Source organism: Vanellus vanellus, assembly GCF_965231255.1.
Source record: "Vanellus vanellus genome assembly, chromosome: 17".
Lineage (NCBI taxonomy): Eukaryota > Metazoa > Chordata > Aves > Charadriiformes > Charadriidae > Vanellus > Vanellus vanellus.
The window spans coordinates 6,718,914-6,845,515 of NC_138922.1; the positions used below are offsets into that span (position 1 = coordinate 6,718,914).

Genomic DNA, 126,602 nt, shown 5'->3' on the forward strand with positions numbered 1-126,602 from the left:
ATCGTGGCGAGCTGGGGCCAGCGCAGGAGCCTGGCACCAGCCACGGGCTGTAGCAAACTTGTGGCCCCAGGGACACGGGGGACAAAAGCCTGGTGACCAGCTGCCAGCATCCAGGCAGTGAGGCAGAGCAGGAAGAGGGGCTGTTAGAGCTGGAGCCGGGGGGAGCAGGCGTGGGGCTGAGCATCCCGCCCCGGCATCCTGCCCCGCATCTCCCGACACAGCAAAGCCGGGCAGCAGGATGGGCAGGAGAGCCCTGGGGACAGGCAGGGTGGCATGTGGCTGCGGAAAGCTGAGAGGCTGCAAAATAAGCATCTCTGTCCATGAGTCAGTGCTGGGCCACCATACGCACACCGCGGTGCTCCGGCATGGACACGTCAGAGCCGCCTCCCGGAGACAGCCGGAGCTACCGGGATTTAATCCCTTTTCCGGCTCGCTCAGTGGGTGAGTGACACAGCTTAGCCCCCAGTGGGCTCTTAGGTCATGTCCATGCTCGCAGACGTAGCTGGGATGGTCAGTGGCAGGAGGAGCGGGTTCCTGCTGCCACAAGCCTCAAGCATCCCGCCTGGGTGAGGTGCCCCCAGGCTTTGTCTCCTGTCCTGGGAGCTTTGGGCAGCGTGATCCCACCAGGCGCAGCTCGCCCCAGGACGTGCCGCCTGCAATGCGGGACCCCAGACCCCTTGATTGCCCCGGGAGGGTCATCGGCCCCCGAGCTCATCCGGCAGCGCCCATCCCACGCAGCCCGGCCAAATCCCTCGACCTGGATCAGAGCCTGTGGCTTCAATCCGCCTCCTGTTTCATCTGCAAGCAAACCGAGTTAAAAAAATTCCAGAGAGAACCACAAATGGAGCGAATAACTTTGCTTAGCACACGTGTCCCGCAGGCAGAGATGGTGGGAAGAGCTCCTCAAGTCGTCCATCTGTCTGTCCCTGCTCAGGCCAATATTCAAGCAATTTGCAGCAAAGCCGGTGCGAAGCCAGGTCATTTTTGATTATTGTTTGAGAGGTGCCGGCTTTCCCTGCTAATTATAGGCTCGCCTCCAGCTAATAGGATTTATAGAAACAAAAGCATTACCAGCACAAACATTGCGCAGGGCAGAACCAGCACAAGCTGGGAATTTTCCATCCTGAAATGCCGAGGGCTGGGCGCTTGAACCGCCTGTTTTATCCAGTCTGGGGTGAGTCGGGGTGTCGTCGTGATTTATTTTCAATAAATCGCTGATTTGGCAGTGAATATGTATCTAAGAGATCGGGTCCATCAGAGAGAGGGGATTTCTTTGGCTTGGGAATTATTTAGCATCCCCAATGCCAGTTCTAGTCACCAAGGGGTGAGCGCAAGGACTAACTGAAATGGTGATGGGAATGGGTGGTTCATGCTCCCAAGAACCATGTAGAGAGGAAGCAAAGGGGTGGCTGAGCTGGAGGGGAAAGAGGGGTTCTGGGGGGTTGTAACATTTGTAGAGCTTATTATCAAATCTTCTGGAACTCCTCATCCTGCTAATTGTATTAGAGGCTCATCCACCTGGATAAATCCCAGAGCAGGCAAGAGCGTAGTCTCTGGGCACCCAGAAAATGCAACGGTGGTTTGATCCTGGGTGGTGCTGAGAGCCTGGGGCAGGTTCTTGGGGTGCTGCTGGATCAGGCGTGGGGAGGGCTGTGCAGGGACGGCCGGGCAGAGCGGCCAGGCTGGGTACGGCCGCGGGCAGGGCTGGCGTTCCAGCCACCATGGGAATTCGGGAGCAGGAGGTTTGCTTGCTGATAGCCACTGTTTGCCAGGTTGCTGTGCAAAAGCAAGTCTTGGTTCCAGATCGTATAAGGGCTGTAAAGAACTGAATACTGGAAAGTCTCTTTCCCACAGAAGCTGTGGCTGCCCCATCCCCGGAGGTGTTCAAGGCCAGGTTGGACGGGGCTTGGAGCGACCTGGGCTGGGGGGAGGTGTCCCTGCCCATGGCAGGGGGGTGGGACTGGTTGAACTTCAAGGACCCCTCCAACCTAAACCATTCTATGATTCTACAGAGACATCCACAGAGCTCGGAGGGGGTTCAAGACCTCTTGTGTGAGTGGCTGCTCAGTTACCGTTAGAGATGACTGGGAAAGGTGATTCAGATCCCTCCAGGTATTTTCAGAAATTTCCTGAAACCTCAACCAGCAACAGCCTGGAGCACCAGTCAGTGGTGGGGAAAGGCTGCTCCTTAGCTTGTTTTCCTGGTATTTTTTTTCCCCTCCAGCACTTTATTCCTGGCAACACAGGTTATACGGCTGGAGGGCTGATATATCTGCGTTTGTTTTCTGGAAATGAACTTTTTGCTTTGCTTCTCAGGTCCCTGCAGATGCAGAAGTCTGCTGCGGGGATGACGCATACAGCCTGCAGAGTGCAGAAGAACCGGCCGTCCCCCCCAGCCCATCCCCGGTGCCGACCCTGGGCCCCGCGCACCCACGGGGGTACCCGCAGTGCAGTTACACCCGGGCAGCATCCGACCCGCAGAGCTGAGGAAAATCCCCCCAGGTCAGAGAGTGAGAACCAGAGTGAGGAGGAAAATCCTCTCTCCCTGGCTCGAGACATCTCTCTTCCAGTGTTCCAGCACAGCCTCCTGTATATTGTTCAAGTCACTTACACCCCAGGCTACGTTTTGTGCTGTAGCTCCTCTGCCTGAGATAAGCCCGATACGTTTGGGTGTATGCTGCAGCGTACCAGAAGCCCCGTCTGTAATTTTTCCCCCCGCCTGTGCTCGTGCACTAGAGATCAAAGCATCCGCATGGTCCAGAGGGATGCTCACATGTAAATACCGTGGCAAGTCCACGGTAACCCCCTAACAGCACCTTTTTATTATGTTGTGAATGCCTGCCTGGATTTGGAGCTTGAATTTTTAAGAGTTGGTAATAAGGAGCTATTCCCCCAGTTTCGAAACCAAATATTCTGTGCAAAAGAGCTCGAGCTCTTCCCACGCCCTGAACACGGCGGGTTTCAGCGAGAAGAACCTCCGCACCCAGGTTTTGACTGAATGTGTTGGCAGTGTAGCGACGGGACAGGGGCTGCGATGACAGTCGCGCTTTTACCTCCACCAAAGTGGCTTTTCAGGCAGGCTGAGCTCCACGCACCAACCTCCCTCCCCGCTGGGGCAAAGCCCCCCATCCTGGGATGCCGGGGCTGGCAAGTCACGGTGGCCTCGGGACCACCAGCTGTTAGTACCACCGGGATGCAACAGAAAGGTGGGTGCTTACCGGAGGGGACCCCGCGCCGCTCCTCTGCCCGCCTGGCTCCAGCGGTGCCGTCCCGCAGCTGGCAGGAGAGGAGGACCCGGGGTTCTGCCTCCCCTCCTCTCTCTCTGCCGCACCCCTCCGCAGCCCCTCCTTATATATTTGTTATTTATGGAGCACGTGATGACATCCTAAGGAGTTTATAACCCCGATGAAAGACAGGGAGAGGTGAGAGGCTTTAAGGTGACAGCCCAGCAAAAGGATCCCATCAGGCTTTTATTTCCCACCCCCCCTGTCCTGGCGTGACTGCCTGCAGAGGGATAAAGCATTTAGCTGATTGCTCTGCGCTGAGTCCCCGCTGCGAGCCGGCCAGGGAGAGCGGAGGACTTAGCTAGGAAAGGGGAGCAACGTCCTGTGCCTGATCCAGACCTCTCTGAGGGCACCGGGAGCCTGCAGGAAGCGGGGGGCAGCCCTGCCGAGCGTGGACGCGCTGTCTTTGTGCCGAGGACGGGGAGGCTGATGGCCACGCAAGGCGTGATCGTCCCTCGGGCTTGAGCCGTGGGGAATTTCTCAAGGGAACGGGCTGGCTTCTTGCAGGATGGAGGGCCAGACCTAAGGTTTCTGCCCCAAAGAGCTTAGTCTCCCCCAAGCATCTCTCCCCCGCGCAGCCCTCTGTCCCTGGGAGCCATTACATAAGAAATTAGATAGGCAAAGCCAGCGCTATTTGTCCCCAATAAGGGGGGATTATCCCAGGCGTGAGCTCCTAGAAAGGAAATGACTGGGAAGGTCAGCAAAAATAATAATTAAAAAAATGTTGGCATCATCATTATCATCATGAACCAGATGCAGCCCTGGAAGAAGCCCGGAGCAGGAGGCAGAGCTGGCTTTGCTCCACTGGAGACGTTTCCAAGGCAGCTCAGCACCTTCTTTAGTTTCCAGCCATGGGCAAAGTGACCTGGGGCTACAACCTTATCTCCCTCTTTTAAGTTTGGGGTTTTTTTTCGTGGAATCAAAACAGAAATACAACCCAGCAGATTTCTGCTCTTCAGAAATGGCCTTTCAGAGCAAATCCCAGCCATTAAAACTGAGCCCAGCAGAGCAGAAGCTGGCCCGTGGCTGGAATAGTCAAGCAGGGATGCTGCTCTGGGTGGTTTTAGCTGGGTCTGTCTCTCCCTGCTCCTGCACAGCTGCAGAGGGTCAAAAACTCCATTAAACAAGAGCCACAGCAGTGTGCTAAGATTTACATATTTAACAGCTCTCTCAGCATCTTCAAAGAGCCCCGAGCTGTCACTCCGGCCCCGCAGCCAGGCTGGTCCCTCCACTGGGGTGCCCGCTCAGGAAGATGGCAATTATCTCTGGGTAGGAATTGTGGCAAGGGGCGACACGTGGGAGGCAAATGAGTATTTGTCCTCCGCTCTGCCAGGAATGAAGTGACACACGCAGCCCAGGGGCTCCTCAGCTGTGCCACACTCTGCCTCCGTCCCCGCCACAGCGCCGGGTTATCCCCGGGCTCAGCGGGGATTTAACTGCTTTTGGTGGCTGCAGCCTTCCTAGTCCCTTGGCATCAAGGGGCAGGGTCTGCCAGCACAGGGGACACAGGTGGCATCAGCGTCCTCCCCTGTGTGGCACCATCTGGGGAGGTTTCTCTCCCAAACTCACGCAATTACGTAATTACCAAGCTGGACACTCTGCTTACATCCCTGTTTTACACCTGTCCCTGGCTTAGCCGTGGGGACCCGCATACCCAAAGAGGGTGACACTTTTCTCCTGGCAATGGCATAACACGGGTGGCAGCAGGGCTCTGCCGTTTGGCATCGCTGCAAGGTCAGCTGCAGGCTCTTATTTCATCCTCCCTTATCTCCTGCCTTTTCGTCAGCTGCCATGGACTGGCAGCGTGCAAGTGCTTGTCGTTGCTGTAACTTCACAGCAGGATGCGGCTCTTTGGACATACTCGGTATTCTCAGCACTTGCCAGGCCGGCTACCTGCTGCTTTTATCCCTCCATGCTCCCCTCTCGTGCTGCCAAGAGCAGTTCAAAATCACCAGCAGGTCGTGCGAAGCCAGCGTGCCTCCAGCCCCTCTGCAGGAGCGGGTGTTGGGTGTGGATCAGGAGCCTGCGAGATGATGCTCTTTCAAAATTGCAGCGTAGGGTTTCTACAGACGGTGGCCACACCCCACCCCCAGGCTCTAAATAGACCCTAGAGGGGCTGGTTCTGCTCTGCCCCCTGAAGTGTTAGCATATTAAAATATATGTATAATATGAAAATGTACACATATGTGCATTTCCTCCGGCATTTCCTTTTCGGCCCAACCGTGCAGCCAATGCCTCTTCCGCGAGGGTGGAGGGCTGACACTCCCTCCGCAGCCGGTCACATGGAGCTGGGGGGAAGGGATGAAGGGATGCTGCTTATTTGGGATCCCAGCGATGGTAGGGGGAAGCAGGCTTTGAACTCTGGCTTTGACCTGCACTGGATCAACACATGCCTTTGGAGGGCTGATGTATCTCATCACTCCTCTTCGTGGGCCTTTGAGGAAAGAGTGAGAGCAGAGGGGGAGACAATTTCACCCGCATCTGCTTGGCCATGGCAACCTCAGCCAAAAGCAGGAGGTGGGGGGTCAGGACGTGGCCAGAACCTCTTTTATCCCCTCCCTAGAGCTCAGGCGCTGGCGGTGATTAGCCTCCTTTCCTTCTCTCTGCGGGGCTGTGGTAGTTTGTAAGTAGGTCACAGCCACTCACAACACAGTCCCCAGGGAAAAGGAGGATGGGGTTCCGCGGGGGCTCCTCTGGGAGGACACGGACGGGCAGGTGGGAAGGGGCTCGGCAGAGGCAGCCCCCACCCTCCTGTCCCAGACCTCCTGGCAGTTTAGATCCAGTTCTGACTTTGGGACATGACAGTTGGGTGATTGTTACTGGGGCATCCTGCTTATTAGAGCTCTGCAGGAGCTCTCCTGCCCTTGGTCCAGCCCTGGCACACTGCTGGTGGGAACCAGGGTGACCCCATGGAGATGGTTGGGGACCAGATGCCATCCATCTACAGGGAAGCCAAATCCTGCATCCCAGAGCAAAGTTGGGCCTGGACCAGCCCCACCAGGGGATTCGGTCTCAGTGAAGAGGATGAGAAAGTGTGGAGGAGGACTGAGTTTGTGTAAAGCTATGCATGTATGCAAGGTGACATCACTCTGAGGCTATTTGTGGGGAGAGCCAGAGGTGTTTGACCAGGGCAGCACAAGCAAGGAGGGAAGGACCAGGTAATCCTGTGCAGGATGGGGGCACCGGGCACTGCTGGGGCCCCCTCTGCCAGGGAAGAGGTTTTCCTCTGCCAGCCCAACCTTGGGAGGTTTGCTGGGCTCGCCGAGACGGGACAAAAGATTTCCATAAGCTGCATCACTTCCTAATATTTCTGTTCCCTGATGGGAGCAGAACACAGCAATTCCTCCTAACCTGTTTGTCTGTGCGATGGCAGTAAACTCCCAACCTGTCCCCGTGGGAAGTTCTGGAGACATTCCCTGTGACCCGAGCAGCGAGCTCTACTCCAAAGCATCTTTTCTGAAGGCACCAGAGGCGGCGGGAGGCGACAGCCCACGAGGTGGCACCAGAGCCCCGCCGCAGCCCGGGCACCGGGTACCCTGCGGGCATCCCCGGCACCCCCTGGGCGTCCCTGGCACCCTCTGGGCATCTCTGGTACCCTGTGGGCATCCCCATACCCTGCAGGCATCCCCAGCACCCTGTAGCATCCTGGGCATCCTCTGGGCATCCCTGGCAACCTGTGAGCATTGCTGGCACCCTGTGGGCATCCCGGCACCCAACAACCATTCCAGTACCTTGTGGGCACTCCAGCATCCAGCAGACATCCCCAACACCCACCAGGCATCCTGGTACCCTGCAGGCATCCCCAGTAGCTGGCAGGCACCCTAGCACCATGCAGGCATCCAGGTACCCTGTGGGCATCCCAGCACCTGCCTCTTAACCCCTACAAGGCCTGCACAAAGATGCCCCATGAGAGGTGGACCCAGCTCCAGCCAAGTCCCGAGGAAGAAGGACAAGGCTTGCTTTCCACCAGTATCTCGACAGGGAGATACTGGTAATCTTACTGCCGTAAGGGGGAGGAGCTGCTTCATGTGTGTCACTTTGCAGAAGCCCTGGGTGTTCACACCTCCTCCTGAATCCATCTCATTTCCCAAAAAAATCATGCATGCAAAATGCTTCTTGGTTTTGCCTTAGTGTTTTGCAGGGTGGTCTGACTTGCTGAGGTCCTGCAGCGGAGATCTGAACAGCCTGGCGTGTTGAATGGGGATGCTCTTTTCGACACCCAGGAACTGTAACGTTGTCGGTGTTGTGGCAGTCTGGCCCCGGGGCTGTTGTGTCCTGAAAAAGCGATGACTTCTCCTTCAGTGCCACTTCCCAGTGGAAGCATGTCAGAGCTCCAGCTGGGATCACAGCGCAAAAACACACCCGGCTCAACTCCTGCTAACGAGCAAACAGCCCTGACTTGTCCCCATTAAAATCCCCCTGCTGTGAGCCCACCGGTTGTGTAATGTGATTGTTTGCACGGCTGTTTGTGGCTACCTGAAACCCCACCGCTGCTCTTCAGCATGTAATTGCTCTGAAGAGGGACACTTTCCGTCCGCACACCCGCTTATGCCCATTACCCGTACCTATATTTTATTAGCGGCTGTTACGATGTACATTAAGGAGATGATGAGAAGCATCGCCATGCTGGATAAAGCTGTGCTTTGAAACCTTGAGAAGAACATGCCACCAATTCCAGTGGAGCCAGAGGGCACCCTCTCCCCATCCCAAAGGCCTCATCCTCTTCCCACAAAGGCACAATTCCACCCCACCCACACCTCCACTTCAGAGGGAGGGAGGCTGGCACCTCGCCCCCAGTTCCAGGTGGGCTGGGGAGATGCGGCGCACTCCCTCCTCCGGCACAGCGATGGTCAGAGGGTGAAATCCTTGTGCTTCCAACATTCATGTGCTGCCGACATTCATGTGCTGCCTTTCCAGTCCCCACCTCCTCCGTGTTACAGAGGTCACGGCTCGCAGACGGAGGTCTGTACTGCCAGAAGCACATCCCCATAAACAGTTGTATAACCACGTGGCACCGAATGGATATTTAAACTGTCTTTCCCCAGGGGTATGCTGCTATTTTCCCACCCAATGGTCCTTTTTAGCTCTATTCTGTTCCTTATCCCTGGGGTTGATGCTGAGAAATGCTCCAGCAGGGAACCACGTCAACGTTACCCCTCTGATTAAAATGATGCTGTAGCGAGTGATTAAATGGTCGCTACGTTAAATGGGGGAGGTCGGGCTGGCCCGGGGGAACGCAGGTGCTGAGAGGACTTCATCACCTGATTTGGAGGCAGGATGGGAATAGTTTGTACTTCGCCATCACTTAGAGCACCCTGCTGCCCTGCTGCCCACACCTGGGGTGAGCCAAAGAGCCAGGCAGAGCCAAAATGCCGGCCGGCTCCCAGCGTATCCCTCACCCACACACCATCCATCTGCCCCAGCCCCTTCCCAGCTGCTTCCCAGGGGTTTCGGGCCATTTGCAAGGTTAGAAAATCCCAGCAGGCCTGAGGAAACAGTCCCTGCTCCCTCATGGGGTGGTGAATCTAGGAGGTGAGCACAGGCAGACCTCTATCCTGGTTGCTTTTCCTAAAAGGAGAACTAAAAGTAGAAACCTTGGAAGGAGCAATGATGGCCAGCTGGCCGATCCAGCCAAAGCAGAGCAGCCTCACGTTTGTGGGAGGGGGAGGGCAAGAGGGAAAACATGCTCTACTCTGGGGTCTTTCCTGCACCAAAACAAGGCAGGCTGAGGATTTGGGGCATTTTCCTGACATTCCAGCCAGCACTGCACAAGTGGGGAGATCTAGGGAGTGAAGAGACAGGATGAGTTTGGGTAAAGAACAGGCAGCAAAGGCTGTCTCGGATTCCTTTAGCCTTTCACCTGCCAGAACAGCGGGACCTGCTCAAACAACCATTTTAGTTCAAAAAGCCCTGCAGATAGACGGGAAAACCCCCCAATACTAGAGTCACTGAAGCCAAATATTTGGGTCATTTGCACACCCTAATGAGGGCTTCTGGCAGCCATAAAATCAAGACTGGGTTTTGCTGCTGGCTGGAGAGCACATCCCAGCACTGGGCAGTGCCTGGGGCCAGGGTGGACCCCCACCCATGCCCGGGGTGGCCATTTCAGCGGGGCAGGGGGGGTAGGTGGGCTTTGTACCCCCTCCCCGTGAGAATACCCACATCTGGGTTGCGATGTCGAGGCTTTTATGGTAGAGATGCACACACTTCTGGGGTGAGACCCGTTGGCCGCTCCAGCTGGGCAGTGGGACTGGGGACATCTCTGTCCCCCCATGACCAGTGACCCTGGGGATGATGCAGCGCACACCCATGACCGGTGACACTAGGGACAATGCAGCACAGCCCCCTAAGTGATTGGGGACCCTGGGGACGATGCAGCTCACTCCCATGAGTGGGGACCCTGAGACGATGCAGCGCAGCCCCCCTAGTGATTGGGGACCCTGGGGACAATGCAGCGCACCCCCAATGACCGGGGACCCGGGGACGATGCAGCACAGCCCCCCATGACCAGTGACCCTGGGGATGATGCAGTGCACACCCATGACCGGTGACAGTAGGGACAATGCAGCACAGCCCCCTAAGTGATTGGGGACCCTGGGGACGATGCAGCTCACTCCCATGAGTGGGGACCCTGAGACGATGCAGCGCAGCCCCCCCAGCGATTGGGGACCCTGGGGACGATGCAGCGCACCCCCCATGACCGGGGACCCGGGGACGATGCAGCACAGCCCCCCCATGACCGGTGATTGGGGACCCGAGGTCGATGCAGCGCACCCCCCCCGTAGGCCGGCTCCGGGACCCGCCACCTCCCGCCCCTCCCACCCGATGGGCGTGTCCCGACGGTGGGCGTGGCCTCTGCCCCCTGGGCCCCGCCCCCGGGCCGTTACTTGCGCGCGGCCCGCGCCGCCCCTCCCCTCCCCCAGCCTGCGCCGGCGGCCGCGCGCTCTCCCGCTCTGCCCGGCGCCATGGCGGACCAGCCCGCTGAGGCGGCCCCGGCCCCCGCCGCCCCGGCCCCCCCCGCCGCCCTGCCCCTGCCGGCCCCGCCGGGCGGTTCGCAGCGCCTCCTCTTCTCCCACGACCTGGTGTCGGGCCGCTACCGGGGCTCGGTGCGGTTCGGCCTGGTGCGCCTCATCCACGGCGAGGATTCGGACTCGGAGGAGGAGGAGGGCGGCGGCGGCGGTGGAGGAGGGCGCGGGACCGGCGGAGGCGGCGGCGGAGGAGGCGGCGGCGGCGGCGCCGCCAGCTCGGGAGGCTCCGAGTCGGGAGGCCCCGGGACCGGCGGGACGGAGGAGGGCCGCGCCAGCCCGCTGCGGCGGGGCTACGTGCGGGTGCAGTGGTACCCGGAGGGCATCAAGCAGCACGTCAAGGAGACCAAGGTAACCGGGGCGGCCTCGGGCTCTGCCGGGTCCCTCTTGGGGGCGGGGGAGAGGCTGCCCGCGGCCTGGCTCGGCCTCTGCGCCCGTGTGTGTGTGTCCCCCACGCCCCCGGGGGGACCGTGGCTCCGGCTGCCAGGCCGGGGCTCCGCCTTGGAGGCCTCCCGGGGCAGGGGGCTGCCGGCCGGTTCCCTCCCCCGCCGCCGGCGGTGGTGTTCGGCTTCTCTGGAGGCACCTGAGAAGGGGGTTATGGCTCCTTTTCCCATAATAACCACCGCCCCCACCTCCCGTCCTTGCCCGTGCAGCGGTCTGAGCATGGGGATGGCGGAGGGTGTCCTCCAGAGGTTGAAATCCCGTTCCCTTCCTTCGTCACGCTCCTTCTGGAAGCCCGGCGCGGGTGCCGCTGGTGGCAAAGCCCGGCTGTTCCGCTGGGCCGCTAAGGCATAAGGCGAGGCCTGGCTGTGAAGGTGGTTTGAGCTTCCAGACCCCTCTCGGGCCAGTATCTGCCTTTATTGCACAGCGTCGTCATTGCCTGTTTTAGGGGAGTCAGCAGCCAAATAGGGAAACCTCGACTTGATAAAGATTTCAGCGGCGAGCAACCATGGTTTGGATCTGCCCTTGTTTACGTGAGCGTTTACCCCCCCCAGCTGACGAGGCTACGTAAATCTGTGACCTCCTAATTATATCTGAGGAGCCACAAGGCGCAGGTCTGCGTTAGAACGTTCCCACTTCCCGAAGTTCGGCTGGCGTGGGGGTATTCGCACAGACTGACTGACAGTACGGAGACAAAAGCGAGCGAGGGGGCACTGTAATATAGCACAAAGGGGCCTGCGAGGAATGGGCGTTGCACGGAACAAAACAGGCGGCCTGCGCTGTCCTTGTGGCCCAGCGGGTCCGAGTGCTCCTCTGGGGCGGCAGGCAAAAGCGGGAGGCTTCTGGGATGCCGTCTGCTTTGCTGTTTCAGAAATGGGCTCGGACGCCGAAGGGGAGACTGAGAGGAAGAAAGCTGTGTTGCAGTCCTGCAGGCATCGGTAGGATTGCAAGCGCTAACAGAATGAGCTAAATTTAGGTGGTAGTGTCATTAGCCACGTGACCGGTTGGAGATAAGGAAAATGAAAACAGGTATTCAGAAAAGATAATGCCACGTGATGTATTTCTACCTTAAAGAAGCAAAAGCCTTCTTTCTCTAAAGAGCCACAATTCAATCACTGCAGCCTTCCAATGAAATCTTTTGTAGCAAACATTTGCCCCAAGTTGTGTGTGGTTTTCAGCATCTAAAAAAAGCCTCCTTGATTTGGGTGAGTAAACACAGGTTTGGGAGTTGTTATTGGGTTCCCAAATCCAGAAGTATTAGTTCTGACTTCAGTCACCTGGTAACTGTACCCTTTGCAGTGTTAGAAAAAGCTAGTCTGGGGAGGACCAGAAATCAAAGACAGTTATGTAAATAAACTCTCTGTCTGCCTTTCCTTTTTGTTGTCCTTCTCCTCTGGTGTAGGCGTCTTTACCACTTAGGTGGTGATAGACCCTGGGGAGTTTCCTAAGCGCTTGAGGAATTAAGGTGTACTTCTCATATTGATTTTTCCATTTGAAAAGCTGCCCACTAACAAAATTGAGAGGCATTGCGTATGGTCTGCGCTGCAGCGCAGGGTTGCTAAAACCAAATCTGACGCCATTGGAAGCATGTTGTGGGACTTATGGTTTTGTGGTTATAATCAGGGCTTTTTTGCTGCCTGCTGACCCAGCCCTTTTTGGGGTTACACGGATATGTGAGAACCAGCCAGGTAAGCCTGACGTACTTATCATTGTCCACACTGGGAGGGGTACAAACTCGTGGCACCACGTGGTTGTCCTGGGCCTGAGGTTTGCTGGCTTTTGGGTGCTGTTGCCTTTTGTTATCTGCAGATGCATCCTTTGGCTGTGAAGCTGACTCTCTAGCATCTTTGGCTGTGAGATTCTTGTTTGACATCCTTAAAAATGTTAACCTGTTCTGCTCACAGCCAAACCATGGATTAAAGAGGGGCCTTGTTGCACCCTTTTATTATCTATTATTTTCCTGAGCTTTTAATTCTGCAATGAGTCGAGGGTGAAGGTGCTCCTGGGGCCTGGGCTTTCACTAGCCCCATCGCGTGCCTGTAGATGTACCCTTCTGTGTAGAAGGCTGGATGCTTCTCTATCTCCTGTTTATCAAGCACTTTAAGATCGATGAACCCTGGCGCATGTATTGGATAAAGCGAGTGTTGTAACCAAGGAAGGGGAGAAATAAAGTTGTTGCAAGTTTTGAGGATAGTGAAACAGTACCTTCGGCTCCTAGTGCAAAGGTCAAAATCAGTTTTCTGTACCCAATCATAATCCTAGAGGCTTCCCTGTCTTTTCTTTAAACTGTGAGGGGTTTAAAATACATTTTTATTTTTTTTTAAAGTAAGGGAATAGGTAGGCTAATCACTTTTACGGTTGCTTCTAGAAGTTCAACGCTTGCTGTTGCTCTTTCCTGATGGAAATGGTAGGCAGACTGCCACCCAAGCACACGATTACTGATGTTAATAAGTAATAGAAACTTTCTCTTGAAATAGAGCTAGCATTTGGTACAAAGCTCACTAGCTCCTCCAAATGAATAAATGGTTTATTTGAGTGCATTCCTGCCTTTGATTCCCATGTTGATAGTCGTTAGCAGTATCATGACAATGGTGTGAATAAAAGAAGAGCCGGGATTTCTTACCCTCTAGCTCAGTGCGCTGCTTTCCTGCCTTCCGTGACCATTTCCCCCATTCAGAACAGTGGGAAGGCATTGTTGCTGAATATTGTAAAACCCAAGCTGTCCTGGAAGGAGGAAGCTTCCCTTGCCAAATACGTTTGCCATCCACGTCTTGCCTGACCCAGCAAACCTGAAGAGCAGTTCCTCCGACTGGTTAAAGCCATACCTTCTTGTCTTTGAATGCTAGATGTGATTTGCAACTTGGCTTGTGAAAGTAGTGTAAACTGGTGTGTGCACTTGATGCTTTTTCTAACAAATTAGCAGGAGTACTCGAGACCCAGCTGAATTAAAATTTCAGGATTTCTCAGCTGCAGGCCTGCTGCACACTTGGGCTGCATTTGGGAACTTTACAAAATTCTTGAACACGTTGGATATTAGTGAGGCTCATAGGGTGCTTTAACGTGCTGCTACCCTTCCTCCTGCCTTTCACCTGAGAGCCTCAGAGCTCTCTGCCACCTTTAATTTTCACAAAGCCTGTGCAAGGCAGATATGCCTCTTCTGCAGCTGAGGGAAATGGAAAGTGCAGGTGTTGTATTTCAGCACCTTATCTAAAGACCTTCAGCCGGCCAAGCTGCTGAGCTCCCTGCCTCTGAGTTGTCTTCCTTGGGGAGGGAATGCTTGCGCTAGCGTCTTGGTGTGATGCTGTGGTACACACACGTGGTGCTGATTGATTTACATACAGGGACCCTATAGGGCCCCGGGATTGCCGTAAGAGTCAAGGTTCAATTTAATTTATTTATTTTAAGTTTTTAGCAGCCTTTTGTTAGGCCCAGAATGCAGCTTGGTTTGGGTGGCTCTTGCTGCATTCGGCTTTGCTTTGGAAACAGATTCAAACTATCAGGGCTCCTCAGACATGATCCAGTGGCTGATCGGCTTGTTAGCTGGAAATGATCTGATGTTCTCTCCGCAAGTCTCTCTATGAATTCAACTCAGCTTCATCCCACACAGCCCTTCTGTTCCTTCCCATCCTTCTCTGCTATAGTTTCTTGACCTCAAATATCGAGTCATGAATATAAGGTTGCAGGAGAAGTTTCTGAAGACGTTATTCTCTCGTCGTTTCAAAATTTTAATGAGTATTTTGTTTCTTGTCTGAATTCTGCCATGTAGTTACTGCTGTGACCCAAACTTTTAAGTTGCAGTCTTTCTGTGCTTATACTATGGGGGAAGGAGATATTTCCTTTTACAGGAGGTCTGTGTTTTCCCTCCCTGTCCCTTTACAGCCACTCTCAGCCCTCACTGCTGGGATCCCTCTTCAGATGTTAGTCCTAGCTAGCGACTCTGTGGAACCTATTTGCAGTTGAGGGACAGAAACAGAGCACCTTAAAATCTTCAGTCTTCATACCTGGCAAGGTGTTCGCCATCTGGAAGTGTAGCGATGCAGCGTAGGTATGTGGCCGCGGGTGGAGAGGGATAGATCTCTGCCTTGCGCAGGCAGGGTCCTTTTCAGGAGCTGCGAGGAAACGCTGGTCACAGCGCAGAGCTCTAGTTTTGTTGCAGCACACAAATTCAATGCCCATAAACTATTAATACTAGGTTTTATTGCATGAGGAAGCTGTATCTAACCCTCTTCTTGCATCTGACATTTCAGTTAGTCTCCCAGGGGGGTTCTTTGAAACCACCTGATGTTTGTAGCCGTTAGAGACAGGAGGAGAGAAAAGGCTTACTGGAATTTCTGCAGTTCTGTGTAAAATAGAACCACTTCAACGGGTGACCTTTCCATCCTGCGAGTATCCATCGCAAGGTTACGTACCCTTGAGTCGATTCCCCATTTTACTTTGATTTGTTTGGCTCTTGCAATATAGACTTGGGGATCATCATTAATATTTTACTGCAAAAGTGGAATCCGGCACAACTCACTGTATGGCAATCTCAGGAGTACTAAATAGTGTACGCTATTACAGTATGGAGAATTGCTTTGTGTACAGCCTGCAGAGTGAATTGATAATTCAGGAGTTGCAAGTGGCCACCTGGGCTAAGCAATTAATTATAACTATTCCAAATCTAGACAGGAGTGTTATTTTTAAAATGGATGAAACCTCTCCCCAAGCAAGCAGTTTTTGTGACACGCTCTCTTCCAAGATGCACTCACTTTCAGTGTGCTAGTATAGCTTAAAAAAACCCCTGAACTAAATTAGTAATGCTCTTAGAACTAGTAAACAAACTAATGTGCACTAAAAGCCTTAGAAGGAATCAATCAAAGCCTGTGACAGGCTTTGAAATACCTGTGTGAGTGAGGCATTTTGCTGAACTTTCTCATACAAGTTCTTCCTTTGCTGATGTGATGCAGCTCCAATGCAGACTTCTGCAGAGAAGCGGCTTTAAGCAATTTGATAAGTTACTTTTTTGGCTGAAGATTCTTCATTGAAGCTAAATGGCAGGAGCTTTGACAGACAATTTTTGGGGCAAGGTCTTGCTAACTATGGCAGCTCATCTCCTCTCTTTAGAGGAAAGACACTATATTTAATGTTTGGCATCTATGTTGGTGCTGGGAAATAATTGGCGTTTGCGAAGCTAAAAGCCTCCTCTTGTTTGACTGTTTGATTGTTTAATTACTTGGGGGATTTCAAAAGCTCAGAAGGTGATGACGCTTTCCTAAATGCTACTTAGGAAAAACCTGCTTCATTGTTTCCACTCTGCTCTTACCTCCCACCATGCGCTGGGTTTTTTCCCAAATGGGTCATTGTACACACAGGAGCTGATACGTTCGTCTGAAATCTTTGCGCTTTTAAGGTTGTCAGTCCTGAGTTTCTTGGAACTGAGAGATGGGAGATGACAGATTGGGTTTCTTTCTTTTTATGTTGTGCTCTGGAGCACTTGACCCTGTAACTCAGTTCAGGCTCTACCTTGTGTAGCTGATGTGTCTCACTCCCGAGACCTTTAGACCTGTGGCGAATTAGGAGAATGCTAACTCATCTTCTGGAGCAACAGAAACCCTTAGGGACACTTCATGGTAATGTCTGAGCTTTTTTTTTCCATTTGCTGTTAGACTGCTAAATAGATACGTGCATGTTTGTGGCTGAAACTAAAATATTCTGTGAACTTGAATTTGCAAAGTTACCAAACTTCAGCAAAAGTAAGTTTCTCTTACTGGCAAGGTCCTGGGACTGGGTGGGGGATTTACCTTTGACGCAGATATTGATAAGCATTTTAGATTTCTACATAAGTGTTTCTGTGAAAGGAGGAGACTATGTGGGGGGTACAGCGATAATGACTGTAAGGGGTGATTAGAAACATCAAATACTATGAAAAACATGTGGTTTTGGCAGTAGAGGTGGTGAGGGTTACTGATGGCTGTAATAGCTGCAGCGCTTTCAGATGTGCCTGACTTTCCAGTGGACGGGTGTCCTTTTAGTTTTATTGCTCTTTTTGGTCTGTAGCGAATGAGTGGTGTGGAGAATCCTATGCCTGCGGTGGTACGCCACAGCACACACAGCCCGGCTTCCTGCAGCTAGGTGTGCTGTGGGCTCGGCTGTGTTTCTTGATAGAAAGCGTCCCTTGCTGTGTGTGTCAGGATTATTCTCACGTACCTTGTGCATTTGACTGTGCGTACGGAGTCATGTCTGCTGTGCTCTCTGCCCCGGCCTTTGGGGAGTGCTTGGACCAGGCAGTGGAAGTGGTCCAGGTGGAAACTGAACATTTACAGGGCATGATGTGGATGGAAACAAACGTATTGATGGTGGATGTGGACTTGATAACTGTGCTTGGATATGTGCTTGTGTGGGAGAGGTAAGGGGAAGTACAGGTGATGTTACACTTGTCTTCTGCCTTAATTGTGTAGAGTTTAAAGCAACTTGATGAAGAGAGAGATCTAATAAGCACCTGCAGCTGGAATTCCTCTCACAGAATATGACGTGTAGGTTGAGGCCAAAAACATGGGTTGAGTGTAGTCAGATTTTAAGACTAAGAATTCTGTAGCTCTGTACACCAGGCTGTGCTTTTTGGGTTGTGTTTTGTTTTTTTCTTTTTTTAAAGAAATGACATCACCTTTATACTTTATTCATCCTTTTCCGCTGGTCAGGTGCATGTTGTACCTGAGAAGCCCTGTGACTGGAGGGGGCTGCAGTGCTGTTCAGTTCAGGGTATGGGGAAGACTTAAGCTAAATAGCATTGATGGCTGTATGCTGTGAGCTTAGAGCGCGCACCGTGTGTCTACTAACCTGCTGGTCTAAACTTTATCAAAGGAGTAGTTAGAGATGTGTGGAAGTGGTGTCTAGAGCAGTGTCTCCGTCAGACTAATTTTGGGTTTGGTATTTTTTTTGGACTTGCTCTATTAACTTCTAGCATGGGGTGAAGGTTGCTTCAGTATATAAGGGGAGCAAGTGGAAGGCAAGATACAAAATAATGTTTTTTTGTGCATGTACGCTGAGATCTTGAAAGTGGGACGCATCAAGCTACATCTTAAATAATTTGCCCAGTTTTTCAAGGGGTAGCTGCCCCCTACAGCGATATGTTGGATGCTCTAGATAGGTAGCTAGGCGTAGTTAGGCTTCTTTGTGATTACAAAGCTGCGTTTGTTCCCTGCTTTTGCTGTCATCTTTAAAACTGTGACCTCTGTTTCTTTCCTCAAAAGCTGGTGCTGTAGCTCTTTGTGAAACAAATGGGCAGCGTGAAGGCTGTTGGTAGGAGGTGAGACCAAGGACTTGCAGGAAAGCAGGATAGGAGAGGACAGGAGCTCTCGGATAGGAGAGGACAGGAGCTCTCGGTATTTTACTGTAGCTTCCAGGCCAGGAAAAAAATTAATTCACGGGAGTAAATTTGAAACAAGGAGACCCTGCTCAGCTTGCGTTTGCAGTGGTATCACTTCACAGCCTCTGGTTACAGTTTCTTGAGTTGAAGAGAAACTAGGTAGCTATGTCCTTGGTCCATTAAGCAGCATTCATTTTGTACCGTAAAATTGCAACAGCAGTACCGTGTGGTTCTGTATTCAGCACACATCAGACACAGCCTCCGTGGTTTGTCCGCATCGCTGCCTGTAAAGCTATTAGCTTTTCTGCTTGTGAGGGAGGGGTTTGGAGACTGACAACTGAAGAGGGCTATTTAATCACCAGCTGAAAAGATGAGGAGCTTAAGACTTTTAGCTGTGTTTCTTAGCCCAAAGCTGGGAGTTCCTGCTGCATCATTCCTGTTGAAGTGACTGGGTACAGTTTTCATTCGTCAGTGGATGATGAAACTTCTGCTTAGTGAAATATGCTGATACTGGGAGAGCTGGAATTAGTTCCATCACGACTGATTTATTTTTTTACCTACTTTTGAAAGGATATAACTTCTATGAGAATAAAAGAATGTTATGTATGAATCATTTTGGTTGTAAGAAACGGTGCTGCTTCTCTGCTGATAAGGATGCTTAGCAAGTAAGTAGCACTTTTCATCTTCAAAGCGTTTTCTGGGCTCTGATGTGGCAGTGCCTCTTTAGATGTGCCTGTTGAAAAGGTGACATCAACTTTCCCCTCAGGTGACTCTGGGTGAGACAGCCTGCATCAGTGCCACCAGGCCCTGGTGTCTGCTCAGTGCCTTCTGTTTGACCCTTCCCGATCAGGGATGGAGAGCATGTGCTGTCTGCTTGGTGGAAAATCTTTTGACGTTCCTCAGTGCAGTTATAGCTAAAGACTACTGTCTGGGCAAATTATTCTCACCCTGAACCATAATACATTGGTTATTCAGCGTACGTGTAAAATGGGATGCTTGGGAACTAGATGGCATACTGTATCTCTTGCTATTGAGGAACTCAAGTTTGATTCGATTTTACTCACGTGAGTAGCTAAGTTGAGTAACCTAGCATTTTTAAAAGTGAGTTTAAGTATAAATCTAATGAGCTGTGGGTTTTGCAAGGCTGTAGTTGGTGAAGAGGAGCCTAGATCTAGTTCATAGTGGTGTTTCTAGAATCAAGTGGGTGTCTCGGGCCTTTTGGCTCAAGATGCAGTGTTAAATAACTAATCCTAGGTCTCAGTCCTCAGTGAAATTGTTGGCAGCAGCTATGCTGAAACACCGTTGGAGCAACAGACCCTGCTAAAAAGTCTGTCCCCACTGTTATCGGCCCCCTTTAGGTACTGGAAGGTTGCAATAAGGTCTCCAGGCTGAATAACCCCAACTCTCTCAGCTTGTCTTCACAGCAGAGGTGCTCCATCCCTCTGATCATCTTCATGGTCCTCCTCTGGATCCACTCCAACAGGTCCGTGTCCTTATATTGGGGGCTCCAGAGCTGGATGCAGTCCTGCAGGTGGGGTCTCATGAGAGCAGAGCAGAGGGGCAGAATCCGCTCCCTCACCCTGCTGGCCACACTGCTGGGGATGCAGCCCAGGATACAGTTGGCTTTCTGGGTTGCAAACTCCCATTGTCAGCTCATGTCCAGATTTTCATCCACCAGTACCCCCAACTCCTTCTTGGCAGAGCTGCTCTCACTCATATAGTCATAGAATGGTTTGAGTTGGAAGGGACCTTGAGATCACCTAGTTCCAACCCCCCTGCCATGGACAGGGACACCTCCCACTAGACCAGGTTGCTTAAAGCCCTGTTAATGCCTTCATCCCCCAGCCTGTATTGATACTGGGGGTTGCCCCAACCCAGGTGCAGGACCCTGCACTTGACGTTGCTGACCTCATGAGGTTCACACGGGCCCACTACTCAAGCTTGTCCAGATCCCTCTGGATGGCATCCCATCCTTCAGGCGCATCAGCTGCACCACTCAGCTTGGTGTTGTCTGCAAACCTGCTGTGGGTGCACTCGATCCTACTGTCCGTAACATTGATGAAGATATTAAACAGTACTGGCCCCAATATGGACCCCTGAGGGACACCACTTGTTACCCATCTCCATCTGGACATTGAGCTGTTGTCCACTACCCTCTCGATGAGACCATTCAACCAATTCCTCATCCACCAAACAGTCCGCCCATCAAATCCATAGCTCTCCCATTTCCAGCAAGGCCCTATTTGTCCTTTGGCTTTACCCTTCTGTCTGCTTTTGAAGATGAAAGTTACTGTTTGTTTTTTTTTTTTTTTTTTTTTCCTTGGAAGGTGTGTTATGTATCTAATCCAAGTGAATAATTCTCATGACTATTGCAAGAAGTATTCATGCTTCTGTTCAGTGTCTGAGTCCAAGTTCCTTGAAACAGCATTAGCCTTGAGACAAAATAGCCACATTTTCTAAATTTAGAGTTACTACGCAGTTGTGGAAATGGTACATAATGAATACATGCGACTTCTGTCAGAAGCCTGTCCTTGTGCCACAGGTTGTAAAAGTTGCTCTGGTTTCCCATGCTGAAGTAGTCTTGTTTTGGTGAACTGCCTGTGGGATTCGGTTTAAAGCAGAAAATGGGAGCGGGGGAGAGGGAGGAATCTCTGTCCTTCCTGGAAAACTTCTGGCTTTGTTGTTTTTCTTTTTTTTTTTTTTTTTTTTAAGTCTGCAGATGTGGATGATTCATTTGCTTCCTGTAAGAGGTGGGCTGGCCAACCTTTTGGGTGTATTCCAAAGAGCTTGGGAAGCTTTTCCTAAGGAGGTGTAGCAGTATATCATGTTTACTCCTTGGAGTGTATTTAATGCAGCTTGTGATTATGAACATAGACCTGAATTATCCCGTCAGTGGAAGCTTTAAGCTTTCTGAACTGGAGCAAACTTCACAGGATAAAGCAAGCTGCATCCTGGATGAAGCAAGCTGCTTCCTAGACTATGCACCTCTCTATATTCCTGAAATATAAGAAAGAAGAGAGCACCATGCAGAATTACACTGCAGGGAAGGTGGCACTGCACAGAATATACCAGAATCCCTGGCTGCTTAGATTTAAAAAAATGAAAATTCTGAAATTTCTTCTTAATACATTAGTTGATATTTTTATCATCCAAAGGTGCCAGCTGTCAGTGTTTTGAGATCTCGCTTTACATGTAAAAATCAGACAATCGTATTTGGAGTGTGTATTGGCTCAGGAACGGCCTTTTCACCCAGACCATCTGACCCGTGTGGCTGAATTGGCTCATTTGCCCTTCTGACTCTCAGGCTAGAAACTTCCTCTGTGTAGTTTTGTGTGGTGTCGGGGATTGTGCTGGTACGTGACAGAGAAATGTCTCATTTGGTTCCTGAACTAAATCTGCACTGTAATGATAAAGGAAAGTGCTAAGTACAGGGTGACTTTACCATAATAAAATGGGAGTGGGGCAGGAACTCCCTGTGATTACTGGTGAGCTCCCTGGGCTAGCACGAGCCAGGGCATCCTGAGCCAGGCCCTGCTATCCCTGCCACAGCAGCAGCTCCTGTATCCCTCAGGGAAGGTCTGTCATAAAGAGTTAACTATTTGCTTTGGTTTCTTGAATTCGGAACCTGTCCCAATCTTGATGAGAAAATTTGTAATTTCTAGCAGAAACGTACAGGTAGTTTACACCCATCTCTTCTAAAAAGCAAACCTGGCTCCTAAATGACTTCTTGCCTTTATAAATGTGCTATTATGTGGTGAAGCACAATCATTTTCTCCTTTTTGCACCCCTGGACTGTGTATCACTGACTTCCTTGCCAGACAGGCTCTCTCCCTGCTCACCTTGCAGCCCTTGCCCGCGCCTGCTCCAGCTCCCACCGTGCTTGCTTGATCAGAATTGGCTCTGGCTGCCTTGATCAGCCTCCAGTACCTTGGTGAATGGTATTAATATTTCTTTCCTGAGGCTGTTTTTATCTGAGCCCAAGTGTTAAATGAAACTTAGCACTTCCTGCATCAAGCACACTTTGTCTTTCACAGGAGTATTGGGTGATCAGCTCTCGTATTTCTTGTTTTGTTGGGGATCTTAGGGAAAGATTAATAATTTTTAGGAAACAAATATCACAAATATGGTAATTAGTGTGGTCACTGTAATGCATGTGAAAAATCTTTAATTGGAGGAGTCTTTCTGTAATTTTTTTTCCAGTGTTGACACTTTGAACTTTGGAAGAGATCCAGGCTAAGTTCCTGGCTTCCTCGCAATCATGCTGTCTGTATTTTTTTTCTCTATTCTCGGTAACATAATTTAGTGCCAGATTGCCACCCGTAGATACTGGCTACCATTTGGAATCTATTTGCTCTTGCACAATGGTTAAAATAATTGTGAGTTGAATTATAACTTATGTTAGTGTAGTGAATGTGGCCTGAGTGTGTATTGCACTAATTCTGTGTATTCTACTGTTTAATTGGCATTCAGGTGCAAACATACAATGTGTATTCACACCTAATGTCCTCTCTCACAGCGATGCTTTGGCTGCTTTTGTTTCTGCCCCACGCAGTTGCTTTCTCTTCAGATTACGGCAGTCTTTCTGATTAGCATATGTACAGCCATGCAAGCGAGGCAGTTTTGTAGAGAAAACACTCTTATCTGAGAACTCCCTTAGCTGGCATACTTGCTGCAAAGTGAATACTTGCTGCAAAAGCTATTTTTCTTTTTTTTTTTTTTTTTTTTTGCCTTTAGTGGTTGGAAACTGATGGTGAGCACTACATGTTGGGCTTGACAAAGCTGCATTTGACCTTCTTGGCCATAGTCCGTTGAGTAGGCAGGTCTCCTCACCCACCCTATGTCTGATAGTTACTCTTGTGTCTACTTTACTGCCCATGGGGACTGCCACGAACTTTAACTTTCTCTTGTGATAATTAATCTTTTCTAATCTGGCATTGAGAAGCGTTTGCTGTCAGGAGAGCTGGGATGAGAAATGAAAGGACTGAAAAGATCAGCTTTTAAAGGTGGTGGACGTAGGGCAGATTCCCATCTCCGCGCTCCTGCATCCGCTTCTCTAACTGAGCGTTGTGCTCTTATGCAGCGAAGGGTGAGTGCGTGGAGGGGACAGCAGGCTCGGGGTGGAGAGCTCTTGCTTTCCAAAGCTTGGATCTTTACGCCTGCTTAGTACCGTTTGGGCTAGCAAGGATTTACGAGCGATCTTAGAAGTCTGCTGCACAGCTCCTATCTGCATCTCCTTTGGTGCTGAAAGAACCACGTTGATGTGACGATGGCAGCGAAGCGATCACCCCAGGAGCTGGAGAGTCCGTGATGCTTGTTCTGGAAAGCAGCCTAAGAAATCTTTTGTGAAATGCCGTTTGTTCTCGTTAGCGCTGCTAACTTAGCTCAGCTACGGTTCAGTTCGGATTGCCTGCCTCTGATCTACAGTGCTGGCACTGCCTCAATGAAGGCTTGAAACAAAAGATCAAGGATTAAACGCAGAATGACATTCGTAGCATCATTGTCCAACCTGTATGTACTACCGAGCATGGTAGAAAAGACACCAAATTGCAGTTCTTTGGTATTTCTAGCTTGGCTCTTAGCTCAGCTGGTTCCTGCTGTGCTGTAAGAGGGTCAGGTGTGTTACTGCTACTGTAGACAAAAGTTAGTTGTAGCAGCTGGTCTCTTTCATAGCTCTTTATCATTTTTTATACCATTTTGCTGCTTCAGAGGTCCTTCAGTGTTCATGCCTGTTGATTTAGATTTAGCTTTCTCTCCACGCCAGGATCTCGGGCACCTCAAAGACCCTTTCTCCCCACCCATTTATCCTCACATGCCTTATCTTCGCTATTTTAATTTTTCTCTGGGAGTTAAGTTATTCAGGGTGATAGCATGTTCGTTGCTCTCAAGAGAGTGTTCCCTACCCTGCTCTGGAGACGGGCAGACCGGTCCGATGCTTTGCCTCCCTGGCTGGCAGGGCGTCAGTTTGCCTTCTCATTTTTCCCGTTTCATCAGAAGAAATCCCTGGATGTTCTCAAAATGCTTAATTGGTTAAGTATGAACCACTAGCCTGGGAGTGCTGCATCGGAACTGAGGACTGATGTTGAGCTGGGGTTTTATTTAGGCTTTCCTAGTAATGAATGATGCTGGTATGTGAGCTAAAGGGCGTATTTTCTTTTTCCACTAGATTGCTTCAGGGTATTTGAAACCAGGCAGGATTATCTGTGTTCTAAAGAAGAGTAAAACAAAGGATGTTTATTATGTTCCCATATGGACATGAGGCTCCAGTAGGAATGTTGCAAGGTTAGTAGGTGCTATGTGCATGGCTAGTACAGGTCCTGCCAGCGCTTAGCCTCAGCCAAACATTGCCTTTGAGTTCATCTTGCGCTTTCAGGAAAAGGCGGCACCTGTCACCTTCAACTATGCTGTGATTTAGCAAAGTGGCAAATCTCCGTTAGAGCCCAGGGAGAGGAAGAGCTTTTAATCGTAAATGACAATGTGAGGTCTGTGACTTGTACCCAGGCATCAAGTGATGGGTGAAATTACCCTTCTCGACACCCACCTTGCTATAAATAGCTATTTTAACTGGGGGCAGGTGCTTCTGAAATGTCACTTGGGTGAAGTCTGAGTGATGCGTTGAATGCACGTCTCGGAGCAGAGAGAGGCATTGTCTTGTTTGTCGGATGTATCGAAAGCTCTGTGTCTCTGCCAAGAGATGTTGTAATGGTGGGATAGCCGTTTATCAGAGCTTCTCTTTGAAGTGTTTCGAAACTCTAATATTTTCTTGAATCATCTCAGTGCTCCATTCACAAAAGCTGCTGCTGTTAAAATGTCATGCTGACAGATATGTGTTGTTTTTAATCCCACCCTACTCCCCCACCGTGATTATTTTTCAGGAAACTCTACACTTTTTCAGTTCCCTACTTTTGTGCACATCACAAGGGTGGTTTTTTTTCCTATTATTATGAAAAGAAGTGTTGTTTGAGTGCCCAGACTGTTGGTAACATCTAGCCATATGCTTTTTGGTACAGTGTTCAAGTATCTTCACAATTCTCTTTTTATAATTGTCCTCTGAAATAGTAAGCTATGGTGACTTCCCCATTGAAATTTATCCATCACATGCTGTTTCTACAATGCTGCCGTGGGACTCGGCTTCTGATGCTGAGGTTTTCTGCAAGAGGAAAATTGCAGTTTGTCTTGATCCATTCAACCCTGAAGTGTTACTTGAACTTTGTGGAGAGGTCTGTGATTGGTGCATGTGATAGAAGAAAAGTAGGATTCAATTGCAAATTTTACTTGCCTTTATCACGAACACGTTCTGAGATGACAAACTCTACCGATCATCACTTATTCTTGACGTAAGAGCAGCAGCTTCTTTTTAGGTTTCATTGGCATCTTTTTTTTTTTTTTTAAGCTACTGTATCAAAATCATCTTTGCTAGATTGAAAGAGCTGGGACTTCTGAATTATAGGCTTTGACTTTTAAAACAACTTCTGATCTTTGGGCTGTTCCTGTTCAAGAGGTGTGTGACATTTAAGTGCTTTAACACTGAGGTGCTTAGAGGCTTCAGGTGGCTGGATGGAGCACTTGACTGGTGAGTGCCTCTTTACAGTTACCATTATTGCTTTATTAAGTGAGCTAGTAAAGGATTGGTAAAAATCTCCAACACCCAAAGCCTGTGGAAGTTATCTCTGTGTTGCCCTGCTTGTGACTGTCAAGCAGGCTTAGTGCTGACGCCTGCGGGTGATGTGATTGTGGGGACAATATCACCCTGGAAAGGTTCTGGAACGTGGCTGTGGCAGAAGACTCAAGCACTGATGGATAAGCATGTACCACGCTGCAGTGTAAATGGTTTTCAGTAATTCCATGTTTGTGTTACCATCTCAGCCTAGGTTGCTGTCCTGACTGAAAGCTAGGAAGAACTCAGAATTTGGGGCTGAAACGACATGTATGCTTTGTTCATGGAAGATGCAAGTGTGGTAAGAATATAGGTGGCGGCTTCATCCTGAGGGGTGCAGAAATCGGGGTGGTAAGAGTTGGAGTTTCCTTTAAATCATTTCACCCAGAAAGGTGGCATCTACCCCTCCCTTGGGTTGAAATTGCAGATTTCTGATAGGAGAACTGTATGGTTGCCTGCTATTCAATTTATAATTTACTAATTATTGCAGTACTTCAATACAAACAATCCATCAGTGCAACCCTTGCAGGCAGGAGATGGTTTCAGAGGTGACTTGTATTTCTGCTGGGACTCTGCCACAAACGGTTTGCATTACTGCGGATGCGGTACACAGAAGGGGACACCCTTCTTGGTACATTTCAGCTTAAATATAAATCTTGGCTTAAGTTTCCCTTAAAATCTGGGGTTAAACTTTGCTTCTAAAACAGGTAAGTGTTCTGCTATGGGCTCTTCATATTTTTAGGTAATTGTGAAAAGTAACTTTATCTTGTTTTGAAGTCTGAATGCTGACAAAAGTAAAGCGATGGGATCGGTTTACGGCATGCTTAGTGTATCCAGTGGCCCTCGAGGATGTCATACAACAGGCTCCATAAAGTCTTCTGAATGGATTTTCAGTGAGATTGGCTATTTCTTGTTGTGTAGAGAGTAACAGCTCTGTGGGCAGGCAGCCCCTCAGGGCTTGAAGCCTTTGGAGAATCTGCTTGTCCTGCCTCCTCCAGTTGCTTGGGCTCCAGGCCAGAAGTGGTTAGTTAATGGTGTTGTACTCCCAGGTTATGCTGCTCTGGCTGAGATTTGAAAACAAAACACTTAAAAATGGCAAGGGAAATGACAGTTCTGCAAAGGGCTGTGTGAGGAGAGGGAGGAAGATGAGCAAACTTCACCTCTTCATCCCTTGCCTCCTTGCTGAGGCTGCCATGCTCTGGTGGAGTACGGTGTGAGAATGCGTGCCTGCACACAGCTGAGTTTGGCATCTTCATTTCATTTCCCCAAGTCTGGCATGTGGGATGGAAAAGTTTGAGAGAAGATGCGATGCTGAACGGCACCAGGATCTTGAGAGGTGCCGGTGCTGCAGCGAGGGAGTAGGATGTGGTAGGAACGGTGCCCGTGGTGGTGGTGGGTCCTGCTCGGGTCTGTCCTGCGGTAGGTAGCCCAGATCTGGATGCGATCCGGCTGCCAGACCTGCCCTGACTGCTGGCTTGGCGTCAGCAAGGCCCTTTTCACCAGTATCCCCCAGCCTGCGTCTCAGTAGAGCCGTGCTTGTGAAGGAAAGGAGTTTATACCCGAACAAAGGAGAGGGCGTGCTTGTTTCCTTCCAGTTGGAGGGAACTTTAAGCCTGATCTCTCCCTAGTTTGTTCTGTTTGGGATGATGTGAACAAAAGGGAAAATCGTGGGGTTTTTTTTTCTTTCATCGATGGCTTTCTTACCACGCCCCTGGTGATCTCATACCTGTTTAAATCTCAGACCTATTTCTGTGCAACATAATCCTTGTCATTTTCTGACAGCTTATTGTATGCACATTCTCTGAACCTCCTGATCTTAACTGCTTAGTATACCAAAGCAGGAGTTATTTTTACTGCTGTCAGTATTGTTGAGCTTTGCAGTGTTGGGCGTATCCCGTTCTGCGTCAGCAAAGCTAACAGCCTTCGGAGGTATCGGGGATCTTTATAGCTGGTGGTGATGGAGAGGGCAGAAAAATGATGTGGGTTAGCTTGTAAAACCTGTTGAGTTTTTATAAATCTCTGAAATTAATACAGGATTGAAAAACAGTGTAAATCTGAAACAATTCCTGATAGGGAGAATGTGTTTGATCAAATCACTGAGTGTTTTCCAAAGGCTGTGGCAGTGAGGTGTGTTATCCTGTCACTGCTTTTTCTAGCCCTCCTCAGTTCCTGCTGCAGCCCCGACCCCCTGGGCTGTTGTCCCCGTAGCCAGATGCCCCGTGGGCAGGCTGTGGCCGTGTCCTGGTGTGCCTGGGGGAACCCTGAGCAGCACAGGCTCCTGCCCTGAGGGATGAGCGTGGCTCCCTGCACACACTTCCCCAGAGCAGCTTTGCAGGAATTCCTTCTCTTCTGAGCCTTCTGTGGTTCCTTTCTGGTTTAGGGGGCGGGAGGTGTTTTTAGGGTGTTAGTTTTTAGCTGGCTCTGCATTAGTAGAGGGGAGAGGCTGTATCCTGGAAGCAGTTTGAAATGACTGCTGTCAACATGGGAGAAGCTTTCGGGGAAACAAGGATAAGGTGTAACCATTACACGCGAGTTGCTGCTCCCGTTTTCTGTTGCAGCCAGTGAGTCTGCTTGTCTATACGTTCTCTTGACTAATGGCTTGTAGGCACATTTTCTCTGGAGACAAGAGTTGAGGTTGCTGACCACCCCAAAGACTTCTCCTGGTTTTGTCTTCCTCCTCAAACCTGATCTTGATGGCAGTTTCACCAGGAGACAACCCCTTGCACAACAAGGTAAAGCAGCCGGCCAGGCTCGTTGGGGCACGTGGAGGCTTTGGTGTTCCTTGACCCCAGTAGGCTCTGGAGCAGAGGGTGCTGGTCAGATCAGGCTGCAGATACTGCCTGCCCTTATTTGAACTTGATGGCTTTTCTACCACTCTCTCCTGGAGCTTCTGTAAGCTGTGTGTTATCTGAAGAGACGTGAGGCTGCTCCATCCATCCCTGCTGAAGTCTGAAAAAATGCTGGAGCTGATTAAACAGGCACAGTCCCTCTGGAGATGGGCCTCCTTCGAGCAAAGGAATGTAGGTCATGGTTAAGTATATAAAATGAAAAAAGACTCCATTGTAATGGCAGCATTTCACCTAGAGAATCCAGTGAGGTCCTCACACTAATGGAAAACCTGTTCTTACATATACACTGTTTAATATCACTCATTAAGCAAACCTAATTAGGTAGCAGCTTCAGTCCTACTAAATGCCATGGCACAGGTGATTCTTAAGGCTTTAGGGCTGGCATCCTGACCAGTGTCTCCTCCTGGCCGCTGTGTTTTCTCCATCCAAATCGGCATTCTCAGCCTTCAGTGCCCAAGGCAAGGGTGAAGGAGGAAAGCAGCGAGGTGTGAGGCACCGTTAAGTGCCTGATAGGATAAAGGTAATGTTGCATATATGGCAGTCTGAGCCAGGCACGTAGCTCCGGGGTGATGAGAAATTAATCCGGACAGATGAATTAAGTGGGATGGAAGCTGGCTCTGTGCGGAGAAGGGGGTGCTCTGTGTTCATTGCTTAAATCTGTTGCAAAGGTGCATGTTGTAACGTGCAGGAGACCTCCTAACGCACACCTGATAAGGGGTGTATCAAAAAAAAAATCTGACAGAAAGACAACGAATGCCTGTCGGCAGGGAGTCTAACGCTGGCGGTTATATTACGCAGATGTTCATGGTTGAGGACCTTTCCCTACAGGGTTCTGCTGCATCAGGTGCTTTCTGGATTTTTTTAGTTTGTGGTAAGAGCAGTGTGTCATTTCATATTCATAGCAAAAGTATCCCTGTTGCTGCGTTCTCTGTATTTTCAACCTACTGTTTAATCTTGACAGTATCTTGAGTCCTTGGGTATATGCGTATACGCAGAGTGTACACCTTCAAATGGCAAAGTGCCGTGTTCTTGGCTTATTACTGTCTACCATTTAATGGCACACCTGATCTTTCATAGCTACCATGTTCAGCCCCTGTGTTAGCTGTGTTTCAGTGGCTGATGACACGGTAGCTTTGCATATGCATAGCCTACAAAGCTGGGGAATCTTTTTCAAGTAAAAATCACTGTTGTAAGCGTAGGAGCGTCCTGGTAGGGGTTGGTCTGACTTGGTTTGAGTTGCTGCTGGAGATTACACGTGCTATTTGGGAGCCTGCCAAACCTGAGGAGTATACAGTGGCAATTAATGAGTAGGGGCAGTTTTAAGGAAGAACCTAGTTTGTATGTTTAATTGGGAAGGACAGGCCATATAAGGCAGCCTGAGGCTTATCAACCCTCGAACCCTTCCCGGAACAAGGCTGGGGCTCAGCACCTCGGAGCGGTTCTGCTTACAGCCGTGCTAATGCTGTTCAGTTCATGCCACGTGGCTTTTCAGTGACTCTGAAATCTGCTGTCCAGTCATTACTTTCCTCAGCCATGGGCCTGCAGCTTTGTCCCCCTTTCAGGGGTTTGCAGGACAGTCCTGGCACAGCCTTTTGGCTGTGCTCCATAGAGGCAGAGTTCAGTTAACCTCCCTTTTGCTGGAAGCAGGGAGGAGGAGGAGGTAGAGCACAGCTCCTGCTATCAGGGGAGCAGAGCGCTCTAAATCATCTTGTGAGGGTACTTTTACAGTGTTTGCCAACCTACTCTAACTGTCTTTATGGCTCAGTGTTTCACTGGGGTTGTGACGGGCTGAAATCTCTCTATTATAACTGAAGTCATTAAAGCAAAGAACATGTTATGTATATGGCACATAACAGAAGAGTCTGGTGTTAAAGCAAAACATGCACTTTCCTACTGTACATGTGCATAGCAATATATCCTCAAAAAAGGTCATTTTGGGAAGCAGGCATCAAGTGAATTACAGTTCCAGGAAATATGGGGCTCCCTGTCAAGGATAACCGGCTTGGTTTAAGAAGGTAAAATGTATTTTACAGACGGGGCTGTCGATTAGTTGTTCACCAGACTGTTTTTATTCTTTGATGTGTAGATGTGAAGGCATCCATGTGTACAGAGCGTACATTTGGAGTCATGCCACTGTAGGGACAGGGATCAGTGGCTTTGTAGTTGATTAGCTGCATCGTTTGTCCTTAGTATTTTTTCTTCTTGATATACCCAAGAGGCTGTTCGCACAGGTACAATGCAAGACAGGGTATTGCATCTGTGCTGGGAATCTAGTGCCTTTCCACAACATGCTCTGAAAGGCAAATCCTTTTTTTAAGGGGGGGGGAGGAGAAAAGCCTCGCCCTGACTAGCTGTGTGTCTTTTTGGAGACAGAACTGCTGACTTCAGGCAAACAGGCTTTTACTGCTTTTTGCTCATGTCTGGAGTGAGCGCTTATTCCTCTAAGGGCATCCTCAGCAGAACTACTCACATCCAGTCAGGTTACACCTGAGAGAGATCCATGGAGGCAGTGAAGATGCTTAAGGAGAAAGACCTCAGCTCGTCTCAGACCTTAGGCTGAGCTGGCAGGTCTGAAGGAGGGGTGGGAGGGATAGGAGGGGGATAAATGCACTTTATAAGTGTGCAATATTTGACAGAGCTGCTGAGTCAAAAGTGACATCCCCCAATGCCGTTTTAGCATCTTTTCCAGCCAGATCTGCACTGAAATATCTTGCAGGTGATGTTACTATCTGATGTTTGTCATATTAGGCCAGGAAGAGAGTAGAAACATGTGCCCGTGTTCCTGCTGAAGGTGTACAAGTTCAGAGAAGGCATTTTAAAAAACCTGCTAGGAGCAGCCTGCTCATCTATATGCAGAGGTGAGGGATGCAGCAAAGCAGTCCTTAAAACAGTTTTAAACCCCAGTTAGGAAAATTCTAAGCCTTTAGTCTTTGACATTTATGGGAAGATAGTCAGCTCTGAGGTGAGTTCTGTTAACAGCCAGTCTCCCCTTGCTTGCCTGTAAGAAGTGACCTTTTAGAAATGTTTTTAGTGAAGGGGCAGTTCCAGGTTTCTCTGAGACTCTCCTCTCGGTAAAAATTGAAGGTTTTCATGGCTTCCTGGTTGGCCTGGAAGGGTGTTACTCCACTGGGGGCTCTTCTGATACTGGGTCTCCCAAACACCTAAGCTATTCTTGAAAACTGGATTTGAGCATCTTGGGAAGTGTTTGGGTTTTTTTTTTTTTCCCCCCCAGTAATTTGTGATTGCTGTACAGCTGTTGCACTGTGGTGTGCTGTAGAGCACGTGTGGCCTTGAGGAGCATAAAAATGTGCTCCTGCAAGTTTACTGTTGTCTGTATGCGATGTCCAGAGGAAAACCAGGCTGGCAAGGATTAATGCAGATATAAAGAATTTTGCCCTTAAAACCTGTGTGGAGTTTCCATTCTCACCCTCCCTCTGTGTACTTCATGCAAAACCAGGGAACATCTGGCTTTATTGCTCCTCTGGTTTCTATACCATTGCTGTGTTTACTTGTACCAGCGGCTCAGTGACTTCTGTGAGCCATCTACATGTGTGCTTTTTGGTTGTTAGGTTGCAAAGGAAGGGACAGGGCAAGAAAAGAAGACTCCCCGAGCTATAATCTTGAATTGTTAGCACATCAAATGTGCTGCTGAATAACTGAATGGATACCTGTGGAGTAATGCAGAGAGGAGAGCAGTGTTTCCATGCAGATGTTGGATGTTCTGCTGGGCAAATGCTGTGTTGTCTTAGGTGACCGGCACAAGTCTGGAGAGCTTATGATAAATGGTTTAGAAGTCAGCCTAGAAAACATCTGAAGGGAAGAATGATATAGTAGTGTTGTATGATCGCATTGATGGGTTTTAAATATGATGTTGAAAGCTTTCTTTGTGCTCTGGTTGAGATGGTAAGGAAGAAAAAGTCAGTCCGCTAGACTTACCTGTGTAAGGGGGGTGAAACAATGCTTTGCTGCAGGAGTATTAAGTCTGACTTAATGTAAGTGTAAAGGGCTTTTACACTTCTGTCCCCATTGCATCATTGCTGTCACCAGCCCTGGTGAGATTTTCTAGGAGTGATTGAAAGGAATTGAAGGCTGGTAGCTTTTGTATTACAGGATGCACACACAGGAGGCAGTGAATTAAACCTGCGCTGGCTGGGAGCTGTGTTAGTCTTCCCCCAACCATTCCGCGAGTGGTGAACTCACCCCTCGAATAAAAAGGCATGTAACAGTGCAGGGGTTGCAGAAATTCGGTCGTTAAATAACTGAGCTTCTGTAGCCTGGTGTATGGATTCACTGGGGGCTGTTCCTTCTTTTTGTAATGGCCAATACAGTGTTTATGTATGGGGGGGATAATTGAAACTCTTTCAGTGAATAGAAAATGCAGCTGAGGTTTTTTGGGCAGTGATGCAATTGTGCTGCATTGTCCCAGTAGCATTCACACACTCTCGTCTGCAGTGTGAGCTGGGGGAGTGGCTTTGCTGTTTATCAGAAATAAATGCATGCACGGGGTACCCACGCTGTCACTGAATTTTGGGTGGATTCTCTGTAGCATTCCAGAGGTTGCTTGAACTAGTTGTAAAGGCTTTGATTTTTATTTTTTAAACCAGTGTCTGATGTAACTGGGGATACAGCTGGTTTAGAGGGTATGTTATTTAACAGGAAGCCTTTGCAGAATGCTTGTTATGTCTTGCAGCTAGCGTTAGCCATTGTACCTCTTAAAAGAGCGCCTGCCTTCCCTCTGTGCAAGGAGGGACTGCAGAGATGCCCCTAGACCCCTGCCCTGGCTGTGCCCTGATGAGGAGGCAGTGATGCTGGTTTCCTTCTGAGCTAAATTGCAGTTTCTCCCGAGCACACCATGGAAGCTGCCCTCCTCTCCAGCCTGAGCATCCTGTATTTCCCAGCTAAGCTAGCAAATTTGCTGAGGTCCTGATCCGCTTCATTGAATCCACTGCTCTGCCTCTTCTCGGGCTTCAGACAGCCCGTCTGCCCGTGCAGCATTCCTCATGGAGCAGAGCGCTACGGCACTGCAGTGTGTTTGGGGAGTGTGTTCTGCATGTGAGATCAACCAGGAATATTTCTCCAGGGGGATGCTCTCATTTCAGAGCAGGCACGAAACTCGGCGAAGCTACAAGAGAGACCGGTCAGCCCCATGCGCTCGCTGCCCGGGACTGACTTGGGTGTGTAGCATGACACAGCATATGCCATTCTTTTAGCTAGAGCTATTTATACATCGCTTTTCGGTGTTAATTTGTCTCCTCTAGGAGATTCTGTACTTGATAAAATAATCCCGCTTAAGTTTATTAAATTTGCTATGGTTTCTAAAATATAGATGAGCATTTTGGCTTTGTGGCAGTGCTGTAGCTCTGGGTCCAAACATGGCTGAATGAGGCAGTCTCATCGTTAAGGTATGTCTGGATTCAGTCCCCTAAAGCGATTTGACCTGCAGGCTGGACTTGCATTGGGTCTCATGTGTGAACCAAAACTGACGTGCTAGGGATTTAAGGATAATAGGCTAATACCTTCCCGCTCTCCTAGGAGAGAAAATTGCAGCAATTGTGGAACGTTACTGTCTGTGTTTGGGGGAAGGGACTCCTGTGCGGGTGGTAGTGGAGGCTCTGGGTGAAAGAAAGGGAAAGAAGAGTGGGTTGTATTACACTAACCAACCTGTGTCAACCTCCTACGTTCGGGTGTCGCTTGGCTGACATCCTATCAAAGAGCTCCGGCTGTGTCCAGAATTTTAAGCAGCTTTATAAATAGTGTTGCTCAAACTGCCTGTGTGTGCAGAGACTGTGAAGGACTCGGGTAGACCAAAATATTATTGGTTTAATTTTTGAACCGGTCCAAAAACTGGAGCGAGAAGGAGTAGAAGCCTGGAGTGTAGAAACACCCATGGGTTATCTTCCTCTGCAATGCAAAGCACGCATCTGGGGAGGGCTGTTAGAGAGGCATCGCTGGAGACTGCAGGCTGTGAGACTCGCAAAGCACGAATATATGAATCTTGTTAAGGCATCTTAAACCATCCTTTCTCTCCTGCTTGCCTGTCGCCTTAAAGCTGCTTGCAGGTTTTGCTGTCTCTGAATAATTGTGAACAATTAGAAGCTAATTTAAATGGCTGGGTTGTATTCGCAGCAGCAGCATATGAGCTAACCAGCTGGAAAGCAGACACGGTGATTTTTTTGTTGATATGTCTCTCTCTTGTTGTTCCCTGGCAATTTTTGCAAGGTGGATTTTTGCTGCGGGCGAATAATGAGTTCCTCCTGCACACTGCTGACCAGATTGCAAGGGGAGAGGGGATGCTTCCTTCCCTCACACAGTTACCGCCAGCCCAGCAGAGTCCAGTTTTTGGCTTAGCAGAAGAGCCCTCCCTGCTTTATTCCAGGAATGGAACAAAGGAATATATCTCATGGATATACTCTTTATTCCCACTCCCAAAGATGTGGAAAGGTGCGGTGCACTTGTTGTGCCTCAGGAGTTAATTGGTCAGCAATAGTCACACAGATTTCCTTGCAGTATCCTTTTCTTCCTCTGGAAAGGCAGATGGAGGTTCGAGCAGCCCCACTCTCTCCTCCAGGCCTGGCAGTGTGCCCCAAATGCCACTCAGAGTGGTGAGTGACTCATTCTACAGATGGCAACCCCAGCACGGTCCGGCAAGAAGGTGGAAAACCTGTTGCATAATGACTGCCCTCTCCTTCCCAAGGCAACAATCTGGGGAATCCTTTTGCTTCAGGTAAATGAAAGAGCTACTGGACAGGCTCTTTGTGCACACAAGGAAGAACACAGCTTAACTGGCAAGCTAAAGCAGCGGGCTGTTGGGAATCCCAGGAATGGTGGCTGAAATGGGCTTCTACTCTCTCCCTGTCCACACCGGTTGGTGTTAGTATCAAGGTGAGCTGCTCCTTAGGGGAGTCTCTTCTACCACTCGAATGCATCTCACTTAGACCTTGTTAGATACTGCCAAAAAGACCAGCACAACAATTGCTTTCACCCTGGATGGTCAGGTGTTCACCAGGGTTTCCACAGCCATCCCCTTAGGTCCTGTTTGAACCGGGCATCTCTCAACAAGCTGGGCTTGAGTGTCTGTAGAGGTGCTGTGCTCCTCAACAGCTGTTTTCTTGGTGGGGATTGCCAGCTCTGACCTGTGTTTCAGATGAGGCTTTACCGAGGGAGTGTTGAGACAGCCTGTTTGTGAGAAGTGTTGGCTGATGTGTAGGCAAAATGTTGTCTGCTTCTCTGCTTACTGCTCCCAACCTTCTCCTGTGTCTTTAACCGCAGTCTCCTGTGGGTTTTTTCAGGTAACAGTGCCATCTGGTGCTAGAGCACTGCTCTCTATCAAGCTTTTCTCAAATTCTTAGGCAGAGATAGGACAGTATTGCTTCTAATCAGCTGTCTTGCTGTAAGAAAATGGGGGGCGGAGAGGGGGTGCCCTGTAATAATCTGTGCTGTTGGGACATTGCACTTGGAGCAGATGCTTGTCTTGTCCTTTCTATTAAGCAACTGATTTTCCTAGAACTGCTATACCCAGAAGACTGGGTACATGAACTGAGAAGTATAAACACTGAGAAAGGGGATAATGTCTTTTACTATAAACTGCTGCTGAGAAGAGAAATCCTACGTTTACATTAAATCCTGTAATCGGGGACATCTCTAAAAGATTCCCCATAGGACTCTAAATGGCTTACTGCTAGACTTACTAGTCAGTAAATCTTCTCTTACAAGATCTTTCCATATTTTGTAGTCATAGCCATGTATTTTTAAACTTTAGCCTTCCCTGTCTTTATGCTGAGCATCATTATCATGTTTGTTCTTTCTGAATTGTTTTTCGGGTCTCCTCTAAGGTTTTGTAGACCTTTTTTGCACACATGGGGATTGATTTGCGTTCCCAGGTGGAAAGACCTGGTTACTGGTTGGTGTGAGTGAGTATATGGGATGTGACCCTGTTTGAACAAATAACCCAGCAGCACTTGATGACAAGGTTGGACAGTCTAACTTTTCTGTAACTCTTTTCCCAATGAAGATCGTTCTTGCCTGTTGAGTCTAGAAAGCTCAGGAAGCTTTTAGAGGCCCTCTTCCTTCAAGCCAGAGCTGGCACAACAGGTCCCAGGTTGTCTTTGCTGCTTTATCCCTTCTTCAGGCATCTAACCCAGGCTCGCAAGCGAGTAGGTTCCCTGTTGCCGCATCCCTTTTGTGGTGAGTGGTGGCGCTCAACTTTGAAGACACATGAGATAGAAATGTGAGACTAAGGATGCCAAAAAGCTGAGAGTTGCTGTTGCTGGTTGTAGGTGGGATTCGCCTTCCAAGTGAAGTGGATTGTGCAGCTGTCCTTGTCCTACTGCCAGGGTCCTCCTCTCTCCCAACTGTGTTGCTCCCTCTGCTGGAAATACTCCCAAACCTACTTCTTTTCCTTTAAATAATAACCTAGTAATGTGCCTGTCGTCTTGTCTTCCTTCCCTTGAATTACTGCCTTGTACTTTGTCTTCATTTTCAGATTGGTGTGTTCACCAGGCCAGGGGATCTGCCTTGCGGTGGTTTCCAAAATGTCATGTAAATTTGCAGAACTACAGAAGTGATTTGTTGCCAGTATAATAAATAATGCTTGACAGACTTGGACAAGGGAAAACCGAGTAAAAGATTTACTTTTGCTAAGCAAAAGATTTATGTTAAAGCCAGATTCCTCTGCTCCAAAGTATGGCATTTACCCACATTATAATTAAACTGAATTTTTGTTGCATTCAATGATTTGTTCAGAATTTTTAGCCAGATTCCACTTCTTGGAAGAGGAAAGTAGAGCCTTTCAGTGTCTTTCTGACAGAAGGTTCGAAGGTGATATTTGCTGGGAGGGGGCGAAGATGCCGCAGCATATGGCTGCGGCTGAAGGACCAGAACTGTGCTACGGAAGGAGTTTTGTACCTACTACCCAACAGGTAGGGCGATTAGAAATGTGGACAGTGACAAAAGTAGCTACAAGTCCATTGCAGGTAGATGTGTAGATAGTGGAGGTTCAGGGAGCTTCAGCCTGAAGTTGGAAGGAACTCAACCGAGTGGCACAACTTCAGGTTTCTGTATCTCCATAATATGTCATAAAGACAAATTAAAGAGCTGTCAGTTTGTCTTAGGAGAGCTGCATGTCCCCGGGGAGGCTCACTCTGTTGGGAGATTATAAGAAGTAATGACACAGTTGGGTTTTGAAGCTGCCTGTATAACAAGCCTTCCTGCACTGCTGGTGGCGTTGAAAGGAAACTGAAAGGAAACGGCAATGCGGAGCTGATGATTTGATTCTCGTTTTTCAGATTGCCTGATCTCCTGTGGGTGTTGCAGAGCATTCCCTCCTCTGCTGCCTTCTGTGCCGTCACCTGCCGGGTGTTTCCTAAATGACTCTTTAGAAGATTGCAGGTACTGCCTGCCTCTGGCAGGCCAGTAAACAATCGGTGTGTAATTTGATAAAAAAAAAATCATGTCCCCTTAGTACAGGGGTTTTAAAGCTGTTACAGACATTCGGCTGGTGACAGGCAAGTTTATTTTAGAGCAGCTTGTGCTGGCCTGAGGCTGGAAGCTGTGTGTTCATCCCTACCAGCTATGGGGTCGTCTTGAGCTAAATTAGGAAATCCTACTTGTAAGTCGTGCCTTTTGCTTGTTTGCTGAAAAAGTGTTAGGTCCACGCTGTGCAATTAAATCCCCGGTAGTTTGCTGGTGACAGGCGCTACTTGGGGTAGGCTTAGTGGTGATTCATAGTTTGTGCTGGTAGTTGTGAATGTGCTGAATGGCAGACGAAGGGCGGACTCAGATCTGCTACTTGCACGAACAAAAGAATTGTAATACGTTATGGGTTGACTGCCTGCAGGTAGTGCCGCACGCGGTGCGGAGCTGCCGTGCTTTCGTCTCAGCTTCTGTGAAGTCCTTTAAAGCATTTATTTCAGTTTTGGGCAGCGTTTTAGCACCTCCCTACCTACCCCTGTTCCGTTCTTCCTGCTGCTGAAGTTAATCAACCTGACCTTTTGCAGAGTGGTGTTTTGCAGTGCCCGGAACAGCCTCACGAGCAAGCTTTTGGACTCTTGCACTGAATATAGGAAACAAAGATCCTGCTCGCTGTCCTGCCCCTGCTTTGACCATTTCAAATGGGGAACTGCATGTTCCCGAGTCACTCAAGGTTTTTAAGAGTTAGTTTAATACAGGCCATTTTGAACAATTTTTTTTTTTTAATCTCCTGATGCAATTCCTAAGTAACTCTAATTATTTTCTCCTTTTGTAATAAATGGAGTGCTTTGAGGTGACAAGTGATATCACAATGTTACGAAAATGCAGAATGATGTTCAAAAGCAAAATGGCTACAAACCTAAATGCACCTGAAGACATTATTTATGTGGCAGAGTGGTGACAGACCCTGTTCAGTACTAGGGTGTTGGGAACCAAATACCACTCTGACATCTACTACTTGATCAGGCAGAAGCATAGACCTTGTCCCAGAGGGGCACAGTTCTTCTGCAAGTAATGCAGGAGTCTCTACAACCTCCTGTCTCAAACAGATTTTGAACTTTTTGTCTGGAATAGCAGCAGACTGCCCATGCTTTCCACATAGCAGTAGCCAGGAGCTGTCACGAGTGGAACTTCTGTGCCAAGACTTATTCTTGTAGTTTTGCAGCTGCACCCCTCAAGGGTTGTTTTTAAACCCCTCTGTATTGTCTAGCTCATTGTTCAGCTCTTCTGGGTAGTAGAATTTTGGTCCTCAGGAGTCTTAAGTTTCTTGTAGTCTTTCTTCTGCCCCATTCTCCCGTCTTCCTTCCCCATAAAACCCAGTGTGGTTGGAAACCTCCATTGTGAATCAACATGTGCCGCTTCAGATGTCATGAACCAAATCGGAGCTTCCATGGGATTCTCTGCTTTTGCTGCTTTATCCTTTCTCCTCTTACTTTTTAGACAGCTCGTGTGCCGTGCAATATGATCAATGTAACAGAAGTCTTTCAAGGGAAGTGAACTTTGCATGTGGAACATGTTTTTCCCGAGAGTAGTATGTGATGCCACTGGTAATGTTTTGATACTGAAATGATATTAAAAATATCTTGGCTTCAGATCTTCTGGGTCTTTAAATTTCTGAACCCTTGTCATCGGTGTACCCATGCTATATTTGGACAGCTGACTTGCTATTTTAAACACCTCATTTGGAGTTAAATAAAAACAGCTTGTGTTGAGATGATTGCTACACTACTGTTTTAGCTGAAGTGCATTTGGGTGTGTAATCAGACCCTAGAGTTAAAAAAATAAAATAATAGAAATTGCAGGATACTGACTTGGGTTGGCTGCTGCTGTTGAGCTGCTCCAGGTGGTGGCTGGCCATAGCATCAGTGGGCACTGTTTTGTCTTCTCTTAGTGCCCAGGACTGGAGCTGGTGGTGGGCCTGAATGGAGCTGCTTCATGTAGGAAGGAAGCTTCCCCTTAACCTCCAGTAAGAAACCTGCAGTGGTCCCAGTCACAAACCAGTGCCATCTGGTGTAGGTTTCTGAAACACGTCTTCATCTTTGGAGGAAAGGACCTAATAGGTTTCAGGTTTAGAAACCAGGTATGGAAATATGGTCCACCATGTCCCGCTTCGTGGAAATGCGGTGTACCATGTCCTGCTTCATGTGGACTTCAGGTGCTGAGATGTCGGGTCATTCAAAAGACCTGTCAGTTGAATAAAGCAAGGTTATATCTTTTCACAGCATTGGGCACTTTGATTTAGCTTTAATTGATTATGGAGCATCCTCTGGATGTGTTCTGGGGTTTACAGAGCTCTGCGGTGCCTTGTTACCTGCTGCTGCAAGTAGACTGCCTTCCCTATAGTTTGCTCTTAACCTGTTTTTTCTTTTTCCTCTAAGCATTGATGCTATAAATTTCCTGAGAACTTCCAAGCTAACACAGAGGTGCTGTCCCTTCAAAACAAAAATACTAACGTGGGGATTGTAGAACACTGGCAGTCAGAGTTGGTGACCTGGAGGGATGTCCCAGGGAAGGGATTAACTTTTAACTCCAGAACAGATTCTGCCAGTTGACTTCCCGGGAGCACTCTCCAGTGCAGTTTAAAACAACCTTGATATGTGTGAGGTTAAAATCCGAACTGTTAAACTTGGACAGAAATCAGATATCTAGTTATCTCTCCTCTGTTACAGCATTTGTCCACTGGCACAGAAAAGACAAAAGTGTGACACGTTTTCCACGTGTGATACCTAGGCTTGACTAAAAAGGAGACCACAGAACGGTAATAGATCCAAAAAGCATTATTTATTATTTTTCCCTTCACGCTTTCTTTTAGTCCCACTGAAAGAACTCACGGTCCCTATTACAAGACAGGTTTTATCAAATTGCAAGTATGAATAGTGGCAGCAGGTCTGCGCAGGTCAACGCCTGGCTTCCCTGCCCTCGTGTGGTGACCGCTGCTAGCCAAGTCCTTGTGTAACTCGAGTGCCGGAAGCAACTTCCATAATAGGTAGTTCACTTCTGACTCTAAGTTGGATAAACATCTCAACCATCATATAGCAGTTCAGGTAAATGTGTAGAGTTTCATCTCCAGCATTGTGCTTTCCACCATGGTGGGGTTTTTTTGCGGTGTGTTGTATTCCCATTTTTATAAGCGGTTACCAGGGGAGGGCGGGTGTGTGTTCTCCTCCATCCCTATGTGCTTATTCCAAGAGGTCTTGTTTTGGAGGATTTTGGAATGCATCTGGAACAGAAATTGATATTCTCCTCACCAGTGGTTGCGTTGGAGGTAGAGGCTGATCGTACCAGCACCCTTGAGCAAATCCTGTTCTTTATTGGTCAGACATTGCAGTTACATGAGACAGCACTGACCGAGCGTGAACTTCAGTAGTTTAAGTTGGTGTTGGCAAGCTTTACGCTGGATCAGGTGTCAGCTTCCCCAGCCAGGGTGCACTCTGCATTGCTTGAGTAGCTGAGCAGAAATGCAGTTGTAAAACCACGGCTGATCCAGGTGGAAGGTGTGCTCCCAAGTCCATGTGTCACCGGGTGTTGAAGATCAAGGAACTGTGATCTGTGAAGTTCAGCCTTGGGCGATGATGAGTCATGGTGACAAGGTCTCCTGTCCTTCCTGGTGTCCAAGCGTGGGTTGAACCTGCAAGGTCCACTGAGTAGCCACCTCCTCTGGAAGCTGGTAAGGGCGCCTGCACAGAAGGTGCGTGCTGGCGTATTTGAGACTGAACAGCCAACGACTGTGTGTAGATGTACTCAGCCTTTAAAGCAATGGTTCCCTTCTGTGTTTAAGTGTGTCCCCCACCTTCTGTTCTTGGGTTGTTCGGAGCAGGGGACAGTTTGTTTGTAATTCTCTCCTGTGACAACATTGCCCTCTTGGAGTGAAGTGTGGCAGTAGCAAAACAAAATGCTGTTGTTTGCAGGCGGAATTACCTTCTTTTATTTCTCCTAAAGTAAAATATTGAGATTCCTGCCCCGTGCAGAAAAGAGGCTGTATGGGAGTAGGAAAGGAAGACGTGTGCTGGCGGTGTGTATGTGTTGTCTTTTCCCCATTGTTGGATAGAACATTGCCGGGGCTGACACTGGTAGCTGGAGCCTGTGGTTTTGTCCACTGTTGGGTACCATTGATGTTACAAGCAAACCCAAGCAGCTAATTAGTGCTTTTAAATATGCAGGTAGCGACGAGGGATTTGTGCCACTACTGAGTACTTCCAGTACTGGTTTTGTTTGGAGACACACCAACCAGGGCTAGTTGTCCCCCTATCAATCTCGGCAACTCCTCTGTTATTTGTCACTGAACTTCAGAAATGGTTGCTGCTTCTTTACCTGCCACAATACTTGGCACCGGTGGCTAGTCCGAATCATCAAAATAAATTGCTCTGGTTTTGATCTCTTGTCAAAAGGTAGCTGTGGGCGAGGAAAATTCTCCCATTCGCTTTATGGAGTTGAGAGGTTAAACCCAGAGGGTCACAGAGTGAGTTTAGCCCACCCTGCCCAAGGATGCTTACACCTAGCTGCTGAATTGTTTGCTAAAGTGAGGATCCAGTTTGCTGTCCCGGACATGTCTCTCCACCTCTGCAGTTAGTTTAAAAACAAACAAACAAACAAAACCCCCAAGGATTTGCCTTCAAATGACAAGTTTCTCATAAGAATTTAGGCAAGTGGTTTGAAGCAATAAGCTAGCAAGTCTTAACGAGTTAATGCTCAGCTGCTAGGCAGGAAGGTCTGGCCTTCTATCCTAGCCTGTCCAGTTCCTGGTGGAAGCTGTGATGGCCATTTTGAGGTGAGGTGACTCAGAGGAGAAGGGGGAATGTGCTGTTGTTGGTGCTTGTTCTTGATGCAAAAATCAAAATTTCTGTACCCCTCCTGCTGTGTTGGTATGAGAGCATCATCATCAGACCTAGTGAAGTGTCAGATGTTCTCCGAGTTGCACCTGGTGCCTTTTGACGAGTAGATCTGCTGTGGAGCTCAGGCATTGATTCAGTGCTGAGCACCGAGGCAGCATCTGAATAGTGGAGGAAATAAATGGGTGCCAGAGCTATTCTGCCACTTCTTTTTGCAGTCAGTGCACAAACCAACGTAACTGACTGCTGGTGGGTTGTCCCTTTTTACCTGGGTTAAATGTTTGTGGAGTGCTGAGTGGCTTTGGTTTGCCTTATTTAACATACGTAAATGTGAATTTACTTTTTAAAAAGGTGACGTGAAACATGCCTCGCATTTGAGGTGTTTGGAGGGTGTTGAGCCCAGCTTGGCATACAGGAGCGCAGGACTAGCTGAGAGCATCTCTGGGAACCGGGTATTCCTCGTTCTTGGGGCTATTATCAAGGCGCGTGGCAAGAATGCAAAACTAGTCGTGTTAATACTGACTTTCGCAGAGCTAAATATAGCAACGGAGCTGTAAGTACCTATTTTAAAAGTGCTTCTCCAATATTGAGTTCCCTCGCTGCTGAGTGAGGGGGCTGACCTTCGGCTGACGATTGCATCGCGGGAGAACCGGAATGACTGAACTGTCGTGTGTTCATCACCAGCCCTTCTGGCTTCCTCTGGTTGGGTTTCTGCTGGGTTTTGCAGTCTTTTGTGTGATGACAGACCTGCTAAGTATTTATTGTTGATGCTGGCATTCTGCCTACTACTTGGCTTGCTTATCCTAGCAACTGGGGCAGGTGGGTCTGGCACATGAAGCTGAAAATAGTTGTGCTGCCTTTAAAAATCGAGAAACCTGAAAATAGGTTAAATGTAGTCCCCCTGTGGAGAAAGTTTTATGCCTTGCTTTGGGAAGAATTTGTGTGATTGTGGTGTTCAGGAAGGATCACAAAATAGGAAAGCTACTCCTTTACAACTTTTAGGATTCACGAGAGTCGACTAACACAAATATTGCCGCTGCCAGGTAGCATCGGACCATCTTGTCAGTCTGGGTTCTTCAGGTACTGTTTAATACGGAACAGAGCAGTATGGCTCAACGGTATGTTGAAACATAATGCATCAATTTAAACACCACGTGTCAGAGAATAAATTGCTGTAATGCATGTTGAAATGAAAGTATCATTGTATGCTTGGAGATGTGCAGCAAGAGAACTCCAGTTATAATACCCAAACTGCTGCTCATGCGTGAGTACTTACTGGAATGTGAACATTGATGCCTGATTCTGGATGTTAAGAAGCTATCTATACACTACTTATTTTAACAATTTTAGAAAGCTGTATAAAAATTGATGTCTATCTATATACCGCAGTGGGATGTGGGAGGCTACGAAAACACTTCCACGATCTGGAAATGGGCTGTGGGAAGCTTCAGGTTTCCCACTCCGGTGGAGTTCTGACTCCTGAAGTTGTGTCTAAAAGCCTCGCTGGCTGGCTCTCTTCCTCTCTTACTGAAACACGCAATCAAGAAGGCAATAAATACTCAGGTGCTTTGGTTTGATTCCGGATCCTGTCCTTGAACTATAGATTTATGTCTAATTTAGTAAAACAGGCTGTAAGCCAAGGCGTGGGTTAGGATGAGATGCTGACAAAGCACTGTGGATTTTGGGCTGGGGATCAACAAGGAAAAGCAACGAATGCGGCAGTAGTGGAGATGTGGATTCTGAAGGTATGATGTGAAAGAGGCTCTGTCCCTGATACTGTGTCCACGTGATGTGTAATTAGTGTATTTGCAGGGCTCAGAATGATGTACCAATGCAAATATGTTCTTGACCGCTGAAATGCAGATGAGACTTCTCCCTGTTCACCAGAAGGAAATCTTAACTGAGTTACTGTGAGGCTGAGCAAGCCTGAAACTGGAGTTCGGTGTAGTGGCCTCCCTGTTAGTATGCTTAGGACATTATCCCTCGTGTAACATTTTAGTATTAGTGTATTCGATGGCAACCGCATTTTGTTGTTTTGAGCCTGTTGATAATGCTTAATGAAATAGCCTGCAAGTAGTCTTGAGATCACTGAAACAGCTTGATGAAGGACCTCTTTTGGAAGGGCATCACTTGGTTAACTGACCAGTAATCACTGGAGATTCATCAAGTGATCCCTCCCCTTACCAGTAATGACTCCCAGTGCCCACAACTCTGCATGAACTAATGTAGAATGTAACGATGGTCCGACCGCATCTTTTGTTGCCAGCAAGTGCTTTAGCAGGAGCTGGAGTTTGAGCAGTGCTTTGACTTTATCCATACTCTTATCAACGTTTTGTGTTGCCTGCATGGACCTGGGGGCTAATAAGTGCAGCGACAGCTGTTTCTTTTCCTTTTTTTTTTCCAAGGCAAGTGCTTGTTACAGTGAATTTGGTACCAGTTCCCCTGCCAGCTAAGACTTGTCACTGTACGGTACCTTGCTTAAAATGTTCCAGCCAAACAGGAATTCCACAGATATTTGCGGGTATCTTGGGTGAAAAGCGTGCAGGATGAGACACAGAGCTGTGGTGCGATGTGCTTCTTCCTGTGTCTCCCGTCTTCTCTAGTGCATAGACTGGATGTGGGTAGGAGATGATGCATCATGCAGACAGAGGAATAGGAGAGAGATGCTTGAGGTGATGTATGAGTCAGAATGTCTGCACCCACTTTGATGTGTCTGCTGACTTAGAGCACAGTTGTGGACAGATCAGCTGGTTGCTGTGTTTCAGGTCTGTCAACTGGATTTTGTGAACGTGCCGAGGGGGTTAACTCTGTGTATGCAAGTGCCGCCTCATGCTCTGCTGAAAACCTCAGTCCAGAGGATTGGGATACTGTGCATTTGTATTTGTCATGTTATTTCTGACTAAGTATCATCTGGGGTCACTAAATTCAGTGTCTGTCTCTCTCTCCTTAGCTGAAGCTTGAAGATCGCTCTGTGGTCCCTCGAGATGTGGTCAGACATATGAGCTCCAGCGTAAGTGCTTTTTTTTCTTTATCCCTTTTTTTATTGTGATACCGCTGCATGGATTTCTAAGACTTGCCAAATTGCCTGAATGGCATTGAACGGTAATGCTTTGAGCATGTTCTATTTTTAGTGTGTTTGATAGACATAGCTGTATCCTTTGAAAATGAAATGCTGATAAGGCTGCCTCTCTACTGCTGCATATCTGCAAAGGTCTCCTGAACAAGGGAGCCTGATAATCTCAGGTGCTGAGACAAGAAGCTTGTCTATCCTGCCATCCTTTTAAGTTTTAAATCAGTCCATTCTGAGACGTGGGAAGCGTGGACCTGCTCTCCCGAACCTAACAGGGAGGCTGGAGTGGAGACAGATCACATTGCTGCTGTGTGCCTTTTGGTGTGCTATGGTAGGAAATTTGGAGGAAATATTGTCGGGGAGACCTCTCAATCTACAGCGAGCACCATCTTACCTGATTTCTCCCAGAAATACAGCAAATCCCAACACTGCTGAAGCATCTGACACAGCTAGGTCTGCAGAAAGCAAGCTGGTTCTTAATCAGCAGCCTATAATCACTACCTTTACTCTTCCTGGACACTATTTTAAGTCCCAGTCATTCTGTTCTACGTATACAACATTTGTACTTATCAGAGATATGTGGATTTGGTTTTTTTGTGTAGGAAAAACTGGGAATGTTGTTCAGTATCGATTTTCAGATGAGATGCGGTGTCTTTAGGAGCTTAGCTAAGTTGGCAATTTCTTGCTGTTGCTTCCACCTAACCTATAACCCCAAGCCATATGGCCTGCCATGTGCACGCCTCTATCTTCTCTTGACTTGCTTCCAGCAATGTGGCTACCAGGGTTGTGATGAAGCAGGCAGCTGGCCACTGACTGCTGCGGTTGCACCACATGGTGTGCAGCCTGGTGCAGGGATGGGGAAGGCCCATCTCTGACCTGGGTGTTTTGTTGGGTTTTGGTGGTGGTGGTTGTTGTGTTTGTTTGGTTTTTTTTTAAATAAAGCCTTTTATGTCAATTGGAAAAAAAAAAAAAAAAAAAACCAACAACCAAACACCAAAGTTAACCCACCCCTTTTTCACAGAATGTTCCAAAGAGAAGAAAAGGGAGGAAAAACTTAAAGGGTAATTTGAAAAATGCTGAAACAATATATTTCCTTATGAAGTGTAATTGTTGTTTGAAATGGAAATTTGGAGTCAACATATCTTACTAAAACTGCAACTTTACAAAAGCTAAAACAAAGAACAGCTAGCAAACCGAAACATCAGCTGTTCATGCCGTTGTACCTGGCACAGCTGGACTCTGCAGTGTATCCTTCTCGCTCAGAGGATGTTTGGAGTCCTGCCTCTCAACTGTTTGATCTCCAATGCTTCTTAAAGTCATTTTAAGCTTTCAGGAGAGCAAATTGTTCTCCTCTTGGCAAACATGGATGTGCTGCTTTTGTTTGTAATTTCCATACGCATCTGAGCAGAAATTGGCTTCTCTGGCTTGCTGCACGTGTATCGGTAGATGCATTACCCAGCAGTTGTTTTGTGTGCTCGTTTATTTTCTGTTTGCATGCTTAAACACTGGCTTTTGCTTGACCATTTGTACTAGTGGCTGATAACTTCATTTTTAATTGATTTTTTTGGTGAGGGTATAACTCAATTTCTTCTCTGTTCAAAAGCATAGCAAATCTGAAGATGACTTCTCCTTATCCTCAAGTATGTTTTAAATGTCAGTGCTAAATGAAACAATAAACCCCTTCTATCCCAAAGAAAACCTTCACTTGTTAATCAGATATATTCCAAAAATTACAACAGCATTTAAAATAGAAAATCTGCAAGTGTCAGCCTGCCAAATTCAGGATGTGGGATGGTTGCCCTGCACCAGTTGGCCTGGCAAATGCACAATGTGGAACTTACTCTGTATTCACCACACTTGCTTAGGGCTCGTATTTAACCTTGAGCGGGAAGGACTCGAAATCCTCTGTGCCTCGAGAAAGGAGAGCTGCTTCAGATTCATGTGCTTCTCATCAAATACTGAGTGGGGGAAAGACTGCTTCAGGGGGTAATGCATAAAATGAGGTCATTTTCTCTGAATGCAGTTGGGCCAGTAAATCTAATCCAGCGGGATGAGAAGTGGTGAAAGTGGCAGAGTTCATTTTTCCAGGTGATATGCTAATTTGGGGAAAAGATTAGAAGTGGGTCTGTAATCTCTCAGACACCTGGATTTTGTTGCTTCAAAGGGTGCTGGGCTGTCTCCTTTACGTAAAGGAGTAAGAGGGTGGTGTAAAGATCCTGTTATTAGAAAAGAGCATTGAGGGAAAGAGTAGAAGGATGGGAGGCGGATGATGTGGGATTGAAGCCGGTGCTCGCTGAGCTGCCATTCTCTCAGATGGGAGTTTGCTGGTCTGCCTTAAAGCTTTGTTTCTGATGGGGAAGGAAAAAAAATCACTTCTTCATCCATTCAGTGCTTAAATATTCAGTATCTCCAGTGTGGCGCATGCTGTCAGGGTACCAAAAGGAGCAGGAAGAAGTTCTGGGGAGCGCACTTCATTCTGGTGCGAGTGGGGCTTGAACCCATCAACTCTTCTAACGAGGATCAGCCACCTCGCTTTTCCAGTTCGGCTGTTGGGGTTGATGGAAATTGATTTTTCTTGCCCTGGAAGACAAGAGACAAGTTGGCAACTTCTCGCTCCGGGACTGCGTTGCTGAGCGCTGCTATAATCTCATGGAGTGATTCAGCAGAACCCCTCAGCCTGCAAATCTGCCTCCCCTGTCGCAGGCTAATGTTTCATGCGACAGTGAAATAAATAAACTCATCATAAACAAAGGTTGGGTGGCAGGTGAGGGAGGAGGGCTGTGACTCAACAGCCCTGTAGCTTCTGGGGCTGCTCACAACATTGATCTCCGCTTTCTTAACCACCCACAATGCTCTGTGCTCGCTCAAGTGTTCTGCAGCTGGGAGGAGATGCAAGCTGACCTAAACCTGGTGCTCTTGCCCATGACTATCAGCACCCGACTGTTAGATGCGCGACGGGCTTGTAGGGTGGTGCGGGCACCTTCTCTGTGGGGAAACTGTCACTTAGAGAATGGGCAGAGGGTGTTTTTATTACTTGTTATTCTTTCACCCTCAATAAAAGAAGGGGTTCAGTCCCAGAGACAAAGGTGATCCACAGAAACTGCAGGTGTTGGACTGTATCGTATCTCAGAGCTGCTGTCATGTTTGGCTGCTGATAAAGGAAAAAATAATTCTGCAATGCTCAGTGTGTAGCAAGGAATTTGTTTCTTGAGGGTTTTTTGGTTCTGACTCCTACACAATCTAAACCACGGGGCCTGAACCGCAAAGCACGGGCGGAGGGTGGACTGGGCGTACTTAATTTAGCTTAATCTGGAGGAAAGGCAAGGTAGGTGGGTGCGCTCTAGGCTGCGGAAGCTGTGGGTTTGTTGAGCAGGTGCCATTTCTGAGCGGGCCTCGCTCATCCGACAGCTCGAATCGTGCTGACAGCAGCTGTTGTGAATCCGCCGTGGTTCTGGCAAACCCTTTTCAGGTGAGAGTTACGGTGCAGCTCTGCCGGGCTCTTTCCTGGCAGCTTCTGCAGGCTGCGACCTACGTTAGGCTTAGCTGCTGTCTGTCATGGTGGAGCTATAGCTGGGAAAGGCTCCTTTCGCTTCCCAGCCTTTCTAGAAGGAAACGGGAGCGATATGCGGAGCAGGTGGAGGGAATGAGCCCCTACTGCCTCGGGCTCTGCCAGCCCTCCTGGCTGCGCTGGCTCGGCTCTGCACGGGCGACATGTGGGGCAGGACCCCCTCTCCTCATCACCTCGGGGGGCTGAGGAGCACAGGGTTTGTGTGATGTGAAGAAGAGGACTTGCAGCAGGCAGGTGGAAAGCGAGAGAGCCAAATGGGATGAGCAGTCTGTCCAGGAATTATCTTGGACTGCAGATATCTGTAGGGTGTCTTTGCTCTACCAGTCCCTGAGATGAGACTGGATGAGTCGGTCACCAGCGAACTCCTGAACTCCCTGTCCAGGGCTCTGAGTGAAAGCCTTGAATAAATATTTGATGTGGTCAGAAGAACAGCATGTTTATAAGTGGACTGAGCAAACAAATCCACTTCTCGCAGGGTTATAAGCCCTTCGAGTGTTCTGCTCAAGTCCTGTTGGAGCAGAGACCTTGATGTTTGAGATAAGGACAGCTTCAGAAGTTGCTGATACTGGGGCATTTGTCATGCTGGCCCTCAGTCAACTTTTATAATGGACCTGTGGTCTTTAATAAATAAGAGTATTGATTGTCCCAGCTGCCAGGAGGCCAAGGCAGCTGCCGCATTTGACAGTGTTTGGGTTAGCAGCCCTTCCTTGCAGGCCTCCACCATATGTGTGAGCAACGTGCATATTGTGTGCTCCCTGCCAAACTATCCCCAGAAGGCTCCTGACAGCATGCATTATTTTCTTGAGGACAAAAAAGAATAAAACTTTGCTTAAAAAAAGTGAGGGAGGTAATGACAACCATCTCATAATTGGACGAACTGTAAATTATCTGGCTTGAAACCTTGAAATCTGACTAAAGGTGCCAGATTTTTTTTTAGTATGGCATCAAGTGAAGATCATTTATGATGTCCTGCAAAATCAACCTTTACATGAGAAGTCACAGATAGCTTTAAAGAATTTCTCTCTTGTTCTGGGGTTGATTACCTATACCTGCCTTTGCTGACTCAGGGCAGTACCTGCAGGGTGCTCCTATGGAACTGCAAAGATCTACTCAGTTCAATAGACCAAGGAGCCATGCAGATTTTAAAGCAATTAAATACTGATCACCTGAAATAGCATGGTCTTATTTGACCAGATGCAGGAGTCTCTGGGCTGCTGCTTTAGCAGCTGTCGCAAATTTTAACTGGGAAGAAAACACTGCAGGTCTTTAATAGTGACCTCATCTTCTGAGTTGTCCCAGGGTCATGTGAAATGCCCCTTCAGAACAAGGGCCTGAGGGGAAAGGCAGGGTTTAGTCTTCAAAGTTTACTTGTCTCTGCACTTCTGATTTGTACACAGAACACATATGTGCGTAGGTAGGACCTTCCCTAGGTGATAAACCCTTCTTCTCTTCTGCATTTTCAGGACAGCCAGTGTGGAACTGTAATTGATGTCAATATAGAGTGTGCTGTGAAGCTGGTAGGAACCAACTGCATCCTCTACCCTGTCAACAGCAAAGACCTGCAACATATCTGGGTAAGAACACAGTCAAAATACACATGGGAGCCAGGGCCTGGTGGTTTGGAGGGATGCTGCTGTATTTCAAGTAACACATGCAAGTGAAGCATCCATATTGTGCAAGATGCATCTGCAGCTTGGTTTTATTTTAAACTTACTGCAGGCATCCTTTCTGGAAGAAGATGATGCAGTATCGCCTCATCTTCCCATCTGTTCTGTGTTTCTGATTACATTGCTGAGACCAAATTGACTTGGAGGGCTATGCTGACATGAAATTGTGAGAACTTTTGCACTGAGATGGGCTGGTGTGACAGCCTGATTGAGGCAGCCCCATGGCAGTGGCACAGAGCTTTTGAGCTGCAATATCATTACTGTTTAAACAGGCTATAAAAATGCTGCAATGAGTCGAGCATCTTTCTGTTGAGCTGGAACAGTCTGAATCATACCTGGTTCTTCCTCTTGAGTGGGTGGGTGATTTCCAGAGACCAGGCAGGATGGGATTTCATCATTCTTTTTCCTCTGAGGAAAAAGATAATTTGGGAGTGAAGAGCAGGAGCGTCACAACCCTTCTCAAGAAACAGTCTGTGGAAAGGCAATGGGATACAAGCTCCTCTGGGATGGAAAATTAGGCTCAGCGATAAAATTTAATTGTTAATATTAACTGAAGGCAAGTGTGAGTATGCCTCTACTTTGCAGAGCACCTCTTGAACAGGACGCTTGAATGAAGTTTGAGATCTGAGGTGGGGAGAACCCAGAGAAAGGCTGAGCTGTTTAACTGACATCCAGGCTATGTGCTGACTGTCCAGCAAACTCTTCAGTGTACCTTAATTCCAGTTTACAGCGAGATCTGCAGACTTCCTTGGTAGCTCAGAGTACAAGGGTTGATATTTATAAGGTGTTTTTTCCTATTTTCTTCATAGCCTTTCATGTATGGTGACTACATAGCCTATGACTGCTGGCTGGGCAAGGTCTATGATTTGAAGAATCAGGTCATCCTCAAGCTTTCCAATGGAGCCAGGTACTTTCTGTTGAAGACCGTCCCTCTTGGGTTTCATGATCCTGATCTGTTTTAAGAGAACTAGGAACAGGCTGGGCTTCTCATTCACATACTGATAAGTTATCTGCTTGAGTTAACTTCATATGTAAAGTAAGAATACATCTTTCTCTGAAAACCTCGAGATTCATTGGTCACCCTCTGGAAAAGCTGTTGTCTGAAAGGTTACAATTTTTTTTTTCAATCTCAGCAGATGAGTGCTTCAGAACTAAAGCACACTGGTCTTTAAACTGCACATCTCCCCTGGAAAAGTGGCTGTTAAAGACGGATCGCATAGTCCAGACCTTTTCTCAGTAGGAGAGCGTAACTTCGCTGAGATGCAGGGAGGAAGGATTCTTACCTTAAAGTCTGTGAAAGTGAAAAACGTGTAGCTAGCAGTTTTTATCAAAGACCAAAAAGCAGCCCAAAATTGACCAGCTTTGTGTTTTCACTGTTATTTGCAACTGTATTAGGAACGTATTTTTTCAATGAAGACATAATCCAGAGTCATATCTCTAGAGAGATTTCCCCAGAGATATTGAAAGAAATATCTGGTTAACTTCTTTCGTAGTTCCGCAAAGCCAGCAGAAGGACCTGAATTCTGTTCCCTGTGCATGTCGAACAGTTACTTGTGAACTAAACCCCTCTGAATTCACTACGTTCACTCTGTTACTGAGGCCTGTCTTGTCCAACAAACTTTTATTATTGATGCAAGGGAAGGAAGGAACCAGCAAAGGGCCAAGAGGCGTATGGGCCTGGCAGCTGGGGAATAACCAATCTGTCTTGTAAATTGTGTGTTGACATTGATGTTTTTTTTAAAAAAAAAAAAAAAAAAAAAAAAAAACAAACAAAAAAAAAAACAACAAACTAACAACCCTGCAGCCAGCTCTGAGTCTTTCTAAGAGAAGCGAGTAATGCGAGACCTATAACAGATGATTGGTGTATGTGTCTGAGATTTTGATTGTTTTAGCTTTTGGTTAACCCAGGCTGGAAGGCTGTTACGCATATGTTAAAACTGGGAGCGAAAAATAGCTCCGCTTCTCTATTTGTATTGCCTGCAGTTACTGGTGCTTCAAAACCTTGCTTGGTTTCTGCTACCAGCTCGCACATAGCTGTGTAAAATGAGGTAACTGTTTTCAAAATCTTTCTTCCTCATGAATAGTTTGAAATCCCCCCAGAACTCAGTCTGGAAATGAAGCTATTACTGAAGCGAGTATACCCAAATTGTCATTAGGTTCCAGTGGCGGTGTGAATAACAAATGGGACTTTGCAGCAGACAAATCTTGTCCAGCACCCCGCATATTACTTGATTTTATTTTTTTTTTTTTACATTCTGAAGGGAACTTTTAAATACCAGGCAGGGCTTTTATACAGCTTGTCTATAATCAGGTTTGCTGTGGACCATAAAGGCGCAGCGATACACTGCTGGACGTGGCGACAGACCCGCTCAGGCAGCAGCAGTTAATTTGGTGCTGTTTGCTTTTGAGATGGATGGCTCTGGAAATGCAATTGTATGTCTTGTCTGTTTTCCAGGTGTTCTATGAGCACAGAAGATGGAGCCAAGCTGTATGATGTCTGTCCTCACGTCAGTGACTCGGTGAGCTTACGGTTCTCCTGAGAGTCTTTTTGATCAACTTCATCTTGTAAGCTTTTTGTGCAGGAGGGAGAAGGAAGGCAAAACCATAGGCGCTTATAAATCCTAATAATTAAACGGTGCATCACAGCTAAAAAACACTTCACTAGATCGTCACTTGAAGTAAGTGTAACAGGATGTAGCTTAAAGGTAATGTTAGGAAGGAGCAGGTTTTGAGTAGGTATTACAATTAGTATATCCACCCGCTTTCTTTGCAAACAACTTGCATAACATGCAGTCAGATGGCTGATGTCAAGTTCACTGTCTGCTCATTATATCTGTACGTGCTTGAAAAGGCTTTACTCCATTTAACGCTTTCAAAATTGTTCACCTTCTGGAAAAGGGCATGTTGTTTAAAAGGTGTTCTGCTAGAAGCACATTTCCAGACAATGTAAAATACCCTCTCTTGCAATTGTAATCCATTGCATTCTCTGAATGGAGACCTGCTACCATACTGGCGTTTTCCAAATCATGTGGTGGGGAAGGTTTTGCTAGCTTTTGGGTAAAACATAGAGTTCCCTGTGTGATGATGGGATCTAACCTCTCACCTTCAAAGGCTGATGACAGCTTGCTTGTTCTTCCAAACAGCGTCAGTGCTGCGCCCCTGACAGCGGCATTGGGAGTTGACTGAGAATGGCGTGTAATTCTTAGGAACTAGCAATGCAGTCAGCCCTTATCCTTCCCAGCCTTCAAAGCGAAGGTCCCTTTGATCTAAAACTGCACTTAAAATTTGATGCCTGTTTCTTGAAGAGTAAATGGAATATCCGTTTAATAGGATGTGCTGCTGTGGTTTTCTTGTTCTGTACAGAAAAGGTGTGGTCTGTTGCTAGATATTCTCCAGTATCTTAGTCTCTGCTACTTTGGGTCGTGCAGCATGTTTTTTGCTTGCTAAACAGATGCTGTAGCAGCATGCAGCTTCTGGGTACCCAGTGTTGAGATACCTTGTTTTGAGTCAGGCTGCCTTTAAAGTGTACATAGTCCTCTGGGGACTCGTGGTTTGGTCTGAAACATGAGTTGTCTCCAGTGTTACTCCTGATCCAGTACTCAGAATTGCTGTGTGTTAGATACTTACCTGACTCAGATCTTGTTGCACTGCTCTTATCCTTTCTGGCAAATTACAAGACTTGTTACACTTTTGCTCTCAGTATTTTACCTACCCTAAACTGCTCTGTCTGCCCCCGCATTCTGAATCTTCAGCTCGTCAAGTCACTCTAAATATCAGCGGGAAAGAGCTCTAGGGCAGCAATTGCTGTGTTTGCCATCTTGTTTTGTTTTCAAAGAACTGTCATATTAACTAATCCACCTAAGATAGCAATAATACAAGCTTAATTTGACAAGCAGAGGAGCGAAGGTAGGAATCCTCTGGCTCTGAAAGCTGTAGGTGCTTGAATTACAGCATGGAAAAGAGATGGGTGTCCTTGCCCGGGACTCAGCCCACCGTGGCTACCTTGTTACTGAGAACATTTGTGTGGAAATCTACATCTTTTGTTTCCTCCAAGTACCTTTGCTTCTCCCCCACTGAGTCATAGTCCCATACATGTGTGACAGAGTGGGTTGCTATAGGAACTGCTGGGCTGACTTCAGGAGGGGAATGAGCTTTAAGAGATGGGCAACTTCTGGACTTTTCTGTTATGGTTAATCATACTGATCACAAATGAGAGAAGAGAAATGCTGGAATCTTAAATCTTAAGAGCAAAAGTACTTTATGCTGTCTTTTTTCCCCTCTCTTTCCCCCACAGGGTCTCTTTTTTGATGATTCATATGGCTTTTATCCTGGGCAAGTCCTCATCGGGCCTTCTAAAGTCTTCTCCAGTGTGCAGTGGCTCTCGGGTGTGAAGCCTGTTCTGAGCACAAAGAGCAAGTTCAGAGTGGTGGTGGAAGAGGTAAGGACTGACAAGCTGACGCACACGGCCACCTTCTGTACAGAATGGTCCCTGGCTGGCATTTTGGAGCAGAGTCAGCTTGCCATGGTAACCTTCCAGGAGCAAACGCACTGTGGCTGTGGTGTTCTGAGGTGACAAATTTCTCACTGTGGACTGACAGGACTTTTGAGTGTGGTTTGGCTTTTCCTCCCGGGGTCCCTGCTGGCAACCTGTAAGGCGATTGTGTGCCAATCCACTTAGAGGCCAGTACTGCTGATCATTAGGGCAGCAGAAGCACCTCTTCTATTGAAACTTAATGTTGCGTGCTATCCAGAAAGGGAGAAATGTTGCTGACTCTTTGCTGAAAGGAGCAGCTCCAAGTCCATTAGCATGTCTGTGATGTGTGACCACTGATTTGTATGTACTATAGCTTCCTTCCCAAGCCCAGATGCTGTCTGTCTTGAAGTTAAAAACTGTAGAAGCTCTTGGTGTTGCCAAGAGCTATGCTATGGGAGCACTGTATTGGTGCTAGATGTGGTGAAACTACATTTGGCCATCTTAAATGATAAAAGCAGGTTTGCTGCTTTCCTGTGTGTAAATGTTCAGGTCCTAGACATTGGTCTAGGAAAGCCTCTGAAAAATTAAATTGCCCTCTCTCTTTACATTGTAGGTACAGGTGGTAGAACTAAAGGTTACTTGGATCACTAAAAGCTTCTGTCCTGGAGGTACTGACAGTGTGAGCCCTCCTCCCTCGGTAATCAGCCAGGAGAACCTGTCCAGGTGAGATCAGTTGAACACCTCTTTTCTCTCCCAGCACCCAGGGCCTGCACAGACTGCGGGTGACGTGCCCACCAACTGATTAGACACAACGCTGCTGTTACCAGTGGGGTTTTCGCCTTGTATACCTGTATATTCCAAATCAGTTTAGCAGATGCTTGAGTTGCCAGTACAGGGGTTAGCATCCCACCAGTCCTCTCTATGCACTTCTCAGCTGGAGAGTACTTGGAGGAGAGCGGTGTCTGGCTACAGCTTGTTTCTTCCCTTGTCCTTCCTCTTGTGTCTGGAGCAGGCTGCATCTTTTAACTGTGTGTGTGCAGTAGGCAGCAAAGGTGTTCTGCTCTGGACCCAGGCTGGTGCTGAGGGAGCATCTGGTGCCCTCTGCAGGCTGCAGCTGCAAAAATGGGACACACAAAACTCGGAAAGAAAAGTCAGATGAGTAACACCACAATGCAGTCTGGTTCCTGCCTGGACTTCATTAGCTGGAGGAGAGCAGCTCTCAAATGACGGCAAAAAAAATAATGCCCACTTCAAATGTCTCTGGGAGGGGGAGCTAGAGGGAGAGGAGTGACTGGTGTCCCATCCAAACCCTTTGTATCCCCACCCAGTCCCTGGTGAGATTTCCCACTCCTCCTTTAGAATTGTGTGGCTGGAAAAGATTTGATGTGGTGTTGGCTTCTGCCACCCCAGAAGTTCCGTTGGCGTGAGGTCATGCCAGCCTTGCGGAGGCCCTGGTCACTGCTAGGTTCTGTTACTGCTTTTGCACTTTGCTCATGGTTGTCCTCCTGTTCTACCAGGGTAAAGCGTCTGGGGTGCTTTGACCATGCCCAAAGGCAGCTCGGGGAAAGGTGCCTCTATGTGTTCCCGGACAAAGTGGAACCTGCAAAAATCACCTGTGAATGCCCAGAGAGAAACTGTGTCCTGGGTGAAGGATCAGTTGCCAAAAAGGTGAGCTGGGGGGTTGAGGGAGACATTGACTTCTCTAAGCATTTCTGTTCGCTGTGGCTTTTAAAGCAGAAATCTTCCCGGTAGTCATGTGGTCTGAAATGTGACTCCTGAAGTGGTTGTTGTAAAGAGTAATGGCTTGTTATTGCCAGCAGCGAAGTAACCTTGTACAGCAGTCTGACTGCACTGAGGGAAGCATGCAGCTAATGCCATGAAACAACATGAACAGGACCTTGAACACAGAGGTGTCACCTTGCGGGGGGTCAAGCTGTGTCAAAGCTGGTGTGCTCTGACAGCCGGGACTGATAGACACATGTCGTTTTCATTAGTGTAACCTCAGGGTTCTCATGGAGCTGAACTGTTTGGTTAAATCCTTGCTACAGTGAGACGAGAAAGAAGTCTCTGCTTCCTGGGCCAAATGAGTCGTGCTATGGTTTCTGCATGCTGGCTGTAGAGCAGCAGTGTTCCTAGAATAACAGGATATCATCAGCGGGGATGGTGACCTCCCTGCATAGCTGTGTCTGTTACATAGATTAACTTGTGCAGCCTCTTGTGACCTTCTGTAACAAAAAGTTCAGAACATGCTTAAAATAGCCATAAAGGAGCAAACCTCGCTTTCCTTGGACCAGTCCAGTGCTGCTCCTGAGTAGAGCAGTGGTGAGGTGCTGGTTTGCTGAATCCTCTGGTGTAGGCAAAATGTGCAGAGGCCCATGGAGTGCCGTTTTCCTCTGTGTACAAAACTAACCGTTCCCCAGGTTGGCTGGAAGCTTGCTGAGAGTACAGGCATGTTGTCTGACCCAGGTCTGCGTTCTCTAGGTGAGGCGGTTGCTGAAGAAGCAGATAGTGAAGATCATGTCATGCTCCCCAGAGTCTCAGGGTACCAGTGAAGCCCCTGACAAAGAGTCTGCTCCAGCTGCTGACCAAAAATCAGAAGAGCTCAAGCCTGGATCAAAGTGTGAGCTGGATGACTCTCCCAACAGTGCACTGAGTCCTGGGGAGAGAAAGGAGGAGCAGCCTGAAGAAGTAGGGAAGGAGAAAGGGGGAGCAGCAGCACGACAGCAGCAGCCTCCATTTCTGCTGAAAGACGAAGGGTCGTCTGACTACCGGCTTCAGTCCATGGAGCAAGACGCTGATGATGAGGCAGCTGATGACACTGATGACACGAGCTCTGTCACCTCTTCTGCCAGCTCCACTGCCTCATCCCAGAGTGGCAGCGGCACTGGCCGCAAGAAGAGCATCCCTCTTTCCATCAAAAACTTGAAGCGGAAGCACAAGAAGAAGAAGACCAAGATTTCACGAGAGTTTAAGCCAGGAGACAGGTGAGTTGGATTTCTAAACACGGGTATACTTGCCAAAATCTTCCTTATCAAAGTTCTCTGATGTAAACCCACCTCCTCAGCTTGGGTGGAAGATGATGGTGTGCCTCGTGTTCGGACACCGCTTGGTAGTAACCAACAGTGATTATCTTGTGATGACGGTGCAGTGGCCTGTGTGAAATCAGCTTGGTCTCAGTCCAGCTTCTGATGAAACTGGGACCCCGTGACATGACACCGGTGCTATTTTATGTCAGCTGTGCCTCAGGGCATCGACAGAATATCTGTGCTGTGGTAGACTCTGTACGCAGAGGAGGAGACAGGTGAATAAAGATCGTACAGCTTAAACATGACACTAATTGGTTACCTCATTGGCAGCTTCTGCAGAGAGGCTGAGGGTAGACCATGCTGGCAGGAACGGACAGCTTATCCTTGGAGAGCTGTCTCCAGATCAGCACGGAGGTCTTTGCTGGCAGGGGGTCACACTGCTGTGTTCTCTGTCCTTGCCCTGCTCTGGTGAGAGAACTGCAACTTTTGCCAGCAGTATACTTTTTATTGTGGTTTTTTTTTAATGAACAAAGTGCACTCCTTGAGAGCCTTGGGGGAATTTATTTCAGTAGCTTGGGGGAGGGAGCATCGTGTGTGTCTACCCATTTCTAGATAAAATGGGATCTCGGCAGGTTTCGCCTTTTACATAACTTGAGAATGTTTAAACTGTTTTCAGGGGATGCCGAGACATCTGACAACTGGCTAGCCTGTCTTGCTGGCTTCCCTGGGCTGCTTAGCTGTATGCAGATCCTGCATCAGAAACAAACTAGCGCAAGATAATGTGCGAGAAGCCCCACAGAAAAGTGACATTATCAGGATTCAAGGGATCTGGTAGTTTGAGAAGGCCATGAACTTCACTCACATTTTGTTTAGTGTTTTAGCTTTGCCTGTATGCAAGGAGAGCTGTTCTTTTAGTCCTTGTGGGTTTTGGAGAAATTGGATTTGAAGGTCACAAACCTCAGCGGAGCAGTATTCGAGTGAAAGAAAAAAATGGGAGTGTGTGGTAGAGTTCCTGGGAACTGATTTCTCAGTTCACTTTTCACTTCTCATCCCCTTGCTGAGTGCCTCTACTTCACTAGAGATTTTGTTAAGGAGAACTTAGCTAGTAAACCTGGTAGTTTTCTGCACCATACAGGCAGTGGGGAGAAATCCCTGTGTCAACAGCGAGAGATTCCCGTGCTGTATCTGGGCAGCTCTGCACAAGGAAATGCAGAGATCGGATGCTGGGATGCTTTGCAGAGATGACCGTGTCACAGCTAATAAGAAATAGAGGCTTTTTCAGCACAGAATGTGAAAACTCAGCTGATGCATCAAAGGGCATATGTGGCAGCTGGTCACAGCTCAGTATGAGGGGTCTTCACTGCCTGAATATTCAGATGAAGCTGGTGAGACCATCAGTAGGTGTGCTGCCAAGCGCTGCTGAGAAATGCAAAGTGGATGGGCTCGCTGCAGTTAGTCACCAGATCTGATGTGTCAGCTCGTGGGCATCTCTGACTGCAGGGGGCCAACTCAGCATGTGGCTTTACCATCAGTTAGTGACCAGCTGGAGCTCTCAGGGCAACGCATAGACCGCTGGTTATTTTTTAGTGAGGATGTACAGGGATTTTTATTAATGTCAAGTCGTGATTTTTGTTTGTGAAGCAGCATAAACTGGGCTGCAAAGGGGACTGTGTCATTTCCTTGGGTGGTCTGCCTTTCCACTCTGCCATCCTCAGCTGCACATGCCCCACTTTCCCCAAGGAGCCATCTGTTGGCATGTCACCCACCACGCTGGACCTGTTACAGACTTCCTTCTCTGGTAATTTCTTCTGTTGAGAGCTAGCCCTGCTAGAAGCCTTGTAGTATTTCCACTTAAAAATACTTCTCTGACATTTGTACAAACAGGGCTGGGGGGAAACTGTTGTATTTGCCTGTTGTATCTTCTTTATGGTTTGACTTGAAACCAACATAAATGCAGCACTTGTGTTATGTCTTGAAGGCCTGGCCAGCAAAATAAAGGCAAGATTTAAAATCGGCATGGGATTCAATTTGTTCTGTGCTGTAGGAGAGATGAAAATGGTGGTGGGCTCATTAGAAGAGTGTCCAGCTCTGTTCCTCCTGCCCCCAAGCAACTTGTCTCTTCTAGCAACTCAGTGGAGTACCAGCATGTGGTCTATTGTTGCATGTTTGGGTTTCATTTCTGAGCTGCAGAGAGACACATGTATGTGTTTGAACAGCTGGGAAGGAGACTTTTCTCTTTTAAACAAAATCCTTTTGGTTTACCCACATTCAATATGTTGCCTTTTTTTTTTTCCTTTCTGGAAGGGCTGAGATGGATGCTGCTTTGTCTTTCCTTTCCAGTCCCATGCTCCTCTAGCTTCAAAGACTCTTCTAGCCAGGCTAGAAGGTGCTTCAGTGGAGAAGATCTTGAGTTTCAAACTATTTGAAGCTCCTGTCTTGCCTCTGCCAGGGGTAGAAAGTGGGTGCTGGTAGATACTAATTTTCTCCACTGGGAATAAAAGCGAGCTCCGCATTGGCTCCCTGGAAAGTAAATCCTCCTGGAGTATAGACTTGCAGCAGTGTAACATCTGCAGTGATTAAGAACCCATCTAAACAAAGCCTGCTGTGTAGCTGCTTCCACTGGGACTAGACAGGGTTTTCCGACTTGATTCCCAGCCTGCTGATATGTGTACCTTTGTGTTGCTGAGATCCATCGTGATTCCTGATATTGGCAGCACCACGTTCTGGTTGTGCTCATGCACGTTCCCTCTGGTAACCCTCTGGTAACTCGTTGCCTCTCTGTGTTCCCAGGGTTGCTGTAGAAGTGGTGACCACGATGACTTCAGCTGACGTGATGTGGCAGGATGGCACCGTGGAGACAAACATTCGCTCCAATGAGCTGATTCCAGTCCATCATCTGGACAACAACGAGTTCTGCCCTGGGGATTTTGTGGTGGACAAAAGAGGTATTGGGTGTCAAAACAATGCTCTCCTAAGGGAACAAACACGGTCTTAATTGCAAAGTGTTCTTCAATCTGGATCTTCTAATGTACATTGTAGCCCGTTTTATGGTAGCTGTTTGGAGTACTCGCTTCAGGTTGGCACGAGAGCCTAACAAGGGACAGACAGTGATTTAGCTGACTTAACGTGAATGTCAGCAGAGAACCATTATTTAAATACCAAAGTCAAACTATGACAACAGGCAAGATACGGAAGGAATAAATGCCAAGGAGCAAAGCTAGGATTCTCAGTATTTCTGAAGTGTAGAGGTGACCCACCTTTTTGAAAGTGCTGAACGGCTCTGAGCTCTCTCGAAGAATGAGGGGAGAAATGAACAGCTCACTTCAGGCTGTTTTCTCTGTATGGCTTGTCATGATAATGACCCTGGAGGGTTTTGGGGTCCAGAGGCATCTTGCATCCCTTTTCTTCACCAAACCAATTGGGGACACTAGTGAGGGTCACGGCACAAGTTCAAGGAGGCTTACAGCTTTTGGATATGAAATATTGATGGCACACCATCTGGCTGTCAGCTCCTCTTCCGTTCTAGCAGGGGTAGGCCCTCAACAGTGGACAGCACAAGATATTATCAGGTTGGGAAGAGGGAAAGCTAGCTTAGCTAAAAAAGGTGCTGTTTTGTGTGGCCATTTCTGATTACTAATAGCCTGACTGCTCTTGTAGGTTAGACGTAGTTTGTGGAAACCAAATTTATCCACCAGCTCTACCATTCTAGTTTTGTCTCTGGGAATCTGTGTTCCTCTGTCAAACATATTCTCCAAGCAGTCTTGGGATGCCTGTGGTTCCTTGCATCCTCCTGCTAAGGAGGCAGGAGATAGATCCTTGTCAGCCAGATAAATCTGAAAGGTGTCTGGATACCGATGTGCTGGATAACAGCCCCAGCCTGGAGAGGTGCTCCCGGCCCAGCATTGATGCTGTTGGATCCCCGATGCCAGCCTTCCACCTTTGTTGTCCAGTCCATTTTTCCAGAGGAACAAAACCGTTCTGGGTGGCACATTTTTACATGAAGACCTTGGCAGCCCGAGCTGCTCTCAGGGGCCCCTTGCTCAGCCTGTCCAGAAACGCGGACAGTCTTGGTGCAGAGCTAATTTGGAGAGCAGTGCACTAAGGTGACAGTGTGTTTTTTCTCTTCGTGATAGAGCTCAAAAGTGGTCCCAAAGCGAATGTATTCACCCTGTCCAGTACAACATAGTCTTACTTTGTCATTACTCCATGCCCCATTAAAATGCAACTTGTTAACTGAGTACAATTCTGACTGTGTAGGAGGAGCTGGTTTTCCTCATGCCATTCACAAATGGAAGGTTTCAGCAGTGAGAGACTGGGAGCTGACAGCCTCGGTTGCTGTGTGAAGTCTGTGCTCCTTCACTTAACTTGTCTATTTTCTTCCCTACCATTGCGACCAAAAGCTCAGAGCTCCCAGGACCCTGGGTTATATGGTGTCGTGCAGTCTGGTGACCATATTGGCCGTACCTGTGTGGTGAAGTGGTTCAAGTTAAAATCCAGCGGAGACGATGTGGAGGTAAGTGCGGGAACCAGCTAAGAGAAAGCAGCCACAAAACAGCACGAGCTTCACAGATAAACACAGATTAGCCTGGGAGTCAGCTCTGCAATGGAGTTTGTCTTTGAGGATGGGAACAGCAATGTGCTTTTGGACGTGGGAGGCTTAGCCCGAGGTGATGTCGGTTCATATTTGTAGATGCCTGCAAAGCAGTGAAGAGGGTTTACATGCCATAATCAACATCAGGCTCTGATATGGATGAAGATTTTGATGAAGTTGTCACAGACAGTCGATTTCTTGAGTTTACTATAAGAATTTTTCCTTTTCATGTCTTTACTAGTTGATGGAAAGAAAATCCATCTATTGCATGTTGTCCCACTTGCCTCTGCCAGGCACTACTGCCTATAGTCAGCCTGGGACCTTTCTCTCGGGGCTTGTAAGAACGCTGTAGTTTGCAGAGTCTTGACAGACTACAGTCTAGTTGGAGATGAGAGGGGGACTCGATCCACACACATCTGGTGTACTGCTTTCTGCCTTAGGATGGGAAACCACATTGTCATAACTGAGCAGGGCCCTTTATATCCAGAAGCAGAAAGTCAGTCCGGCCTGGGGTTGTGCTCCACTTTACCCCTTTCTCATTATTTGTGGGCTCCTAGTCCTCTTTCTCCAGGAGAAATCAAAAGAAAGATGTTTCCCATTAATTCACAAGATTGTGTCAGACACTTCCTGTTGTCTTGGACCATTTCAAAAGTAAACTGAAACCCTTTGGGCCCCAATGAACTGCTTTGAGAAATCTGGGTGTTCAGAAGGGAATAAAATGTTGCTCTTGAATGTCTCATGATCGTAGTGATGTGGAACCTGAAGTAAAGGTGAGGCTGAGCAGATGACACAAAATATCTGCTTCCTTTCCTTGATGTGCCTTGATTGATGTGCTACAGGATGAGGTGACAAGAAGGGACCTGAGCAGCTCCTTGCAGACTGTTGGAGCAACTGAAAATTGACAAAATATAAGAGTACTTTCACATGTTGAAGGCATGCTCTGAAGGTCAACGCAGCATCCTGGGCCTGACATGTTTGCATTCTGTCTCCGATGCAGCTGATCGGGGAGGAGGAGGATGTGAGTGTGTATGATATTGCTGACCATCCAGACTTTCGCTTCCGCACTACTGACATCGTGATTCGCATTGGCAACTCGGACGGAGCCACAGCTAAGGAAGATGAGGTAGGTTCTGGGCACAGTTATGTGACTGCATTGTTACCAGGTGTTAATGGAGACACCCGAAAGAGTCAATAGGAGGGCCTTAGGCCCCACATGGGCATCCTAAACTCCCTAGCTTGTGAGTTCTGTATCGGTGTCCCCTGCTGTGATGAGTAAGATATCAAATCTCTAAGTCTGGTGGAGACGTAACCTTGAAATTTTGACCTTGGTGATGGAGTCTATAGCTGAGCAAGAACAAAGCTGAGACAAGAATCAAACGTATGCCTGAGGGCTTTTAATAAAACTCTTGCTTAGGATTTCAGAGTAACTTCTAACATGAGGATATTCTGTGGACTCCTGAACAAGAGTAAAGGTGGATTTGTCGTGAAACCAGTTTCACTTGGCAACAGAAGATCGGGGTTCTGGGTTTTATCTGAGTTATTATGTACATGTTAATTTTGTTGAGCTGATTGATCTCCTGGGGAGGAAGAGGGAACAATTTCTATTGTAATGGGTGCACTCTTTGCTAGGAAACAGGCTTCCTTACTGTGCAGGTAAGACCTCCAGCTTTTAAGACTGCTGCCCTAAAAGGGTTAACAGGTGTAGCGTGGCTCTTATTGCGGTTCTAGTTTCAGCAGCATGAAACACATCCACGCTTGCTCAGCTGACCTAAATAACCTTCTTCCAGTGCAAGATGCTACTTACTGTGCACACCTTGTGCCAACTGTGACTTGTTTGTTCTCGCCTGCGCTCTCTCTGCTGGGAGAAGCTGCTGTGAGCCCCTGATGCTGGGTGTCAGAGCGCAGGGCTGGCTGCTGGCACCCCAGTAGAGGGCAGCCCGATTCAGAGAAAGGTCCTGTTCCCTTGATGGCACAACCCCAGCTGTGCTGCCTGCAGAAAGGCCACAGCCCTGCTGCAATGGCCCTGGTCCTGATCAGAAGTCAGGATCTGCTGCCGGACTAGCCCTCCTGGTGGTCCTCTCCTCCTTGCAGGGAGGAGGCAGGATTTTCCCCATCTCCGTGGCAGTGTTTTGGGGTTTCTTGTGGAAACCCCAGCTGTAGGATTCTTTTCCCCCTTCACGTGGGACCCCAGGACTCCTGTCACTTCTGCAACAGGCTGCAAGCATTGCTTTAGGTGGGTCTCCAACCTGGGGAGTGTCTGTTTCTCAAAACCTTCCTGGCTCTGCACTGAAAGGCCTGGGAAAGAAAAGGGGCTGACAAACTGCTTTTGTTTCCACAGCCTTCGGTCGGACAGGTGGCTCGCGTGGATGTCAGCAGTAAAGTGGAAGTGGTGTGGGCTGATAACTCCAAGACTATCATTCTGCCTCAGGTGAGGTCCTGTTCCAGCTTGCGGTATCCCTGTAATTCTTAGCTGAGTGACAAATCTTGGTTTTAAATCCTGGGTGCAGAGAGATTCACTGGGTAAGGGAACCTTGCTCTATTTATTGCTGCTTTCCCATATGATAGGGTGGCTTCCCAATCCTGTTAGCACAAGAAAATCCTTCCTTTGTCAGGAGGACTGGGCAACTAATTCATCATCACTGCTCTTGAATATAGAGAATAGGAAAGTATGGGCAGACTGTGGCTCCCTTCACATTGCTGCTCTGCGCGTTGGCAGCTCTGACCACGGCCCTGCTCCTGCCCTCCAGCCCCTGCCCCTTTGCAGAGGGGGTTGTGGAGCGCAGGGATCATCAGTTCTGACTTGAGCCCAGGTTCACTCTGTTGCTCAACTAAGGCACTGCTGAAAGACGGTTGCTTGTTCTGTCTTGCTTGTGAAATGGCACCATAGCGTTTTCTTTGGCTAAAGAAGCTCCTACAGAAGCTGGGCTTAGAGGCACAAGTTGTGACCTTAGCTAACCTAGGGATCAGACCCAATTCTTTTCCCAGGGCAGGGAGGGAAAGGAGCTGAGTGCAAACTTAAAAGTATAGATATAGCCACACTAATCCACTTAACCCCATTGGTTTGTCTTCTGCATTTTTCTAAGGTTTTTTGTTGCACTGTCTTGTAATCTTATTCGCTGCTCCACGTACAGTTTCATCCCATGTCTCTTCTCCTTGTCACCTCAAATGAAGGCAGACAGCTTAAAGATAAGAGAAGACCTGCTTCTGTAGGGTCCCATCTCCATCACTGTGGCAGAGAACACTACTGCCTCTGCTGCAGAGATGCATTTGCGAGTAGAAAGCACTCCGTCAAGATTTCTTTTTAAACCGAGCAGCTCTGCATTAATTACAGTAGAATAGTCAATGCCTGCACTATGGCAGTGGACTAGAGCGTTACAAAGCAGGCTGCTGTCTCCCTTCCCCCTGTTGTCACATGCGCTTGGATCACAGGCACAATCAGAGGTCTGATGTGTGCTCCACAAAGGGCTGTTCTCACACTGCGGTGCTGGGGCTCTGCAGCAGCTCCTGCTGTGTCACGCCAGTCCCTTCGATTCTGCTCGTCTGCGTAATTATGGGAGTCGGGGAAATGTCAGGAGTGTGAATTATCAGTTGGTAAAACCGTGGTTTATCAATGCCTGTCCATGTGCCCAGAGCCGAGCTGTCTGGGTGCTTTTTCTCAGCTCTAAAAATAAAGATGCCATAACCGGCTAATTAACTTTCCAACTCAGATTTGGATTAGCTTTGAGGGCAGTGAGTTTTGACGGCTTTTCCTGCCTGCAGTCACTTGTGTTGAACCTGACTAACCTCTGTTGGCTGCCTGTCTCTGGGTGGCACAGGACTAACCAAACAGTGCTAGTTCAGTTCAAGGCTTTGACAAGATGACTGAGTGTCCATGTGCTTTAGCCTCTGGGGTCAGATCTTGCAAGATTAAGAGGATTCTTGGGCTGTCATTCAAGTGTCAGAAGCCTGTGGGTAAAATGCTCCATCTTCTAACTCTTAACACGGCCCTATAAAGTCGTTCTTGCTCCCCTGCTTCAGTGTTGGAGCCCATAGCTGGAGCATGTCTATAAGCCTCTGCAGCAGGACCTTGTGAGAGACGTAGCATGTGCAAAAGCATGATTATAAGAGATGAGGCTAGATGGAGTGTGAATGGGTCCAGTTTCCAATAATGAAGGGGAAGAGAATGTTTTAAGTAAGAGCTTACTCAGCAACTTGGATTAGGCTTCATTGTCCCAGCGGAATTTTAAGCAGCAGTGACATAAAACAGCTAAAGCAATGTAGCAGAGCTATGACGGCAAGTAGTGTGGGCCACAGTAGAAAGCTGGTATGGGAATGTTTTCCTGGTTCCAGCATTGTTTCTGTGGAAGGATGGAGTGCGGAGGCAGCCAAACCAGGGCTCTGTGCCAACACAGTTGTTGGTGCAGAAGCAGGACCAGAAATACTAACTCTGCACACGATACCCAATACCTCTGAACTAGCTCTGCATTCAGAAACCCTGGGGCATCCAGGTAGCTGTTTGGCGCCTGTGTGCTCTCCTTGGCTGGATCCCAGCCACTGGGATGGCTGCAGCCCGTCTAGAACTTGCCCTAGTTTTCCCCCAATGCCCTACTTTGCAAACTGGACGATGGGGCTATGCTGATTCATAATCTGTGCCAGTCATTGAGCATGTTATTCAGATCAAACACAGTCCACCCTGTGTAGATGGAAAGGGTTGAAACAGCCCAACAGATCCTAGATGGAAGCTCCCTTTTCATGGGGAGAACTGACTTGCATTTAAAAACAACTAAAACTGTGCTTCAGACTAAGTCTTTTGTAATTCTGCTCTCCTTTAGCACTTATACAATATTGAATCAGAAATTGAGGAGTCGGATTACGATTCTGTCGACGGCAGCACCAGCGGGGCATCCTCTGAGTGGGAGGATGAAAGCGACAGCTGGGAGACAGACAATGGCCTCATGGAAGATGACCACCCAAAAATTGAGGAGTTAGAGCCTGAGGAGCCACCAGCGGAGGAGGTGAAAAAAGTAGAGGAACAAGTCCAGGGAGCTGTGGCTATGGCAGTTGCAGATCTTGCTGCAGAGAAAGCTGGCAAGGACGGAGCCCCAAAGAGCTTCCGGGAACTAAAGGAGGCCATCAAGATCTTGGAAAGCCTGAAAAATATGACTGTGGAGCAGCTGCTGACTGGCTCTCCTACCTCCCCAACTGTGGAGCTGGAAAAACCCACTCGGGAGAAGAAGTTCTTGGACGATATTAAAAAGCTGCAGGAAAATCTAAAGAAGACCTTGGATAATGTGGCTATTGCAGAGGAGGAAAAGATGGAAGCCATGGTGGAGACAGAGAAGAAAGAAGAAAAAGCAGAGGCACAGACACCAGTGAGGTCGGAGTGGCCCAGTGAGACACCAGTGCTCTGCCAGCAGAGTGGGGGCAAGCCTGGAGTCACCTTCACCAGTGCCAAGGGAGAAGTCTTCTCTGTGTTGGAGTATGCTCCAGGTGAGTGTGTCAGCTCAGGCCAGTGTGGAATACTCTGTCTTTCATTGCTGTCCTCCAGTGTTTCTTTCTCCAAAACCTTTGCTTCTAGGCTTTTTGGATTGGGTATCCTCTCTTCTTCCTAGTTCTTTTCACAGCTCATTTAACTGGGGAGGAGAAATGAAGACAACTTCTGTAGCACAATCTGTTCTAGGACCTAAACCTGGCTTTTAGATGGCATCTCTGGGAACTACCGTAACTCCTCAAGCCACAGAAGTGGGCTTCCCCTCTGTCCATGTTGGTGACTAATTTCGGAGGGCTGTGGAGATCAGTCAATTTCTATTGCAGATACTTTCTTGAAAACTGCAGGGTTTGTTCAGGCTTTTTTTGCAGGGATGGATTGGTTGAGAAGCAGAGCAGGAACAGCTGGTGTTCTTGTGCTGGGTGTCCTCGGTGGGTGAGTGTCCTTGTTCACTTGCGCCAATGTTAATCAGCCAAAAATAAAGAGGAGCATCTGGTTGTGTGAAATATAGGTGACAGTGGAGTCCAAGGTGCTCGGCGAGCCAGGCAGCCGGGCCAGACGTGAGAAGGGAAAGGTGGCCAAACTGTTCTGAACCTGCAGGTACAGTAGAAATAAAGATGGGGAGCTATGCTAAGGTATTGCAGAGAAAGAGTCATCACTTTGTGCGATGCATCATTGTCCCAGCTGTGGGACAGAGCTCCTTGTGGGGCACAGGGACAATGTTGTGTGGGACCATGAGAACAAGAGATGCAGGTTGTGGCTGCTGTACAGTGTGGGGAAAAAGTCAAATAATCTCTAGGCTGCTTCCTGGCTCAGCACCAAAGCAAGTCGACTTTCTTCTTCCAAATTATAGGTTTAACACATGGATAGATTTGCCTTCACAAGGAACCTGTGGCGGTTTCCGAAGGCAGTTTTTAATTCCATTCTCCTCTTTGCCCCACAGATACCCATGCCTTCAAAAAAATGGAGTTCCAGCCCCCAGAAGCAAAGAAGTTCTTTAGCACCGTGCGGAAAGAGATGGCTCTCCTGGCCACTTCCCTGCCTGATGGCATCATGGTTAAAACCTTCGAGGATCGAATGGCAAGTGTCTGCTCTCAAATGCCTGTGTTAGTGCTGGGCTCAGCATCCGGATTGCTTTCTTTGGAATTCCCTGCTTAGCCCTAATCCCTTGCAATTAAAGCTGCAGGAATGTGTGCAGCATGCAAAATACGGCTGTAATTACCGTAACCTGCTGCTTTCACATTCCCCAAGTCAGGGTGACAAACAACGGGGAGCTCCTTGTTGCAGGAAGCCTATGCCGGGTGCTTTGCCCGCTGATCTGCCAGTCCCACTGAGTCAGCAAGGGGCTGATGTAACCAGGGAAGCAGCTTGGGGATCGCTGGCTGTCCTCTGGAGCGCTGCTTCTAGGGGGAAGGTGCCCTGAGATGTGTTGCTTGAGCTGAGTCAATCACATCCCCCTCTCTCCCTCTATGTAAATACAACCCTGCCAAGGTAAGAGGATGTTTCGTAGTCCCTGGCTTATATCGCCTCTCTCCACAGGATCTCTTCTCAGCACTTATAAAAGGGCCCACACGCACGCCCTATGAAGATGGCCTCTTTCTCTTCGATATCCAGCTCCCCAACATCTACCCTGCTGTCCCACCTCTCTTCCGCTACCTCTCCCAGTGCAGTGGGAGACTGAATCCCAACCTGTATGACAACGGCAAAGTGTGTGTCAGCCTTCTGGGGACGTGGATAGGCAAGGTAACGCTTTCATCTGCCCATCTTTGGGAGTGGTGGTTGTGCCAGGCTGCTTTTGGAACAAGCCACTTCCCACCAGGCCAAGAGTCCTGGGTGGCTTCTGGTCTCATGTGGTGCTTGAGCGGGGGATAGCTCTGGCTTTGGGCTCTGTTTTAGATGTCCAGAGCAGGTAACAGGTGTAGTTTGGGTTCTTCTGGGACTGTATTTGGCTCTTGTCTGTCCTTCCTTGATGAGAAGCCTGTGGTCAGACCAGCCAGGCTGTGTCATGGTTGGACAGAGTAGATGCCAACACCAGCATGGGGTGTTCTCCTGTGGTTTGGGTCCCTGTCTCCCACACTGCAGACAAATCGGGTAGTGTGGCACAATGTCCAACTGGAGATTTGGAATAAACAGAGCCAGGGAAATGCTGTGGTTTGGCCAGGTAGATCAACAGGGCAGCTGGGAAGGGGTGTCTGCTGTGTGAGGTTACAGCATTCCAGGCAGAACTGCCCTGATGGGGTGCAGTGCAGGCAAAAAAGTAATGGAGAGATGGATTGGTACAACAGGACACTAGTACATCACGTGCTTGTCGAGTCAATCCCTTGTTCCTGCTGCAAGCCAGAGGATCTTAGCAATAGGAATGCAGAGAAGCTGGGGCCTCGCTTCATCTAAGTTATCACAGAGTAAACTGGTGGTGCTTCAGCACTTTAACATGTTTGTATGTGCGTTTCAGGGGACAGAAAGGTGGACCAGTAAATCCAGTCTCCTTCAAGTACTCATCTCCATCCAAGGTAAATGATCCCACAGAGCCTGTGGGACAGGAAAAGGCAGGGGGAGGAGGGGATGCAAGGTTATCCCGGGGTGGGGGGTGGGTGGGGGAGGCACAACTGGGATCTGGCACCCCGGTTGGGTTAGTGCTGCCTTTTGCTCTCACCTTGCTGGACAAAACAGTGTCTTTATCTCTGCAGTTCATCAGTCAAAGCAGGTGCAAGCTTTTCTCATGCCCACATTTTTGGCTGCATCTCAAGTCTCTGACACAATGCTTTCCCTTCTTCTCACTGCAGCAGCTAAGCACAGAGCTGTTTTCCTTATTATTCTGAGCTGACAAAGGTGAACTAACCTCAGCCAGTTACTGAAGTTAGTTGAAGTTGCTAAACTGGGCTTCTTCGCAGGACTGTTTTTTATCCCCACTGAGTCACCCGCCCATCCTACACTGGGCATGTTTTTGCACACGATGATGGTGTTTATTCTCTGCTTTGGAAGGAGCATAATCAGGGGTGTGTCTAGACCGGCCCTAGGGCTTCCTGCCATAGGGCTTTGCCCTGCTATATCTAGTTTGAGAGCAGATAGGCTAAATCAAATCTCTTCCTCAAGGCCAACTTTCTGTGCAGGGAGCCCAGACATGTGACTTGAGAAACCTTTGACACAGAGCAAGGGCTCCTGCCTTGAGTCCACAGGCGACTCGTGCTCCTTTGAAGTCTCACAGTCCACCTGTATCCTCCTGTGGGGGAATGACACCAGGAGAAAAGCCTTTTCTCATTTACAATGCTGAGGATCCAAATTTAGAAAACGAAATACTAAATGTTTTAAGTGGAGCAACTTGGCACTAGTGAAAAATCTCCTCTCCCCCTCCTGCTGCTTTGAGAGACTCATGATCTCGCCTCCACCAGCTCTAATGCAGCTTGTGGCAGGCTGCCAGCAGCCTGGCGGTACTGGTGCCATTGCTACATACATGTAATTACATTAGACCAGAAGCAAGCAGGAGAAAGCTTGGTATGGGTGACTTGTCACAGTATTCACTGTCTCAGAACTGCACTGTCTGATGGGACTTTGCTGGATAGGGTAGGACCCAGTCAGCTCAAAGCTGGTTACTGGAGATTGGCCTTTGTTCTGATTAAGAGGAGGAAAAAAAAAAAAACTAAGAAAAAAAGAAAAAGCTTTGGGTGTGTTTGTGGTTGGTTTTTTTGGTTTGTTTTTTTTTTTTTTTTTTTTTTTTTGCTGGGGGGAGGGAAGGGAAAAGAGCTGTGAAACCTTTCCCCTTCTACTCTTTTGAACCTACTCTGCTGTTGCATGCCCTCTGCATCGCACTGGTGGAGGACGATTCTTGCCAGCCAAGGATCTTGAGTGCCACTCTTGGTAGTGTCCAAGATCCCTACTGCCCTAGCATTAGGCCACAGACCCGTTCACACGAGTGCTTCCCCTTGTGATACCACTCCAGTGCATGTTGCGGGTTCCTGGTTGTCCAACCTGCCCTCTGCTACCTGCTTGAACTCAAAGCACGGCTTCCCTGCAATGCGTTCTCCTGCGGTCCCCTCCCTGCACTCTGGGCTGCCTGCATCGGTGTGGCTGTGGGTGAAGCTGGCGTGATTCCTCAGCGAGACTGTGCCGTGACCCTCGAACCTCGACCACCTTGGCAGAAATCGGGGCCCAGCAGTGTCTGCCTTGGTTGGCGATTCACAGTAAAGTTCCTCCCTTAACCCCTTGGTCTCGCCTTCTCTTGGCAGGTCTCATCCTAGTGAATGAGCCCTACTACAACGAGGCGGGCTTTGACAGTGACCGGGGCCTCCAGGAGGGCTATGAGAATAGTCGCTGCTACAATGAGATGACCCTGATCCGGGTGGTGCAGTCCATGATGCAGCTGCTGCGCAGGCCGGTGGAAGTCTTTGAGCATGAAATCCGTGAGCATTTTCGCTGCAACGGCTGGCGCCTGGTGTCCCGCATCGAGTCCTGGCTGGAGACAAACGAGCTGGTGGAGCGGAGCCACGAACAGGCCAACGGGGCGGATTCTGCCTCCCTTCTCTCTGCCTGCGGCACCCTGGCCGAGAGCCCCGGAGACAATGCGGGATCGCTGGGGGAGTACGGCAGCAGCTCGGAGCAGGGGGCGGCCGCCGAGCTTTCTGACTCGGCGCTCGATGGGAAGGAGGAGCTGGACGAGTCGGAGTTCACAACCTCGACGCCCAACGTCGGCGATCTCCAACAGTACTCAGACTCGGAGAGCACAGGCCAAGCCAGGGGGGTAGACCTGGCCAGAGACCGAACGGACGAGGGGAAGGCTGCCCAGGACTCTGCCTTGCAGCCTAGTGTGAAACCAAAGAAAAGGAGAAAGAGCTACAGGAGTTTCCTTCCGGAGAAGAGCGGTTACCCTGATATCGGGTTTCCCCTCTTCCCTTTGTCCAAGGGGTTCATTAAAAGCATCCGCGGTGTCTTGCAGCAGTACCGGGCTGCCTTAGCAGGGGCCAATATCCCAGAGTGGACAGAGGACAAATAAGCCCTGAGGTTAGGGACAGGCAGGTGCAGGGGAGAAGGGAAAGCAACAGAAAGGAAATTGGCAAACGCTGTTACCAGTAAACTGGCTTCTTCCAGCTTTTCTTCCTCAGCTTGGTTTGTTCCAAAGAAGGTGGTAGGCCTGATTGCACCTCTGAGGAAAGGTTGTCTAAGCATGAATAACTCTTTGCCCTCAGCCCTTCTTCCTTCCCCCTGTTCCATGTACGTGCTCCTCTTGCGAGTTTGACCCTGCAATGGTAAGATTTGAGACCTGCACAGAAGCAGTCTTGCAGCCACGTTCCCTCTGCACTTTCATCTTGGGGCACCTTTCCAACACAAAGGACTCTTCCCACCCAGCGCTACGCCCAGCAGTTTGTTCTGGTGGGATTCAAGCCAGGAGAATTGATTGCTGTAGTATCTGGAAGTGAAGGGCAATGCCCTCCCGGTCTCTCATTTTTCTCCGTGTTACCATGGGTTTTATGAAGTCTACCCCAGCTTATACGTACTTAGACATTGGATTGTGTTCGCATTGAAGTTGTCTACACCATACGGAGTTGCTCTAGTCTTAGTTGTTCACCGAAAGCTACAAGGTTCTTCTGATCAGGACTTGGTAGGCAGAACCAGAGCTCTGCGCTAGCACTTGTGCTGCCCTGGTAGTGCTGCGGGGTTTCCATCCAGTTCTGCGACTTCTGGTCGGTCTTCTGGAAGCAATTCTGACCATCCACACTTTTTCTCCAGAGTAAGGTGAAATTTCCCTTTCCCCACCATGCATGCCTGTCTTCTAGAAATACACAGGATTCAGGGGTCTGCCCTTACTACTTAGGTATCCGCGTCTTTGGTTCCCAGCCTTCCTGGCTGTCACACAGCACTACACCTACCCCCGGATCTCAGCCTTGCCTGGGCAGGCGGCAGCGGATGATCTTGGGGCGTACTGTAGATCTAGCAGCTAGTCTGGATGGTGAACCTGGCATGGCTGCTGCTTCTCCATCGTTTGGCTGCAGATGGGTATTTTGGAGCTCTTTGAGCCAGAGTCACCCAAGGGAAAGGAGCTGTCGTGTCGTGACGAGGTCCTGTTGTAGCAGCAGCAGTTTGTGACCGTTCCTGTGCTGTTTCTCAGCCAGCAACTGGAGCGCATCAGACACTGGTGCGGACTGTTATCAATTCCTTCCCTTGCCAGCCGTTTCCCGTGGTGGCCTGGGTCCGCTGTGGGCACAGCACATACTATCCCTAATCTCAACTGCAGCTCTGGGAAACGGCTGGCGAGATCAGCCCGTGTTTCAGCAGCAGAGAGCTGTCTGAGCTGGTGACCGTGAGCACTTTGAAGCAGTGGCTTGCCAGAGTCTCCTGGTCAAGCCACCTTCCTGAAGCCTCTTCTTCTGTGTGCACGCACTTACTTTCAATTCTGGAGCTGGGAGATGGCACTCCAGCACTACTGCATTTGCCCAATGTTTAGGCATTGGAGAAGCACCCGCTTAGCATCCGTGTGGAGCACAGTCGGTCAGGGAGAGTCTGTCGGTCCTTCCAGCCGGCACAGGGAGCCAGTGGTGCCAGGCTGCCCGGGGAGCAGTCAGGCAGAGCAGATGGCTCCGCCAGAAGTAAGGATGGAGACAAAACTCTCCTTTGCTCTTGCTCAATATGGCTGCGTTCCCTTCCCCCCACCCTGGGCCAGGATTTGGCCTTCTTGTTTCGAAAGGGAGAACGACAGGCGAATCTCAGCATGTTTGCACAGTGCTTTCTGCTCCTGGAAACACCGGGGTCTGCACCTGCTGGCCCAAATCCCCCCACCCATCTCCTTGCGCCGGCTATTTCCAGCTGCCCCTGTGATGCTCCGGAGCCAAGGGGTTGGCTGCGCAAAGCCCTTCTCGTGTCACCATCCACTGCCGGGATTTCGGAAGGTGCATCCCGGTGCTCTGGAGGAAGCAGAGTTTGGCTGTGAACGAAGACCTGGCCCTGTGGAGCTCTTGAAGCACTGGTCTGCGGGTGGGATTGCCTGCGCTGTGGCTCTGGCCCCTGCTCCAGCACCGGGAGCTCTTGCTGCCCGGCGGGCAGGAGGTCTGGCAGCGCGGCAGACCCCCACCCAGGGTGCAGAGAGATGCTCTGAGCCACAGGCAGGGCAGCGCGAAATTGCATGCGTGTAACTCATGGCTGCTTTCTGGCTGTGGCTGGTGCTGAATGAATGAATGAATGAATCCCATTGAGCAAAGAGCCGGGGCATCTCCGAAATATAAAGGGCCGATTGGGGCAGAGGGGTGGTGATGCTGTTGCTTCAGGGCAGGGGAAGGGCAGGCGGAGAGGCTCCTTCCACAAATAATTAAACCTCTTACTCACCCGACAAAATTGCGGTTGGTGATCTACAGGCACCAACTTCCTCTGTCCCCCATGCCGGCTGTGGCCGTCCTTAGTGCCACCTGCCACGGAGGGAGGGAGAAGACCCTTTAGGGCTGAGCTGGGGATGGAGGGATGGAGGAGCTCTGGGGTTCGCTGCTTTGCCCACCCTTTACTCTCTGCAGCTCTCATCTCGCGGGGAAGGCGGTTGGCAGGGGCTGGGCAGGCTGCTGGCGAGAGCTGCTCACTCCCGGTGAGTCCTTCCCTTCACCCACGGAAGTCTCATTGTTTCCTCTGATCTTAATCAAGAGCTTTTGTGCAGGTTCCTGGGGCTTCCTACCGAGGAGGTGTGTATTGGCCTTCTGGAAAGGGGACGCTGCTCCCTGGCTGCCGCTACCCCTGGCATCGCTCGCTCCCTGTAGTTGGCTGTCCCAAACCGAAGCGTGCACAGAGGTTTACAAATTTTCTAAAGCTTTTGATAATGTGAAGCTCCTGGGTGATGAGGTTGGTGGTGAGCACACTGCAGCTATGTAATTTTTTTGTGTATGTATGTAATATTTAAGGGTAACAAAATTTAAAAGGCTAAAACCTTAAAGAAAAAAATAATTAAAAAACACACAAAAAAAAAAAAAGCCAAAGCATGATGCATATTGTTAGCCTTAAAACTGGCTACACGACTGTGTGATGTACAAATGAGAGCAGCCTGTAACTGTTTTAAGTGCTGGGGGTTGGGGAAGAAGCATTACAAAATCAGTTTGTAGCCTTGATTCTGTACAGTATTTAATGAAGAAAAAAAAAAAAAAAAGACCTGACTATTGAGGCCATGCTTAGAGGTGTGTCGTTCACGTGCAGATGTGGATGCTTGGTTGCTTACGATATATGTATAAAGTGCTGTGTGACCATTAAAACTTTTTTTACCTGCAGAATTTTTTTTTTTTGTTTTGTTTTGGCTAACCAAGGTGTAATAAAGGAGGGAAGATGACTTGCCATTAAATTTTGCCTCTGTGAGTAGTTCTGACTGTTGTCTCTTTCTTTTTTTTTTTTTTTTTTTTTTTTTCTCCCCCCCTCCTCCCCTGCTGCCGCGCTGGGCACTTGCCCGGTCCCCGGCGTGCATCGCTGCGCGGGGTCTGCGCTGGACGGGGTCCCGCTGGCTGAAATGGACTGCGGGTGCGGAGGGAGCAGCGGGGCAGATCTGGCAGCGAGGGGCTGCCCCCACGGCTCCGCCTAAACCAGCTCCCTCAAACCCTCATTCGGGGGACATCTGTCAGGCTCTTTTTTTGTATTATTTATTTTCTATGCTCTTTCCTGGCGCGTGGTGCCTGTAGGCTGCCCGGCGGCTCGGCGTGTGCCGCAGCACAGCCGGCGGCTCGACTGCGTGCTGTCCCGGCTGGATGAGGCCAGGGAGGGCTCGTGCTGCCTCCATGGCCGCTCGCCTGAGCCGCGGGTAAGTGTGTGCCGAGACGGGTCAGCGCTGCAAACGCAGGCTCACGTCTGGGCTGCTGCAGCCGAGGGATTCCTGTCCCTCCCGAGGGATTCCCACACCTCCCGGCCACTGGTGGTGTGTTTAACCCGCACCGATCTTTGCCCCTGTGGCTTTGCAGAAGTTCGAATCATTTAGGTTGGAGAAGACCCTTCAGTTATGGAGTCCAACCATAAACCTGACGCTGCCAAGTCCACCGCTAAACCATGTCCCTGAGTGGTCCCGCTGGTGAGGAAAAGGGAGGGTGACAGCAGCTCTCCAGCGGTCCTGCTTGTTCCTTCTGGGACGCACGCTTATCTGCAACACGATTTTGCCGTGTGCTTGATTTTTTGGCAACTGCAGCACAATGTTTTCTTAGCACGAGGATAATGGAGGTAACTGAAGTCTTCTCTTTGAAAATTAAATAAGATGTTCTGTCAGAATAACGCTAACGATGCTGGGATAGCATTAAGGTCCCTTCCAACCTAAACCATTCTATAAAGATCACCCAGTTCCAACCCCCTGCCCTGGGCAGGGACACCTCCCACTGGAGCAGGTTGCTCCAAGCCCCGTCCAAGGATTCCTCAGGGTCATTCGTATGACGGTGGCTGAAAGCGTGGGCCCGGATCTGCGAAGGGCTGTGAGCGGTGCGTTCCTAAACCCTCTTGTTGAGGTCTGCCCTTGTTCACATCAGCAAGAATCAGCCTCGGGGCGTGCGTGGCAGCTGCCGCCGCCTCCCCGGGTGTCAGGAGTGAGGGGCTGCCCGGTTGCATTTAGGGGCTCCCCAATGGGAGCGGTTGGGTCAAGGAAGAGATTTGCGGGGCAAAACCTAGGAAAGGGGAAGGCAAGGATCATCCCAAACAACCCGCTGCTGTGAACGGCACTGCTCTCCCCGGGAGAGGGCCGGGGGCGACCGGGGAGCTTTTTGGGTGCCTCAAACCTCAACAGCTCTGCTCCGGTGAACTCTCCGGCTCGGCGGAGGCAGCCGAGAGCTCTGAGCGCATCCCCTGCCCTGGGCTCTCCCCGCAGCCCTTCCGCATGGTCAGAGAGTTCAGCAGAGCATCACTGCATCCCTTTTTACACCTGGCTCAATGTCACGGGGGGGGGAATAACTGTATTTTGAGAGGTGGTTCCCAGCTGCTTTGCTGGCCGGGGAACACGAGCTGGGCTCCCCACGAGGGAGCGGGGCTGGTGGGAGGAGGGGGGAGGAACAATCGTGCTCTTCTTTCCCAGCTCTGCCATCCTAATTGCATAGTTTGCAGATGAATAAATGCGAACAGCCACCTCTGTTTGCTCTTCTACTTTGTACTCGAGCACTGTAAATGAGGCTTAATTACTGCCATTTTATACCAAACAGGCTGAGCATTTCCCCCCCAGGCAAGCCCCGGGGCAGAGACCTGTTGCAGGCTCCAGCCATGGAAAGGGGATGTGTCAGCTCCCTGTAGGGCCCCTGCTCCTACTGGAAAGCCAAACACTTTGCTTCCAAAAAAAACCCTCTCCTTGAACCCTCTCCCGTCCCCTCTTCCCTCCCTCGCAGGCACTGAACCTTCCCAAAGCATCGCTGCAGGGCTGAGCTCTACCTTCCATCAGCCCCGGTGCGACGCTGGGCAAGGAGCCACCGGTGCACCCCAAAAACGGCTGTGTTGGCGGCAGCGCTGCCCGGTGTCCTGCCTCCAGGGCATCTCCCCTGGGAGCATCTCCTGGGGCCATGGCTCTGCGCTGGTCCTGGCCCCGAGGCGACTGCGCTCTGGCTGCCGGGGAGCGAAGGGCCGCGGCGCTGAGCTAAACCCGTCCTGACAGCCGCATGGCCGGGCTGCGTGTGACCCCAGCCCGGGGTGACAGCACCCCAGCTCTGCCCCTGACGGCTGCCCAGAGCTCGCATTTAATACCTGGGGGAGGGGAATTTTGTGGGGTTTTTTTTTTGCAAATGCTAAATATTTATTGCATTTCTCACAAGAATAAACTCTTGCTTCTACAGGAAGCTTTGGGTAGAAACAATCTTAAAAAAGTCGGTTTCTTGTATTAGATATATTGGTCCTGACCGTCCCTGGAGGGTGGCACTGGCTCCGTGGTGGGGACGTGAGCGGTGCCACCGTGTGCGTCCAAGCCGGGGAAGGGACGGGGCTGTGCCGGCGCAGCCGCCCGGGGGCCGGGACCTCGTACCGGGATAAAACACACTGGCGTCTCACCGGCACAGAGTACCTGATGGGGTTCGTGGCTCATTTTTGGAACAGCGCTGGTGGCCATCCCAAGGGGGTAAAGCTAAGCATGGGGGCAAGCGAGGGGACGAGCGCCCGCAGCCCCCAAGAGCTATTGCTATGGGAGGAGGAGGAGGTTCCTGAGTGGGAGGAAGACTCTGCCGCCCCGGTGCCGGGCCGTGCCGGCGGCTCAGCGCTGCGGGGGCTGAACCCAACACCTCAGGAGCCGCTGAGGATGCGGCAGAGGCGGCCGTGGACCTGGCCCTGCACCGGCTCGCAGGCCAGCGCCTCGCCGTCCACCGTCATGATGCCCGTGGCCGCCCGCGGCTCCAGGCGGAAAGCCCGGACGGGGACGTAACACAGGTGGGGACAGTTCAAGTCCAGGTGGGTCCCTCTGGCCATGGCCAGGAAGATCTTCAGCAGCGCCACGCGGCTGATGCCGGCCTTCAGGTAGAAGAGATGGATGCAGCCATCGTGCAGCCGGGCTGCCGGTGCCATCAGCAGGTTGGTGCCCAGGTGGGACTGGTAGATGGCATAGACGGTGACGAACTCCTCCTCGGGGACCACCGTCCAGTGCGCCGGCACCGGCTGGCACAGTGGCACCAGCAGCGAGTCGGCGGGCAGAGCCCCCGCTGCCTCCGTCCCCGCCGGTGGCAGGATGCGGCCAGCCTGGCCATTGGTGACGGGCATGTGGGGGTCCCTGAGTGCCGGGGGGGTGCCCTGCTTGGGGTCGGCGGGCAGGTAGGAGAGGCGGCCCTGGTACACCCGCAGCTTGGCCAGGCACTGGAGGGTGCCCAGGGTGAAGCGGGCATTGCCCAGCCGGCGGTACTTCTCGCTGTCGATGTCCACGTCCGAGATGAAGCCCCAGCCGAAGCCGAGGAAGGAGAAGAGGCGCTTGCCCGAGGCCGTGCTCAGCGAGACCAGGTCCATCTGCGTGTGCAGCCCCTTGCACAGGATGAAGGTGCAGTTCGTCAGCAGCTTCTTCTTGGCCACGTGATCGTTGCTGCGAGGGATGGAGAAGGTAAGTTTGGGCTGGACCCAGCTCAGGACCTCTCCTCCTGTCCCGGCATCCACGTGAAACCCTCGCCCCTGTGTTGCGGCTGGGACGTATCCCAGCTGGGTGACAGTGTCCCTCAGGGACAGCTGCTGGGAGAGGTTTTGCTTGGGGTGGGAGGGATAAACCAGCTCCTGAAAGAGGGAACTGAGTTGGGGCTCCTGGGCCAGGGCAATCCCAGTCCCCCCGCTGTGCAGTGGCATCGGCTGTGCTCGGGGGTGGATCCTTTGGGATAAAGCTGTGCCAGACTCGGAGCCCGGAGAAGAGAAAGGCCATGGGGGCAGCTGGGGACGCAGGGATGCAAGCTGATGCTCACAGGGACTGGCTGGTGTTGCCGGGAGGACATCCCTGTCCTGGGCATCCCAGCATCCTTTCCCAGAGCTTTCGCTTCCCTCATCCCCCTCCCCCCCCCATCTCGGTGCCAGCGCAGCCCCACGTGCCAGCAGTGGGTGCCCCCGCGGGGCCGGGGCTCACCCTGCGTAGTGGTTGATGGAGGCGGCCAGGGCGTTCCCGGAGCCCCCCGGCAGGATGCACAGCGGCTTCTTCATGGTGTCCTCCCAGTCCGGCCGCTCCATGAGCCCGTTCACCACCTGCAGGGACGGAGGGAGCTGGTGGCACCCAGAGCCACGCAAGGACCCCGGCGGCCCCTACACAGCTCGGGGGGAGCAGAGCCTGCGGTGCCCCCGTCCAGGGCAGGACCGAGGCCGTGGCCGCCCCACTTTGCTCCAAGCCGGGTGTCATCTCTCCTTTGCCGTTCCCTGCCTGCCTCCATGTCTCAAAGGTGGGCTCCTGCCCCAGGCATCCCTCTCCTCCCGGCTCTGTGCCCACCCCAGGGGGATGCCCCGCAGTGCCCCTCTCACCTCGTACAGCAGTCCATCCCCGGCCATGACCACCAACGTGTCCCACTGCGACAGGTCCTCATCCCGTACCTTCTCATGAGCGTGGTGGGGTCTCTCTGCAGGGGAAAGCAGAGTCGAGCATCACCCTCCGTCCCTCTGCCCTGCCAGCTGCCACCCCCTATACAGTGACCCCAGCCCCGCTGGCCCCACAGGGGTCCCGGCTGGGGGTGCAGGGGGTGAGGCAGTCACCCCTATTGAGTGCAGCCCTGTCCCCTTGCACCCTTTGCCACTCCGCCTGTGACAGCCCACCCACCCCGTTGTCCAAACCATCCCCGCGGGAGCTGGAGCTGTGATGGTGTGGGGACTACGAGGCCCTCGGAGGTGGCAGCACCCGGGTAGGGTCCTGGGAAGGGAGGAGGAGGAGGTGAGGGAGCCGCTCGTGGACTCACCAGTGATGAAGACAGTGGTGGCGATCTCGGCCTCGGCCAACATGGGCTGCACCACCGCCTGGAAGTCCTCGAGCGCGCGACCGGCACCGCTCTGGGGGTTCAGCAGCACCAGCGCACGGCAGGGCCGGGGCAGCACCCCATAGCTGTCACCTGGGCAGGGGGGGAGATGGGGGGTCAGGGCGATAGGGCCGTGGGGCTGCCCAGGGAGGGATTTGCGAGCCGGAGCAGCGTCTGCCACAGCTCCACAAGACGGGGACCTGCCCCTGGTCCCCACAAGCTCCCCCAGCTGCATCCCTACCCACAGGAGGTGAGCAGGGATGGAGGGTCCCTGCTGGGGAAGCAGGGGAGGTGGCCGAGATGGGGACACGGGGTCCTGCAGGGACTCCTCTTGAGCTGTCCCGCAATGAGCAGGGATGCTTTACGCCCAGGCTGGAGTCCCGCAGCAACCCGGGGATGCTGCAGCAGAGACGGGGCTCTGCAGCACCGAGCATCCCTGCGCGTCCCGGGGCGGCAGCGTGTCGCCGGCTGCGCTTTCAGACACGCCGAGGAAAGAAAGGTGGAAGCAAAGGGGAGTTTTGAAACCCAACCTCCCCGGGGCCACCTGGCCCCAGCGACCCTCGGCCGTGAGTTTTCCCTGCTGAACCCCACAGCTCACGGCACGGCTCAGCCCCCCAACACACAGTGAGCCAAGGATGGGGGGAGAGGGGCCAGAGGAACTCAAGATCTCAATTCCTCCCATCCACCCCAGATGGAGCAGGGCCAGGACAGACACCTGCGCCGGCAGACGGACGCTTCTGCTTCCCCTGCTCCCCACGGGGTTCATGTTTCACGCGCGAGGGCCCCGGTTGGGCTGTAATTTCAAGCTTGGCAGGGGTCTGCATCCCTCTGCCCAAGCCCAAAGCTCTGTGGTCCCCGCACGGGGGGGGGACGGGCTGAGCCGGGGCTGCAGCTGCCCTGCCAGGGAGGCGCAGGGACAACGAGGGGAGCGATGGCATCCTGGGGAGCTGGTGGCAGAGTGCTTGAGGGCAGGACCGCTGGGTGCTGCTTGGGCACCCCCAGCCCTGAAATAAGCAGGGCAGTGTGCCTCGAGCTCCTGCAGTGCCTCTGGAATGCTTCAGCTCTGCAGTGCGAAGCCAGTTTTGGGGGGATGGGGGAGTGTCCCCCCCAGCTCTGGGCCCCTAAGCTGGGATCTGGCCCCCAGGGGCGTAGCGGGTGATCGTCCGGGTGCGTGGGCTCTGCAGGACAGCGTGGGGGCTGCGCCTGCTGACTCAGCACATAGAGCTGCTCCGTCAGGAGCTGAGTCACCAAAGCAGACAGTGATTCCCAGCACTGCCCCGGGCTGGGAACCCCCCCTCTAACGCGGGGCAGGGGGACTGGGGCAGCCGCCTGCCCCCCACCTCGTCCACACCCTTTGATTTCAGCTCTTTGAACACACAGACAGCGTTTTTCAGCTAAAACCCCTCCTGCTGCCCACACCGGGGATGGAGACCGGGAGAGGGGAGCCTGGGGCGATGGAGGTGCCTAAGGGTGCCATCTCCCTGGGGTGACACCCAGCATCGCACTGCTCACGGCCACACCAGGGCTTCCCCGACGGCTGGCAACGCTCCACAAGCTGCCCTGCGGGAAGATGAGCTTGGAGCATCCCATCTCCATGCCCGTCCCAGCCCTGGGAGCACACTGAGCTCTGCTGATTTCGGTGCCATCAGGCTGATTTTCTGCCCCTGGGAATGACCTGGGGAGGGTGTCACCCTCCAGGACACCTCCTTGTCCTCACACCATCTGCTTGGGACCCACCACCGAGTCCTGAGCAAAGGCTCTCCCGTCAGCCAGGGCTGAGCCTGGGGCTGGGTGCTGGCCCTGGGCTGGCTCTCCCCACTGTCACCCAGGGCCGGGGGAAGCGGCCAGCTGCCCCCCGCCCTCCCCGGCCCCTTATCAGTGGGCGCCAGACACGAGGGGACCGGCTGCCCTCGGGGACGGTGGTGAAGCGCGGTGAGCAGAGGCCACCCCAGCTCGGGTCAGGGATAAGGGGCAGCAACCCCGGGGCTGGGCTGGTGCCTCTCCCTCCCCTCCGGAGCCTTCCCCGGTTACTGCCAGCCCTAAAATCCCCTTATTGACAAACGCAGCCGAGCCCCCAGGCAGGGAGTTCATGCTCAAGCCCCAGCTGCTGGAGGCAGGTGATGGGGGGCTTTTCTCTCCCCCCCCCCCGCAGAAGGCGCAGAGTGAGAGCACGAGGCACTTCAAGCACCTAAATACAGTTTTTAAAGGCTCAATGTTTCTTATCAGCCACATCGTTTCTGACACGCACACAGATCCGCAGCCGGGTCTTGCCTGAAACTCCTGCCTGGACCCGTGGCTGCTGCCCCGTGGCCTCGGCCGGGCAGCGGGGTATGGCTGGGACCCCGAGGACCCGCTCCTTGGCTGGAGGGGGAAAGGCGAACCCCGCTCAGCGCACCGAGGGATGCCGTGACTCCACCAGGGACAGATTGCTGGTAGCAGGGTGTGAGTAGGGACAGGGACATGATCCCAGTGTGGGACCAGTGACACCAGCAACAACGGGCTCAGCCCAGGCTCCCAGTGGAGGATGCTGGTTCGGAGCGGGAGCCCAGCAGCAGCGATGCTCAGGCCGGGGCGGGGGGATGGACAGATTTCAGCAGCATCCCTTTCCCTTGCGCAATGCCGGCCAGTCCCTGGCATCTCGGCGAGGCTCAGCCACTTCCCGGCACAGCGCGGCGGCTTTCAACCTCAAACGCCGAGCAGAGCAGACACTGAGTCAGCAGGAGGAAGGGGCTCCAGCTGCTGCCAGTGCACAAACTCTGCTCTCCCCCCTCCTCCGCCCACGTCCCCCCGTGGGACACATGTCCCGGCCACACTCATGTGAGGACCACGCTGCCACAGCTCCACCATCAGCAGCCCCAGCTGTTCCATCGTGTAGCCTCATCCTTCTGGAAACTCTCTGGGCATAAGGAACAAACGTGCCAGGCTGGCAGGGGACAGGGCTGTCCTGCCCAGTGACCCAACTGGCGTGAGGCTGGGATGGACCAGGACATACCCGCTGCGTCCCCTCTCTGCGGAGCGTCACCTCCGCTCCCCTGCACAGCGAGGGGATGAGAATGGAGAGCAGGTCCCCCAAAACGGGGGCTTGCAGCAGAGCCAGGTCCCGCTTGCTGCCAGCAGCGCAGCTGACACGCGGCAACGCCGTGGCTGTTGCCGGCAGCTCGACGGCAGCTTCCTACCGCAACCAGGGGCTGCGTTTCCCCATCGGGACATGAGTCCGGGGGGGTGGTTTGCTCCATCCCGGCCGGCTTGCAGGGTGGGACACTTCCCTGCACGCTGTGGGCAGCTCCAGCTTTGGGGTCATTCACTGCTGAGGGACTTATTTTTTTCCCCTTGGGGTGAAATAAGGAGGGGGAACCTTCCCCCCCCCCCTTCCCCAGCTCTCTCCAAGGGCTTTTATCCCAGAGGATGCTGGAGCTGAGATGACACCAGGATGGAATCGCCAGAGGCAGCACCGTTCCCCTCCCCACAGGGATGGGGTGGCAGGATTGCTCTGCACGGACTCGCACACAGCTTCCCGGCACGGCCTTATCTGTCCCGCACACGCCGCGGTGCCGGCACGTGGGGTTGCGTGCGAGCGCAGGGTGTGGCGAGAGGCATTTTTAGCTCTGTCCCAAACTGGGGGAGGAGGTTCTCAAATCCTGCTGGCCCTCAGCTAGAAAAATAACTGCAAAATCCCACACCGCCTTCTCCCGTCCTCCTTCCTCGGCCTCCCCCGAGGCCCCCGCCGCGCGATGCGCTGCTCGTGCCCCAGCACCCTCACACCGCCTGCTAAAAGGGCAAAGATTTTAAACCGCTTGGAGACTTACAGCTGCAGAGTTCAGGCTGGAAATAGAGCCAGGGAACTGGTTTCGCCCTCGCCCCTTTCCACTGGATTTGTTTTTATTCTTTAGGAAGAGTAGCAGAAAGTTGTTTTGTAGCTGCAGGACATGTAAAAAAGCCGCATTTTAAAATCCAACCAGGGAGAGATGGGCTAAATGTGATTTGACAGGATCCCTCTAACCGCATGCCTCTTAATTTCCAAGTCTGATCAGTGTGACTGGACAGCTAAATAAATGAAGTAGTGCATATAATTGAATCTCTGCTCAGATGTTCAAATATATGCCAGCCTGCCCTGCCCTGACTGCAGGAGCCGGAGGACTTGGTCCCCGAGCCAGACGCTCCCCTTCGAGCTGGTGGCAGCTCCCGGAGGGAGAGAGAACTGACACCCGGACCCCTCCGATCCACCCTAGGATCCCGTTGGGCCCCGGAGGGGTCCTGGGGGGATTCGCCTGTTCCCAAGTGATGGATGGGACCTGCTGGGGACGGTGCCTGGCTCCCGTCCTGCCTGCGTCAGCAGCAATGACTATTTTTTTTCTTGGTTTATGCTGTCCTTCGGAGCTTTGCTAGTTATTGAACCACAGCGATGCGAGTGGACGGGGGGATCTATGCAAAGGACCCCCGTGGTGTCACCATGTCCCTGCTGCCCCTTCGATTTAAGGGAGAAAGGGGGGGAGAAGCCACCCCCGGCCCCGGGGGTGTGCACAGGGATGTCCCCGTCCCCCTCAGGCTCGGGGCAGGGGGGGGATCCAGGTGACCCTGCGGGCATGTGGATCGCCCCCCCGTCTGTCCTATCCCCTCACCCCCGACCCCGACCTGTCCCTTCGGGGCACGGCGCCAGCTGCCCCGCCGCGTCCCCACGCCGCCCCTCGGGGACAGCCGTCCCGCGTGGGGACGGGCAACGGAGAGACGGCGGTCCCCACACCCCACAGCCCACAGCCCTCGGGTGGCTGTTGGCCCCGATCCCGGCAAAACACCACCACCACCACCACCCCACCCCCCCGCCCGCTCCCGGAGCTCGCCCCGCCGGGACCCTCAGCGGAGCGGGGACGGGGACGGGGACGGGGACGGGGGCCGGACGGGGGGGGTTGTCCCGCCGGGGGCGTCCGCTACGGTCACTCACCGTCCTGCGTGGGCACGGCGGGCACCGAGAGCTCCCGGATCCTGCGGCTCCAGGCCTGGGCGATGCGTAGGTTGCCCTCGGCGTCGGGTCCCAGGGAGACGCGGAAGGTCCGCTCCAGGCGCTGCCGGGCGGGAGAGCCCCAGCGCGGCCCGCGGAGGGGGTAGCAGACCAGGGAGAAGCAGGCGGCGGCGGCGGCGGCGGGGAAAGCGGCGGAGCCCACGCAGTCGGCCAGGCGGAGCGCGGCGTCGGGACCGGCCGAGCCCCCGGAGGAACCGCCGGGACGCCGCACCTGCAACTCTCGGGCCGTCAGAGCCAAAGAACAAGCGGCAGCCCCGGGGGTCGGTCCCGCCCCGAAGATACCTTGAAGTAATACCGGGCCCCCACCGGGCTCCGGGGGAGCGCGGCGGCCGGCGGCCATCGGCGGCGGAACGGGAGCGGGACGCACCGGGGAGCGCCGCCCGCCGCTGCTCGCTGCTGACACCCGCCGCGCCGCCCGGCAATGGCAGGCGGGGCGGCCCCATTCATAAAAAAAATGTAACCCACCCACCCGTGGGGGGGAACTCGTCCCGGGGCTGCTCCGAGCCCCCCCTTTCCCCTTTCCCTCCCCTCCGCCTGCCTCAGTTTCCCCAAGCGCCGCCCGCGCTCCGGGAAGGTTGGCAGCGGGGGGGGGGGGGGGGGGGGGGGGAGGGGGGGGCACCCCCGCCGCCCCGCTGGAGCAAAGGGTCTTTAAACATGCGAGGGCAAAGCGACACCGTGGGTTTGCCGTGGGTGGCTCTGCCTTGGCGGGGTGGGTGTCCGGCACGGGTGCTGGCACGGCACGGACCCACGCTCAAGCCAGCGGCAAAGCTCCGGGCAGCCCCAGCAGCCTCAGCTCGCGTCCAGCAACGCGATCGTGCCCGCTCAAGCCCCACGCTGGGCTGAAGAGCATTTAACAGCGTTTCTGCATCTCTCCAGCTGGGACAGGGCAAGAGGAGCCGAGCCTGGAGGAATCAAGGCACGGTGAGGGCTGAGGAGGACAGTGGGCAGCCGGCGGGGGACACCTCCAGGAGAGAGGATGGAGGGGGACGATGTGTGGCTCATCACCGGTGCTTTGCCATCAGGTATCTGTGCGGGTTGGAGGGTGCCATGGTCATGGAGCCCCGCAGAGGGGGTGGGCTGTGCTGTGAACCCCTCCTCAGGGCGCACAGCGCCGGGGACAGAGCCCAGGGGACCTGCCGGAGGGTGCCAACACGGCTGGGAGCTGCTCTGTGCCCACAGTGGCTGGCGAATGCCACCAACAGCAGCTTTTGATGGTGACAGGACTAACTTCACCCTCCCGAGGGGCTGCTGGGCTCGGGGGGGTCTGGCCCAGCTCAACAAGGTGGGGGTTTTTTGCCAGCCAGTTCCCCATGGATGTAGCTCGGCTCCACAGGCTCCAGCTAGCCCTTTGCTCTCCTGAGGCTCTAACCAAAGCAGAGCTGAGCCTCTGCACGGGCAACTGGGCAATAAATGCCTGGACAAGCACCGTGGGAATGGTAAGGCAGGCAAAGAGGTGCCCCAGTCCCTCCTCCTCCTCCCCAGGGCCTTCCTTGCCACCTCCTCATCCTCCAGACCACCCTTCACGGCAATGTTCACGCAGGTTTCGCACACTGCATGCTGCTGGGCTGGCAGCAGCCCGAGACCCCGTAACCTTGAGCTCGCACCTTAGGGAGGCATCGCTCTTCACACGTACAGCAGTTTAATTAGCGGTGAGCCCTCAGCCCTCTGTCCCCGCTTAAACCCGCTGGAACTGGCCAAAAATTACAGGGAGGGCACGGGATGACCAGCTGGGCAGATAACGCAGTTAAGTCTTGCTTTCCCGGTGACCTAAAACGAGAGGTGAGGTGCCATGATTTGGAGCATCGTGCTTTCCAAAAAGACTTCCCCGGGCGCTATGGGTTCAAAGTGATGTTTAGAGGGGGAGATGGGGCAAAACCCGCTCCCAGGGATTTGCTGGCTGATGCTTTTGGCTGAGGAACCGCAGCACCTGCAGCCGATTCTGGGTGAGATTTGGGCTTGGCTGCTTCCCCAGCTGTGACCATGCCGCGGTCCGGCGTTTGTAAACAGCCCCAAGGTCCTCAGCAAGGTGTCATGGGAGGAAATAGCTGGATGCTGGGGAGCGCAGCGGTGCTGACCTGCCCCTCACCCTTCCCGGTGACTAACCCGCGCCCGATTTCCGCACAGGAAGGCACGAGACGTGGTGGGAGGATGTGAGAGCAGCTGTGGCACTGCTCCCGGCAGGTGCCGCGGGGCGATGGGGCTGCTTTGGGCTCTGTCCTCACCGTGCTACATCCGTCTGTGGCCCCGTGCCGCAGGGATTCCCCTCACCCTGCCCGCCTGCGCTTTAAATAGGAGTTGAATGCCCGGCCGGGCTCTGCTGGCCCTGACTGGGATGTGGGCTGGGGAAAGGGGCTGAGAGAGGCTTCACGGCGAGCTGTCGAAGCCGGCGATGCACTTGGGCACGAAAAGGGTTAGGGGAGGTCTGCCCACGGGGCGGATGGCCGGGACAGGGAGATGAGGGGACCGCAGCCAGGTTTTTCTCCCATAGGGAATGGGACCGGCACAAACACAGCCTCCATGATGGCAGGGGACACCCAGGCAGAGCTTTTCCATCATAGCGCTGGCCTATAGGGACTTCACGTGAGCCCGTCCTGATGCTGTGGCACTCTTGGCAGATGCCCAGTTCACGCCACGGCCAGCCCAGTGCCCACCACCAGCCCTGCGTAGGTGCCTTTGCTCTCCACAGCCACGGGCTGATTCGACCCGGTCCCACACAGACACCGCTTGTTTGCCTGCAGATGCGATGTCTAATGAGGAAGTGGGATTGCTTCCGTCACCGCTCAGTGCAGATAAACAGGGGCTATTTTAATTTTGAGAACCTTAATGAGCTCCCTTGACCCAACCGGCAGCCTGAAGGGTGCTCGGCAGCCGGAGCGCCCTGGGCAGGTGTCCGCCCGTCGGGTTTGTCCTGATCGGCTCCATTCCCGCCGACCCGACACCACGGAGGCTGCGCGTGTGGGAGGGCAGCACGGGGACATGGTGCGGGGATGCGGCACGGAGCTGGTGTGCCGGTGGGGACAGCTGGTGATGAATCCCTCCACCTCCTTTCTCATTGCAACAGGGGCTCGCCCAGGGCACAGGGTGTCCTCTCCAGCTGTGACCACGGAGGCCACCAGGTTCCCTTCAAGAGCAAACACTCCTCAAAATCCTGTCCCGGGAGGGCTCACAGGGTACCCCAGGCCCCACAGAAGTCATTTGGGGGAGAAGACTCATATGGGCCTCCTCCCCAGAGGAGAGCCACAAAGATGATCAGAGCGCTGGAGCACCTCTGCTGGGAGGACAGGCTGAGAGGGTTGGGGTTGTTCAGCCTGGAGAGGAGAAGGCTTTGAAGAGACATTATAGCCCCTTCCAGTGCCTAAAGGGGCTACAGGAGAGCTGGGGAGGGACTCTTGATCAGGGAATGTAGCAACAGGACAAGGGTTAATGGTTTTAAACTGTAAGAGGGTAGATTTAGATTAGATATTAGGAAGAAATTATTTACTGTGAGGGCAGTGAGCCCCTGGCGCAGGTTGCCCAGAGAAGCTGTGGCTGCCCCATCCCTGGAGGTGTTCAAGGCCAGGTTGGACGGGGCTTGGAGCAACCTGGGCTGGTGGGAGGTGTCCCTGCCCAGGGCAGGGGGGTTGGACTGGATGAGCTTTGAGGTCCCTTCCAACCCAAACCATTGTGTGATTCTATGTCTGGAGTGCCAAGCCCTGGGATCGCTGGAGATGGCGATGCCTGCTCTGTGTTTGGGGAAGCTGAGGCAGAAGCAGCAGACAAGGGTTAAACATGGCAATTAAACAACCCCTCACCTCACTCCTGCCCCCAGGCTCTTCTTGCTCCTGCCCCCAGCTGCTAGAGGAGCTGGTGCTCCCCAGGGAGCTTGTCCTGGGGGAAGAACGAAGAGAGACTGGGGGCTCCCGGGCCCTGCTGTAATCCTTGCGCCCCCCCTCCGGCTGATGCCTCCTGGCTCAGCGCAGACCCGGGGCTCTCTGTGCCAGGGCAGGACCGGATTTCAGGCTCCTGCTGCCTACCCAGCAGCGGCAGACAGCCCCGGAGGAGGCAAGCAGAGGACACGGCTCTGCTGCAGGATGAACTGCAGCGTTTCGCTTCGAGGCACACAGCTCCTCCAGATCCCTGCCCGCTCTGCCACGTCTGCTGGCAGCCGCCCCGGGGACGGGAACGGGAAGGGGATGCACTCATCCCAGATCCGTCTCTTTTAGCATCATTCCCACTGCTGAAGGTACATGTCTCAAGGTGGAGCCAGAAATAGCGCAGCTCTGCGCTGCATCGGGGCTGGCAGGGCTGCAGGCTTTGGCAGGGGGACAGGCACCGACTGCAGCAGTGGGAACTTTCCAGCCAGCGCCTGTGGGAGCAGCCGGTGCAGAGACGGAGCCGTTTCGGGACAGACCCAGCCCAGGGACTGCGGCTTGACCCCTCTCAGCCCCCAGCCACAGGGACTCAGCCACGGGGGCTCGCAGGGAGCAGTCACCCTGTGGCTCCCCCGGGGAGATGCTGGTGCCGACACAGGGGACCAGCACCAAGGAGGAGGGGACAGAAATTACAGAGATATCTCTTGGAGGAGAGCGCTTGGGATCACATCCCACCTGAGGCGCACGAGGGGGGACACAGATTTTGGGTCTGCCACCGATTTGCTGCAGCACTCTGGCAAGTGACTGCACCTTCGGTCTCTGCCTCTGTGACCCGTGGGCAGCAGGTGTCACCCACAATCCCAGCTTCACGTGGGGCCCAGGGCTTGACCCAGGAGGCTTCTCAGCCTCCGAGGAGCTGGGGGTTACAGCAGCTCCTAAATCACAGCCGAGCTCCGCACACCACCATGGACTTCTACCCTCGGCTGACCCTCAGTTGAGCTCTCAGCGGCCACTGGCACAGCCCAGGACCACAGGGCTCGCCGGGAAGCCCTGGGCAACGCCGTCAAGTTGAGCTCATTCCTCCCAGCTGATGATTTACTCAAAAATATTTCTGAGGTCAGTCCTCCTCGGGTAAAACACTCCCAAACGCCCCGCGAGAAGCTGCTGAGTCTGGAATAACCACACGCACCGCTCGCTCAGCTGAAAAGTCACCCCGATGACTAGCCCTGGCGTCAGAGGGACTGAGGCCAAAGTGCTGCCGTTTGATCTCCCCCTTTGCTGGGAGAAGACAAATTTCAGACTGTTGCAGGGTTTTCACCACTTCCCGGTAGCAGTTTCCTGCCATGATGTGAGCACAGGCATTTTTGGGAGGTGAGTCAGAGGCTGCAATGAAAACCACCTGGCTGGGCTGCCACCAGCTGGGCTGGGAGGCATGATCCCGATCCCGGGATGAGCGGGATACCCGATGCTCGGCGCCTGCGGGCAGCATCCCCAGGGCAGAATTACTTATGGAGGACACTGCGTCCCACCACAGCCTCCCGTTTCTGGCCTGGGAAGAAGAAGAAGAGGGATTTGCTACCACAATTCCCACGGCTCCTCTTTCCTCACCAGGCTGGGATCGGCGTGCTCCGGGCACCCCACCTGGGCTCCAGGGAGAAACTGGGTAAAGGAGAAAGGGCAAAACTTCATCCAGCTCTGCAGGAAGCTGCCTGCAATGGCTGTCTCGCCCCAGCACCGTGTCAACTCCATGCAATAAACCACCCCAAAGCGCCTCGGCATGCACAGGGCGGCACCGAGGCTCTGGTTTTCTCCAGGGAGCAAAGCGAGACTTGGCAGAGCTTAGAAACTGCCCTCCCTGGTCGTTGAAATTCAACAAATAAAGCCAGTCCCTGGTAAAGGAACCTCCCACATTTTCCCTGCTAGGCTTTATGGGGTTTTTTGCTATTAAAAATGCACGACCCCCTGCCCACCCCCCCCCCACCCCCCCTTACTCAAACCCCTCTGCTCAGCAAATAACTGCATCGCAGCCAGTGGGTGAGACTGAGCCCAGATAAGCCTTTTCAGAGGAGCTAAACCTGCTTAAAGCCGGTGCTGTTCCCTGACCCACCCTCCTAATCCTGCCCGGCTGATAATGAAATAATAAAGGGCTGCAAAGCCTTGCTCTCCCTGTGCTGTGGGGGAAGTTTCTGCTGCCTCGGTACATGCCAGGAGCTGGGATATTAATTACTCCCTAAGTAAACAGAATTGCTTCTTTCTTCTCCTTTGCCTGGCTGTAAAACCAGGTGTGACCGTCAGCCCGCAGAGCAGGGGAATCAGTCGCTCCCCTTTCCAGGAGAAAGGTTGGTTGTTGCAGTGATAACAGCCACAATCTCTGCCCGCTGCCCTGCCTGGGCTCCTCGGGGGGTGATCCCAACCCCGCAGCTCCACCAGCCGTCCCAGTGGGATGCGTGGGGCCGTCCCTGCAAGGCTGCTGGGCCTCTCCCCACAGGGATGAAGCTGTGGACACTGCAGGGGAATCTCAGAAATACGAGTGCGGGGTGGTTTGTGGGCAGAACATATTGTGAAGCCCCTCTGAGGCAACTGCACGCAGAGGTGCTACCTGGGGTCTGCTGTGCCGGTGGCTGCCCTGCAGGAGAACGCACAAACTCATTACATCTCAGCTGGGAAAGCGAAGGGAGGTGACAATGTGAGCAGAATCCATCCCATGTGCCCAGGATGGCTCTGAGCACCCCACAGGGCAGGAAGAACGAGGACCAGAGGGTAGTGCTGGGGGGACAAAGCAGACTTGGGTGCACTCAGAATGGCCACAGCATCAGTCCCGGGCCAGCGTGCGAGGCTGCTGAGCAAGGAGCCAGCTGGCCCCAGGTGGGAAGGAGTTAAACAGCCCTTCTTTCTCCAGCACACCTGAACTGCATGGCAAGCCAGGAGGGAAGGGCTTTAAAATAGAAGGGCAACAGCAAATCCTTTCCCCAGGGGCCTGGGAAGGAGCTGGTGGGAGGCTGAGCATCCTGCAGAGGTGCTGTGCTGTGTCCTTGTCTGTCCGTCCCCCCAGTGCTGGGTCTCCCTCCCCACCCTCAGGGCAGGCATGTCCCCACTCGATCCCCTCTTCCTGGGTGCTGCTCTGGGGTTTCTCCCCGCAGCTGCTGCTGCTGCCCTCACCAGGGTGTCCCTGCAGGAGCCTGTCCCCTCCTTCCTTGGGGCGTCCTTGCTCCCCTGGGAGCTGCCATTTCTCTGGTGGGTACAGAAGGAACCTCGGGAAGCAGCCGACTTCCATCCCCAAAATAGTCTGCACCCCCAGGTTTTTTTCAGCTCCTTCCTTTTGAAGGACAAAGGCAGCAACTTGTGACAAGTGAACAGTATCAGCGTGGATGCTGTGACCGCTGCACCTTGCAGGGCAGCAGCGGCTGTCACTAAATGCATGCTGGCATGCATGGCCAAGGCGGACCCCAGCTCGGGGTTAGGGGCGCCGTTGAGGGCAGGATGCGGACTGCCTGGTGAACGGATGCTGCCGGTTCATCCCAAGCTGCAGGGTTATCGCCAGCCTGAAGGCTGGATTAGCATCGCACACCCGGCTGTGCCGCCTTCTCAGAGTGAATCCCGGCAGCTGATGCTGTTAGCTCTTGCCTCGCCTTACACTGCCGTCGGGGAACAAGCAAGGACATGGGACTAGAGCTGGAATAGCCTCTGCCAGGACAACGGATGGATGAAAGACCTGGAGGGGCACCAGTGATCCAACAGGGACCACAGGTAGCTGTGGTGGCAACAAACTGGCTGCATGTGGGAGAGGTGTCTGGTGCTGCACTGGATCTGCCCCCGCAGCAAGTGCAGGGGGTGACAGCTGTGCCACGGCTCCCCGCACCCCGCCAGCACAGGCACCGTGGGAGCCGTGATGTAAATCTTGACCTCGTCCGGCTGTACCATGCAACCCTGCAGCCTGTTTCACTGTGCTTGTGGCTGGTCTCTACAGGGCTGCGGCTGTGATGGGGGATCCACGCTGAGCCCTGCGGCCTGATCCTGCTGCGGGAGAAAACCCTGGTGGCTGGTGAGGTGAACAGGGAACTCTTCTGCCTTCTACACCCCGTAAATACCCGTGGGGCTGGTCCTGAGTGATCATGAAAGGGGATGTGGGGATGGATCCACACTGCAAGGACAAATACATGTCACCAGGCATGGTGAAGGGAGGCTAAACTCGCTATCTTGGTGCTCAGGGTGTGCATCAGTGGCACACAGAGGGGACACCGATGCATTTGTATCTTATTTGCATTGAGATGCTGCATCTTAATAAAGGCTGGAGAGAGACAATCTTTAATGAAGTGTTCAGCAGAAGGGGAGTGACAGTGTTGCTGCAGCTCCCAGCTATACATGAAATATTTCTGACAGGAGCCATTGCCAGAGGCACCACCACTGTCACATACCCAACCCCGAGCGGCTGGCACGCACCAGAGCAGCCTGGCAGCAGGGAGAGATGCTACCGAATAACACAGGCGTACGTTCTCCATGTCCTGAACGAAGCTCACTGAGACCTCCCCACTCTTAGCTGGGAGAAAAAAAGGCCAAGGGTTGTTCAGCCTGGAGAAGACTCCAGGGAGACCTTATAGCAGCTTTGTAGTACCTGAAAGGTGCCTACAAGAAAGCTGGAGTGGGACTTTTTACATGGGCATGTAGAGGTAGGACAAGGGGGAATGGCTTCAAACTGGAAGAGGGGAGATTTAGATCAGTTATCAGTAAGAAATTTTTCACTATGAGGGTGGTGAGACACTGGAACAAGTTGCACAGGGAAGCTGTGGCTGCCCCATCCCTGGAGGTGTTCAAGGCCAGGTTGGACAGGGCTTGGAGCAACGTGGTCCAGTGGGAGGTGTCCCTGCCCATGGCAGGGGGGTTGGAACTGGATGATCTTCAAGGTCCCCTCCAACCTAAACCATTCTATGATTCTATGATGGCTTTACACGTCTTAGAAAACTGCTGGGAAAAACCTCTCCCTCCAGGGTGCACAAAGCGACCGGGGACAATCCCAGTAATGAAATTAATGCTGTCAGCCTTCCCTGCGATATAAAAGCATGCTCCTTGGGCCTGGAAAGGTCAGCACAGAGCTCTGCCAGACGAGCTAGAGCAGAAGTTTTCTGCTTAGGTAAGCTCCTGTACCTGAGAAGGACTTTTTCCTCACATCCAAGGAGCCCGGAAGAACCACAGGGAGCCTGACAGTCGGCGTTCCCTTTGGCAAAGAGGTGCAAGAGAGCAGGTGTAGCTCCAGCAGTGCCTCCTCAGGGCCGCCATCACGGCACCGGGGTGCTGCGGGGAGCCCTAGGCCCAGAGTGCGGCCTAGCCCCACAAGGGTGGGGGTTTGGCTGACAGAACCCCTCCTGGAGCTTCGGGGGCGTTCAGGTTTAAGCTCTGTGGGGCGGGAGGCCGCAGGCCTCCCCCCGGTGGGGCGGAGAAGGCCGTGGGGCGGGCGGGTTCCCGCCCGCCCCACGGCCTTCTCCGCCCCACCGGGGGGAGGCCTGCGGCCTCCCGCCCCGGCGGCCATAGAGCGAGGCTAGAGCGCCGCCGCAGCGCTTCCGGCCGAGTCGCCATCTTAGTGGCGGGCAGTGAAGCCGCCGCATTGAGGCCGTGCCTCGCACCGCTAGGCAGAAGGGTGGCGGCAGCCGCCACCCCGTGCAACCGCTACTCGGGAAGCGGGGCCCCGGCGAGGAAGGGGACTTCGCGCCGTTCTCACGCCGCCTCTTCAAGGTAGCGGCGTTGTTGGGGCGGTAGCGGGTAACCCCCTCTGCCGTTGTGAGGGGAGAGCGCGGCCGCCGTGCCCTCACCTAACATGGCAGCGGGGGCGGTCTCTCTCTCTCTCTCCGCGGAGAAGATGGCCGCCGAGGGGAGCGGCGCTCTAGCCGGGTGGCGGAACGCGCTTGGCTGGGTGAGGGGAGGGTGAGGGGACCCGCTCCACAACCACAGGGACACCCCCCCTCCAGCCTTATTGCCTCACGGGGAACCCCCTCTCCCTTTGCCAACTCCCCCCCAGCTCACCCCCACCTTCCCCAGCCACTCGGAACCCCCTCTCTGCTTTGCTACCCCCCGAGTTTTGGGGGTCTCCCCTCCCCTGGTGCGTGAGGTGCCTCTGGGTGGGCGTGGGGCGGATTTTGGGTTGGGGTTACCCGAGACCCGGCTCCTGGGTGGTGGTGGTGGTGGGGCTGCTCTGCCGGCAGCTCGCTGCCCCCCCTCCCCGGGCTACTGCTCAATCTCCATTTTATTTTAATAGTCATATTTCCCACCCTCCCCTTTTATACTTTGCCACAGGAGTGGACCAGCAAGACCATAGGTAGCGGAAGGGTTGTTCTTCTCCTCCTCCTTCTCCTCCCCACCCCTTAAGGGGCGGTGATCGTGGCGGAGAGGAAGAAAAGGATGCCACGGAAGCTGTTGTTGCCTTATAAATCTGTTTTTTCTCACTTTCGAGCTCCACGGGGGTTGCATGACTCTTTGGCGATGAACGCAGCCAGAAGTGGCTACCGGGTCTTCTCGGCCAACTCCACGGCAGCTTGCACCGAGCTGGCGAAGAGGATCACGGAGTAAGTTCCCTCTCTTTCAAGTTTCTTTCCCCCCCAGAGCTCCTCTGTGCTGGCAGGCTTTCTTCAGTGTGGCTGGAGAGGCTTTTGGCGTCCTCCCGCCTTCCCAAGCCAAAGGCGTCTGCTGTGAACACCTTTGCTGGGGAGGTTTTGCACTGAGAGTCTTCAGCAGCTCTGTCCTCCTTTGCACCGGCTCATCCCTCCCGATAACTGAATTTGACCCAGCGCCGAAAATGGACCCGCTGCTTTCTGCCTTTTGCGTCTTTGACATGCATTTCAGTGCTGGAAAGGCTGGGTTGCAGCACAGGCTGTTGCTTTTGGGGAGGGAGGAGGTGAAAGTTGGCTGGACAAACCTCAGAGCATTTTAACTGGTTTGGGAGATGCTCAAAACTTTCTCTGCTGCTTTTTGTGGGGATGGGCTGGTGACCTTGTTTGCTCAACAGCTTCACTGCATGGGGTGCGGGGAATGTTCCGTGTGTGGACCTCAGTACAACACTTGCACTTGCACTAACCCAAGTGGATTTTTATGGGGTAGGAGAGGTGGGCAGAACATGCTAACAAGAGAGAGTTTAGTTTAGGGATAGAAGTGTGCCCCTTTTTTGTCAGCCCATCAATTTGGGCAGAGTTTGACCTTGACTTGGCAGGGATGGATGTGCCGGGTCCTGCTGAATGAGCTGCGTAACAGCCGGCTCCAGAATGGGGCTTTTGGTACACAGAGGAGCACTGAGTTTGCCCCCAACACTTGATCTTTTGTTTTGAATTAGTTTGGTTCAAAATGGGGCACTCCCAGCCGAAGGGGCTTTTCCGAGATGGGGATCAGTGTACTGCGGAACTGTCATCCTAAAGGGTTTCCTGCAGTTCATAGGAAGCTGCTCCCAAAATCGAGAGGACTCAGTCCCTGTTTGCATGCTGCAGCAGACAGCATCCTTGCTACCCCTTAGGCAGCTGCAGGCCTGTCCCTGTCTTCAAGGGCGTGCTTAAATTGGAAACATTACTAAATACAGGTGTGCTGCCACTTTAAACTGCAAGAATATTTTGCTATTCATCCAGCTAGCTTAATAAACAGTGTGTTCAATCCTTAGCACAGATTATCTCCGCAAAGCTGACTTGGCTGTTTGGATGGGCTTGCTGGTGTTGATGCGATGCGTGTTGGATAACGGTGATGGACTTCTTGGGGTGTGAGGTAGAGGGGGAAACCTTGTGTTTGGGAGTGGAAAGGTGGGGGGTTTTGTTCATGTATTTTTGCTATATTTGGTCAGTTTGGTATCGCTTTCCCTTCACTGATACAACTCTGAAAATAAAGTCTCTCTATATACAAAAAGTAAGTTTTGCTGCAACAGATGAGACATGGTTTTACAAGGCTTGTCTTGTTGCGTCAACACAGAACATAACAGAAGTCCCCTGGGGACGAGCTCCAAGTTCTCAGGACTGAAAGAGCAAATGGGCAATCTTTATTCTCTGCTCTTTGTCTTAAAAATAACTCACTTTTTTTTTAAAGATGTAATGAGAAGAGGCACGGATCAGGGTTCCCCAGGCCGTGGCACGCACAACTGGCCGCGTGACATAATACTGTAACCCTGTGCAGGGTTCCCATTGATGCTCTGAGGCTGAGTGACAGCAGGATCCAGAAAGTGACCTCCTGGCTGTCCTTCACAAAGTAAACTTTTAATAGGAGTGATGTGGGCTTTTTGCCTTGGCTCTAACGTCAGTGAGGAAGTTGGATGCTCTGATGGTGGTATGAGCACAACAGTGTGGTACACAGCTACTGCTTAAATGGAGACTTAATGACGCGTAGCTGTACTGTCTGTAAAATGGGAGTAGTGACCACTTTGAAATGGAAAGGTGTGTAGCATTATATGCAGCTGAGGTTTTGTTGGAGAGCAGTGCAAAATCTGCAACCATTAATAGTAAGGTTTTGCCCACAGTAAAGAGCTTCCCAAAAATAAAGGTACTTTCAGCATCTTGAGTGGTGGTTTTGCACTGACTTCCCTTAGGAGCTCAGGGGCTGTATCAACATGTTTGTAATACATCCCTTGTTTTTTCAGGTTGCAAAAGATGCGTGACTGCTGGCTTTCCCACTGTGTCACATCCCAGCCTGTACTTTGCTGGGGAGGTCAGTTGCGCCTTTTAATAGAGTTGGAGAAGTCATATAAGGGTGAGTCTGTCCTCTAATATTGTGCGTTCTTTTTAAAGTTTTTTTATGACCTTTAGTATAAGTAGTAAAAGAACTTTAAAACAACACGCAATATTAGGAGTAGGGCCCCTTGAGACACTTGCCCACCCAGGCTCTGTTGCTCTTTGCCTGTAGGTATGATGTTAAAATCAATACTTGAGGAGTCCTGGCTTACCCTGTTTTAAAATTTCAAGCCTGGGGAGGAGCAGTGTGATATAAACCAGACATCTGAAAGCTGTTCAATCTCCTCGTGTCATTTAACACAAAACTTCCAGAGTTGCTTTCGATTCAGGCTTTGAGCGTGGCATTCTGGCACGATTCCTATCTTTACAATTTCCCATTATGTATTCTTGTCTGGTTGTAGGATGAGTGACTAAATGGTTAGTCTAACTTTCACTTTGAGTTTTCAGAGTTTTTGTTTATGTTAGCATCTGCCAGGAAGAAGCGGTTGTGCTGTCTTATGAGAACCAAATACCTTGTGAAACTTTAAATAATAAAGACGCCCCTTAGATTCAGAACTACTGAAACATAAAACCATATGTTTACTTTTATCTTATAAATTGAGAGGGATGATTGTTTTCTTTAATTCTTTCCTAAGGTGGAAAGAAAACTCTTGCTGTAATTAGGACACTTGGCACCTGATTATAAGCTGCATTTCCGGGGAGAAAGATAATTTGTGTGACCAGTGCTGATCCCTAATGGGCCTTGTGTGCTGCTGGGGGGAGGGAGGTCTAGCAAGTCTCTTTAATCTCTGGAGTCCAACAGATGCATTTAGATCTCCCTCTGACTGCAGTGTTTGGCACAGAGGGTACAACTAATGCATTCCACTCCCTGCTTGTGTGTTTGGGTTGGAGGGGATTGCTGATTAAAGCTTGCTAATGCCTCCCCAGTGCTCTTGCAGGTCTGCGTTATGTGGGACATGATACTAGTGTAAGCTCATTGCAAACTGTGGATGTGAGTATTTTGGACATTCATTTTGTTTGCAGCACGGAAAATGCTGTTGATGTAAAGATAAAAGCAATGCTGTGAGCCTAAACAACGTGGAGTAATGAAGAAAAGATGGAGACTTGTGTTCTGATCTCTGGTTGTAGGGAGCTGGGTACACAATGCTAAAATTTAGGTGGTGTTTTCTGTGAATGAGCGGGAGGTGAGCCCTGCTTTTGGAAGAGACAGTATGTTAGGAGGACTTGCAGCAACTTCCCTCAGCTGAAGGAGAATTTCTGATGGGATGGAGGAAGACTAATGTCAGCCTTCCTCATTAGGTCATCTTGCCAGCATGTGAGGGGATGGCACAGGCGAGTCAGATCACAGCAACCTTGTGTTGCTGCTCTCCCCCATCTCCAAATCCCAATCTTGCCTTCTGGAAAGAGCTCTTTTGTGGTGCTATGGGAGGAGAGCAGGTGGCACCAACTCTTTTCCGTCTCTGAAGATGCAGCGCTGTGGCAGGAGGCTAACAGATATTACAGGGTGTAACTGCATCAAAGAATTTTGGAAAGGGAAAAGAATAGCCCGCTAAAAAGAAGTGTAGTTGGAGGGGGTTACAGGTGGGGTACAGCGCTGGAGTAGGGTGAGTGTGAAGCAGTTGGGCTTTCAGATTTTCTGTGCAGCTTAGGTGGAGCATGTAATGTGGCTGAGCAGGTTGGCTTTGCATGGTAGCTCTCTGTGCTGGCCAGTGCCAGGTTTAGGGCAAGTTCCTTCACGAGGAGTAGACTGGTGGGAGTAGAGGAAAATCTGTGTGGTATTTGCTCTTCGTTCAGCTGCACAGCTTTGGCATTGCTGGAACAAATGATGCAAGTGCTGGATGGCTCTGGGTACAAGTGGCAGATGAGCAGCAGGGACTGTTCTTCGAGTACTCAGTTGTGCTACGTGGATAGAGAGAGGTAAAGGGGGGCTCAGACAGTTACAAGGATATTGCCTTGTATCCAGGAAGCTGCTGTTTCCTTTCCCTTTCCTGGCTTGTGCTTGAAGTGGGAGATTAGGAAATCCACTGCAGAGCTGCCACTGTGCTAGCTGGACCAGATGACTGATCTATATTTAAAGATTTGCTCAAGTTTTGAAAAGCAATTCGAAGTCAGGCTGTGGCTTGCTTGGGCCATGGTCAAACACAGAGCAGATCCTCTGCTGTCAGCTCCAACTCCTCTGGAGTCTGCAGCAGTTCACGGAGTCAGGTATTTGCAGAGCTGAGCCAAGTGAAAGTGTAACGAAGAGGATATTGCCAAAATAAAATCACGTCATTGTCAAGGGCTTTATATGCAGATTTGTATTCAAATTGAATATTTGCATTGCGAGCTGGCTAGAAGCTTCCTTCAGAGATAACTTTATAAATGTCTTTTAGGTGCTTGTCATGAAATGGGAGAAGGAAACACAGCCTGGGCTGAGGGCCCTTCCCAGCAGTACTGAAACATGCTTTGATGGCATGAAATACTGCAAGTGCGCTTGCCTCTTGAATTCTGATTTGGCTAAACATCAAGTGTGTTTTTTAACTGACTGTCCTTTGTCTCAAGAGCTTGGTACAGTGTTTTTTCACAGTCTTCAGAGGAGCATTTTAAAGTACAGTCTAATACAACTCTAGCGTTTCCTAAAATACTGTAGTGTGTCACTTCCTCATTAAACTATAGGTAACTTCTGAGCTGTTCGCATTTAGGCTGTGAATTTGAGATGGATTTTATAAACACTCTTGTCTCCACAGCTTAATATCCTCTTGGCATGTGTTGAGACTGTGGAAAGTTAGGTCATCTTTCCTGGGCAACGTTTACAGAGAGATATTCCAGATCAATATAATTTTTTACTGGCCAGTTGCTTTGAGTAGGGTTTTTAAAGCCATAAAGAGAATTTTTCTCTTAGATGCTATTAGGTCCTAGTGACCGTTTAGTGACGGAGTTGGTGGGAGGACGGCAGAGCAGAGCGAGGAGCAGGGCTTTCCTCACCAGGAGCAGTGAGTGGTCAAACAGGGAAAGCTTACACTGCGATGGAGTTAAAAACTTTAAAAGCTGGGAGCAGTCTGAAGTAGTGATACCTTGATCCCGCTGTGCCCAGCCCTCTGTGCTGAGCTTGGCAGGACTGTGTGTGTAGCTTTTTCTAACAGATCCCAATCCTGAAGACTGCTGCTTTTAAAAACAAAAACAATGCCAAACTGAGTTTCTGTCTCTTTTGGATGGAGCAGGGAGCTTCCAGAAGTGAACTCCTGCTCCGATGTCTGTTTGGCGCTGGTTAAGAAGTATTCTGCAAATACTGCAAAATCAGCCTGACCATTCTCCAGTCTTAAACACCTCAGCATTGGCAAAAGCCCTCACCCCCCCATAGCTGAATACTGCACGACGCAGCAGGGCTTTTGTCGATGGAGCTTATTTTGCTTGGAGATGTGATTTATCTACAGGACCTAAAGTATTATTTTTGCCAGAAGAAGCTCTGTCTCTCTGCAGGTGTGTGCGCTCTGGGTTGCGTGTAGCAGCAGCCTTTTCTTTCCTAGTGTAGATCTGCCCGTGTCTGCAGACAAGTGATGCAGTAATTGTGGTAACCTCTGTTCATATGGTTATGCTGTTAGTCCTCAAGCCGAATGCAAACAGACTTCTTGCTGTCAGTTTCAGTCCTCTATCACCTAAAGCAACAACCGATGGGGAGCTTCTGCATGGAGATGATTTAGAGAGAAGAGAGTTGGGGATGGAGGGGAAGAAGGGAGAGGTGAGAGGAAAATGGAATTTATCTTTGAACTCTGTTACAAATGGTTACTCCCAGGCTGTGCAGTGGCTAAGGCCGTGCTCTGCCCTTGACTTCTATGTAAATCTTCCTTTTGACACAAGTCCTCTGGAATTTGGTGTTTTACAACAGGAGCTATACAAACAGTCCCCTCTTAATAGCCTTGGCTAAATCAAGGTTTTATCATACTTCTGCACTGGCTGAAGTCTCTGCTTACGCAAAACCTTCAGAGAGGGATTTGGTGGAAGGTGTGCCCCTTGGGTAAACATACCTGAACTGCTTTGGTGGAGCTGCCTGTCGGTCCGTCTGCCATGCCTGCGGCTCGTGGGACTGCAGAGCACTGCAGGCGGGGTTGATATATGACTTCTATGGGCAGTTTTATCCCATATCCTTCCCATTGCCGCCCCTCTTGTTTACTTGCAGTCAACCGTTGGAGCAGCAATGGGATTTGTTGTCTGACCAGAACAATTTACTCCTTTAAGTTGACAGCTGCTTACTGTCTCTTCTGCTGCTGTCTGCACCCAGGTTTGACAAGATGAGCTGTTTACTGTCCCTCTTTTCATCGGGGAGCAAACTTGGCTTTCTGATTTCTTGTTTCAGCAGCACAGAAACTGCATTGCTGCTCTACAGTCTGAGTAAGGCACCGCTGGGCTCTGGTTTCTTCTTGCCAGCTACATCCTTGCAGAGTGTCACAAACTGCCGCTATGTTGCCACCTCTTAGTGTTGGAAGTGCCACCCTCCAAGGGGTGTTTTGCTGAGATGTGTCCAGCTGAACTGTTAGAAGCTTTTCTCATTCCATGAGAGGCAGGGTTGACTAAGGGCACTTGCACAGTCTTGTTAATGGATTTTTTTATTTTTTTTTTCCAGTAGTGAGGTAGGAACGTGCTGTCTGCAGTGTAGTCAGGGTGCACGTGCCTCCAAAGGGAGCTCGCAAGACTTGCCATGCGGTTGTGGAGGAACAAGTGTGAGTCATTAAATGTTCCCACACACACACACTGATTTGTTTTGTGTGTGTGTGTGTGATACTTCAGCTTGTTTCGACTTAGATGCCTTGGCAGTGATTAGGTCGGAGCTTAGTTGTTGCAGATGCCTGACTTTCATTGGAAAGACAGTGGGATCGCAATGGGCAGTAAGAGCTCAATGGATCCCATCTGCAAGACTCACTTCTACTGTGTGTCTATACCTGGGATCTCCGGGCTTGCCTTTTCTTGATCAGCTGCCAGCTCATTTTTGAAGATACTGAAGGTACTGAGGATGCCTTGTATTGCAGCTGCAAGTTCTAACCCAGTGGGGCTGGTGAGAAAAGCCAAATTAGAGATTTAGGTGGCTTGCCTGCTCTGGACTGCATGATCCCTGGGCGATGCTGTAGTCGGTACCTGAGCTGGGCTGGCTACAGTTTTGCTCATACGATTCTCAGCGTGGGAGTTTACTCACCAGCCCTAGCCATGGCAAAACATGCAGCCAGACACACGATCGTGAATGCGTATGTGCCAACTACGTGCCTTGTAGCCAGCAAAGCAAATATATCACATTGCATTCAAGTATCTGTTATTGCAGCTGTCCCGGGCACGCTTTCCAGGCCAGCTTCTGGCTGAGACCTCCAGCTTGTGGGCTGATAGCTGAGTCCAGCAGTTGCTGGTGGGCCAGCAGCATGCCAGTGGCGGACTGTCTCGCTCATTGACTTCTGAAAAAACAAATATTTGTAATCTTTGTGACAATTGGAGTACAAGGCTGAGTCTGTGACTAAGGCGATGGAGAGAGACTGAAGAAGGCGGTAGACTGGGGGAGAACCGGCAATAGATGTGGGCTCTTTATTTCGGGTTAGTCCTGACTTGCAAAATTTTGGCATCTATCCAGGTAAACACAGTATATGCGCAGAGAGCAAACTACCACTATAATCAACGAGTTGAACAAAGGTATTTTGTAGGCATAAACTGTTTCCTAATCCAGCATGTGGGCATGGCTCCTGAGCAGACTCCAGACAAGAGGAGCGACTTGCCTCATGCTCCATCCAGCTAAGCTGCAGCAACACCTATCCCAAGCGTCTCACTGGTGTGGGGTCTCTCACCTGAGGCTCGTGGTTAAGGCACACATGCCCCTAAATACTTACTAATGGATTACTTGTCAATACAGTTAAATACGGAAGTGTCACCTGAGGGAAAAGTCTGCCTTTTGGAGCCTTTTAAAAATTCTCTTCAAAGTGAGTCTTTATTATATAAGAAAGAAATTAAAAAAAAAAGGAGGGAGGCAATTGTAATCTTTATTGCAATGAATGCTGTAGGTTTGACATTTGAGAAGAAGGAGTAACTTGAAAAAATCAGAAAACTGGTTTTTGAAGTTAAAATCTCTTCAATGAGCTGAGTTACTTCAGAAGGAAGGTTGAGGGGGGGAACACATGGGAGTCAAAAATGTGACTCAGTTGCCTATAATCAAATCTGAATAAATCGTTAATGTTTAGTTCCACAACAGATCTGCCTAAGGTGGCATGGCACAAATGAGGCAAGATGTCCTTTGCCGTAACTCTGGAGACGTGGCCTCTGGTCAATCCTGCTGGCTCTTCTAAGTATGGCGTCGAGCAGCGTGCCCCGGGGTCCTCCCCGGGGTCCTCCCCAGGGTCCTTGGAGGAAAGGAGACCCCTGGGGAAGTAGTTCTGCAGCCTGGCTGGTGCAGTCAGCTCCCTGTTAGGCAATGCTGTGTTTGGTTGGTGTGTAATGTTTGGCCCAGTCACTGCTTTGGATCACAAACTGCCAGGTTCCTCCATTTTTAATTTCCTTTTTTCTCTCCAGGCGTCTCGGTGCTGAGCTGGGGAAATCTGTGGTGTACCAGGAAACCAATGGAGGTAAGAGAAACCTCTACTGTTTGCAACTGTTTGAGGTAATCTTAGAAATAGTGCGTAACTTCATCAATCAAAACCTCTCTAATAAGTGCAGTGATTCATCTGTGATGTTATTGCTGCGCCTGCCAGTGTTAAACCTCCATGTCTGACCTTGGACGAAGCAATTAAATGTGTTCCTTGCTTTCCCCTGTTATCTCGTTTGTCTGCCCGTGCTGTTGTCTAAAGGAGAGTCCTACCTTGGGCATTAGCTGCTATAAAATCTTACACGTTCTTGTGCTTAGCGAAACATCTCCCAGATTTAAAAGTAATGGACTGCTTTCTAAGTGGTCTGCCTTGCAAACTTTTAATTATCCCCTTCTTCCAGGCCTCCCCTGTCACAGGCAATTTACACCTGCCTTAGCAAGGACCTGCCCGCGTGCTTTAAAGAGTGCAAATTCAGGGCTGTGCTGGGCAGCGTGCATTTTGGAGCTTGCTTTCATCACTTTAAATATAGCAAGTGTCCATTTTCAGATGTTGGGCTAAAACACAAGCATATTGGCTAACTGAGCTCAGTGGTTGAGAGTCATTTACTGTTTGAAGACCTCGGTTACCTTATTTGCAAGAGAGACTAGAACCAGAGAGCTGATACAGGTGAGAGGAAGGGATGGAAACGGTGCTGAGTCGGCATGAGGATTTATGATAGTGCTGCTGCTCTTACAGCCAGAACAGGCTATGCGGTGCGTAAGCTGCCGTGGTTATGGTTGGGTTGGCTGTTGCATTTGTGCTAGTGAGAGCTCACTGCCCTTTGGGGTTAGTTTTAAATCAGGTCGCTTGCTACAAGGTCTGAAGTCGTTCTTCATCACTGCACAGCAAATCAGTCTGCTTTCAGCAGAGTCCCATAAGGTTACTGCCAGTGCCAGGCAATTAGACTTTGAATTTGGTAGCTGGGTAGATATTTCTCTCCTTGTGCTTATCCCTGCCCTCTAGTTCATGACTGTGTGGAAAATGAGTGGCTAAGAGAGGCACCTCAGGAAAACCTGGTGTCATTGCTTTGGCTTTGCAGACCTGCTTTTGGGCTCGGCTTTTACATTTGAGTCTGGGACTGTAGGAATTGTGTTCAGCAGGGACCCAAATTTCCAGCTTGTCTCAGTGTTGAAATGTCTTGACCTTGATAGTAAAATTGGGCTCCTTGGAGCTCTGTGCTGCTAGTGTTGCCTTGGGCTATCCAGTCTGCATGGAGCTGATCCCGTGGTAAGATGCAAAAGGGCCAAGTTACCTTATTGGTAGGTACTAAAGGTTGTTCTGCTTTGGGTGGTTCATTGTTCACTAATGAATGTGGCTTTGACAGCTTTCAGCACTCAGCATGGAGAAGTGAAAAGGATCTCTCATTGAGAGTTAGATAATTGTCTTCTACATGTAAGAGAACAGCTATGCAGTCTGGGTTTGCATTGTAAATACAACTAACTCACTGCTATGTCATGCCAGCTCGTTACTTCCCAGGACCGGCCTTTGGTAAATCCCCTTGGCTCATCTGCGGGTAAATCTGTAATCTGTAAATCTGATGTTTGGAAACAAAACCGACTGTGTTTTCAATCCTTTTCAGAAACAAGAGTTGAAATAAAAGAATCTGTCCGGGGACAGGATATCTTCATTATACAGACAATCCCCAGGTAAGGGACTTGTGGCTCAGTTTTACAGCTGTGATATGCTTTGAATTTCTGGTTCAGTAGATTGTTCGATAGGTTCGCTCACCGTTAGCTGGCACGATAACCAGTCTATTTCCAGTGTTGTCATTGCTTTGAATTACATTTAAGACGCCACATAGCGTTAAGCTGTTAAAATTCCCAGAGGATCGCTTACGCCACAGCAAACTGAGAAGCTTCGCAGTGTGTCACTTAAAGCAAGAGCAAGTATGACTGATGGCTTTAAGTGAAACATCCCTGGTCTGTGTGTTGGTGTCCTTGCGGGCTCTGTTGCTTGGTGATTTCTGACTGGCATTTCCATTTCAGGATGTGTAATTTCCTCTGCCTTCCAATGACCAAGCAGCAGAGCCAGCAGCAAACAGCAGCTATTGCTTTCATTACAGGCTGGATTACTCTTCCCCTTTGGCTGTAGTGATGTGAAACTGAGCTCAGGTGAAAGCCTGTACCTTCCCTCCTGTACTCTTATAGTTCTTATGTTGGGCCTTTCCTAAGTGGTTTTGGGTTTTATTTTGTGCTGTTCTAGCCATGGAGTAAGAGGAAGAAGTGCTGCAAGTAACCAGGGGGCTAGAAAACCAGCCGCTAAGCCCAGGAATGTTGCTGCTTGCTGGCTGAGGTAGAGTGTAGCGTGTTAGCACTCGTATGGTGGGAAGGGAGCCTACATAGAAATGATAACTGCAAAATGACCAACTACGAGTAGGGGTCTACAGTAGGTGCTGTTTTCAGAGATGAGGTATTGATAGGATGCCTTTTGGACAATTAGCAAAATAAGGATATTCCTGCTGTGATAGCTCTTTCCAAGTTACCAAATTCTGCTCAGATTTTGGAGATCACAAGAACTAATAAGTACCAGAGCTCAAGCAGGTAGTGGAATACCCTTCAAACAGAATTTTTCCTGGCTTGCCAAAGAAGTAGAGCCCAGTGAGAGTTCAAGTTCATTTTCTCTTTTGTAGTGCTTGGCCTGGTGTTAAAGAAATCAGTAGGACTACAAGATTAGCTTGCTCACTTCTGGGGTTCCTCTTGCGGGCTGAGACATTTTCCTAGAGCTCATTTCTCTACAGAGAGATACTGTTTCCTCCCTCAGGGAGCAACTAAATCTCTGCAAGATGAAAACCCACTGATGCAGGTTTATGTTTTGGGTGAATAGTGCCATTCTCCTGTCCCTCGTGAGAGCATTCTCTGAAATAACTTGTAACTGAGAGCTGTGTAAACATGAAACAAGTAAGTGTTCAGAGAGATCTAACTCGGAGCATTAGGGACAGCAGTAGTTTTGGGGAGGGGAAAATCTCCCCTGCTTTTAACTTGTTGATTCCCTTGTTTTTCTATAAACTGAATTCAGTGTTACGGGCCAAGAAATGGATCCTTTTAAGCCACAACGTTCAAGGCCCTCCAGGTGAGGAGCCACTGTTGTGCAGCCAAGTCATCTTTTATACTTAAGCTGCAGCTGTCCCTTGCTGCGTTTCTTAAGAGGACATCTCGGTTTTGCAGTGGGTTTCAGGGAGCTTTTCAGGAGAGTAAAAACAACTGTGTTGAATAATCTGAGAACAGGGCTTCTGCACTCAGTGGCAGTTTGAAAAGCAACCGAAATATTAGGACTTAGCAGGAAAGGAGTAGAAAGGGAGACAACCTTGTTATGCTGCAGTGTGAATTCAGTCTGCATCTTAAATGCACAGAGAGAAAACAGGAAGAATTGAATATTAGATACAAGATCGCTGTCTAAAAAGCATATAGCGGAACTAAAGTTATGAAGACAGGTATTGTCCGAGACTGTTGGTATGTGGACTAGCATTCTTATGAGGGAAAACCAAATAGCTCCTGTTTAGACTGGAGAAAAATGAAGGAGTTGGTGGTTTAATGGTACACTAAAAGTGAAAGGAGTCTTTTAGTGCTGAGTGCTGGTGCTGGTTGTTGCAAAGTTGATTGGCAGCTTCACATAAACAATTCCCTCAGTCCTGAGAACAAGGATCCCCAGAAATGGCTCAGGCAGGGATGGGGAGAAGTGACGGAGGCTCCAGGCTGCTGGAGAGGGGTGGTAAGTAGGGCATGTGGGATAGCTGAGCTGGATCTAAATGTCCTGGTAATGAGCTGACAGTTCTCGTGTGGGGTCTTGGCTCAGGCTTTCCAGCAATAACTACGAGCATGGCTTCAAGGCAGGAGGCGGAGAGAGCAGCAAGGAGACTGGGATGCTCTCCTGGGTACCTGTTTTGATGATGCTGTGGCTGGGATTCTGCTGCAGGTGTTAATTTCCCCCAGTTAGTTCCCACGCTGACCCAGTCCCTTGGTTGAGGTCAGTGCAGAGGAACAGATCAGGCTGGCTCAGCACGAAGCGTGCTCCTCAATTCGACGAGCACCCCCCAGCCCACCCGCCTTGGGCCCTGCCAGAAGGACAGATGCCTGTGCCGGCTGGTCTGCAGGAGCTTCCCAGAGTCCAGCATGGGGTCCTGCTTGAATATTGAGAGAGGTGCTCCTCCTTGAGTAATTTCTTTATACGGCTACTGGTGTCCCACAACAGCAGCAGGACTGCTGGTGCTTTTTGAAATCAGTGGTAACCCTTTTTCCCAGGAGCAGTTTTGTTCTCTATCTGCTTTCCATGTGAATATATATATTTTTTAAAAGAGTAATTTGAAAAGTAATGATGGAAAATATTGAATTTCTGGGATGAACTTTTAAATAGGCTTAAACTTGGCCACTTTGTTTTTATACAGCACTGATCGTAGCATCTTTTTCTTTTCTCGTGGCCCCAGTGGCACAGCTAAAACCAAAGGGAAAAAACAGTTCTTTGTTTGCTCGTTGTCCTACGTGGCAGGGGGCTACGTTTTATGTAATTCTTGGCTGGGTGCTTCAGAGCTAACAAAGCTTTCTTGTGTGTAAATGGCATTGTGCGCGAGGGCTGGCGGGGCCAGTGGGAGAACAGAGACCCAGAGCACTCACAAATGAAGAGGCACAAACGGGGGTTAATTTCTGAAGGAAGGGGGAGAGATGGAGAAGTGGAAATGGTTAGAGGTTTGTCACAGGTCACACAGACGGGGGCTCGGAAAATGTTATCTCTGAGCTCTTGGGGAAGCCATCCCTGGTGGTCAGGAGGAAAACGGGTCAAGCAATGTCTGGGTAACGTCCAAAAAGTTCTGCAGAGCTTTAAGCTGCTCTGCACTGATTATTCCTCTGCTGATGTGTTGAAAGAGGGCCTGGTCAGCCCCTGCTCTGTCACCATGGGCTCCACAGCTGAGCTACCCCAAGCATTGCCCTCCTAGGGACCTGTCTGGGGAAGTGGTGTGTTATTTGAGGCTGTCCCTGCTGAAAAACCCCAAGCAAGGGTGTTTGCATTGTAGGAGGGATTGCCTGTCCCCCTGTCTTCTCTGAAGTGCGTGTTCTTCAGTTCCCAAATGGTCTGGAGTCAGTTTGTGACAATGCAGTGTCTCTTAGTGTTGGTTTTCAGGAACTAAAAAGGCTTGGCTTTTTTTTTTTTTATCCCACTTCTCAAAAAGAATTAAAATGCAGATTAATACAATCCTGCTAGGCCATACCTGTCATCATGGTGAACTTAACTGAAAATGGGGTTTTACTTGTATTCCTTGCTGTGGTCTACAGATATATTCTGCCTGTGTTGCTTTTTTGGTTGTGGTTGTTTTTTTTTTTTTCTTTTTTTCAAGAAACAGTCATTTAGCATTTACTGTGCTGTTGTTCCTTCCATCTCTGGTGCAGGTCAGCATCTCCCATGCTATCTAGCTTATCTAAAGTGATGCATCTGGACTTTGTACTGTTCCAAAATGTAGTAGTTCTTAAGGCAGGAAAAATAACCTGCCTTTACATTGCTAAAAATACCCTAATAAATCCAGTGTGGATGAAGTTGTGTTGGCTGTATGTGTGCCACTTATTTAAGAGACTATTTTATTTCAAAATACACTGTATGAAGTGATATTTGTTACAACATAAATGAAAAAATGCCTTTTTGTTGTTGTTGTGATGATGGAGGGAAATCGTTATACGCCTTATGTTAGAATATCAAATCAAACTGCAGTCCACAGCTCTTGAGTGCTAGAGTCACGTCCTGTATGTGTAACAGTTCGTTGTAATGTGCTGTGGCATGATGGAAGGAGCTATAAGATTACAATCTGGGTCTTGCATTAGCATAAGATGTAGCATTATTTGTTTGGAAGTTTGGTAAGGAAAGGTATGGGTATAAAAGAAGTTGCATTGGAAAAACATCCACTAATATTTGGAATGGTTTTCAAATCTCCTAGAGATGTGAATACTGCTGTCATGGAGCTGCTGATAATGGCGTATGCACTGAAGACTTCCTGTGCCAGGAACATCATTGGGGTCATCCCTTACTTCCCCTACAGCAAACAGAGCAAAATGAGGAAGAGGGGCTCTATAGTCTGCAAGCTGCTGGCTTCGATGCTTGCCAAGGCAGGTAAGTGTCACAGGGAGCAGCAGCATGGCAGGCTTGGATGCTGCTGGGCATCCCAGAGGGCATATGTCTGTCTGTTCTTTGCCCATTTAATGTGGGGATGTGCTGCTGAGCCCTTAGGAATTAATTTTCTTCAGATTAATTTTACGTCTTTAACTTGCACCTGGGTAGGTGGCCTAGAAGTGTCATATTGATATACAGTGTCAGCCCAGTGCTGTGGCTTGTTGCATGCCTGTTTCTCATTATGTCTTCGGAACTTTTTGCATTAACCTGTTTATGCTTATTTTATCACATGGCATAGTAGTCCGAGTAATAGCTAAAATGGTCTGGAAAACTGAGATATTCAAGGAACTCCAGCATTGTGGTAGTTGTCTCAATGAATTGTTATCTTTTTTTTTTTCCTTAGGTTTAACACACATTATCACTATGGACCTTCATCAAAAGGAAATTCAAGGCTTCTTCAGCTTCCCAGTAGACAATCTGAGAGCATCCCCTTTCTTGCTTCAGTATATACAGGAAGAAGTGAGGTTACTCTAGTTCTATATATATCAACTTGTCTTAACTCATCTTAATGTGATAGCAGCATTGGGCCTCCACTTATGCAGAGGTGGTGCTGCCAGGCTGGGTCAGTCTTTCTGTAATGAATTATTTCTTAGGGGGTACCTATTGCACGTTTCTTAAAGTTGCAAAATATTACATGGTTGTACCTGGATAGAAATTGAACTCATACCATAAGCAGAAGATGAGTGTGCTATTTGAGAGATGGCATTTATGCTCCTGTCTCTAATCACCTTTTAAATGCTGTTAAACTGTCTCCCCTCGCCCTTTGTTCCGTGGTGGATGTCTGACTGCTCTGAATTATTGATTGACTTTGTCTTGGGCTGAGTGTAGAAATGCTGAGCACAGGAGGGCTGAGGGCAGGGCACGGAGGTTTTATTTTCCACGTGCAAAAGACCGTGATTTCTGCCCACGTGGTGAGAGCAAGGCTTCCCCATATGGGGAGAGCCAGCTCTGGGTTCAGACCTTCCCCTGCAGACAGATGTAGCTGCAGCTGGTCCATGCAGGGTAGGTTAAACGCCGTGAACGTTCCCATCTTTGCCCATTTTGAACGCAAGGCCAAGACCTGCTCTGTGCAGGCACTGGGGCTCTGCACACTGGTGAGTGCCGGGGTTTGATGCCTCTGGCGCCCAGGGCCCATCACTACACCTTCCCCTTCTTCCCCGCGCTGTGTGCAGTGCCCATGTCTCCCACAGCTGCACTCAGCACTGCAGACCGGACCGTAACTTGTGGGCAGCAGTAGGGAAGGAGACACAAAGCGGCAGTCGTGCAGAAGTAGGACCTGCAGTATTGCCTGCACTAAACTTATTTGTGTTCCATTTTGGGGCAGAATACTCAAATGCAGGTGTTGAAAATGAGTGCAATTGCCTCTCTAGTTTCATGCCACAGAATGAAGATTTGGGGCTGGGAAAGGAGAGTGATGCAATTATTCAGCCATGTGTCAAATCAGTTACTCGTTAGCAAGAATGTCTTTACTGAAATAACTTTTTGTCACATCCAGATTCCAGATTACAGAAATGCAGTTATTGTAGCCAAATCTCCTGATGCAGCTAAAAGGTAAATGAATACTTTACTAGCTGGTTAAAGTAACTTGGAAAATAACTGGGCTGATGGGAAATAGGCCATGAAAAATATGGGAGGGCCTCAAATGGATCAGCAAGCTGGTCCATAAGTGCTTTGTGACTGGAAACAGGATTGGCATCTGTAGTGGTGAAGACAGGCAACTAAATTTTGCAGTCCAACCCTGTGGGAGTAAACTCTGGAGGTCTCCACTGCTGCGGAGTTAGGTGGTTCACCTGGGGCCAGGATCAGACTCGCTGCATGAGTTTCAGTAGTGCCTGACTGTCTCAGAAAGCATTTAGCATATGGAGGAACACCAGGAGACCCCTGTGGTGTAGCCAAGGGGTAGAGTTGGCTGTGGGATATTAAGGAGGAATGAAAATTCACTTCCAGTGAAGTTTGTTGCTGGGGAACAGCCACAGAGCTGCAGCCTTTGCCTTGCTGGAACTGGCACAGGCCTGCTACACTGGGCTGTGAAATTGCGTCAGCCCAACATCTTCCTGACGTGCTGTGGTTGTCCTGCAGGGCTCAGTCTTATGCTGAGAGACTACGGCTGGGACTAGCAGTGATCCATGGAGAGGCTCAGTGTACGGAGCAGGACATGGATGATGGACGTCACTCCCCTCCGATGGTCAAAAATGCAACTGTGCATCCTGGTCTGGAGCTGCCGTGTAAGATTAAGCTTCTCTGCTTACCTTTGGGAAAAAAAAAAAAAAAAGGAAAAGTTTGGTGGGAAACTGCTGTTGGTTTAGCTGTGGTAGGTATAACCAACCTAATGGCATTTGGACCAGTGGAATTTTTCTCATGGAAAGGTTGATATTGGCAAGTTGTAGGAGACGGTACAGGGGAAGGTTTGTATTTAATTCTTTCTGGCCATGGAGAGCATCAGTATTGTTCTCCTTGGTTGCACCCACTCAACAGTGTCGGGACTGACAAACTTCTGATGAAGGTGGCGCTTTTACAGCGCTTGGCGAAAAAACTCTTTGAGCTAATGAAACAGTGGCTGTTCCCACGTTAGTTACACTTTTGCATTTCTTTTCTGAGACAGGCTGCTGTCCCCGACGTGGAAGGGAGGGCTCACCTTTCTCTTCTCTTGCTGCAGCACTGTTACTGCTAGAGATTTTCTTAATCTTGGCAGCCAGGTGATCATGTTCCAGTGTCTGCTTTGACATGGTTTTGAGGCTTGTGTGGCTTGTGTGAATAGGTTCTCCAAGAGCATTGCTGAGCTCTTTCTGTGCTCTTGCTATCAATGGATAAGCTGCTGATTTGGGAGCACAGAGCAAAGTAAAAAAGGAGAAAAACTGTATTCTGGGAAATGCTGTCCTCTTAGGATTGCTTGTATTCCTGCAGCAATCAAGCAACAGCACTACAATCAAAATCCAGCTCCCTCTTGGGAGCATTTTAGCTTTCTAGGTAGGTGGTGGTAGGACAGAAATTGTGAGTTCTCAGCCACGTTCACTACACTGAGTGTGGGAAAGGATGCATGCTGCTGTATGTGGTATGGAGCTATCCCTCCTGCAGCCAAACTTAATTATATTGGCAGTGGCTAGGGCTACTGATAAGCGTCTGCTCTTGTCTTTTGAAGTTTAGGGAGAACATCCAACCAGTTTGTGGGCAGGTTGTGGAGGCAAGTAAGACTGCAGGTAATTTACATTAGCCCAGTCATCACTCACCATAATACAATCGTTTAAACAAAGCTTATATTGCTGGTGAAACTCCTCTTGGGCATTGGGGGACAGGTGGGATTTGGCAATGAAGTTTTGGACTTCGTCTTGATTGTCCCCCTTCTGACAAGGGGATTTTTTCTCATGCTTCTAACAAAATGGGAATTTGCATGGTTACTCTTGGCCTGTTCCTTCCCCTCCTACTCTGAAGAGGATGTTGTTCTCCAAAATATCACCAGCTACATTTGTGTGCTCCCAGGGCGTTGGTACGACTGTATCTTTATTTCCTAAGGAAATAAAGGAAGTACTTTAAGGAAACTCAACTGTGGGAGATTGTGCTGCTGGAGAGCCCTGTAGATGGTAACTCATAGAGAAATGTGCCCTTGTCCAGTTTATGATTTCAGTGGAAAATTGTTTTCAGTCCTCAGCTATCAAAACATGACCTAATTTACTGTGTATCACCACTGTCTTACTTTATCTCCTGCAGAAACTCTGTGCTTGACCTTGCATTCCTGCAAACCTAAGGCACATATGTAAAACAATCAAGCTGTGGCTTGGTAGCTGTCTGTCGGGTGTGAGATGTGGGGTTGATGATGGGGTGAGCTTGTCTAGAACTCTCGGCATAAAGTTGCTTTTCTTTCCAGTTTTCTAATCTTAACAGATACCTGTTTTTGAGTGAGCTGGGCTGTGTTACTGGAGGTGCAGAATACTGAGGTAATACCTCTCGAAAAGCAGTCTGTAAGCTTTTAGTGCATCCTGTTTGTGTCACAGCCTCTGCCATGGGTCAACACTCTGCCGGGCAGAGGTGAAAATGCAGCTAAGGTTAGGGGTGGCAATGCTGTGAGTGTCTGTACTTATCCCCTCTTCTATGCCCCCTTTCTTGTCCAAGTCAGTCATGTGAAGACACTTTTCAGACCTCAAGTGGCACATCAAACAAAACCCTTGATCAGCTCTTCCTGCTGTGCATACCATCACCAGCAATCCGTGTGGTGTAAGGTCTGATGGCAGAGTGAAGCAGGGTTCAGCTATGGCCCTGAATTTGTGAAAGGTAGGACATGTGCCACACACCCAGAGCTGTATACTTCCTTGCACCAGAACTGGCCAGAAAAAAACCCAGTTGTCAAAACAGAGCCAGTCTCCAGGTCTGCCTGGCTCAGCTACCACAAACTGGGCTCTGAGCAGTTAGCAAGTGGGGTTACTCCTGGGGGGTGGCTGAGACTAACCATGGAGTCATCCTGCTCTGGGCTGCAACCTGATCGGGGTGGAGCATCCTATCCTCCCTCTCTAGACTCCGCAGTTCAGCATCCCTGGCAGCTGTGTTACAGGCAGAAGAGAGGTGAAACCTGTATCTGGGAGCAGCCCCAGAGCCCTACAGCGATGACTTATGCTTTATGCCATTCTTCATGGGCTTCCTAGTGAAATGGCTGGGCTCCTGCTTCCCGGCATGCACCTTTTCTCCCTGTTCTGGTAGAGATCATGTGCCTTTAATTAACGAGCGTTATGCAGTGTAATGGCTTATTTATTGTCCTGAGAGTGTAGCCTGATGTGATACTCTGATTTGGTGGCATATGGAGCCATAACAGAAAAATGCCAAAGGTGCTTCCAATTGCACTTCTTAAAGTGCTGTGCTAAAGTGGCAGCAACAGCTCATGTCACTCAAAAACCAGAAATCGGAGTCTTTGAGACGGGATGTCACTCTGAGGTTATTCACTTTGATTGTGTACTCTTTATGTCTCAAAGCTTGCAGCTGGCTTGAGGCTGTGCCTTAACAAATGCATGTGGACTCTTTGCATGTTTCCTTGTCCTTGAGAAAAGGAGTGGAGCACCATCTGTTAAATCATTTCAGTGGCTTTGAAATTCAGTACTTTATACAAATAGCTAATGGTCTGCTTCAAACCCAGAGCCCAGCAAATTGCTGTGATGGAAAAGAGTGTGGGTGAAAAACAGGAGTGACCGTAGGTCTGTTCCTACTTCTCTACGCCCACCTCTTTCCTGTGTTTAGGCTGGGCACCAGGATGTTATCTGTCCTTCCAGGTCTGTCTCTTCACAAAGTTCATTCCTGAGCAGCCTTTTGTTCATAGACTCTGTTGTAAATGCAGCATTATTTTACTTAGTGATTATTGCCTTAATGCATGCTGTCAGCTCCAAACAGAATTTGATTTAGCATTCTTTAACCCATTTTTGACTGCTTAATTAAGGCAACAGGTTTATGCACTTGGGAATGCTGTTTCTTTGTGCCAGCGATCATCTCCCCTTTAATATGCGGTACTTTGGCATATATAACTCACATCAGAATGAAAGTGCAGGTTAGAGTGATTGGCTGATGATCTTGTTTCCCCACCACCCCTCAATGTTCTTTGATACTCTTGTTTTATAATGGTGCTTGCTGTTTTTTTTCTCTTTCCTCTATTTTTTCCCCCTAAAAGCTACAGATACCCCAAGCATCTTTTCTTACTCTCTGGAAAAAAAACATTGACTCTTTTAACATAAACTCATACATAATCCCTCTTTTGTCTACCTACAAATAGAGGTTTGGGTCTGGGAGGATAGTGTTCTTTATTATTTGAATCCTTTTTTCAAGTCATCTTCTCGTAGCAGTTCTGACTTTCACATCTTGGTATGTCCAAAGATTTTGAAGAAGGAGAAACTGGTCACAGTAACCCTCACATAAGCTCTCATCAAGTTGGAGGAAAGTTCTCTTGCGATTTGATGTGGGTTTGGGTAGATCTATGGCTTGCAATTTTTTTTCTTTTCTTTGCAGAGAAAATTGAACAAGAAAAAGGGAGAAAATCTCTTTAGGATACGGGTAGGTCAACGTGTTGCCTACCATACTTTAAAAATAAAGTAAAAATGAAATGCAGCATTTAAAAACAGACAAGAGATGTGAAGCATTGCTAAAGTTGCTAGCTGCTGCGTTAGCCTCTGAGAGTAGCAAGGAATGTGTCTGCTTCCCGTATGGAACAGGAGGATACTGATTTGCTGAGACTCCATGTGTTTATCAGTAAAATAGTGCTGAATTTCAGCTCCATAAGGTCTGTTTTACCATTACTGAGAAAAGAGTTTTCCCTATTCTGGCTGTTGTAAACAGAAATGGTACTCATCTGTGGATGCACACGAAGGATGGGATGGCAGCCAGATGTAATCCTTTTGGTATTTCAAAGCTCCCACCAGGAATTTTGTTACTGTCTAAACTAGATAATAAACTAATTATCTAAGCAGGTAGGTAGTGCCTGTAATTGAAATTTACAGTCTGCTTATCTCTTGTGATGCTTAATCCTAGTTCATTACAAGTACTCTTCCTTCTCATAAGAATATTTTCCCTTCAGGATTTAGACATGACTTTGCATGTGATAGGAGACTCAGAAATAACAATGCAAGGGAGGCTGGGGAATCTGTGCTCCAAAGAGCAATTAACTGTTCAGTCCAAGGTAGCTGTGACTTTAGCTGCAAAACCTAGCAATGAGTAATGTTCCTTTGGTCAAAACAGAACTACTGAACACCTTTTCTACAATTTTGGTAGGCTTATGGAAAACCAGACTGTGAGGTAGGTCATGTGTATGAAGAACAGCACTACACACAGATCTTCAGAGCTGTGGTCCCTATAATTGTTTTCATTGCATCCCTCAGTCTGACTCACTCACCCAGCTGTGCTGGCACTCTAAGGATTCCCAGGCACTGATGACTTGTGGGAATAGTACTGGATCAGCCTGCTGTGCAGGATGGGGAGTTTCGTGTGGGACTCCTTTGACCCAGGAGGGCAGAAATCAATGTTAAGATGGGCTTTTTGATGGGCAATGACTTGTGTTCTCATGCTGCTCAAGTATTATATGGAAGTAGGTTATCCTAAAGAAGAAAAATCTTGCTATCTAGGGTGTCCAAAACTCCTTGGCACTTGAGAAGCCTCTGTGGTCAGAATCCTGGCAAGCCCTGATCTTACAAAGAGGAGAGGTACAAAGTGCCTTGGTAGGACACTTTGCACTCTCCATAGAGAGCATAACATCTGGGGGGGTGCAGGCGGGTCAGGTAAGTGTTACAAATGCTAGATGTTCACCTTTGCATCAGTGCTTAGATCGGCCCAGATTATCACCTAATGACACATACGTACCCACCGCCGTGTCCTTGTGTGCTGGGAGTTTTTGTACTGTGTTCACTGTACAAACCAGCACCCTCCGGCAAGCAAGAGGTTTGGCTTAGGGACAGCAAGGCCCTGGCTAGTGTCAGTGGCAGATTGTTGTTAGGTGCAAGTCTGAAGGCTGGACACTCTCAGTGCATCCTAGTTCATATTTCTGTTATTTTTCATACTGCTGCTGGAAGTTTATTGGGCTAAGGGATAAAGCCTGTTAAATGTGTAGTTTTTGCATGAGCCATGTCAGTGTACGAGTAGAGCCAGGAGGGGGTGGAACCTTATTTCTTGGTTTATCTCTTCACCAGGTGTCAGATAGCACAGTTCATCAATGTCTACTTTTGCTTCCAGTTGCTGGTTGAACTAAGTTTGAACTGGATTTTGTCCTGCTCTTTGCATTGAAACACTTAAAAAAAAAAAAAATCAGTGAACTTTGCTTCTGCAAACTTCCTTAAGCTTTCTTTGCCTGAACAGGTATTATTAAGGTCCTTATGCCCTCTTTCAGAGCCTTGTGTGTTTGGTGGTATGAGAGAAAGCAAACAAGCTGCAGTGTGAGTCTCAAATCCTTCAGATGAATTAGTGAGTCCAACAGGTGAAAAATTACACCTTGCATACACCCTTTGAGAGATGTTGCTTGGAGAAGCCCATCTGTTGTTCCCAGTCATGAGATACCCCTTTTTTTTTCCAAGTCCTGTTCTGGAGCACAAAGAATGTCACTGACATGTCCCATTAACTTTGTAGTTCTCCTTGCACAGGGGTCTCTTAGATATTTGGATTTGTTCACAGTCTCTGAGGTCAGTACGAGGTCCCCACAGAAACTGAGTTTCATCTTTATGCAGCAGTGCTATTCATTTAAGGAGGAAAACGATGGTTAAACCAGTGGTTACCCACTTAGGTGGGTGTAAGGATAATGTAAAGCACATGTCTGTATCTGTGCAGCAATATAAGATGCAGTTAAGGGCTGAGCCTCCTGTGTGGTGGAGCTGTTGTGGTTTAACTCAAGGCTAACTGACCTGTTGTGTTTGTTTTTTGTTTTTTGTTTTTTTTTTTTTTAACTTCTTTAGTGATGATGGCCAAGGAGAAACCACCAATAACTGTGGTTGGAGACGTTGGAGGAAGAATTGCCATCATTGTGGTATGAGTGTGATGGAGAGGGAGGGTGGTGGGTGGCTTCTTCTCAGCATCTTTTCTTGAACTGCTTTATCCCACAGGGTAGGAGCGACTGCTGGTGTGGGGTGGGAATGTGATTGTTGCCACTGTTTTCTCCAGTTTTGCTGATGATGGGTTATTTGAGCTTTCTGTTGAAAACTCTTCGTACTACTGCACTTTAAGCCCTTAAATCTCCTTGCTCCCTTGAATCTACAAATGTCAGATGTCTACAAATACCCAACAAATCCAGGACATGCAGAGAAATCTCCTGAAGTGTTTAAAAAAAACCCGACCACCTAACCAGGAAAAAAAACTTGTTGAGCTTCTCATACTTGCTGTGCTGTTCTGCAGCAGAAGTGATTGACACGCAGCTACTATCACCATGAAAAGAAATACCTTGCTGAAGATAAGCTCTGTTTGTGTGGGTGCACGTGCAGGGACTGATTTGTTTCCAAGACACAATATTTGTTTTGCACACTAGCAAAAGTGTCCACAAATTAGTGAAATAGTGGTCACAGATTTAAGTTGTGCTCATGGCTGTCCTTGCATCTCGACAGCAGCTGAAGTAGCCAGGGATTATTTTTTTTTGGCTGTGTGCATGGCCAAAGCTGCAGTACCTTGCAGATCCGCTCCTGCCCTGCAGGCATGGTAAACTTCTGGTTTTGATGCTATTTCCATTTTTTCTCAGGATGACATCATTGATGATGTGGAAAGCTTTGTAGCTGCCGCAGAGATCCTGAAAGAGCGTGGAGCCTACAAGATTTTTGTGATGGCTACTCACGGGCTCCTGTCAGCAGATGCCCCCCGTCTCATAGAGGAATCCTCCATCGATGAGGTGCGTCCACTTTCTGGACTGCGGAGGAAGGGCTGGCTGTCATGGCCGGGTTGATTTAAGGCACTAAAACCCACAAGCTGATGTTCTTCCCCTGCCACATAGCTCATCTCTGAAATGACTGGTTTCATCAGATGCTTTCAATTAGCTGGTTTTTCATTTGGGGGGGAGGGGGAAGTGTGTGATTAATACTTGTTCAGATCAGATCTGCTTCTCTGTGTATGTTTTCTCCCTAATGCACAGATATTAGTCATTCCTGCCTGGACACTTCCCTTACTGCAGCTGGGTGCATGTGACTGCTTTCTCACTGTACCGGCCTTCTACCTGTCAGTCTCCCCCAGCTGATGACGGGCTGTTGGGTACATTAAGAGGATAAGATTTCAAACCTCACCCTTAGTAACAAACATGTCAGATCCTGCGATCCAAATGGACCCGTCACGCTGTGTGGAGGTGGCTGTTGTAGAGTGCCCTTTATGCCGGTCCCCTCAACAGATTGACTGTCATGTAGGGGAGACCACTTATTTTAATCTTTATTTCTAACATACCCTGAGCTGTGAAACGGCAGGAATGCACTGCTTGTGGAGTTAATCTGGGGTAGCTGTTCAGTGACAGTGAGCATATCAGCAACACAACTAATGGTCTTTTCTTTCTGGCACCCCATAGGTGGTAGTAACCAACACAGTTCCTCACGAGGTACAGAAGCTGCAGTGCCCCAAGATAAAGACTGTGGATATCAGTTTGATTCTTTCTGAAGCCATCCGACGAATCCACAACGGCGAATCCATGGCCTATCTCTTTCGCAACATCACAGTTGATGACTAGGCCTGGCCTCCACAAGAGAAGGAAATGTGCATGAAAAGGCGATACCATAAACTATAGGCATAACACAACTGTTTATTCTTGTAGGAGCGTGAAGGTTTTCAGGGTCTTGAGCCATGAGATCTAATGGAAAATATCAACCTGACCAGCACTTTACAGGTGTATAGGAGAGGCCACTGGCAATGGGGAGGATTGCATCTTAATTAAGAGAGAGGGAGAAATGAGATGATGTTGAATTTTTAAGTTCCTTTAATTGTTGTTTTTTGGTTGTTGTTTGGTTTTTCTTTTTTAGTGTGTCATCTCTTGCCCTGTAGGGGGGAAAGAAAAGCAAAAAAGAAGTAGCTGTCAGCTTATGAGAAGGGAATAGACTGTGCTCATTGCTGCATGTGGGCAGCAAGAGGAGACAGCCTTTGGGTTTCGGTTTCTGACTGACTTGCCTGAGAGCACAGAAGGGAGTGCTTCATTCAGGCGGCTGGGCTGGACCGCTTGCTGCTGGCAGAGCTGATTAGCAGAGCAGCTCCTCCCCAGTTGAGTGGCCTCTCATCTCTTGCACAGCATAGCAAGGACTTTCATCAAAACTAAGTTAGCGGAACATCCAGCAAGGGCAGCTTAGGGCAACCCATTCATAGGGCTACTCGTATCCTTGTGTGGGGGTGCTGGGAACAAGCTCATGTGTGTCTCCCAGCAGGACAAGGGATGGTAGTTAATGTGCTGGCCTTCTCATTTTGCGAGCCTTGAATCATTATTGTTCTTCAGTGGCAAGTAACGTGAGGGCCTAGGTCCTCACGTGAACACTTGTCTGCACTGCAAAACCAGGCGCAATTCCTGGAAGTGCCTGGGGTTGGTGAGTTGCGGCAGTTTTGTGGGGAAGGGGAGTTGGAACAATCTCTGCCTCTAATGCAGCTGTGTCTCCAAAACACTAACACTGAACATGCAATAAAAAGCATAGGATTTTTCATTTTTGGTGCTTTCTGTGAACACTGTGCCTTCTGAACAGCTGCTGTCTGTACTGTGGGGCTGTTGCTATAATCATGCTCACTTGGCAGCTTGCAGCCTTCTTCCATGGGAAAGTAGGACTCTGCTTGCTCCTTTTTTGAGTGATGCTAATCCTTGGCTGGAGGGGACACTTGAGAAAGCAGCACAAGGTGTTTGTGAGGGGCTTTGTCTCTCCAGGATGATAGAAGAATAAATTCCCAAACTGTGATCTTCCCCCTTGATGAGGCAGACAAACACACGCCAGTAAAATCTACACCACTTTCTAGCCTGGTGATGGGATGAACAAATCCTGCTGGAGGCAGTTGCTTCAGAAGAGCACTGATGACGACGGGCTGTCTCTAGCAGGCAGTTGTTTAGTTTTGCTTGTTCTTCAACTTCTACCTACATCCTTCTCTTCTGCAGTAGCATCTAAAATGTGAACGGTGCCAAGAGGCGGGCAGTGATGCTGTGAGCAGGGCAAGCTTTGAACACCAGGCAAACAAGCGTGCCTTGGCATGGGGGAGTTTGTCCTGCAGAGGAGCGTCCTGTCTCGTAGCCAGTGAGAGTACATGAGAGCCCAGAGCGGTTAGGTCTTCTCCTGTATCCAGCACATTAACCCTCCAAGCCAGATCCCGTGAAGGGTGCACAGCACTGCGTGACGTCTTAAGGCTGTTGATGGTTTTCCATCCGTAGAAGTGTTCTTTCCCATCCCTAGAAGGCCAGGTAGGATGGGGCTTTGAGCAACCTGGTCTAGTGGGAGGTGTCCCTGCCCATGGCAGGGGGGGTGGAACTAGATGATCTTTAAGGTACCTTCCAACTCTAAACGTTCTATGGTTTTCCTGCATTTTCTAAGTACTACGAACAAACCACAGCTGTATTCTGTGACCACCTTGTGGCTTCTCGGCCCAGTGCTGTGACACAGTACTGTGCTGTAACTATTACTAAACGGATTGACTGAAGCATGTGAAGTCCTTGCAGATGCCTGTGTGCGGCCTTGTTCTGAGCCAGTACCACACCATGCTCTTCATACTGGAAGCCAGTGTTAAAAATGTGAGCAGTATTGCTCTTCTTTGCCCTTCAAACTGCTTGTCAGACCTGCCAGGAGCGAGGTCGGGGCTTCTTGAGTGCTGTTGCCCTGCTCAGGCTTGCTTTTGCTGGGCTGTGTTTGGGTAGACGCTGTGGAACCGCAGCACCAGTGAGCAGAGGGCTGTGCTGGTGTCCCGTGGGTCATACCCAGGACCACAGCCCAACTTATCCTCTGGCCTCACTTCAAACCTTACCTGACTGTAAGCCAAAAGCAGTTTGCTAAACTGAAGCCAGGAGATCTTCCTGTCTCAACATGTTTAACTGCTTTAGGAAAACTGGGACCCTGTATTCAGTGCGCCCCCAAAGGTCACAGGGAGGTGGTGGGTTGAGGCCGGTCTGTACTAGGACACAGCATCTGCCTGACCTGACCTGGTTTGGACCTAGGTTGCCATCACATCAGCATCAAACCTGGTCTCATTTTGCCCTCTGCCCTGAGATCCACCCCTTGCTGTTGCTCTGTTGCTGCACCACTGTGCTGATGTGGTCCTGTGCCATTTTAGGGGTTTTGGAGCTTTTCCTGCCAGTCCTGAGCGCTGTCTAGAAAGCTTGACCAGTCCCTGGGTATAGCTTTAGAGCTCCTGAGCCAGCAGCTCTGCCGGTAACTGGAGTTAAGGCTTAGAATCCCTTATAAGAGCGTTAGCTTCTTGCCTCAGTCCGTCTTGTTCCCATCTCTTAATCTCTCTACTCCCTCTTTGAATTCAATCCTCCCAGCTTGGAAAAGGAAAATACACACACAGAGCAGATCTATATGCTTTTGTTTAAATGCCTGAAAACAGATCTCTTGTATCTTAAAAGTGCAAGGTGTCTGTTCTGTTTCCTGCTTGCCCGCTGTCATCCTTTCTTGGAAATTGTATTTGAGTGCCTCACCAAAGGAGGGAGATGTCAGTGCTCTGACTGTGGGATGGTCAGACTTGGAGGGTTTTAAGGGAGAAGTTCTTTTTGATTTTTTTTTTTCTTTTTTTTTTTTTTTTTAAGTACTTGTCTGATGGATCACTCAGGTTCTAAGATTTTCCCAGTGTTTGAATACTTCCCAGGGTTGTCTGGAAGCATGTGTTTACCTGCGTTTCTTTTTCCCTGCTTATATGGCTCTTTGCTTCAGAGCAAGATGCTAGAAATTCATGTGTTGATGCTGTCAGCAGCAGCCTTCCACCATTTCCATGCCTTAGGGAGAGGGCAAAATCTGTCACGCTTTTCAATACCTCAAAAAAAAAAAAAATTAAATAAATAGAGGTGCTTTCTTGCTGGGACTGGTCTTCTGGATAGTTTCAGCCTGGACCATGCTGTGTGACCAGCAGGTATTGTCTCTACACACATCTCATCTGTCCTTTGCAGGGACCCTCACCCTGCGAGGAGCCGTCTCTCCCTGGGCACGGGCTGCATTGAGCTGCTGCAAAACATCAGACTTCACCAGTTGTGTTTTAGGTATTAAGGTAGAAAAGGCAGCAGGGAACCTCAGCGTCTCCCATCCATATAGATAAATAACTTCATCCTAAGGATGGGCAGGGACCAGGGGTGGGGTGTCACCTAGCAATGAGAGATACTGCATTGTCGCCTGTCACCTATCCCCACCACTGGTTTGATCCCTCTCTTGCAAGGAGGAGGAGGAAGGCTGCCCACTGGCCATCCGTCCCACCCATCCCAGTCCTCTCCAGGCAGAAAGGCTCCCGTCCCCCTCACGTCCCTCTGCAGTTTCAGCTGGGCAGCAGCAGTTGTCGACATGGAGCGGATGAAGGACAAGATCAAAGTGAACCAGAGTGGAATCTCCAAGGTAGAGGGTCCTCTGGGTGCTCCCCCACAAGACACCCCCTCCTCCAGGGTCCACACCACTGTTTTGCTGCCAGGGTCTGGTTTAAGCCCAAGTTCACGGTGGTGGCACATGGGGCTTCACTGCGGGGACGGGATGGAGTTTTGGGGAGGAAGAGCTGGGGCTGAAATGCTGCTGCAGTTGCTCTGGGTCCTCCCCACATTGCCATCAGTGAGTTGTGGTGGGTCCCATACAAC

At 50.2% G+C, this 126,602-nt stretch overlaps 3 protein-coding genes and 1 long non-coding RNA gene across 7 annotated transcripts; 3 read left to right on the forward strand and 1 right to left on the reverse strand.

Annotated features, from left to right (window-relative positions):
• Positions 1–10,249: 10,249 nt before the first annotated feature.
• On the forward strand, positions 10,250–77,077 carry UBE2O (ubiquitin conjugating enzyme E2 O; the record flags this gene model as incomplete). 2 transcript variants are annotated; one of them, XM_082492078.1, is made up of 18 exons in its annotated part: positions 10,250–10,660; positions 45,846–45,905; positions 50,997–51,107; positions 52,010–52,107; positions 53,656–53,719; positions 55,495–55,638; positions 56,288–56,397; positions 57,192–57,342; positions 58,156–58,658; positions 61,491–61,645; positions 63,101–63,213; positions 64,289–64,414; positions 65,630–65,719; positions 68,103–68,760; positions 69,702–69,838; positions 70,298–70,501; positions 71,211–71,268; positions 72,982–77,077. In XM_082492078.1, 18 exons carry the CDS (start codon positions 10,250–10,252, stop codon positions 73,743–73,745), a joined length of 3,957 nt encoding a protein of 1,318 aa, XP_082348204.1. In that variant the 3' UTR covers positions 73,746–77,077. The 2 variants fall into 2 exon arrangements, with proteins under 2 accessions (XP_082348204.1, XP_082348205.1); XM_082492079.1 differs by lacking the exon at positions 10,250–10,660 and adding an exon at positions 41,572–41,733.
• A 2,352-nt stretch (positions 77,078–79,429) lies between these two features.
• SPHK1 (sphingosine kinase 1) lies at positions 79,430–87,586 on the reverse strand (the record flags this gene model as incomplete). The annotated part of the gene is given in 6 exon segments (XM_082492343.1): positions 79,430–80,726; positions 81,252–81,367; positions 81,638–81,732; positions 82,066–82,215; positions 87,062–87,529; positions 87,532–87,586. Coding segments are annotated over 6 exon segments (1,668 nt in total). The 3' UTR covers positions 79,430–79,942.
• Positions 87,587–96,837: 9,251 nt separating this feature from the next.
• PRPSAP1 (phosphoribosyl pyrophosphate synthetase associated protein 1) lies at positions 96,838–123,498 on the forward strand. 3 transcript variants are annotated; one of them, XM_082492052.1, is made up of 11 exons: positions 96,838–96,895; positions 97,276–97,544; positions 106,197–106,249; positions 107,829–107,895; positions 112,167–112,339; positions 112,743–112,858; positions 113,895–113,950; positions 114,479–114,624; positions 120,805–120,875; positions 121,578–121,724; positions 122,385–123,498. In XM_082492052.1, the coding sequence occupies exons 2-11, from the start codon at positions 97,381–97,383 to the stop codon at positions 122,541–122,543; spliced, it is 1,152 nt and encodes a 383-aa protein (XP_082348178.1). In that variant the 5' UTR covers positions 96,838–96,895; positions 97,276–97,380; the 3' UTR covers positions 122,544–123,498. The 3 variants fall into 3 exon arrangements, with proteins under 3 accessions (XP_082348178.1, XP_082348180.1, XP_082348179.1); XM_082492054.1 differs by having other exon boundaries at positions 96,854–96,895; positions 97,433–97,544; XM_082492053.1 differs by lacking the exon at positions 96,838–96,895 and having other exon boundaries at positions 97,208–97,544.
• On the forward strand, positions 115,543–118,406 carry LOC309678873. Its single transcript, XR_014269791.1, has 3 exons — positions 115,543–115,596; positions 116,262–116,331; positions 118,379–118,406. It is a non-coding gene; the product is annotated as an uncharacterized lncRNA (long non-coding RNA).
• Positions 123,499–126,602: the final 3,104 nt, after the last annotated feature.

Coding starts and splice junctions, on each gene's coding strand:
- PRPSAP1 (XM_082492052.1), top strand. CDS start 97,381: ATGCCACGGAAGCTGTTGTTGCCTTATAAATCTGTTTTTTCTCACTTT. Junction 106,250..107,828: donor GTACCAGGAAACCAATGGAG/GTAAGAGAAACC, acceptor AATCCTTTTCAG/AAACAAGAGTTGAAATAAAA. Junction 112,859..113,894: donor TTCAGTATATACAGGAAGAA/GTGAGGTTACTC, acceptor TGTCACATCCAG/ATTCCAGATTACAGAAATGC.